The sequence below is a fragment of the Dama dama genome, chromosome 1 (assembly GCF_033118175.1).
Source record: "Dama dama isolate Ldn47 chromosome 1, ASM3311817v1, whole genome shotgun sequence".
In the NCBI taxonomy this organism is placed as follows: Eukaryota; Metazoa; Chordata; class Mammalia; order Artiodactyla; family Cervidae; genus Dama; species Dama dama.
In genome coordinates, this window is record NC_083681.1 from 34,143,832 (window position 1) to 34,288,010 (window position 144,179).

General features: G+C 41.4%; 2 protein-coding genes, 1 non-coding gene and 1 pseudogene across 5 annotated transcripts; 2 read left to right on the plus strand and 2 right to left on the minus strand.

Annotated features, from left to right (window-relative positions):
- Positions 1–5,487: 5,487 nt before the first annotated feature.
- Positions 5,488–78,792, plus strand: JHY (junctional cadherin complex regulator). 3 transcript variants are annotated; one of them, XM_061130500.1, is made up of 8 exons: positions 5,488–5,810; positions 26,338–26,854; positions 46,222–46,335; positions 55,358–56,013; positions 61,442–61,736; positions 75,469–75,549; positions 76,323–76,451; positions 78,595–78,792. In XM_061130500.1, the coding sequence occupies exons 1-8, from the start codon at positions 5,488–5,490 to the stop codon at positions 78,790–78,792; spliced, it is 2,313 nt and encodes a 770-aa protein (XP_060986483.1). The 3 variants fall into 3 exon arrangements, with proteins under 3 accessions (XP_060986483.1, XP_060986604.1, XP_060986571.1); XM_061130621.1 differs by lacking the exon at positions 75,469–75,549; XM_061130588.1 differs by lacking the exon at positions 46,222–46,335.
- LOC133064516 (AN1-type zinc finger protein 6-like) lies at positions 45,147–46,133 on the minus strand (annotated as a pseudogene).
- A 14,313-nt stretch (positions 78,793–93,105) lies between the features above and the next one.
- Positions 93,106–96,972, minus strand: BSX (brain specific homeobox). Its single transcript, XM_061146300.1, has 3 exons — positions 96,512–96,972; positions 94,373–94,569; positions 93,106–93,345 (listed from the first exon to the last, which is right to left on the minus strand). Exons 1-3 carry the CDS (start codon positions 96,771–96,773, stop codon positions 93,106–93,108), a joined length of 699 nt encoding a protein of 232 aa, XP_061002283.1. The 5' UTR covers positions 96,774–96,972.
- Positions 96,973–125,299: 28,327 nt separating this feature from the next.
- TRNAE-UUC (transfer RNA glutamic acid (anticodon UUC)) lies at positions 125,300–125,372 on the plus strand. The gene has a single exon. It is a non-coding gene; the product is annotated as a tRNA-Glu (tRNA).
- The last annotated feature ends 18,807 nt before the right edge of the window (positions 125,373–144,179 follow it).

The window sequence follows — 144,179 nt, forward strand, 5'->3', positions numbered from 1 at the left end:
GCCCCCACTTATAACAACTAGAGAATGCCCATGTGCAGCAACAAAGACCCACCACAGCCAAAAAAATAAATAAGCAAATCTTCTTTAAATGCCACTGTTAAAAAAAATTCTTTCCAAATCAGTCAGAGGCCTCTTTGTCAGCTCCAACTATATTTATTTCAATAAAATACAAGAATGTGGGAGGAAGGAAATTACTTTAAGTTTCTGTAATGCAATTTGACCAGCAAATAATAAATCACTGTTGAACTAAAAGACAAAGGTGACAGAAAACAGATATTTTTAAAAATAATAATAGCATCAACCACAAGCATATGAAACAAAACTAGGATGTAGCTTTTATCTAGTCAACCACACATTCCTAAGTCATAATCAAATCAAACAAATCAAGCAGTGTTGTAGGGTTCAATTATTTTACCATAGTAAAGGTTATATTTCCCTTGTCAAAAAAAGTCTAACTCTAATAAAAAGCAGAATAAAAATAGCAAAATTGAGTACTAATGATGTTTTCCAATTCTCTGTGTTTCCTATCATTAATGAGGCAACTGGTATTGAAGAATTGAAGATTTCTTGTATCTTTGAAGACAGTTATCCAAATCTATTTGTGGTTTTAATTCTGTGTTAATATGAATATAATTCCCAACCCTTCCTTTCTTTACTCTTCTTTGAAGATTTTTTAAATAGTGAAATATTCTACACATACATGTGTATAGCTTAATGAATTGTTCTAAAATGATATAACCAGCATTAAAAGTCAGAAAATACAATCTGAAAGGCACTCTATCCCGAAGTCTCCACCCTGCCCTGCCCACTAGAACTGACCACAATCCTAAGTTTATGAGATTTACTTTTTTTTTTTATAGTTTTCTTCACTAAGTATCCCTGGAGAAGGAAATGGCAATCCACTCCAGTAGTCTTGCCTGGAAAATTCCATGGACGGAGAAGCCTGCTGGGCTATAGCCCATGGGGTCGCAAAGAGTCAGACACTTTGTTTTTCTTCACTTTCTTTTTCTTTTCCACTAAGTATATACCCATAAACATAATGCAGTTCAATTTTGTCTTTTAAAACTATTTATGTACAAAATCATACAATGTATTGGGGTGTTTTTTAACTCAATATTGTATTCTAATATGCCTCTGTTTTATTGCATGCAGTTGTATTTCATTAATTTTTGCTATTGTATAGTATGTCAGTATATGAAATCAGTACAGTTCAGTCGCTCAGTCGTGTCCAACTCTTTGCAACCCTATGAACTGCAGCATGCTGGGCCTCCCTGTCCATCACCAACTCCCAAAGTTTACTCAAACTCATTTCCATTGAGTTGGTGATGCCATTCAACCGTCTCATCCTCTGTCGCCCCCTTCCCCTCCCACTTTCAATCTTTCCCAGCATCAGGGTCTTTTTCAATGAGTCAGTTCTTCACATCAGGTGGCCAAAGTATTGGAGTTTCAGCTTCAGCATCAGTCCTTCCAATGAATATTCAGGACTGATCTCCTTTAGGACTGCTTGGATCTCCTTGCTGTCCAAGGGACTCTCAAGAGTCTTCCCCAACACCACAGTTCAAAAGCATCAATTCTTCAGTGCTCAGCTTTCTTCATAGTCCAACTCTCACATTCATACATGACTACTGGAAAAACCACAGCTTTGATTAGACAGACCTTTGTTGGCAAAGTAATGTCTCTGCTGTCTAGGTTGGTCATAACTTTTCTTCTAAGGAGCAAGCCTCTTTTAATTTCATGGCTGCAATCACCATCTGCAATGATTTGGGAAATACTACAATTAACTATTCAACTGTTGATGGACATTTCAGTTACTTCCAGTTTGGGTGCACATAAGCATACACAGCTGGGGGGTAAACACCTAAAAAATGAAATTGCTGAATCACAGGGTGTACACATCCGAGCTAATGTGAAGCCATTTTCCAAAGTATCTGCATGAACTCACACTCCCGTCTGCAGTATACGAGGGATCTTTGCCCCACCATCCTCCCCAACCCTGGGCGCTGTCAAGGGTTTTAATGTTTGCCCACGTGGTGAGTGTGGATGGTATCCACAGTGGCTTTACTTTATCCTCTTCTGATTATTAACCTTTTCCATCCACAACACATAGTTATTGGCCACTGGATTTCTTCTGTGAAATTTCTGTTAAGTCATCTGCCCATTTTTAAATTGGATTCTTTGCTTTCTTAATTTGTAGGAGTTCTTTACAAATCCCCTTCTCACTCAGTGGCCTGTCTTTCCTTGCTTTTCAACTTTGGAAAAGCCAGTATGGGCTGTGAGCGGCTTCATTGGGAGCTCCCGGGATCCTGGGAGCTGTGCGCTAGACGCGGTCATCACTACGCTTCCCACCCTTTCCACCTGGACTGACTAGACACGGCGCTGTGTAACGCGGATGCCGGGATGGACAGCACAGGCCCCGCCCTCTCGCTGAGGCCCCGCCCACAGCCGGGCGGGCCCGAGTCGCGCGGGGCTGGCTCTGTTGGCCCCGGTCTCCAGGGCAGCGCTGGGAGACGCAGGGCTGTACCGGGAGGCGCCAGCACTGAGGATGCGGGGCCTCCAGGGTCGCGGCAGCCAGGAACGCCCGGCAGGTGACAGGCGTTTGCCTCCCAAACAGGGTGTGCGGTGCGCACGAGCAGGGATTGGGGGTGGACGGTGGGACCGTGGATGGGGACAGGAGAAAACCTCTCGAGGAAAGTGATCCAGGTGGGGAGAAAAAGGAGCCCACAAGCGGGAGCACTTGGGACCCAGACGGGAAGGACAGACGGTGGCCGAGGCAGGGACGGAGCCCAGGGGCTGGTGGTCGGGATCTTGAAAGACTTTGGCGCCCAGACTCCCAGAACAGCCCTATCCTGGGTTGATCAGGCCGGTCCGGGGCATCAGACCCACCAGATCACCCATCACTTCCTGAGCCTTAAAATGCCCCTGGCTGCCGAGTCTTGTCCATCAGAGAATAGGCGGAGGGAGGAAATAAACGCCACGCCTCTTTGGGCAGCTTAGGACTTGTTCCAAAACAGGGTAACTTTTCCTCTGCACTCGTCTTGGTGGATGAACCCTTAAAGCAGGGCTACATTTCACCTACAGAAGAAAATGTGTTCCTCCCAGTACTAATGTAACGGGCTGGGCCCAAGGATCTTGACGGGCCCCTTGGGAATGAGCGGTTTCTTGTTGCCACTGGTTTATCCCTGTCTGTCTTATTTACTTAGGAGATGTGTAAGCCTGTCTTTGTCTGAAATTTCAGTGAAAAACTTTGTGCCAGTAGGGAGCCACATTCACTGCATTTAGAAGTCCCACTTTCTAATTTTTTTCAGTCATCAGCTTTTCCTTTTTTAATCCCATGCTTTTATAAAAATCACACCTCCACAGATGACCCAACTTGGATGGTATCTGGCTTTGCTCTCTTCATTATCTCCCAAACATCAACAACAAAAATTCTTTTTCTATGAACATTTTTAATTGATTAACTCCAAGAACCCCTAGTCTATGTCATTTAAAAAACAAAGAGAAATAGAAGGGACTGAATTATTTCATGAAGGAGCAGTTCCAAATTGAAATATAATGATTATTTCAAGCTTTTTTAAGATCCCAAGTACAGTGACTTGAACTCTTAAAGATGTATTATTACAAACTGTTTTGGTTAAAACATGTTAGTATTTGAGGGATCTGCTGCTTTCTAAAAATATCCTAAAAGCGAAGGTTGATCCATTTATCAAAATTAAAATAATATGGTAGAATGAAATATATATTTTTAAAATAAGGCAATTAATGCAAACAGTTTGACAAATAATATGTTAGTCTACCAAGAGGGGGGAACTTTAAATTAAAAATAAAATCATAGATATTTAAATATCATATGTATTTCAATATGAATGTTACCTTTGGTCTGTCTTGTTTGTTAAGGTGCTTTCCTCCAAGGAGTTGAGGATGTTCCATAGAAACGTTAGCAACAAGGTCAACTGAGACTAAAAAGAAGGTCATGTTATTTAATTAAAGAAAGGATTTGCCAAAAGAATAGGAGTAGACCATTAAAACAAATTTTACAGTAATCTCTGATCAGAAAGGTTGTTTCTGTTATCTGACCTACAGGGGAAAAAATGGCATAAAGGCATGAGATAGAAGACAGAGCAAACAGAAATGCCAGCTAGAGATGAAAGGAAGCACAATCCAAAAACATAATTTTCTTTCAATTGTATCTGAACTCAAAGCACCCTTTCCGTAAACCATCTCATGGGTCTTTATGACAGCCCTTTGAGACAGGGAGGGCTCACTGGGAATCATACTCTTAAGCGAGTTAGAAGGGACCCCAGCTGTTATTCAGGCCAATCTTCCACCCAGCCAACATTCCCCAGGACAGCATCCCTTTCAGGTCCACGTGGATACCCAGCCTCTGCTATGAATCACTGAATGGCAGAATTCACAAGGCCATCAAATCTTTTGTTGAACAGTTTTGATCATTATTATGGGGTTTTTATTAATACTGAGCTGAAGTTGATCTCCATGTTGCTGCTGCTGCTGCTAAGTCACTTCAGTCGTGTCCGACTCTGTGCGACCCCATAGACAGCAGCCCACCAGGCTCCCCCGCCCCTGGGATTCTCCAGGCAAGAACACTGGAGTGGGTTGCCATTTCCTTCTCCAATGCATGAAAGTGAAAAGTGAAAGTGAAGTTGCTCAGGCGTGTCCGACTCTTCAGGACCCCATGGACCGCAGCCTACCAGGCTCCTCTGTCCATGGGATTGTCCAGGCAAGAGTACTGGAGTGGGCTGCCATTGCCTTCTCCAGGTTACATCCACCTAAATTATATATTCCTACCTGGTAGCAACCTGGATATCAAAGTCTTCCAAATGAAAAGTCAGCCAGTATAGGTCTAGGAACAAACTAGCTTCCATCATCTTTTCAGTTCCAACTGTGGAAACCATACTGTCTCCCCCTCCTTTATTTTCCAAAAGGCAGACCCTGAACCTGTTTAACTCTGTCCATAAATACTACTGAACATGGCATATATATATATATATATATATATATATATATATATATATATATATATATCAGTACCCTGGATATTGGAAATAAGACATTGAAGTACTATCTGTAATTACCCATTTGGCTTTGTCCAATCTTATCTATAACAGGCCCTTGGAAGCTAGAAAAAGGATTCCAGTCATTTGATTTCCTCAATAAAGCTGCATTTGATTACTTAGACTGTTTATGAGCTCTGCAGCAGAAGTGTTCCTGTAAATGGAAAAACACAATAGTTTTTCCAGTAGACCTTTCTCATACTTAGAAAAGGGTGCATACAAAAGCCTGCAGATAATATAATGAGGTTCTCTTATTTAATTTTTTATTAATATTGGAATTAGAGATTTTAATTGTCACATAATAACATAAATATAATTTTTTTAGGCAAATGCTTTTGTGAACCACAACTTTAAATATCCAGCCAGCTGCTGTCATCCACAAGAGAGAATCCCTGTTCATTTTTATATTTTTCTCAAGATGAGTCATAGTAAATTCATTCCCAAGCTGTCTATTCAATCTCCTGTCCACACCAACTTAAAGGTCCAGTCCACAGAGCCATCATTTAAGAAAGAAGACTTACATTTGATTTCAAAAGACTCTTTGGAATCTGACTCAGAAAGCCCCACTCAAAAGATCAAGTCCCGGTCTCAGCTTGAAGATCAAATTCAGGACAATGACATGGAGCCTGACAGCCTAGAGGAGGAGAACTTGAGTGAGACGGAAGAGGAAGCAAGCAGAAAAGCAGCTCAGAGGACCTGTGAGGAAAACCTCCACACCCAAGATGCTGGTGCAATTAATAGGTAAGGAATTGGTTTGTGTAAGAAAACAGTGGGTTCTGAGATGCACTGTTACATAATTACTGGTACTGTCTCAAGTGAAAGTAAGGACAGACTCTTGTTTGGGGATTTTTTTATTTTATAGTGGATATAATTGATTTACAATGTTGTATTACTTTCAGGTATGCAAAGTGATTTAGTTATAGGTATACATATAATTCTTTTTTCATTCTTTTCCCATTCTTATCTTTTTTCAATATTACCGAATATTGAGTAGAACTGCCTGTACTATACAGTAGGTTCCTTGTTGATTATCTGTTTTATTTATAGTAGTGTGTACATGTTAATTGCAAACTCTTCCTTTATCCCTCCCCCTCAACAACCTTTCCCCTTTGGCAACCAGAAGTTCATTTTCTAAGTCTGTGAGTCTGTTTCTGAACAGGCTCTTGTAACAAGCTCCTTTGTAATGTGTGTGAGACAGATCTCCAAGCAGTTAAGGGCAGCTTGGAGCCAAGATTGTTGATGAGAATAGTTATTAACGATAAGGACATTTGTATTTCTTATGCTCCTTACATCCTGTCCATATTCCAAGTGTCTCTACTGCTATGACCTCACCTTGGAGAAATCCCAGAAAGCCTGATCTAGAAAAGTGCCATGATCATGGACTCGGGTGTTCTTGAGTTGGTCGAGGCAATGGTGTTTAGTGTATAATTTGAAATAAGTCCCGTTCAGTCTCTTGCAGTTTATTTTTTCTCTCCTGTGAAATGAGCCAGCCTGCTTCTCTCACAAGACTGCCATCACTGTCAGTGAAGTACATTGTTGGCAGGGACTTGAGACCTCTACCTGAGCCAGGAGAGGTCTACCTTCCTGGGCTTATATAATCACAGAGATTTAATTTCTATAATCATCAGTATTTACGGTATATTCACTTTATGCCAGAAGCTACCAAAACGTCTAAGAAGATATAAATGAGTGCAATATTATTCAGTTTTAATGAAAATATAAATGGCACACTAGAGTACTGAAGTTCACAGCTATTGATTAGAAAGGGGTCTTGGGATGGTGGTAAGTTACAAAGATCTGAAGCAAACCAAGTGGTTTCAGATTTTGCCACTGACTAGTTGTGTGACCTTGGCCAAGCCCATTTAAACTCTGTGCCTCAGCCCCTCATCAGTAAAAATGGGATAATAATAGTAGTTATCTCACAGTTTATTGTGAGGCTAAATCAGTTTGTGTGTGTGTGTGTGTATATATATATATATATATAAAGTGCTTCAAACAGTGACTCTTAGTAAGTTATGTATGTGTTAGATTTAAAAAAAAAAAAAAAAGAAAACACTCTCCTACCATGTTTTTCTTTTTTTCAATAAACCAAAGCTGAAGGGTTGAGGAGGAGCAATGATATAAAGTCAGAAGTAGGGCTTAATTTTGTTAGCCAAGTAATAAGGGTGCATGGGATTGTAGAAAATAATGCCTTGCCTTATTCTATTAAGTTTAAGGAAACAATTATTACTAATGTGCAGTATAAACTGCTTTTATTTATTTTTTGAATTGGAATATAGCTGCTTTACAATGTTCTGTTTATTTCTGCTATACCACAAAGTGAATCAGCTATGTATACAGACATCCCCTCCCTCCCAGACCTTCTTTGTGTTAGATGTTTTTTAAATTAGGGTTAAAATAAATTGAGGAAAGTTTACTGGAAGGCTTAGAACTTGGGCAGGCAGGGTTTTGGAAACTAGGCAAGATTTGGGGAAAAACAAGAACAGAATTAACATGAGTGTGTGTGGCCCATTGAGCCCCATTTGATGACAGAGGATGGTTTTTGAATGTAGGGAAATTAGAGGAGGGGCTTACAAGGGCCTCTGTGGATACCGCCAGCCCATGCCACGGACATGACACTGAACACAGAACTCAAATGATGTTTCCCAAGGATACACTCCGGCTTTCATGGCAGCCAGAATGACAGCCCAGCCCTAAGTCTTTTCCCCCTTTCTTCTTTCTCTTTCACTGAAGATACTTAGTTGAATCGAGCTTGTCTGCTTCTTAGGGGCTGTTGGAGTAGCGTAAGTCCCCTACATACGAACCTTCAAGTCATGCACTTCCAAAGATATGAACATATTATAAACCCTAACAGTACAGTACTATAAAGGCCATTTTGTTAGCTGGGTACCGAGGGTAACTTTGTTAGACTCACAAATAAATTGGACTTAACTAACTGACTCTTCGAATGGAACTCATTCATATGTAGGAGACTTACTGACAAGTGATAAATGCTATAACTGAGGTGCAGCCACAGAGTTAGGGGGTGAAAGAGGGGCTTAGGAAGGCTTTAACTAGCTCGCCACCCCCGACTGAATGGGGTTGGGTATACCCAGAGGAGAAAACGCCGGTTCTTGGGGAGGACAGTGAGATGAAGGAAGATTATTCTGCAAGCTGATGCATTATGAATTAGACAGTAAAAACACAGCAAAGAGACCACCAGATGGCAATAATTATAATGACAACAGTAATAATAATGTCATCTCTTTTGAAAAGCCATTGTAACTTCACTCAATTCTTCATTGCAATCCCACAAGAAAGTGCTGCTAGTCCCATTTAACAGGCCAGGAAAATGAAGCTGACAGAGATGAAGTCACCTAACATCAGAGTGCTTTGTTACTGATGTTGAGAGTTTCTTTTAAAAAAAAAAAAAAAATTTATTTATTTACTTTGGCCATGCAGTGCAGCCTGCAGGACCTTAGTTCCCCAACCAGGGATTGAACCCAGGCCACAGCAGTGAAAGCACCAAGTCCTAACCACTGGACCACCAGGGAATTCCCTGAGGTTTTTAATTAAGAAAAAATTCTAACCCACAGAAAAGTACAGAGAAAAATACCATCTCACCCTTATTGCATATTTGTTTCAGATATATTTTTTAAAACATAAAATGTTGCAGGTAATTTCCTTGTTCCCCTTCTCACACCCATCTTCCTCCTCAGAGATAACCAACACATACTTTTTTTCCGGCCTTGCCGCGCAGCCTGTGGGATGTCAGTTTCCTGACCAGGGACAAGACCCTCATGGTGGAAGCACAGAGTCTTAACCACTGGACCACTAGGGAAGTTCCAACCAATACATACTCTTATATGAGTGTATTTCCTTCACAGCAATTTTTTATTCATTTCCTTCACAGCTAATGAGCAGAGACATATGTAAATAAAGAATTGCTAGGACTTGGTGACAATTTAGAACTGGGGTTGGAAAGAACAAGAGAAGGCAAAGATTACTTACTTTAAGGTTCCGACAACAAAAGCATTGACAGAATACCAAGCCGTCCCTGTGCCAGACACTTGACATGTATCATCTTATTCAATCCTTATGGCAGCCCCAACAGGTGGACACTATCATGATCCCATCTTAGAGACCGCAAATAAGGCTTACAGAAGCTGGTTATTTATTTCACCAGGGATGTGGCGGAGCAGCAAACTCCTGCAGCCTGACTCTATGCTTTAAACCATGTTTTTATTGTAGCACTAATCTAAGAGAGTCATAGTCTCCTAGGTAATAAATGGTAGTTTTATTTATAGAAACAGGGCATCGGGAAGGATAGGTATTCTTGTCTGTACTTTTATGAGGAAGAAACCAAGGTAAGGATCCATTATGTGACCTCATTTCCCCAATGTTGAGTTTTTCCTCTTTGAACGGTGCTCAGAGACCTGACTTTAACCTTGCTTTTTACCCAAGGACAATGTAAATACTATTCAATGTAGTTTTATAATTTATTTCTTTATTGAAGGATAATTGCTTTACAGAATTTTGTTGTTTTCTGTCAAACCGCAACATGAATCAGCCATAGGTATACATATATCCCCTCCCTTCGGAACCTCCCTCCCATCTCCTGCCCCATCCCACCCCTCTAGGTTGATACAGAGCCCCTGTTTGAGTTTCCTAGGCCATACAGCAAATCCCCGTTGGCTATCTATTTTACATATGGTAATGTTACTCTCTCCATACATCTCACCCTCTCCTCCCCTCTCCCCATGTCCGTAAGTCCATTCTCTATGTCTGTTTCTCCATTGCTGCCCTATAAATCAATTCTTCAGTACCATTTTTCTAGATTCTGTATATATGCATTAGAATACAATATTTATCTTTCTCTTTCTGACTCACTTCACTCTGTATCATAGGTTCTAGGTTTATCCACCTTATGAGAACTGACTCAAATGCATTCCTTTTTATGGCTGAGTAATATTCCATTGTATATATGTACCACAACTTCTTTATCCATTCATCTGTCAATGGGCATCTAGGTTACTTCCAGGTTGCTTCCATGTTCTAGCTATCGTAAATAGTGCTGCAATGAACAATTGGATACATATGTCTGTTTCAATTTTGGTTTCCTCAGGGCATATGCCTAGGAGTGGGATTGCTGGGTCACATGGTGGTTTTATTCCTAGTGTTTTAAGGAATCTCCATACCGTCTTCCACAGTGGCTGTATCAATTTACATTCCCTCCAACAGTGCAAGAGCGTTCCCTTTTCTCCACACTCTCTCCACCATTTATTGTTTGTAGACTTTTTGATGATGGCCATTACCGGTGTAAGGTAGTATCTCATTGTAGTTTTGATTTACATTTCTCTAATAAATGAGTGATGTTAAGCATCTTTTCATGTGTTTGTTAGCCACCTGTATGTCTTCTTTGGAGATATGTGTGTTTAGGTCTTTTTCCCACTTTTTGATTGGGCTGTTCGTTTTTCTGGCATTTAGTTGCATGAGCTGCTTGTATATTTTGGAAATTAATCCTTTGTCAGTTATTTTATTTGCTGTTATTTTCTCTCATTCTGAGGGTTATCTTTTTCACCTTGCTTATAGTTCTCTTTGCTGTGCAAAAGCTTTTAAGTTTAATCAGGTCCCACTTGTTTACTTTTGTTTTTATTTCCATTACTCTAGGAGGTGGGTCATAGAGGATCTTGCTTTGATTTCTGTCATTAAATGTTCTGCCTATGTTTTCTTCTAAGAGTTTTATAGTTTCTGGTCTTAGCATTTAGGTCTTTAATTCATTTTGAGTTTATCTTTGTGTATGATGTTAGAAAGTGTTCTAATTTCATTCTTTTACACACAGCTGTCCAGTTTTCCCAGCTCCATTTACTGAAGAGGCTGTCTTTGCCTCATGGTATGTTCTTGCCTCCTTTGTCAAAAATAAGGTACCCATGAGTGCATAGGTTTATTTCTGGGCTTTCTATCTTGTGCCATTGGTCTATATTTCTGTTTTTGTGCCAGAACCATACTGTCTTGATGACTATAGCTTTGTAGTATAATCTGAAGTCAGGAAGGTTGATTGCTCCAGTGCCATGCTGCTTTCTCAAGACTGCTTTGGCCACTCAGGGTCTTTTGTGTTTCCACATGAATTGTGAAATTTTTTGTTCTAGTTCGGTGAAAAATGTCATTTGTAATTTGATAGGGATCACATTGAATCTGTAGATTGGATTTGGTAGTATACTCATTTTCACAATATTGAGTCTTTCTACCCAGGAACATGGAATATCTCTCCATCTGTTTATGTCATATTTGATTTCTTTCATTAGTGTCTTATAATTTTCTGTATACAGTCCTTTTTTCTCCTTAGGTAAGTTTATTCCTAGATATTTAATTCTTTTTGTTGTGATGGTGAATAGGATTGATTCCTTAATTTCTATATCTGATTTTTCATTGTTAGTAAATAGAAATGCAAGTGATTTCTGTGTATTGATTTTGTATCCTGCAACTTTGCTAAATTCACTGATTAGCTCTAGTAATTTTCTGATAACTATCTTTAGGGTTTTTTATGTACAGTATCATGTCATCTGCAAACAGTGAGAGCTTTACTTCTTCTTTTCTGATCTGGATTCCTTTTATTTCTTTTTCTTCTCTGATTGCTGTAGCTAGGACTTCCAAAACTATGTTGAATAATAGTGGTGAAAGTGGACACCCTTGTCTTATTCCTGATCTTAGGGGGAATGCTTTCAGCTTTTCACCATTGAGAATAATGTTTGCTGTAGGCTTATCATATATGGCCTTAACTATGTTGAGGTGGGTTCCTTCTATGCCAATTTTATGAAGAGTTTTCATCATAAATGGGTGCTGAATTTTGTCAAAGGCTTTTCCTGCATCTGTTGAGATGATCGTATGGTTTTTCTTTCAAATTTCTTAATATGGTGTATCACATTGATTGATTTGCATATATTGAAGAATCCTTGCATCCCTGGAATAAACCCAACTTGATCATGGTGTGTGAGCTTTTTGATGTGTTGTTGAATTCTGTTTGCTAAAATTTTGTTGAGGATTTTTGCATCTATATTCATCAGTGATATTGGCCTGCAGTTTTCTTTTTTTATGTTGTCTTTGTCTGGTTTTGGTATCAGGGTGATGGTGGCCTCGTAGAAAGAGTTTGGAAGTGTTCTTTCCTCTGCAATTTTTTGAAAGAGTTTTAGAAGGATAGGCATTAGCTGTTCTCTAAATGTTTGACAGAATTCTCCTGTGAAGCCATCTGGTCCTGGGCTTTTGTTTTTGGGGAGATTTTTTAATCACAGCTTCAATTTCAGTACTTGTAACTGAGTTGTTCATAATTTCTATTTCTTCCTGGTTCAGTCTTAGAAGACTGAACTTTTCTAAGAATCTGTCCATTTCTTCCAAGTTATCCATTTTATTGCCATAGAGTTGTTCATAATAGTCTCTTATAATCCTTTGTATTTCTGCATTGTCTATTGTAACCTCTCCTTTTTCATTTCTAATCTTGTTGATTTGATTTCTCTCTCTGTTTTTCATGATAAGTCTGGCTAAAGGCTTGTCAATTGTTTTATCATCTCAAAGAACCAACTTTTAGTTTTATTAATCTTTACTATTGTTTCTTTCATTTCTTTTTCATCTATTTCTGCTCAGATCTTTATGATTTCTTTCCTTCTACTAATTTTGGGGTTTTTGTTGTTGTTGTTGTTCTTTTTCCAGTTGTTTTAGGTGTAAAGTTAGGTTGTCTATTCAGTGTTTTTCTTGTTTATTGAGGTAGGATTGTATTGCTATAAACTACCCTCTTAGAACTGCTTTTGCTGCATCCCATTGGTTTTGAGTTGTCATGTTTTCATTGTCATTTGTTTCTAGAAATTTTTTGATTTCCCTTTGATTTCTTCAGTAACCTGTTGGCTATTTAGAAACATGTTGTTTGATCTCCATGTCTTTGTGTTTCTTACAGTTTTTTTTTTCTTGTAATTGATATCTAGTCTCATACCATTGTGGTTGGAGAAGATGCTTGATGTGATTTCAATTTTCTTAAATTTACTGAGGTTTGACTTGTGACCCAAGATGTGGTCTATCCTGGGGAACGTTCCCTGTACACCTGAGAAGAAGGTGTAGTCTTCTGCATTTGGATGGAATGTCCTGAAGATATTAATGAGATCCTTCTCATCTAATATATCATTTAAGACTGTGTTTCCTTATTAATTTTCTGTTTTGATGATCTGTCCATTGGTGTGAGTGGGGTGTTAAAGTCTCCTACTATTATTGTGTTACTGTCAATTTCTCCTTTTATGCCTGTTAGTGTTTGTCTTATGTATTGAGGCATTCCTATGTTGGGTGCATAGATATTTACAATTGTTATGTGTTCCTCTTGGATTGATCCCTTGATCATTATGTAGTGTCCTTCCTTATCTCTTGTAATATTCTTTAAGGTCTATTTTGTCTGATATGAGGATTGCTACTACAGCTTTCTTCTGCTCACCATTTGCATGGAATATATTTTTCCATCCTCTCACTTTCAGTCTATATGTGCCTTTAGGTCTGAAATGGGTTTCTTGTAGATAGCATATATATGGGTCTTGTTTTTGTATCCATTCAGCCAGCTGTGTCTTTTGGTTGGAGCATTTAATCCATTTACATTTAAAGTAATTATTGATATATATGTTCCTATTGCCATTTTCTTAACTGTTTGGGGTTGATTTTGTAAATCTTTTTTCTTCTCTTGTATTTCTTAACTATATAAGTCCTTTTAACATTTGTTGTAAAGCTGGTTTGGTGGTACTGAATTCTCTTAACTTTTTCTTGTCTGAGAAGCTTTTTATTTCTCCATTGATTCTGAATGAGATCCTTGCTGGGTACAGTAATCTTTGTTGTAGATTCTTCCCTTTCAGTATTTTAAATATATCCTGCCATTCCCTTCTGGCCTGCAGAGTTTCTGCTGAAAGATCAGCTGTTAAGCATATGGGGTTTCCCTTGTATGTTACTTGTTGCTTATCCCTCGCTGCCTTTAATATTCTTTCTTTGTGTTTAGTCTTTGTTAGTTTGATTAGTATGTGTCTTGGTATGTTTCTCCTTGGGTCTATCCTGTATGGAATTCTTTGTACCTCTTAGACTTGATTGGCTATTTCCTTTTCCATGTTGGGGAAATTTTCAACTATAATCTCTTCAAAAATTTTCTCATACTCTTTTTCTCTTCTTCTTCTGGGACCCCTATAATTCGAATGTTGGTGCATTTGATATTGTCCCAGAGGTTTCTGAGACTGTCCTCAGTTCTTTTCATTCTTTTTACTTTATTCAGAAGTTATTTCCACCATTTTATCTTCCAGCTCACTGATTCATTCTTCTGCTTCAGATATTCTGCTATTGATTCCTTCTAGAGTATTTTTTAATTTCAGTAATTGTGTTGTCTCTGCATGTTTATTCTTTAATTCTTCTAGGTCTTTGTTAATTGATTCTTGCATTTTCTCCATTTTGTTTCAAGGTTTTTGACCATCTTTACTATCATTATTCTGAATTCTTTTTCAGGTGGTTTGCCTATTCCCTCTTCATTTATTTGGACTTCTGTGTTTCTAGTTTGTTTCTTCATTTGTGTAGTATTTCTCTGCCTTTTCATTATTATTTTTTTTTAATTTATTGTGTTTGAGGTCTCCTTTTTCCAGGCTTCATGGTTGAATTCTTTCTTCCTTTTGGTTTCTGCCCTCCTAAGGTTGCTCCAGTGGTTTGTGTAAGCTTTGTATAGGGTGAGATTTATGCTGAGTTTTTGTTTGTTTGTTTTTCCTCTTATGGGCAAGGCTGAGTGAGGTGGTAATCCTGTCTGCTGATGCCTGGGTTTGTATTTTTGTTTTGTTTGTTGTTTAGATGAGGCGTCCTGCACAGGTACTACTGGTGGTTGGGTGATGCCAGGTCTTGTATTCAAGTGGTTTCCTTTGTGTCAGTTCTCACTATTTGATACTCCCTAGGGTTAGTTCTTGGAGAAGGCAATGGCACTGCACTCCAGTACTCTTGCCTGGAAAATCCCATGGATGGAGGAGCCTGGTGGGCTGCAGTCCATGGGGTCGCTAAGAGTTGGACATCAACTGAGCGACTTCCCTTTCACTTTTCACTTTCATGCATTGGAGAAGGAAATGACAGCCTACTCCAGTGTTCTTGCCTGGAGAATCCCAGGGAGCCTGGTGGGCTTCCGTCTGTGGGGTCGCACAGAGTCGGACACGACTGAAGCAACTTAGCAGCAGCAGCAGCAGGGGTAGTTCTCTGGTAGTCTAGGGTCTTGGAGTCAGTGTTCCCAGTCTAAAGGCTCAGGGCTTGATCTCCTGTGTCACAAAGTAATTTAGTGGAAGAGATGAAATGAGCACCCAGCTCTCAGTTTTCAATCTAGTGTTCGTTTTCACTACACAGGATCCCCTTAGAAGAGCCATCGATTCTCTATCTTTTTCAGAGCACTGGAGGAAAAGACAGTCACCACTCAAGAGTAAAAAGAAAAGTAACAATTTCACAAATCTATAGTAGCTAGAAGAATGTGACACTTTAGACTCCAAGGGAGCCCCCAAAACATCAATGTATTTTTAAATAAAGAATAATACAAAGTCAAAAGCATAGTTAGGGCCTTGGTCTTCTGATTCACAGATCCTAAAATAACGATATTTTCCTTAGACTGACTTGCCTTGGAAACATTAATGAAAGACTATAATCCTCAGGATTAGAGTGGGTTATGGCCCTAGTAATTGTTTGGCTGTGCAGTGCTTCATACATTGACTGTTTGGAGAACCAGTTCTCTACTATAGAGGAAAACACAACCAAAGCATTTAGTCAAATAGTGCCTCAAAAATATCATCCAGGGACTTCCCTGATGGTCCAGTGGCTAAGATTTTGCACTCCAATGCAGGGGGCCCAGGTTCAATCCTTGATCAGGGTATAGATCCAACATGCCACAACTGAAAAATCCTGCAACTAAGGTCCCAGCATAGCCAAATAAATTTTTTTTTTTAAGCTTTAAAAAAATGTCATCCAGTTGAGCATTTCCTTACTGGCCCCTTTCTCTGTTCATCTTGGAAACTTTTCCTAGGTGTATCGTTGCTTGGATCTGAGTAGTTTATGAGTTGAGAAATACACAAATTGATCACAGGCTCTCAATATGAAATTCAAGAGGGCTTTCATTTCTGTCAGGTAGATAGCATTCTGGGAACTGTAGTTCAAAATAATTAGTCAAAGCCTTGCCTTAAAACCAAGCAAAATCTCTTTCTTCTTGCTTTTATGGGCAACCATTTTAAAAGCTGCCTGACAAGTCACTTGAGCTCTACTCTTGTGTTTTGATGTTACTAGAACCTCCTCAAAGCAATTACTCCCTTGTACCTCAGCAAAGTCAAGCCTCAGCTCAATGTATATGGATTAGAAAAACCTTTTACTTAATAGAAATTTCAGCAACATTGACTACAGTGAATGAATCAAGAGTGGAAAGAGGATCTTCACGTGATAATCCTTAAACCCCACTCCAGAATTAGCCTTATGACACTCGGCACTCAGGGAAAAAGAGATCAATGTAATTCTTAGAGCATTAGAAATAACCTCTTCAGTCCTGTGGCCCTCTGAAACCTCATACGTTAAAAAAAAAAATCAGAAAGCAACAATACAGTAACTGGTATATGTGTTTGATAAGGTTTTATTTACAAAAATACTTCAATATAATTAGCTACTATTTGGAGGACCATTTGCTAGATATATACTATCTCATTTATCCCAGCAAGAGGCTCTTAAACAATATTATCCCCATTTTGCAGATGGGGAACCAAGGCTCTGAAAGTTTTGTTAGGTGTACGTAGCTACTAAGTGGCCGAGCCAGAAATTGGACTGAATGAACTGTCTTCTAACTCCAAAGTCTATGTCTCCAATTTTATGTATATGGATAGGTGATCAAGGACTGATCTGGTCAAGAACTCAGTTTTGCTATCAGAAATTAAAGCTGTAACAGCTTCAGTATGGACTAAGGTCAGATTAAATATGCATATAAAATGATAAATTTTAGTTAAGTAATACAAATCTGTAACGGATCCTGTGTCCTCAGAGCACATAAACATTAATGGTATTTTACTTTTGGGCAGGAGGATCATTTGTTGTTGTTGAGTCACTCAATCATGTCCAACTCTTTGCAACCCCATGGACTACAACACACCAGGCTTCCCTGTCCTTCACCACCTCCCAGAGCTTGCTCAGATTCACATCCTTTGAGAGTCCATAAGAACAGGGTCACAGTAGCCTATATTCCCCAGCATATATTTCCCTCCTGGAAAACAGAATGTTTTCCTTGAGTGAAGCCTCTCTCATCACCTGGGAAGCAGAGCCCTCACCAAATATCCCCCATTCTGTCTAGCAGACCACCTTGTGCCAGAAATTACTGGGAGGAAGGAGGCGTGGGAAGGTATTCTGAGTTAACTTGAATGTTCAGAACAGACTGAAAGTAAGGAAAGGGCTCAGGAATAATCATCTGCACTTTTGTGATAGTATATAATTTTCCTCTCAAAAGCTTTCACATATATATACATGAAATATGTAGTATTTATATATAAATATGTAGTGTGTGTCTGTGTGTGTGTGTGTGTGTGTGTGTATAGTTGACCCTTGAACAAAATGAATTTGAACTGAATGGGTTCACTCACATGAGGATTTTTTGTTAATAAATAGTACTACAGTAGTACAAAACCCACAGTTAGTTGAATTAGTGGATGTAGTACCATGGATACAGAGGGTGGGTCCTGCCACTTGAGCACCCACAGAATCTGGTATTCTCTGCATGTCCTGGAACCAATCCTTCACACATACCAGGGACGACTATATGTTGTTTCCAATTAATAATACAAGAATCAAGTGAAGTACTGAATGGTGATTTCTAGGACTTAAATATTAGTATGGGATAAGCAAAACCAAAAGTAGGTAGAGAGACTTAGTAAAAACCCAAACTCAGAATTTTAACTTCCCCCTCCAATTTCGCACATAAGATATATTTGAGCTGATGAGAGATTACTTCCTCTCATAAATGTCATAGAGATTTTTTTACCCCTCTGGTTGGGAGAGTAAAGACACTTGAGGCTAGGTGTAACATTCTAGTTTTATCAAGAACGTTCTGAGAGCTTCCAGGCATCAATTTTCATTCCTGTTGGTTTCTAGCAACATTCATCCATGTTAATTTATGTTGTTTTGATGAGAGAGATTTTCCATTTAAGGTCATTGGCTGGCCAACCTCTTCAAATGCATTCTACTCTATACCCAGGGGCTTCCCAGGTGACTCAGTGGTAAAGAATTTGCCTTCCAGTGCAGGAGATGCAAGAGATACAGGTTTGATCCCTGAGTCGGGAAGATCCCCCTGGAGGAGGAATTGGCAACCCACTCCAGTATTCTTGCCTGGGAAATCCCATGCACAAAGGAGCCTGGCGGGCTACAGTCCATAGTGTCACAAAGAGTCAGACACGACTGAGCATGCATGCACATGTACCCAGTCCTATGGGGTTCACACAGTATTTGGCAATAGCTACTAGCATGCTGGTTATTTATTTCTGATCACATGGGTATCATCATATCAAAGTGACCTGCTGTCATAGGTATTGGTCACTGCTGTCTTATGTTCACTTGCTCACAATCTATGCAGCAGTCAAACCCTGACGCATTCCTCAGAGCAGGCATTGTGCCATCATGACAGACGAGCAGTCAGAGGAGGAAGTGAAGTGTGTGCGTGGGCATGAATTGTGTCTATTAGAGGCACAGTCCCTGCCAGAAATGCTAATACTACCGTGACTCCTGGGGTTTTATTGCCCTCGGAGACGACCATGAGTTCTTTTCCAGCTTATTTCCAAATGGGGATGCGTTATTGTGTTAAAATAAGTAAATAAATAGTGAGTTTGAAACCTCACAATGTGTTATTGAAATTTACATCACCTACAGTCCTGCCAGTTTATCAAGAGGAAGATTATAACCAAGTAACTGACGAGATAAGTTTAATTCACAACCTTCACTGTATTCATCTGTTTCTACTCCCTGACAAATTTGGAAATGTGGAAGTCTTTGGTTACTATAATTTTTTAATGGATTGAATTTAAAATTTTCCCCCCAACCCCTATATGTATCAGTGAGTTTCCCATGATAGGCCCAATTCAATTTTTTAAATGGTGGGTTCTTAGAGCTGTTTGGTCTTTTAAAGTTCAGCCTATCCCTTACTGTATTAATAAAAGGTGGAACCTGAGGCCTAGAGTGGATACAAAACTTACCCAAGTTCACATAACTGCTCAGTGGCAAAATCTGGACTAGGGCTCAGGTGTCAAGACCTCTCCAGTGCTCTTCCAACGACATCACAGCTACCTTGCAATTCCAATGCCATTAGTATCTGGCAGTTAAAATACAAGAGAGGACTTCCCTAGTGGTCCAGTGGTTAATATCTTGCCTTCCAATGCAAGGGATGTGAGTTCCATCTTTGGTCAGGGAGCTAAGATCCTACACGCCTCTTGGCAAAAAAAAAAAAAAAAAAAAAACAAAATATAAAACAGAAACAATATTGTAACAAATTCAATCTAGACTTTAAAAATGGTGTGTGTGTGTGCGCGCGCGCGCTCAGTTGTGTGACTCTCTGCAATCCCATGGACTGTAGCCCACCAGGCTCCTCTGTCCATGCAATTTTCCAGGCAAGAATACTGGAGTGGGTTTTTTTAAAAATGGTCCACATTAAAAAAAAAAATCTTAAAAGAAAAAAGTACAAGAAACTATTTAAAGAAAGTGTAAGCACCTGGAAGTACTGTCAGTCTGGGTCTCTGCCTTTTAGCTACTGTTTCTGGAGAATGAAAAGAACTGCTGAGCCTTCCACAGAAGACGTCTGGCAGGAGCATTGTAAACTCACTGGAGGGGAATTCTGTTTCTAAATAGGTTCTCTGTCATACAGCATTTCCCTTGTGAGGATGCAGCCTCTGTTTCACGTAAGATAATCTTAATGGAAACAAGGTACTGGAATTTCACATTGCAATTACTAGCATGCCCTCTTAAGATAATTTAACTCACAGATTGTCCATGAATCAAGACTGGTACTAATAAGAACCTGGTGCAAATATTTGGTTATTTTGCAGCCAAAAGCTGTTGTCAAAAAAGGGAGACTTTGGTTGGAATCATCCAAACCGTATGACTGTAGTCAACAAAATTCACCAGAGAACAATCCAACCCCTTCACTTGTGGATAGTCTTTGGCCTTTGGTTCATTAAACTACTTTTCTTCTATTAAAATGTTTAATTTTTTTTTAGCAGAATAAATGCCTGTATTAGATGAAATTTTCTGGGTTGTAAATAGCCTTCCCAAAGGATTTCAATATACTTGTGAAACCTTTTTGTTTCCTACCTGCAAAAGTGATTTTTTTGATCCTTTGGATTTATTTCATTTTATTTACTTAAAAGCTGTTGATAAAAAGATTACGATGAGCACAGAATTCAGAAATCCTTGGAAACAATTGTCAGTTTTATTGCTCCTTAAAGAAGCATTAAAAACTGTACACTTAAACAGAAATTGAATTTGCTGTTCATATCCATAAAAGATTTAATGGCATATAAATTGGGAATAATTGTTCTGTTTAAAAGGATTAAATTAAACCTAAATCAATAATAACATGTGCAGTTTCAATTTAACTGCCTACTTAAAATAAAGTGGCAAAGAAATAACTGCTAAATGATTAATAGCAATGCTTTTATTCACCTCCTTGACAGGCAAAATGGCCAGTTATTGAATATTTTATTATGAGTGCAAAGGATGTTAATTGTACTAGAAACATGCTCTAATTTTAGTAATTTTTTGATTGAATACTCAACTGAACACGAAGCTCTTCGTCAAATGGAGATTTGATTTTATTTGGACTGAAGTTGTCACAGTCAGTGCTCAAATGTGGTCCATTAGAGACAGCAAATAGGATGGCATATGCCTAGGAGACCACCCTCCCCTTCCTCTCTGCATCCATCTCTAACCTGGGCATCTGAAGGGCAGACCTGGCATCTGTTGTCTGAATGGCAACAAAAGCATTGTGTACTCATTGTCTAACCTCCCTATCCAATGGGGAGAAAACAAGGTGTGTGTTGTGTGTGCACATGATTACTGATGAAGGAGCACTTCACACACATTTTGTTCCAGTGTGTTGACCTGGACCACACAACACAATGGAGCTTCTCAGCACACAAGCTCAGAACAATGGGGTTCTTTAGTATCATGTTCTATTTCAACCATTAGATTTGTTTCCGTGAAGTATTAAAGCTTTTCACGCCCCTGAGTTTGCAAAACATAACCTCCCATTTGTCCCTACATATGGTTTCCATCAAAAGGAAGAGAAAGGGGGATGTTTTAAGATAGTCATTGTAGGTGTACGCAGTACAGTATAATTAAAGCTCTTAGAAGAGCCACATTTTCTGATTCTAATCTTGTAAATACACATTATTAGAGTGTCTCTTCAAACGATTGGTTCAAAAATATCTTTCACAGCCAGAGCAACTCAGTATTTCTGATTTGTTTCAAAACCTTCTGAATTTTCCAGATTTCACTCAAAACACCCGTCTTTTCCAGGGTGTGTGATACTGCTTCTGTGGGCAGTGTCCGATGGCAATTTGTTGAGGCTAGAAATTACATCTCCTTCTGAAAGTCTAAAATAATTGAATTCTCCCAGTTTTATCTCCCTCATCATCTCTCAGCAGTGCCTAAAATTTCTCATTGTGTGGAAACACAGACATTTCTTAATCCCATTTTCCTAAATCACAGTTCAAACAGATTCTCCATGATGCCTAGTTCTTGAAAAAAAATTTTTTTTTAATTTTTTAAGATGGAATATTCATTCTTTCAGGCCACTAAGGTGCCACTTAGTGCATCAGGAGACAACAGTGTGTCCTGGAAATAACTTAGGCCTGAGGGAGAAAAGAATCCCTTGGGCTCCATCAGCAGGAAGCAGTGTGGTGTCATGATACAGAACAGGAAGCACAGCAACAGACTGCATGACGGAGCTCGCTGGCACGTGCTTCCACAGCAGACCCTTCCTGGGACCTTCCTTACTCTGTGCCAAGAACACAGTTCTAGGGACTCCCCCGGTGGCCCAGTGACTAAGAATCCGCCTTGCGATGCAGGGATGTAGGCCCGATCCCTGGTCAGGGAACTAAGATCCCCCATGCTGCGGGGCAACTAAGCCCTCAAGCCCCCACTAGAGAGAAGCCCGTATGCCACAACGAAGACCCCGTGTGCCGCAACTATGACCTAACACAACCAAAAATATTTTTTAAAAAGCAAACACAAAAAATAAGAAAATTAGATTTTAAAAAAGAACACAGTTCTCAGCATATATATGTATACAAATGTGCTTAATACTCTCAACAACTATGAAGTGGGTACTATCATCTTTTCTTAGGTAGGTACTATTAGCATCCTCATTTTATTGATAAGGAAACTGAGGCACAGAGAAGTACAATAACTTGCCCACACTCCCACGGTAACTGGCAGCACGGGTAACTCAGTGCAGGCAGTCTGCTCCTTACTCTCCAAGCCTCAGTTTCTTCATCTATTAAATGGGCATAATAGTGACACCTCCCCATAGGGTTGCTCTGAGGTTAAAAATGGAGATTCATTATAAGCATTCCCTAGATCAGCACGCCCTAATATGTGCTATCTTCCCAGAGCCAGCACTCTACAACCCACCCTAGGAAAGCAGTGGGCCCCAATAAGATGTGTCACTTTAAAAGAATTTGTCTGTTATTTTTGAGTCTTCATTGCTGCACGGGCTTTTCTCTAGTTGTGGATAGCAGGGACTACGCTCTAGTTGCGATGCTAATGCTTCTATCTGCGGTGGCTTCTCTTGTGGAGCACAGGCTCTAGGCTCACGTGCCTCAGTGGTTGCAGCCCACGGGCTCAGTAGTTGCTGCTCCAGGCTCTAGAGCACAGGTTCGATAGCTGTGGTGCAGAGGCTTAGCTGCTCCACAGCATGTGGGATCTTCCTGGACTAGAGACTGAACCCGTATCTGCTGCATTGGCAGGCTGATTCTTTACCACTGAGCCACCAGAGAGGCCCAGATGTATCACCTTTAAGGTTGCCAACCCCTGCTTTAAATAGTGCAAAGGAGGAGGCTACCTGTTCTAAAACTTTCCCCCGAAACCGTATATAAGCCATAGATAACCGTAGATAAGCCCTTTGAACACTGCAGTACTTTGCCTATCCAAATGTATCTATGTCTTACTTTGTTCTCTAATTGAGTGATTTTGCTAAAGTAAATCCAAACTTTCAAGTTAATGGAGTTAAGCCATACCCTTCATGGAATTTACAAAGCCCTGCAAAATCTCACCTCGGCTTAACCCTGAGCTTCACTCCTCAACCGTCCCCACTCCTACCCTCCACTTTATCCAGGCAAAATTTGTCCTTTGAAAGCCCCATGTTCTCTTGCCCCCTGTTGCTTTTTACAAGTTGTTTCCTCAGCCTGGCTTAGACTGTCTGCACTTCTTAGCCTTCGGTATCAGCTAAGCCATCAATGCCTTCAGAAAGCTTCCCTTTCTCCCAAGATGGGACTGGATGTCCCTCCTGAGTCCTGATGGCCCTGTTCTCCTGCTCAGCGCACTCATGACTCCAGTTGTAAATTGCTCACTTCCTGGTCTGTATCCCCAGCTGAGCTCACCACCATCTCCCCCTAACTTGTGTGGGGATGTGCAGTCATGTCCGACTCTTTGTAAACCCATGGACTGTAGACCACCAGGCTCCTCTGTCCATGGAATTTTCCAGGCAAGAATACTAGAGTGACTTGCCATTTCCTGTTCCAGGGGATCTTCCCGACCCAGGGATCGAACATCTCCTGTATTGACAGGCGGGTTCTTGACCACTAGCACCACCTCCCCCTAACTTATTACGTGCTCAATAAACATCTATAGAATCGCTGAACAAGCAAATGCATGAGGAAAGTTAAATTCTGTTGAATCAAGTGGATGAATGAGGAGAGTTAAACTCACAGTTTCCTTTGAATATATCATAGATATGGGAAAATGGCACATTTCTTCATTTAAAAAAATATTTTCTATCTTTATTTACTTGAAGATGTACTTTCATCTTTTCTTCCCCATCTAAACAACCACTGCTGAACCTTATACTTGATGCAGCACAAAATAAGCCCTAAAGTCATCCACTGGTTTGGTCCAAAGAAAACAGCTTTTCTGCATGTTTAAATCCTAATTTACTACTGTTGGATTTTTTTAAAAAATATAAATATCGAGGGAGGTGGGAGGGGGGGATCGGGATTGGGAATACATGTAAATCCATGGCTGATTCATATCAATGTATGACAAAACCCACTGGAAAAAAATAATAATAATAAAAAAAAATAAAAAAAAAAATATAAATATCTAATGCTCAGTTATTGATTTAAGCATCACTTTTTACCTCTTCTGTCCATAGCACAGGGCAGAGGTTAGGGAAAGGAAGGCCAGCCCTCAGTCCCTGATGCTCAGGACCTGACCTAGGTGAGGAGATACAGTTGCCATGGTGAACAGTGAACTAAACACAAATACAGCACATGAATTAAGCTCCGTTGTCTCATCTGGATTTTATGCAAGAATAAATATAACTGAGTCCTAACTTACGGATGAGAGAAACTGGCTCAGAGATGACATGGTCCACCAACTGAGGCACAGAAAGGTAGTGATGGACCCAGGACTTGAGTCCAGGTCTGTCTAGTCCCAAGTCCAGATTATGCCCTGCTGGACCAACCCCTGCCCCAAGGTCAGTAGAGGACATCGCATGGAGACCTCCTCAAAGCCCCAGAGGCAGGCAGCCCTGTGGAGTTTTGGGAGTGATGAGTCACACGGTTTGATGTCAGTTTCCTGACAATCATGGACCATCCATCCAGGCACTTGGATGGAGAAGAATGTCATTTTTCTTCCCTCAGTGGAAAAGGAAGAGCAGTCCATCCCAATAAGTTTTCCATTTTAACATGTGAACTACAAATTCAGAGTGACAAGGGGAACTCCCCCGCAGTCCAGGGGGTTAGGACTCGGGACTGTCACCACTGTGGCCCAGGTTCCGTCCTGGATCGGGGAACTGACATCCCATCCAGCAAGCCTTGCATCATGGTTTAAAAAAAAAAAAAAAAAAAAGGACACTAAAAACTCAAAGTGACAATTTAGCAAGATATGGAAGTTGGGGCTTTCTGCTCTAGTTTTTGCTTTACATCAAATCAAAGAAATCTAGGTTCACATTAAGAAGACTAAATTAGCATTAGGGGCACCATTAGTTTGTTTACCCAGCATAAAATTATGTCCTCTGTAAACGGGAATATCAAATAGCATAAAAAGCAGAAATGATTTACATTTTCTTTTTGATTAGAGGATTGCATCTACTGCACTCGAGGAAGGAAAATCTCTCCCATTTAGCTTTTGAAGATCAAAGAGGCCATTAAATATGCCCGTATTACCAGCATTCTTTTTTTCCTTTTTTGATTAAGACTAGGAGGTGCTTTACAAATTGAGATCGTCATGGGGAAAAAGGGAGGACTTGATTTGGGGTCATATGTACTGATTATGGACCCATTCATATGGACCAGACAGGACCCTATGCTTAACCTTTTATTCATATAGGGCTTTTCTACAGCTTAAAACACACGCTGACCTGTCTACTGAGTTTTGTGTACACAGACGTGACCCAGAGAATATGAGCTGAGAGCCTTCAGAGGCAACGTCTGATCCCAAATGTGAGAGATCTTCCCATAGCATATTTGAAAAATCTACAAAGACAAAATGAAGTGACAAATAAAAATCACTGATACAGGAGGATGAACCTGTATAGGTGTTCAGTTGGCATAAATCCTGCTTTTCTCCCACAAAAGATGCAGACTGAGTCGTTGTCCAGGCAACGGTCGAATTTCCCTTCTTTGATAAACAGCTAAATGTGTATATCACCAGCTAAGTGTGAAATCCATTTTATCCTCAGCAGCTTATTACTTATGCAACTTATGGTGTGTCTAAGTAATAGCATTCCTCGCACCAAGATGATTTCACTGGTTTAATGTTACAGATGTTGGGTTTCCCAGCATTTAGAAATGAACCATCCCCCTTTTTTATTCCATATTTCAATGAACTTAGATAATGATGACTTTTTGCCCTTATGTGTAGTGTGTAGGCCTAGTCTGAGCCTGAGACGTGTCTTTCACATGTTAGATAATAAAAAGGAAAATTGTAAGAGAAAGATGGAGATTGATGTCGAGTAAGATGGTCAGCTGAAGAGAATGAGTAGTCTGTTTGGATGAAGGACTTGACACTTCTTTTCTGCTCTGGGCAGCCAACAACCCACAGAAGACAAATACTCACACCTCCGATACGATCCAAACTGGAAGAGTAAGAAAGAGGAGGGGAAGCTGTTGCCTGTAGAAGCACTGCCGGAGTCTGTGGACAGCTCTACAGAAAATCTGACTCTGAACCCACTCTACCCTTCGAAGGAGCCCTCAATGGACCTCTCAGCGGGGAAAGGCGAACAGAAGAGGCCACGGAGCACAGCCTCCTTACTTGGGAGTGAATTCGTAAGCCCAAACTACGAGCTGAGCACCTACCACCCCGAGCCGTTTTCCGTGCTGAGTGACAGCGACCCTGAGGAGAAGTCCAGCACCCTCTCTCAGTACTTGAAGAGTTCAAGTTCACGCAGCCAGGCATTCCTGCCAGGATCACGCGGCCCTCGGCGAAGGAAGTCCAAACAATATTTTGTGGAAAAGAACAAGCTGACTTTGGGATTACCCACTCCAAGAATGGACTCTTACCTTCAACTTCACAATAAAAAAAGGGGGGAAGGTCACCTGGAACAGGTATGTAGCGACTTCTTAAAAAATCTCTTCTGGGTACTAGACGGGAATTTGCCTCTGCTTGAAGTAGCTGGGTATCACCTCCTTTGGGGTGGTGATGTCACTGTAAGCGCCTGCCTAAGTAAAACAAACACCCTGTACCTTGCCCCTCTTTGAAGAATTGGGGGGATTATTCCACAAATTCTTAAGAGCAAAACAGAAGTCATTAATGGCTTACAGTGCTGTAATTCAATTATTAGATCCAAAATGTTTCCATCCAAGGAAACATAGGTTTTTTGGTTTGTTTGTTTTTTTTAACTATAAACTCCATTAGATAAAATACAGAGCTGAGGGTTTGATTCTCTGTGTTGGCTGCCTTTGTTCCCACGAAAGAACTGGTCTTCGATCCTATTAAATCCCTCTAGTACATTGGAGGTAACATCACACACTCATATCAGTAACAGCAACTGACAGAAGTGATTCTCAGCTCAGATTCTGTGTGTGTGTGTGTATGTGTGTGTGTGTGTATCTATATATATGTGTGTGGAGAAGGAAATGGCATCCCACTCCAGTATTCTTACCTGGAGAATCCCAGGGACGGAGGAACCTGGTGGGCTGCCGTCTATGGGGTCACACAGAGTCAGCCACGACTGAAGCGACTTAGCAGCAGCGTGTGTGTGTGTGTGTGTGTGTGTGTGTGTGTGTGTGTGTATGTGTGTGTGTGTGTGTGTGTGTGTGTGTGTGTGTGGTAGTGCAAGGACAGCAGGGTACAACATGGGTATTTTTTATTATTATTATTATCCAGGTGATTCTATTATCGTTCCAACTCCCATTGATAATCACTGTACTGTCTTTTAACCTGTGCAAATGATGCAAAATGATTATAAAGTTTAGTCTGTCTATAAAATTGGAATAATAGTATGTCCCCTCCCTTTCTCATCTGATCATTTTGAGGGTTTATTCTACCCCAGATGATGGATTCGAGACCTACTGGAGCCAGTAAACTTAGCTCTATTTGATGGACGCACATAAAGCTCACATCAACCCACCTCCTAGGGGACATGTTTGTGGACATGGAGAATAGAAGGGCTGGATCAGTGCATCCACCACCCTTAGTGGGGAAACAGCTTGAAACTCATTACTCAACAATATGGGATCATTTTCAAACATGAATGAGAGGTTGTTATATTAAATAGTGATGCCCTTGGGGCTTTCTAGGTGGTGCTAGTGGTAAAGAATCTGCCTGCCAATGCAGGAGATATAGGTTCGATCCCTGGGTGAGGAAAATCCCCTGGAGTAGTAAATGGCAACCCACTCCAGTATTCTTGCCTGGAAAATTCCATAGACAGAAGAGCCTGGAGGGTTATGGTCCATGGGGCTGAGGGGAGTCCGACATGACTCAGCCACTAAGCGTGTGCACACACACATACACACACACACACACAGGGACGCTTTTAGACCTATTCAAATTCAAACTGGTATTATTTAGGGTACTCTGACCTGTTCTAACCTGTGAGTATTTTCTGACGGAACAAGAGAAAGTGAACATTTGTGATTTTTTCTTAACTGAGGAAACTCTGTCTATGGTCTTAAAAGATTATGTCTTATCCTTGCCTTCGTAACTGAAAATAAAACAAAGGAGTGGACATGTATTTTTAGTGGATTATCAAAACAAACACTTAGCTAACTTCAAACAGAATTTTCAACATTTTTTACTCAGTTCTAGTTGTGAATGTACTTTTCCATGAAACTTATGTAACATTTTAAATTTTGCTTAGTCACTCATTTTTAAATACAAATAAATTCTGTGAAAGCTGTTTATAGTCAATAATTTCTCCTAGACTAAGGCAATATTTTTCCTTTATTTTTAAATGTGTTCTCAAAAGAGAAGAGGCAAATAGTGAGGCAAAAAAGAATTAGTTATATCTCCAATAACAAAACTGAAAAAAGGTTTATTATAAGCTCCTTAATTGATTTCTTAATTGCTAATTTTTCTTAATAGTTATAGCTTAATTTACAAACAATATCAGGGTGTGTTGATTGTCACCAATTCCATAGCATAATTTTCTTTCGTTATGCCCAGGAGGAAACTTTAAAGCAGTTCAGGTTTGCCCAATCTTTAAGCTCTCGAATTATTCTGTGAAGTGGCCATGGATCTTTTCCTCCACTTTCTCCAGATTCAAATGTCTAAAGGCTGATTGCTAATTATATTCAAAATTGTTTCTTCACCATTTTCCAACATACATTTCCTTCATTTTACTCCAATTTCTTAAAAAAAAAAAAGATACAAACTCGTTTGACCTAATAGTGAAATACAATAATAGGTGTAACTTGTTTTTTGAATTAGAGTCAGTAGCATAGAATAATGTGTTCCTTTCAAGTCATTATTTATGTATGAAGTATATGCAGGTATTTCTGCCAGTACAGATTATATATTCCCTGATGGGCAGGAACTATTCTTTGTACTTTTTTTTTTTTAAGATTTTTTCTTTTTCTTTTTTTGGATGTAGATCATTTTTAAAGTCTTCACTGAATTTGTTACAGTATAGTTTTTATTTTATGCTTTTGTTTTTTGGCCACAAGGCATGTGGGATCTTAGCTCACCAACCAGGGATTGAACCTGCACCCGCAGCATTGGAAGGTAAAGTCTTAACCCCTGGGCCAACAGCGAAGTCCCTGTACTTATCTTTAAATCTTCTAGCCTAACATACTATCAGGGCTCAGTACATATATGGGAAATAAAAGATGTCCATCTTCTGTCACCTCCAAACTTTATTCTCTTTACTGTGATTTGAAGTTTATGTGGGAGAAATGGTATTTCTAGAACAGTGGTTTGAAATCCTGGCTGGATTCAATCTATAATCTGGAGTGGGGGGGAATGTGATTCTCACTACCCAGACCAGTTTACATCTCTGGATGAGACCCTGAGCATCAATATTTTTAAAAAAGACCCTCAGTGGTTCTAACGTGAAGCCAAGTTTGAGAAGCATTGTTCCACACTAGAGCAGTGGTTCTCATCCTTGGCTTCACATTGGAATCACCTGGAAAACGACGAGTCTTGGTTCCTGAGCCTGCAGCAACTGAAATTCTAATTTTGCTTTTCTAATTTCACAATTCTAATTCTAAATTCTAATGCTTCACTTTGGAAGCGCAATTGTGTCCAGCTCTTTGTGACCCATGGTCTGCAGCACGCCAGGCTTCCCTGTCCTTCACTATTTCCCAAAGTTTGCTCAAACTCATGTCTAATTGGGTTGGTGATGCCATCCAAACATCTTATTCTCTGTCATCCCCTTGTCCTCTTCTTGTCCTTCCTTTCCTCCTCTAGAATCATCTAGAGAGCTTGTTAAAGCAGACTGCTGGACCTAACCCAAGGATTTCTGATTCATTAGGGGTAGGGTGGGGCCCAAGGATTTGAATTTTTCTACATAGTTGCAGAGGACACCATTTCTGCTACCAAGCCCACCCTTTAAGAACCACTGATCATTTTTCCTTCAAACTTCGAGGTATTTATGAACCCCCTTAGGACATGTCTAAATACAGATTTTGATCCAGTAGGTCTGGAGTGAGACTCAAGAGTCTGCATTCCTATCAAACTCCCAGGTGATGCCAAGGGTGCTGGTCCCTGGATGACACAGAAAGAACATAGAGGGTTTTTCAGAAACCTATAGTAACAATTGTGTAAGTCCCTACGCATTGGCCCTTGATGTTTGCAATGGCTGAGGATGTGAGGTAAGAAGTTGGGGTGGCAGGTTTGGAGGCTGTTTTAGATTAAGCAGCATCGGTTTGGAAGGTTTTCATATTTGGAAATCTGTTTTTCCCTACTCATTTCTTTGAAAGAGATGACAAACATCTTACAACTAGAAATATTGAAAGGATAAATGATCTCTGATGTTTAGTGAATGAATAAATGTCAATTACTACTACACAGCCAAGAAAACCCATCATTTTGTTGCAAGTCTCTATGCCCAGTGAATCAGACAGGGTCTTAAGCAGGGTCTTAAGTGTATTGTTATTTGGGAAGATTTGAAAGTAAGTCTAAGAAGTTCACAACACAACATCCCAGTAAAAATGTCAACCCATTAAAAAAAAAAGGTTGAAGAGGTAATTATTAAGTTCACATAAAAAACAGGCAAGAATAATAACACAAGCTCTGGAAATTAAGAGTCATGAAAGATACAGCAAAAGCCATCACAATATTGTAAAGTAATTATACAATTAAACAATTTTTTTTTAAAAAGAGAGTCATGAAGGAATGTAGCCCCACTAGATAACAGAGTATATTTAAACCCTCAATAATTAAATAATAAAGTTGTGTTTAATGCATTTACAGACACATAGAACAGAAAGTCTAGAATTAGGACCAAATTAGTGTGAGAATATATGATCAGACATAATTATTTGATAAAGGCAAGACCTCAAATCTGTGACGAAATGATGAGTTCTCCAAGAAGACAACTGGATAGACTTTTGGGAAAAAATTAAGTTGGATACATACCCCATATCATATAACAAGATAAATCCCAAGTGGGTCAAATATTTAATTTTTAAAAATTAAACCATTATATACATATGGCTGATTCATACTGTAGTACAGCAGAAACTAGCACAATATTGTAAAGAAATTATACTCTTAAAAAAATTAAACCGTAAAATACTAGGGGGAAAACAAGAAAATTCTCATATAACTTTGAAATTATTCAAAATCCAGAATCTACAAAACACAGATAAATTTGACTACACTTCACCCTTGAGCAACATGGGTTTGATCGCACAGGTCCACTTACTTGTGGATTTTTAAAAATAAATAAATACTACAGTACTACACAGTGTTTAGTTGGTTGACTTCAGAGCTACAGAACTGAAGATATGGAGGGCTGTCTGTAAAGTTATACATGAATTTTCAACTGTATGGAGGGGCAGTGCCCCAACCCTCACTTTGTACAAGGTTAAACTGTATATAAATATCAAAAGCTTCTGCAAGAAAAAAAAGCATAAGAAAATCAAGATATAAAGAACTAGAAAAATATGTCTAATACATATCACAAAGTAATAGCTCTAATATGCAAAGAGCTCCTAGAAGTCAGTAAGAGACCAGTAGACAATATCTTTTGTGAATATAAAAATTCACAAAATATAGAAATACATAGTCCACAGAAAAATTAATACATGTGGCTATTAAACATATGAAAACATATCCAACTTTGGTCACTTAGGAGAAATGCAAATTAATACTATATTGGGATTCCATTTTTCATCTATAATTAAACCAATAAAATTCCCAATTTTTTATTAACCTCTGGGCAAAAAAAAGTACAGTCAAGCTGGTTAGAGAACAAATTGGACTAACTAGTATGGAGGACAAGTTGCTAATATCCACTTAAAATACAAATACTACACACACTCCTGAGAAAGCAACGCATAATGACCAAGAATATAGGCTTTCAAGCCAGGTTGGTTAACACTGCCCCCTGCGAGCTGTCTGACCTTGGGCAGGCTGTGCAACCCCTCTATAGTTTTCCTCATCTTTAAAATGGAGATGATAATAGTACCTTCCTTCCTCAAAGGACTATTAAAAAGATTAAGTGAATTAATATATGGAGAGTGCTTACCTTGATGCCTGGCTTATAGTGAATGCTATATAAGTGTTAGTAATTATTATTTTTTAAATTTGACCCAACATCTTCCTCTCCCAGGACTGTATCCTTGTTATATGTGTGCAGTTTTGAATTAACCCTGTACAAAATCATTCATTTCATCCTTATTTCTAATAGCGAAAGATTAGAAGGTACCCAGATGTCTATTATTTGGGAAATCTGTAATAAATTATGGTACGTCCATATACCAGAGAACTCTATAGCTTTTAAAAAAAAAATATAAGATATTCCCCATGAACCATTATGGACAACCTATCAGGATTTATTGTTACTAAGACAGAAGTTAAAGTGGTAGAAAAGTGTATATAGTGCAAAAAAAGTGGGGAGGAATAAAAATATACATATTTTCTTGGTATGCTTTTAAAATAGTGAGAAAGAATACATAGGTGGTTAATTGTAGAGGATGGGGCAGAAGAAGAGTGGGAGCACAATTCTTCACTTCATGTCTTTTCATATGTCTTATGAAATCATGTCTTTTGAACCATGCTTATGTGTTTGTAATATCTAGTATTTTGTAGGAACCCTGGTAACTTTATACTCCCTGATTGTTCAGGATCACCTAAATTGCACTTCTGCTTGAAAATAATGGCTCAGAGTAGAACCACTGATTTTTAAATTTGATTTCTCCATGATCTTTTCGCCATTTTTCATAGATCTGTTTATCTTACATTAAAATCCACTGGAAAAATCACCTTTATTTTTTTTCCATTTATTTTTATTAGTTGGAGGCTAATTACTTTACAATATTGTAGTGGAGTAAGCCAGAAAGATAAAGATCAATACAGTATACTAATGCATATATATGGAATTTAAAAATCACCTTTAGAATGCATTATAAGATCTCAGTCACATGATGTGCAAGGCAAGGAATTGATATAAAAACCAACACACGCTAGAGGGCACCTAAGTATCACAGTCAGCTAATACTTAGCTAGTGAATATTCAGTGCTTGCTTTTATTCATGACTTGTTTAGTAGTCAGAGGTATTTGTCTGAAACTCACTAGAATTAAGTCAATTTATGATCTACCATTAAAGGAAATTGTCTCTTGAAAAGTGAGCTACCTTTCTATCTTGATTCTAAAATGTGACTTTGAAGACTGATGAAGGTGAAATTTATTATGGGCCCAGAAAACAGCGGGAAGTGCTTTATACATGTTATTCTGTCTTTCCCTTGTAATTTCTCCAAGAAATTACAGATACTTTGCGGCGTGCATATAGAAAGGTTATTCCATTACCTATGGCCTTCAAAACAATATAAGGTCCTTACATAGAATCCACGACCCGTTCTGAACATCAGCACATCTTTGAGGCTGTTGCTGAGGCAGCAGGTCACTCAACCAAACGTATCTTTATTGAACACCAGCTGTATGCTCTCCTCAGTGCTAGTGATATCACAGGAAATAAGAGATGTAGAGCCCAGTCTTCAGGAAACTTACATCCAATCACCTGATGAGAAACATCTGACAAAATAATTTTGGGTAGGGATCAACACCTCAAAGGATATTGAATCAACTTTCTTTAATAAAGGTATAACTGGGATGTTTAACGAGATGCTTAGGGAAGCTTTCACTTTCTGAGACAATATGATTTGAGACATGAATGGGTAAGAAAGAGAAGACTATGTAAGCCCTGGGCAAAGAGCTTTGGTTGGCCCCAGCCTTGGAAGGGGCTACACAATATAGTGGGCGAAGAGATGAAACCAAAGCAGAATGGTTTGGGAGTCAGACTATCACAGGTTGGATGCTGGCTCTTCAATGTACTAGCTAGTACTATTAACTAGATATCTGAGCAAGTGACTCTTTAAACCTTAGCTTCTTCATCTGTTATGGGGGTTCATTTCTGCCTTGGAGGGCTATTGGAAGAATTTATACAAAGCTCCTGACACGTGGCAGACACTCAGTGAAAGGAAGCTGTTATTAAACGGGTCATTCCTTAAGTCACGAGAAAGGAAAGGAATCCACCCTGAAAACAGGTCCCCCTAAATGGTTTTTTGTTTGTTTTTTTTTTTTCAGGCTACAGTGTCTGAAAATGAAAAGCATATGACTTCAGGTAGAGTAAGAACAAAATGTTGCCAAAAGGATGACATCTGTAGACCCTAGCTTCCCAGGTGGAGCTAGTGGTAAAAGAACCCACCTGCCAATGCATGAGATGCAGTAAGCGTTCAATCCCTGGGTCAGGAAGATCTCCTGGAGAAGGAAATGGCAACCCACTCCAGTATTCTTGCCTGGAGAATCCCGTGGTCAGAGGAGCCTGGCAAGCAACAGTCCATAGAATCACACAGTTGGACACGACTGAATGGACTTAGCATGCACACAGACTCTAGCAGCCCATTCTATGATGTGACTCCCAAAAGACTGTCCACTAACCAGGCTGTCTCCTGAAGGTCCCCCCATCAATCAAACACTGCCCCAGGGATTACAGGACCCTATAGTCTTGTACTCATTGGCAATATTTCTTTAAAAAGTTGCATTTGGCCTCTTAATGTTAAGTTAATGTTTCAAACATTTATACTTGGTGACAAGGAACTTAATGAATACTTGACGCTTTGGTCTCGAAGTGCAATTTCATATCACAGCTCTTGCAAATCTAACTTCTCCACTGCGGTCACAAGTGTTCTTCTTGGATACAAATCAGATCGTATCAACCAGCTGCTTAATGAGGGTCCCTGTTAATTTCAAGATAAGGCTCAAACCAGGGTGGTACTCGAGGCCCTCTGTGACCTGGCCCCTTCCTGCCGGTTTAGCCTCGTCCTTTGTCACCCCCCGCCTCCCTGCATCCTATGCTCCAGCCACACTCTGGGAACTCACGGCTCCCTGAACCCAACGTTTCCCCTGGCCCTCTGTCCAGGCTGATGAATTACCCTCCCCTGTCCTGTTTCCTTGGGAAACTCTCACCCTCCATTTTGAGATTCAGCTCAAAGCCCTCTGCCTTTAAGACACTCTTGAGTTCTTCACTCATCCCTGAACACCCACCATAAAACCCATGACACCACGCTGCACTATTTAATGTTTGTGTCTGTATGTCTTTACATGACTCTGGGCTCCTGAAGACAAGGGCTGGCTCATCTCTGAATTCCTAAAGTATGGCACACAGTAAGCACTTTCTACATCTTTTATGAAGGAACGTAATTTTTAAATACTTGAGGGGAGGTGATTCAGGATTTTATCACTCTCAAGTGAAAAAAAATTTTTCAAAACTGAGGAGTTCGTGCTCCTGACTTAAATAATGGAATCTGGCATCGAAAGATCAGATTTGAGCCCCATTATTATTAGAGCCAGTTACTACCTTTAGTAAATCAAGTCTTGAATGTTTACCTTCTTCTACAGATCCAGAGTTATTTAGATGGCCAAATAAGATGTTATATGTGAATGCTGTGCATAATCATATAGCCTTGTATAAACGTTACATTTATTACTGAATGTTTGATCTGAATTTAGTCTCCTATTGGATGAGATTAATATCTAAGTATAATGTTGTATTTTTCTGTGGTTTTGAATATCATGGTTTGAGAAACCTTTGGTTGTCTATAAAATTAAACTTTACCTTTATTTAAATTATGATCATCTTTTTCTAATTATATTTGGTCAGAAACACAGAATGCTTTTTTACAGAATTCTTCCAGTTTGGTGGTATCTTTGAGTCCCACGTCTCATACTGACAAAAAAATATTCTTCTATAGAGTAGGTACTCTGTGTATGTTCATTGATAGATTTTTTTTAAATTTTGCCCTATGCAACCACAACAAGAGCACTTACTTATAACAGCATAATTTAAATTGAACTTTATGGTTTTTCAATACAAGACGTTTCTTAAAGCATCTTTCTTGTATGCGCTAGTCAGCACTTATTTGTCTGATCTGTAGAGTGACACTTCATTAATTCAGCATTACTGAGGAGGGACCCGTGAAGAGACAACTTTCCTCATAACTGAAACACGCCCTTTCAAAAACCAGAACTTTAACAGAATTAATCATGTCTAAGGATAACTTTCAAAAAACGTGTCTGGACTATTTGCAGGAATAGAGATGCAGACATAGAAAACAGACATGTGGACACAGAAGGGGCAAGAGGAGGGTGGGGTGAACTGAGAAAGTAGCACTGACATATATACACTACCATATGTAAAACAGAGAGCCAGTGGAAGCTGGTATATCGCACAGGGGGCTCATCAAAGTACTCTGTGATGACCTAGAGGAGTGGAATGGGGTGGGAGGTTCAAGAGGGAGGAGACGTATGTACACGTGTAGCTGATTCACTTTGCTGTACAACAGAAATGGAAACAATAGTGTGAAGCAATTATCCTCCAATTAAAAAATAATAATGATAATGTGCCTGGAGAATGCAATAATTCTGTGCTCTCTTACCCGGGCCACAATGCCCCGTTCTGCAGTAGAGTCGAGAGCCATGGTGACGGGCACCATCCTCTGCCTCTTTACCAGATGCCACGTTTCTGTGGTCATATTTGCCTCTGTCAGAGAACAGGCTCCTTAGGAGCTTCTGGCCAAGCAGGAAGCAGACATGTAAACCGGACCAAGTGATAACTGCTGTCCTAGAGACACATGTGGCCCCAAAAGAACCCAGAAACAAAATGCCCAAGTCTGTCTGGGGAAGTCAGAGGGGGCTTCATGGAAGAGGTGGTCATTGAACTGAGTCTTTAGGGAGAAGTAGAAGGTAACAGGTGGAGGCGGGCAGCAAAGAGACCTCAGGCAAAGGGAGCACGTGGGGTGCTAAGAGGTCACGAGAGGACACTGCTAAGTGGAGACCTGTGAGTCTAGGAGGAACCACTCTGGTGCTGGTCAGGTGGCAGTCAGTCAGTCAATCAAGTCAGGTGGTTAAAGCAGATATGACAAGTGACGTAAAATAACTTACTTTCACTCTAAGTGTATAAATACACATTAACTCACAAATTTGTTTTTCCCACTAAGGGGCCTGGTCTTCCTGTCAGTGGATATTCTATGGACTGGAGTTTTGCAACATCTTTCTCACATCAGTTTGAAAGATCTATGGTTTCCACTTCTGATTTCTTGAAAGCAAAGTATTAATAAAAACTTAGCAAGTGCTGAGAAACAATCTAAGAACATAACCTTTCTAGATTTTTGTGACTGTGTCCCCTAGTCTTTTACACACACAGACACATACTTCACCCAGTTGTGATATTGCCATTTGCTTGACTGGGTCATTCTATATTATTCAACTCGGTTTTCATGAAAACAACTCTCTGTTCACACTCAAGATTTCTCCAGATTATTTGACCTTTAAATCAAATTTATAATTTTAACAGCATATACAATAGGAATAAACAAGTAAAAGACTCTTGGTAAACACATAACTCAACTAGTGGAAACAGACATATCAAGGCATAATATGAGTGTTTGCCTATAGGCTTAAGTTAGGCTATCTTAAGAAAGGACTGGAGAGTGTTACTGAATCACGTGAGTTAGTGAAGGAGGAGGACTAGATTGTATTGTGGATGACTGGATTGTGAGGATGGAGGTCCATGTTTAGGCTACAGAAATGGGCTTGGCCTTTCACATGGGCCTTTACGTGTCATTTTAAAGGAAGAACTCTCAGAATATGGTCCCTGACCAGCAGCATCAGGACCATTAGAACTGCACACTGGGAACTCATTAGAAATGCAAACTCTCAGGCCCCAGCCCAGATCTCTGGAAACACCAGGGTGAGGTCTTTACATTTGTGTTTTTGTTTTGGTTTAGGGGCTGTTTTGGCTGTGCTGTGAGGTATGTGGGATCTTAGTTCCCTGATTAGGGAACTGAACCCGTACCCTGGCAGTGAAGGCACTGGGTTGTAACCACTGGACCACCAGGGAATTCCCTACATCCGTGTTTTGTTTAAAAAAAAAAAAAGGTTTATTTATTTGGCTGCATCAGGTCTTAGTTGTGGCAGGCAGGCATAGATGCTGTGCATCACGTGGGGTCTTAGTTCCCTGACAAGGGATCAAACACAAGTCCTCTGCTTTGCAAGGAAGATTCTTAACCACTGCACAACTAGGGAAGTCCCCGCATCTGTGTTTTAACAAGCCCTTCAAGTGATTCTGACACGTGCTCAAGTTTTAGAACTACCGTGCTGAAGAGTTAGGCCTCTCCTTTATGCGACGTGGAATCACTGAAGGGTTTTGGTCACGGAGCAGTTTGAATCCTGTGACCGTCCAGAGGTCACACTTACATATCCTTAGCTGTGTCACAGGGAGTTCAGGTTGCTAATCAACCCTCACTTACATTTCATGCCACATTCCTAAAAATCTCTTTCGAATTCTTGAAAATGGTTGTTGGCTTCATTCATTTGCATACAATTATTAAGAGCTTCTTTTGTGCCGGGCTTTGTCCCAAGTGCTTGGAATACATCAGTGAATAAAACTGACAAAAATAAGGGCCAACTTCCTATTAGGAGGAGACAGACAATAGACGAAACAGATAACCAGCACATTAGCAGGTGATGTAAGTGGTGAGGAGAGCAAGGAGGCAGAGCGGGGACAGGGAATGCTGGGGGTGGGGTTACCATTGTAGACAGGTCACGAGGGTAGGAGAGAAGAGATTTCTTGGGAGAGGAAACAGCAAATGCAAAGGGCTGAAGAGAGGAAGGGCTAATAGGCCTGGAGCCAAGCCAGCAAGGGAAAGAACAGACAAGAGATCCTAGCTTCTGCCTTGTAGTGCTGACAGTCCCCACCTGGCTTTAATCGAAACCACAAATCCAGGCAGAGAAACAACAGATTAGATATGTTCTGATGTAAATGGAGCAACCAGTGAGCAATGTAGATGAATCTTCTCACTTGGTAACCTTTACTGAGCACGTATGTGCCAGGCATATCCAGAGTCACCACACAGCTCATGGGAGTAGTGCCCCTGCAGCTGCACAGCCCGGCAGAGTCCCTCCTTTTCCTGCCCTTGTGGGACTTAAAATCCAGAGGCGAGACAAACCTAACAGCCAGGGTGAAACTCATCACACGCAGAAAAGGACAGAGCGCTAAGGCGGTGAGCTCAGGAACATCTGTTATAACCCCCTGGGGGTATCAGGGAAGGTTTCCCGGAGGAAGTTATATTTTGGCCAAGAGTAGACCAGTGAATGGGACTGGTCAGAATAAGTAAGGTGAAGAGGAGTTTCCAGGCAAAGAATGGCCTGGCCCCAGAGCATGTGGCCCAAAGACAGACCTGAAAACATACAGTCTAAAGAGAGCAGGAGGAACTAAAGAGGCAGAAAACAAAGAGGAGCTAAAGAGCCTCTGATGAAGGTGAAAGAGGAGAATGAAAACTTAAAACTCAACATTCAAAAAATGAAGATCATGGTCCCATCACTTTATGACAAATAGAAGGGGGAAAAGTGGAAGCAGTGAGAAATTTTATTTTCTTGGGCTCCAAAATCACTGCAGATGGTGACTGCAGCCATGAAGTTAAAAGATGATTGCTCTTGGAAAGAAAGCTATGACAAACATAGACAGCATGTTAATAAGTACAGATATCACTTTGTGGACAAAAGTCTGTAGAGTTAAAGCTATGGTTTTTCCATAAGTCATGTATGGATGTGAGAGTTGGACCATAAAGAAGGCTTGAGCGCTAAAGAACTGATGCTTTTGGAGTGTGGTGCTGGAGAAGACTCCCAAGTATCCCTTGGACAGCAAGGAGATCAAACCAGTCAATCCTAAAGGAAATTAATCTTGAATATTCACTGGAAGGACTGATCCTAAAGCTGAAGCTCCAATACTCTGGCCACCTGATGCAAAGACCTGACTCATTGGAAAAGACCCTGATGCTGGGAAAGACTGGGGGCAGGAGGAGAAGGGGGCGACAGAGGATGAGATGGTTGGATGGCATCACCGACTCAATGGACATGAGTTTGAGCAAACTCTGGGAGATAGTGAAGGACAGGGAGGCCTGGTGTGCTGCAGTCCATGGGATCACAGAGTCGGACAAAACTTAGTGAAACAATGAGAGCAGGGAGGAGAGGCTGAGTGTAGAGGATGTGGGCCCTGATTAACCTTTTACAGGTTAAGGGCAAAGGAAGTGCACTGAAGGGTCTTTAAGTAGATGACTGGCATAATTCATGTGGGGCTGTAAAAAGCTCGAGTCCTATACAGAAATTGAATGTAAAATTAATATATTCAGAGATCTCAGTGTCATCCGTATCTCACTGAGTGGATGCATGCTAAATACATAATGAAGTGATCTATGGCAGCAGTTCCCAACCTTTTTGGCACCAGGAATTGGTTTCGTGGAAGACATTTTTTTCCAGATGGTGGATGATTTCAGGATGATTTAAGCATTACATTTATTGTGCACTTTAGGTCTATTATTATCACATCAGCTCCACCACAGATCCCAGAGGTTAGGGACTCCCTGTTCTAGAGGATAGAGAAAGTGGCCAGCAGCAGAGCCAAAACATTTCAGGTGTTTTGTCTCTAAATAGCTGAATAGTTATCACAAATGCCCAGATAATTCAAACTTCAAACAACTGTGCTAAACACCCTCGTCGGAGCCCAACAGCCTGACGTCCCTGGCGGTCACAGAAGAGGATACGTAATATAGGCAGCAGCAGTGCTGACCTTAGCAGGTACAAACTGACACAGAGCAATATGGCTTAGAGACACGACAGAGTCAACATTGCACATCACTCATCAGCCAGGTTCACCAAGAGATGCACTGAGTCCACTGATTATGCTCCTAAGAGAGGGATTCAATAACAGACGTGCTGGGATGGTGCTAAGCAAACAGCAGCTTCGGAAAAATAGGACCCTCTTGCTGATTTTAATCTGGATATATGCTCGTCATATATCATAAATACCATCAAGGAATGAGAATAACAAGGAACCTAATACATTCACACGAGACTCCCCCACAACAACTAAACACAAGGTTATTAATAGAAAACAATAGAAAGTGGGGAAAGGACCCAAACCCCCGGCGACTGCACAACCTCACAGTGATATTGTATTTAAACATGTTTCAGTGTGTGTCTCTGTGGGTACATGGGGATTCACATAGGGCTCTCGGTAAAGCATCAACTTGTTTTGTGGTGCCGATTCCCTAAGAACCTGATGAGTTTCTTTGAGACAGACGTAGCCAGCCCAATCTAGCTCAGCTGTACTCAATCTGAGTTGCTCTCCTACATACAAACCCTCACTTCAAAGCCAGGAACATAATGTACAATTTTTTAATGGCTCTAGACCCAGGCACTCAGGCGCTCTGCTCTGCGCCTTACCTCAGTGTAAACACCTAATCAAGATTGCCCGAGCTTCAACAATAGCAGCCAAATGCAATTCGAGAACCACAGGGCTTTGAAGTCCTCCCAGCAAAGGCCGGTTTTCTAGTCCGGGATAATGACATGGCATGATTGCTGTCTTTGTTGTATCTTTTCAGTAGAGAAGCAATTATAGGTCCCAATTTAACAGAATAGACATTACACAGCTTATGATGCTCAAAATGCAATTTCATTTGATCATTTTCTCGATTTGATTGGTATTAATAGAATGGCTCACCAAGGGGGAAAAAAAAGAAATAGCTAGCAGAGGTTGTGTCCCACTCCACTTTCAAAGAGATAATGTAGAAGTATGCTTTATCCACCCGGAGACTCACTGGGGGGACTCACACACCGAGTTCTACCAAAACAGCCTGTGGATGGAAATGCTGTACTTACATTCTCTGGGGAAGGCAGGGTAGGACAATGCCTTTATATTTTTTCATCTATAAACTTTTTATCAGAGCTCCATTAAGGGACCCCAAGGTTGTTTACCAAATAATATCACCAGTGAAAAACCAAATTAATGAAGTCCCCTTTATAAAAGCTAGGGCATCAAATCTCCTCGTGGCAGATCTAGGAATAAACCCAGCTTCTCCCAGGCTCCAGCTTGTCTAAGACATTGCGTGTTTGAGATTTAAAACAGGCTTATTTCCTTGCCTGCTTAGGCAGCCCATTTAGATTTTTTTTTTCCCTCTGTCCTGACCGTCATTTCTCCTCCAGGACAGGGTTGATCTCTCTTTCAAATGAGCTGTGTTTCTATTTCACATCAGGGCAGTAAGGGACTGAAGCCTTTGAGAAAACAACGGCAAAAGTTGCAAAATCTTAATACTTTTATTCCCATCCTGGGTTTCTGGAAATAGTGAGGGGCTGAGAAATGGAAACACGAGAAAGCGGCTCCTGACCTTGAGCTCTTATAGCATAACTCCAAACTTCCCATCTCACCCCAAGTTCAACTGTTGCATGGTATCATGAAGTTTTCCACTTGCAGAGTAGGCAATCACTCAAAACCTATTGATTACTTCTATTTGTAATAAAAAAAAAAAAAAAACCCAAAAACTCCATGATCCAACAGTACAGTGTGTTCCTGTATTAGCAGTGAAAATTCAAACATGAAAAAAGTTTTACTTTCATTATTTTCCCTTTTTACAGATCAACCCTTTAAACATTGAAACTTTCACACTATTTGACTCAGGCAGTTGTGATCAGGAGGCATTCAGATAGAGGGCTGCACCCAAAACAAATGAACAAACAAAAAAATTGTCTTTCTTGTGCCAGAGAAGCTACCTTGAATAAGGAATGAGGTTATCTTCACTGTCAAATACTTTTTTGTTGTTCAGTCGCTCATGTCTGACTCTTTGAGACCCCATGGGCTGCAGCACACCAGGATCCCCTGTCTTTCACCATCTCCCGGAGTTTGCTCAAACTCATGTCCATTGAGTCAATGATGCCTGCTTACTAGTTAATATTTAACAAGTATTTTTGCCTTTCTGCACTGAATACTAGTCTGCATGCGTAAGCATGAAGTAAAAGTCAGCCACATGGGGAGAATTTAAATGCAACTAGGCAGATCCTAAACCCCAATGCACTTTCTGAAAGAGGGATTGACTTATTCTGTGTTATTTCAAAGGGCAGAGGGATAGAAATTACAAACATATCTCTGCTCTTATAAGGAACAGCCTAGTAGAATTTGGGCTTCCCTGGTGGTTCAGACAATAAAGAATCTGCCTGCAATTTGGAGACCCGGGTTCAACCCCTGGATTGAGAAGATCCCCTGGAGAAGGAAATGACTTCCCACTCCAGTATTCTTGCCTGGGGAATTCCATGGACAGGCGAGCCTGGCGGGCTACAGTTCATCGGGTGGCAAAGGGCCAGACACGACTGAGCGACTCACAGTTTCATTCATAGCAGTTATGTCTCTCGAAGATGGAAAAGAATGTCCATCATTAATGAAACAGGGATTCAGAGATATAACATTTTATTACTCCAGCAGGTGGTTGGAAGGACTGGATCTCCCACAGCAAGGGACTATTCACAAGCCACCTTACTCTGCCTTCCTCTATCCATCTGTACGAATACTGACAAGCAGATTCTCCCACCTGGAGAAGGGGCATGTGATTAGGCAGTGAGGGAAGGAAGGTCGACCAGGGATACACGGAAACACCAGAGGGTGTGCTGGATTATCTTCAGAATCTCTGCCACCTTTAAGATTGCAGAACTTTAAGTCTGTTCTCTGAAATGCTACCCAGTGGCTAGAATTCCATATAGTGCAAAGACAACCTAATGTCTCAACTTAAAACAGGTAGCTAGGGGCTTTCCCTGGTGGCTCAATGGTAAAGAATCTGCCTGCAATGCAGGAGCCACAGGAGACCTGGGTTTGATCCCTGGGTTGGGAAGATCCCCTGGAAGAGGGAATGGCAACCCACTTCAGTGTTTTGTGTTTTTTTTTTTTTCTTTTTATGGTTTTCCTTTTTATTTAATCGAAGACAGTGGATAAATATAAATACAGCACAATTATTTCAGATCATTCTTCATATTGTATACACACAGACCGATGAACATAATCTTAAAAGAAACCTGCAGTCAGCAATGAAATGCGTACATCTTTTCCTACCCTCGCTCAAAAAAATTTAAAAACACACAAACTTAGAATTGCATCCCTGGTGGCTCAGACGGTAAAGCGTCTGCCTGCAATGCAGGAGACCTGGGTTCAATCCTTGGTTCGGGAAGATCCCCTGGAGAAGGAAATGGCAACCCACTCCAGTATTCCTGCCTTGAAAATTCCATGGATGGAGGAGCCTGGTAGGCTACAGTCCATGGGATCTCAAAGAGTCAAACACAACTGAGCAACTTCACTAAAATTGTATCAACACACACTCTCCTGTGACAAATGATTCAGACATAAATAGTAGGTGCAAAGAAACTATATGCTAACATATGTATAACCTTTGTCAGTGAAAATCAGAAGCAGCCATAATGGTTAATATATATTCAGTTACTGATAACTAGCTGTGCCCTAAAGGGCATTATCAAGACAGAAATTATGCTGCAGAGAAAAGCTATACACAATGAGAAAATAAACTGCAAGACTAAAGCATGCATGTTTAACACTGGGAAAAATCACAGCCCTCCAAAATTTCTCCACGTTTCTTATAAAAGCCCTCTGCACTCAACGAAAATTAAAATGATCTTAAAAGGATAATACTCGCAGAGTTTACTTAAGTCTTTTCAGCCACAGAAACTGCATTGGAAATAAATGTTCAGAGTACTTTTCAAAACAAAAATCTATTCTTCTGATGACATGCATGATTAAAGGTCTATGCAAGATACATTGCTCTACGTTCCCAAGGACTAGGGAAAAAAACCTTGTCAGTTTTTAGTTTGCAGATAATCAAAGGATTTTGTATTCCAGCAGTTCAAATCTTCTGGATCTTTTCATCAACAACTACTGGATTTTCTTTTCTGATTTTCTCAGCAGCCATCAGTTTTGAAATTGTAAGAGCAGTTGTGCACATCTGAGTAATGGTGTATACCGCAGTAAACATTTCCACGCTGGCATTCAAACCCAGTAAGTCCCACTTTCTTCCTGCACATGAAACAAAGATCCTATTTCTGTTTTAGTTTTTCAAGAGACTTGGCTTTGCTCTTCAGAGGGCTGCTATGCCGTTTCTGATACTGAAGTTTGCAGGTCTTCTGTTTTCAGTATTGCTTTGTCCAAAGATGTACTGTCCACTTGGGAAGACACCACAGATTCTGATAAAAGTGACTGCTGTGATACAGGGCTTAGCTACATAGACGAAGATGTAGAGTCTAGCGCTGCCTGAGCTTCTGGGACACTGCCATCTGTGCTCTGGGCTGGTAAAGACTCAGACAGACAAGTGACAGAAGGAACAGGAGGGCTTATTCTACCGTCACTATTCTGAACTGCCATTTGAAGATGTTCTTTATTGCACTGAATACATGCCATTCGTACCAGGGTTTCCATAAAATCTGCGGCCAGCAGAACAAAGCAGAGGCACTTGGCTGTGGTTAGTTTCTTAAGCCACGTTCCCCTGTCGCGCACCTGCTGATGGCTCTCTCTGCCTGACACGCTGCCCGCTGCCACCGATAGCCACCGGTGAATGGGGACGGGGAGGCCGCCGCACCCTGCTCGCTCCGGGCCCACTGCCGCTGGCCCCTCCGCACTCCAGTGTTCTTGCCTGGAGAATTCCATGGACAGAGGAGCCTGGAGGGCTCCAGTCCATAGGGTGGCTGAAGAGTAGGACACGACTTAGCGACTAAACAACAACAACAAAATGTGACTTCAAAACACCAATTCTCACATCATCCCTGCAAGAGAAAATATTGTTTATTCCTATTCCGGGTACCTAAGGTACCTGAGATGAATGGTTGAAATGAAACATAGGTTAAACGTAACACTGCAGGACCTCTCTCGAGAGTACAGACTAAAATGAATCCAGTTAACATGCTGTCTATGTTTTACCCCTGCAGATCTCCTACCCCGTCAGAGTAACTGACAAGACGTCTATTCAGAATGCCAGAGAAACTGGAAATGTCGCTATTGACCCTGAAGACAAATGGCATCAAAGAGCCCAACAGCTAAAGGTCACTTGCTAGATTGAATTTTAAGTGCGTTTCAATTGTTACTGCTGGATCTAAGTGATGGTCTGTGGCTGACATCTTATCACTTAAGGGTTTACTCTTTTTTTTTTTTTTTTTTCTTTTTTTTAGGAGGGACAGTGAGGGCGGTTCCCGCCTTGATGGAAGGCAAAACCTGGTCTAACTAACACTGGTGTTTTTTTTTTTTTTTCTTTCTTTTTCTTTTTTCAAGGGTTTACTCTTATGCCTGAGAATAGTTACCCACCTTCTGATGGGTAAGACAACTTCTGCCCAGATGGGCCATTACTTGCTCAGCCAGGCAACCCTACCCACTTTCCCAAAGTTCTCTTTCCTAGAGGAAAATCATTATCTCACTCTGAAGACATTCAGAGGAATGGCCTGGAGACAATACAGGCAAGTCCAAAACACTGTCTGATCCTGTGCTGTTCCCAAGTATGTTTCCCAGGGACTGCCCTGGCAATCTAGTGATTAAGACTCCGTGCTTCCATTGCAGGGGGCCTGGGTTTGATCCCTGGTCAGGAAATAAGGTCCCATATGTCACACAGCATGGCAAGATAAAAAAAAAAAAAAAAACAGGTCTATTTCCTTTTGGAGTTATCAGTCACATAGTATCCCTATGTGATGGGGGGGCACAGTCCTTAAAAATGGATGGGAAACCCCAGAGCCTCAATGAACCCTCATTAGCATAACATGAAAGCCTATTACTTAGCAATTTAGCGTGATGACATCCCTTTGGAGGCCATGGGTTTACTACTTTGAAATCACAATGTTGTTTCAGGGAAGATTTTCATGAAACTGTCCTCACTGACTGTTTTTCTAGAAGGATCAAGAAAAGGTCTAACAGCTGATTTCTTCTTGAACCGGTATATAGCATTATGTGTAGTAGTGACTCTTGGATTTCCCTGGTAGCTGAGACAGTAAAGAAGCCACCTACAATGCAGGAGACCCCAGTTCGATCCCTGGGTTGGGAAGATCCCCTGGAGAAGGGAATGGCAACCCACTTCAGTACTCTTGCCTGGGAAACCTGATGGACAGAGGAGCCTGGCAGGCTACAGTCCATAGGGTTGCAAAAGAGTCAGACACGACTGAGCATCAAAAACTTTCAGAAGGAGAAGCCCTTTGAAATCACCCAGCCAACAGAGCCTGTTGACATCATTAGTTAGAACTATGTTCAATGGAAAAGCAATAATAGGAATAAAGCTCATTCCAGGGACTTCCCTGGTAATACAGTGGTTAAGACTCTGTGCTTTCAATGCAGGGGACATGGGTTCAATCCCTGGTCAGGGAACTACGAGCCCACATGTTAGGTGATTCAGGGTTGAGGGTGAGGGGGAGAAGAAAGCTCATTCCAGTTTCAGAAACATTAGAGAAGAAGGACAGCTCAAATCATCTTCCCCACCCCACCCCCCACCACAGTGGCCTCCAGACTACTTTCAGAGTTGCAGAAAAAGAAATGAACTACAAGGGCCATCCCAGCTGCAAAATGCTATGAATCTAAGATCCTTTATCTCTAGTTAACTTAAATTACTATGGAAAACACACTTGAAGCATGTAAGATTCTCACAACCTCTAATTTTCACACTTGTCACTATGAAAAATTGTAGGCATCTCAGCCAATGATAAAAGAATCAAGGTAAAATTGGGATGCTTGATGCATGGCATGACCCTAGGCAGAGACAACAAATAGCTTTGTAAAGAAAAAAATCAGAAGAAAGCTGTTTCATCTCTGAGTGTCCTAGACTCACTTGGTTCTAACTCACTCCGGAGTGAAGATGGTAAGAAGCAAAACATCTAAAGATCGCTGGACCTAGAAAGATGGCCACACAGAGCGGCCCAAGGATTGTTTCCCTTAATTCAGAAAGGATTTCCTAGCTGCCCGCTGCACCCAACATGCTGACTGGACACTCAATGTACAAACCTCCAGGCTGCCTTCCTTATTTTTTTCCCTTTGGCCCCACAGCATATGGGATCTTAGTACCCCGACCAGGGACTGAACCCATGCCCCAGGAATTGAAACTTAACCAGTCTTAACCACTGGACTGCCAGGAAGGTCCCCAGGATGCCTTTCTTTCTTTTCTTCAATTACTCAGCGCCATTGCCTTTGCTCTGGTTCCTCTCCTCCTCCTCTCCCACCGCATCCCGTCATGCCTATGGTCAGGACCACTCCTCCAGGGTTTACCCTGTTTGACCTTTGTCCCATTAGCTGCTGTCTGTGTTTCTTTTGTACCAGCTATGCTCTAAGTTCCTTGATAATTCCCATAATTTTGTATGAATTTTTCTCTCCACTTCCTAGGACACTGATTTGCCCAAAGCTGATGCTCAATATTTAATGGTGTACTCAGTCACTCAGTCGTGTATCACTCTTTGCCATCCTGTGGACTGTAGCCCACCAGGCTCCCCTGTCCATGGGATATTCCAGGCAAGAATACTGGACTGGGTTGCCATTTCCTTCTCCAGGGGATCTTCCTGACCCAGCAATCAAACCCACGTTGCTTGCGTCTCCTGCGTTGGCAGGTGGATTTCTTACCACTGCGCCACCCAGGAAGCCCAGTAGTGGATTAGAAAACCATTTATAGGTCATTTAGTGAATCTTAAGTGAAAATGGGCCTCATTTGAAATCTTTTTCTTAAAAGGTGACTATCAAAGAATCTACACATCCTTTAGTAAACATACTTTAACCATGAGTAACTATTACTAACATAGAGATACCTCTATGTGAAATCAAAATAATTCAGACAATAAATTGAATACCTACTATGTTCTAACCACCAGCTTTTAGGTGCCTGGCCCCAAAGACATGGATTTTTAAAAACTCTTCAGAAAAAAAATAGAAATAAAACTTAACAAAAGACCCTTTTAAAAATGATTCCTACCCTTAAGGAGCTCAAAACAGTTACAAAGTCATCAGAATGCAGTGATATGAAAGTTGGCGTAAAATCCAGTATAATTAAAAGAGCACCTAATTCTGCCCTAAAAAGATGGGAAAAGCCTCTTGAAAAGACATGGCATCTAAGCTGACCCTGGAAGGATGAGTCAAAACATGCCAAGCAGACAAATGAGAGCAGAGGAATGAAAGTGGGGTGGGGGGGAATCTAATCTGCCCTGAGAGTTTTACCTGGAGTTCAGTGACTAAAGGGGAAAGTATGAGGAGGGGACAGAGGTTGCATGGGTTAGCTGGGGGCCAGGAAAGGCTTTCTATATCAACTAAAAGATTTTTGGCAACTAAACACTTGTGCCACAACTGCTGAGCCTGTGCTCCTGAGCCTGGGAGCTGCAGCTACTGAAGCCTGAACTTCTGGAGCCTGTGCTTCTCAGCAAGAGAAGCCAGCACAATGAGAAGCCTGTGTACCTGTGCCACGAAAAGGGGGGAATGTATCCAACTAACAGATGCAAGTCTCAAATGATTCAGACCAACTAAGTGATGATGGGACCAGCAATAATAGTTTAAATGACAGAATGTATATTTGTGTGTCTGTCTACACACAGAGAGTGAGTGATCTACAGAGAGAGAGAGAGTGATGAAATGTGGCAAAATGTTAAAAAGTGAATCAGTGAGGCTATCTGGGAGTTCTCTGTGCTATTCTTACCACTTTTTCTGTAAGTTTGAAATAATGGTGTAAGTGTGAAAAAATTAAAAGTTAAAGAAAGTGGTACCATAGGATTTAGCAACTAAGAGGTGATTGGTGGCCTGAGCAGAGCAGTCTTACTGGGGCAGTGAGAGGAAGGGTTCACCTGCAGTGTACAGGATGAGAGCAGGGAAGATGAAGGCCAACCTGCATTTTAAGATGCTTGGCTATGCATTACGAGATGAGATGTTTGGGGATTTTTTTGTTTGCTTTTTAGTTTTGACTGGAGTAGTTGCTTTTTTTTTAAATAGTATAGATATGACTTTGCCAACAAAGGTCCGTATAGTCCAAGCTATGGTTTTTCCAGTAGTCATGTATGGATGTGAGAGTTGGACCATAAAGAAGGTTGAGTGCTGAAGAACTGATTCTTTTGAATTGTGGTGCTGGAGAAAACTCTTGAGAGTCCCTTGGACTACAAGATCAAACCAGTCAATCCCAAAAGAATCAACGCTGAATATTCATTGGTAGGACTGATGCTGAAGCTCCAGTACTTTGGCCCTGTTGCAAAGAGCTGACTCATTGGAAAAGACACTGATGCTGGGAAAGATGGAAGGCAAAAGGAGAAGAGGACAGCAGAGGATGAAATGTTTAGGTAACATCACCAACTCAATGGACATGAGTCTGAGCAAACTCCAGGAGATAGTGAAGGACAGGGAAGCCTGGCGTGCTACAGTCCATGGGGTCACAGAGTCAGACTTGACCTAGTGACTGACCAACAATAGTCACCATACAATGTTGTGTTAGTTTCCACTGTACAGCAAAGTGAGTCAGCTATATGTATTCCTATATCCCCTTTTTGGGGGGATTTCCTTCCCATTTAGGTCATCCCAGAGCATTGAGTAGAGTTCCCTGTGCTATACAGTAGGTTCTCAAAAAGAGTCATCTGTTTTATAGAGAGTAGTATATATGTCAATCCCAATTTATCCCACCATCCCCACGAAAGAGATGAAGTTTAACCAGAGGATGAGATCAAGTAAGGAACTGTTTCTTTCTTTTTTTTTTTTTTAATAGAAGAGCTTTAAACATTTACTTGCTTGCTTCCCTGGTAGCTCAGATGGTAAAGAATCTGCCCACAATTCAGGAGACCTGGGTTTGATTCCTGGGTTGGGAAGATCCCCTGAAGAAGGGAATGGCAACCCACTCCAGTATTCTTGCCTGGAGAATTCCATGGACAGAGGAGCCTGGCAGGCTATTTAGTCTTCGAGGTCGCAAAGAGTTGAACATGACTGAGCAACTAACACTTTCACTTTCACATGCTAGAAAGGATAAGAAACTAGAGACATAGGACCAGAAAAAGAAAGGTGATGTGCTGGAAACAAGGTCCCTAAGACTATTTAAGCCTGTGTATTTGCACCTTAAAAAGACCAAGAACTGATAGTCATTCGCATTATTTTCTGTGTAAGTGCCTTATCCATGCTGGAGATCTTTATTTCGAGTAATCCATCATCCTTTACCTGTCCATGAGGTCCTATTGTCCTGAATCATTTTGTGCTCTCCTGTGAATCCTCTCCAGATCCCATTTCTATTGTGTACTCAGAAGTGTACAGAGTACTTAGCTAAGAGTCAGAGCCCAGGGGGCCAGTGTAAGAGGGCACACTTCCACCTGCAGAAGATCCTTTCCAGAAGAGAAGCATGTGATCAAAAGGAAAAGACAAACGGTCCCCAGTTAAGGAAGGCTTCAAAAGGATGAAATAGGATGTTTTCCTTCTTGTCTCTAAAATAAAATAACGCTTGCCTCTCTAAAAAAGAAATGATAGTGTGAAAGATATGTAGCATCTTTGACTTATCAACGTCCCATCCTAAGTTATCTTTCCACCTTTCCCAAAGAGCTATTCACTGGATTTTGCCTCCAGTGCTTTCAACAGAACTATGATGCATTTATCCATCCAAACACAGAAAATTAGAGCCAGTTAATGTCTTCTCTAAATTTTATTAATATTATTGGATGGAACGTATAACCCAGCCTCAAAGAATGTGTGTTTTGTTGTTAAGAAACACAGCACAATGGAGAACAGATGTAGAGAATGGACCTGTGGACACAGTGGGGGAAGGAGAGGGTAGAACAAATTGAGAAAGTAGCATTGACATTTATAGACTACTCTGTGTAAAAGATAGCTAGTGGGAAGCTACTGTAGAACACAGGGAGCCCAGCCTGGTGCTCTGCGATGACCTAGAGGGGCAGGATGAGGGGTGGGGTGGGAGGGAGGAGACATACATACACATAGTTACGACTGATCTGCGATGTGGTACAGCAGAAACCAGCACAACACTGTAAAGCAATTATCCTCCAATTAAAAATTTAAAAATAAAAAAACACAACACACACTTCGGAGCTAATCTTGGGAGTCCAGGCACAACCCTCAGGCCTCTAGGGTTGATCAGGGTGGTTGAGCACAAGCATGGCTTTTGTTTTAAAGCAGATGAACATTTCGCTTTTTGCTGAGATCAAAGTATGCATTCTCCCCTCTGCTTATGTCATGTAAACAGGAAAGTCATGAAAGAGACAGTCAGCTGCTGCCTTTCTCAGGGTTGGGGGCAAACTTCCCTTGGATGGCACAATACGGAGGAGCATTAATAACTGAGTACAGATCTTACCAAAAAACTATCGTCCTAGCATTAGGCATCAGGAGACTCTGGTGCTGACGCCCCGGCCACAGGACTCTGCTCTGACTGCACTGGAAACACCTACTGCCATTATGCAGTTATTCTGAGTGCATGTAGTCTGGACTGATTGTGAGTGTTGGTAACAAAAGAATTCCAGAGAGAGGGGGATGCAATAGAGGATTTCAGTGCTCATGGAGATTAAATAGCCTGAGAATGGCTTTGTATATTAACTTCAGAGAACTCAGGTCTTGCCCTAAAGAGTGACACCTGATGCCTCAATTGTAGGTAATACATCTTTAGTAAGCCACAGATCTCAAGTAGGCTGCTCAGAAGGTGAGACAAATCACATCCAGCCCATAAATGTCTTTCTTTCCGGAGACTGAAATGCCATCCCTGGGCACTCACATTTACGTGAATAGCAGATTTAACACTTGAGACAATTGAATTTTCTCACGAAATGATGAGTCCTTGGCCTTGTTGACAAAGCACCCTGTGGAGAGCATTATTGTTGTCTGAATTGTCAGCAGAAAAGGTATAACATGATTAAGACCCAGTGGTAAGCCAAGACTTCAGGGCTGGTACTCATTGGTGGAATGACTTCGGGTCATTTCTCATTGGTGGAAATGAGAGAGAGAACTGGACCAAGTACAGTCAGATGGTAGCAGAAAAAGAACTCCTGGTCACTCATTTTTCCAGCAGTTAAAAAAGCTGAACAAACATGGATGGACCTAGAGATTAGCATACTAAATAAAGTAAGTCAGGAAGACAGATACCATTTAATACCACTCACATGTGGAATTTAAAATTTGTCACAAATGAACTTATCTATGAAACAGAAACAGACTCACAAACATAGAGAACATGTTGTGGTTGCCAAGAGGGAGGAGGAGTGGAGGAGGAATGGATTGGGAATTTGGGATTCGCAGATGCAAACTATTACATATAGAATGGATAAACAGCAAGGTCTTACACTATATAGTACAGGTAACTATATTCTTGTGATAAACCAAAATGGAAAAGGATATTTAAAAGAACGTATATATGTATATGAGTCATTTTGCTGTACAGCAGAAATTGACACATTAAAAGTCAACAAAAAAGGCTGAACAAATATTGAAAAGAATAACACCAGCATCAGTAAATATCTATAGATCGTAGCAAAAGTGGATTTTTTTTGACCTTCAAAAACAGTGATGACAGCCATAAAAAGAGCCACTGTGTTTCATGAACACACCTGTAAGAGTGTAAACTAATTTTCTTCTGGATGCATTACAAGCAAGGATGTTCTTAGGCTGTGTATTGGCAGAGCCTTCTTGCCCACATTTTGTCCACGCAGCTCAGTATACTACACGGAAGGAAGGACCCTTTCAATTGAAATACAGAGAAGGAAGTTTCTCTTTTTTGGACACCGCAGGTAAAAACTTCAAGGAGCTAATCAGAACCTGGCCAATCTTCCAGAAAGTTCAAAGTCTAAGGAGAACTTACTCTAAATTTCAAATTATAAGTCATTCTTACATGAAAATCTGATATAAGAAGTAACTCTGTATATTACTATTTTAAATTAAATAATCTCAACCTTATTATAATGAGATACCATGAGAAACAGAATGGCAGTAAATAATATTATACAAGAGTAGTATTATACAGTAGTAGTATATTATACAGGAGTCTTGGCAATTATATCAGAAAAGTGAAATATCCCTAAAACAGACAATTTGAGCAAAAACATGATTTATTCGTTTCAAGGTTTTTTTTTTTTTTTCCCTCGAACGATCTGTGTAACTTGCGCTTTTTCGATTAACCTTGCATAGATACAGGCCACAGAGGCTTTTTATATGTGGGTTCAGATAGGAAGAAATACGTTGCAGTTACACAGCACACAGAGGCATATGGTCCTCTGACTGTTTTCAGTAAGCATATAATCATTCTTTCCAAAGGCCTCTTAACTCAGCTAGTTTTTCACAAAGTAATGAGTGCTTTATTCCTTGGGAAATATGTCTAAATGGCTTAGTGCAATATAGTTACATAGTGTATCTATTATACCAGGAGTACATTGTGTTGTTACAAGACTTTGGAAAGCATAAAGACTGCTCGAAATTGAAATATTTCCCCCAGATGTTTGATTGCCTAAGTACAGGCTATATTAAGGAACAGAAGCAAAACAACCCTTGTGGTTTCACAGATGTCCCATCACCATGCAGACTCTTTTATAATCCTCTGAATAAAATCTAATTTGTTTCATCTGGTGAAGAGGTCATTTCTGGCTTCTGACCTATATGACTAAGATCTGATAATGTGAATTGTATTTCATACTAAGCTTATATTTGGTGGGTAAAGCAAATTGTTGATTTCTTTCTGGTTAAGATTTTTAATATTTATCTTAGTTAAGACAAATGTGCGTATTTCATGCTGATTTGCACTTCCTCTGTATGCAGCTCTTTAGGGAAAAAGCTGCTTTCTCCCCCTATGTGGTACTATTTCATTTTACAAAATTTTAAGTCAAAGACTTGCCCTTAATATAATGCCCCTTCTAAGCTATTTTTTTTCTAGAAAATTCATAATCTGAAATTGCCAAGAGGAAGCACTCAGCTACTCACCCTCTCATTGCCTGAAATGAGGAAAGCCCCTGTGTTCTCTTTCTTTATCTCCTTTTAATCCCATGATCACCTTCCTAGAAGTCTCAAAACTCCAGTTTGAGAAACACTAAAATTTTTGTCTTTTAACTTTACGTTAAATTCAGTCTTTTAACTTTACATTAACAAAAAATATCTTTTTAGGATTACCAGGAACAGTGGTCTCAATACGAAAATGCAAAGTCAAGCAATGGACCCAGAGATCAATCTTCGGAAACAACCAATGGCCAGCAACCTTCCAGAAGACCAGCCAAGCACAAGATTCGAAAACAGCGCAAACACCGGCAGGGCGCGAAGTCTTCAGTGACTGAAGAGCTGGCTGTCAGTCAAGGAAACCAGAATAACACTCCCAGACATCAGCAAAACCCAAATAAGCCTACTGATACTGAAGTAACACAGGAAACAGGTGTGATTATGAATGCCACAAACGATGATTTACAATACTCAAGTGTACTGAGAAGCCAGGATCCCAAAGTAACCTCCAATCAATCTGCCCCACCACACCCGGTTTCAGACAAAGTATTATATAAAAATGCTGCCGGATATTACCCGGTGATGAACACTAATAGAGAAAGAGGACACAACGACCAAGAAGAGAAAAGGTTTTCCTACCAGCAGCTACACATCGACAATCTATCCAATATGCACTTGAAGTACCTTCATGAACTTACCAAGAAACACGCATCCCGTAGCCAGAAAGGCTCTCAGTCTAAAATAAACATTCAAGCATCAACCGAGAAGAAGAAGCAACCCAAACTGGCTTACACAGAAACAAAGTATAAGAACTTAGAAATATTATGGTAAGAATTCCCTGTTCTTTGGTGGTTTTCTGGAGAAATGAGAGGCTAGAAGAGGGAGGATGGAATGGAGGACAGAGGGGTGGGTTCATGACAGTGGTCAGGCAAGACGAGAAATTCACCTTAACAGCATCCTTGGCTCTGGCCTTCAACCTAAAATAGTCCACGTTTCATGTATTTCTTTTCTTCTTCCCTGTCTCTAGCTTTTCCACTGTAGTTAAACCAGAGACTAGATAGGGAGAAGGACAGAGGGACCCTATCAAAAAAGATACAGTAAAAAAAAAAAGAGAGAGACAGTATATCTTGATGATTGCAAGTAATATTTGAAGGAAACAAATTATCTCCAGCCCTGTAATGGTCAATCCTAAGAAAATAAAATACAGAAAAAATTATGTATGTGCAAAAATATCACCATTTACAGCAATGACAATAATTGAATAAAGAAATGTTTAAGTAAATTATAATATTAAATACCATGGAATCATTTAAATGGGCTTCCTTAGTAGCTCAGACTGTAAAGATTTCACCTTCATTATCCTCTGGAGACGGGAATGGCTACCCGCTCCAGTATTCTTGCCTGGGGAATCCCATGAACAGAAGAGCCTGGCGGGCTACAGTCCATGGGGTCACCAAGAGTCAGATATGACTTAGAGACTGAACAACAACACACCCTTTAAAACTATGCTTCTGTAGGGAGAAAATGTTGTTATTGTTGTTTAGCTGCTAAGTCGTGTCTACTCTTGGCGACCCCATGGACTGTAAGCCCCCCAGGCGCCTCTGTTGATGGGATTCCCCAGGCAAGAATATTGGAGTGGGTAGCCATTTCCTCCTCCAGAGTATCTTCCCCACTCAGGGATCAAACCCTCATCTCCTGCATTGGCAGGTGGATTCTTTACCACTGAGTCACCTGGGAAGTCCTTATAGAGAGAAAATAGTGAGGTATAAAATTTTACCTAAAAGAGTATGAGCTTCACACCTACTATGTGTTAAAATGTACACAGAAGATGGAAAATGCACCAAAACATCAATAGTGTTTACCTCTGGCAAAAGAGTTTGGGATTATTTTTAATTTCTTCTTTATATATTCTGAGCTGTCCAAATTCCCTACAATGTATATGCATTACTTTTATAATTAGAAAAATGAAAAGTTATTTTTAAAATTAAGGGGGATTTCTTGATGTCATTCAATCAAATGTGTTTATTACATGCCTGATACAACTCAATATAAGACTAAAATGTTATAGAAGATACAAAAGTAGTATGATGCAAGGGAACCCTCAAGGAGCTTATTTTTAAAGTAGAGAGACAATTTTAATATATATGAATTAATCAGAAGACATTTCAGTGCTCCACTTGGAGGTGTGGAATGTACATTTAACAAGATTTAGAATTCACTTCCTAGAAGAGATAGTGATAGATAGCAGGCATTTTTGTCTTTTTCCCCCTGACTTTAGAGGGAGTGCTTCTAACATTTTGCCATTAAAAATATTTAATTTTTAGTACTTAGGGAGATATAGAGGAAACATCATCCTATTTCTATTTTTTGCAAAGATCTATCATAAATAGATGCTTAATGTTAACTAATACTTTTTCTTCATCAATTGAAAATATTTCTCCTTTAATTCTTTAATGTGGCTAAATGTATTAACAGATTTTCTAACATTCCACCAACCTTTTACTCCTAGGACAATCCCAACTTGTCATACTATTTTAATAAACTTCTTGATTTGATTTGTTAATGCTATTTAGGATTTAACATTCACATGCAGGAAGTGAGACTGGCTTAAAATTCTCTAATCTATCACTGGCCTTGTCTGGATGTGTTATCAATTATACCAAGATTATACCAGCCTTAGAATAATTCCCTCATTTCACATCCTCTGGGATATACAATTGGAAATGTTACTTGAAAGTTTCATAGAACTTTTCAGTAAATCCGTTTAGTTCACATGTATTTTTTTGTTTGGCCTTTCTTTTGTTGCTGTTTGTGGGCAGATTTTAAACTTTAAACTACTTACATTTTTTGGGATACTCATATCAAGTTAATTTCTACTTTCTTAATTTGTCCTAATCACCCTTTTTTCTAATATCATCTTTTTTAAAAAATATTATCTTTTGAACTGATAGAACTTTGTTACCTTTCCCCTCTACTGATTTGGAAATGCATATTTTCTATTCTCTTTTTTTAAACTTACATACTTAACTAGTCTAGTGTTAAATTAATATTCCTATTGTCCTGCAGACATTCTCAAATTCATTGGATTGTTCTGATCCAGTCACCCTTTGTGTCATACATATTCTTTTCATTCAGCATCTTATAGCTCCTAATTGCTATTTTATTATTGCTGGATAGAGTCCATGCTGTTTTAGATTTAACCGATTGTTTATTAATGTCTTTGCTTCCCATCTTTCTTCCATTTCACTCTTCCTTGCTCAAGTAGATCCTTTAGAAGTTCTTTCAGCAAGTACATTTCACTGGTAAACTTACCTGAAATTCCTTTGCTTTATTCTCTTAAATTACTGTTTAACTTGGTAAAGAATTAAACCTTGAAAACACTGTCTTCCTATTTCCTGGCTTCTGTATTTCTTTGAAAAGACTTTTACCAATGTAATTATCATTCTTTTTGTCTTTTATTCTCTTGTTGGTTTTGAGGTCTCTCCTTTGTTTTTTGTGTTTTCAAGCTTCACTATGACGTATTTAGTTTGAAATTTATAATCTTGCTTGTGACTTTTCTGGGCTTCCTAAATCTGAAGGTTCATCTTTTTCATAAATTCTGGAAAATCATCACCCATTTTCCCTTTGAATACTATGTCTCCCAAATTTGCTCTATTTTCCCTTCAGGAACACACAACAGATACATTTTTGATCCTCTTATTCTAGACTCCATGTCTTTTTAACAGTTTCTTATTTCCCATCTCACATCTCTCTGTGCTTCTTTCTGAGAAATTTCCTGTTTATAAATCTCTGGCTATGTCCAATACGGTCTTTAATGTGTCCATTGAGTTGTAAATTTCAGTGATGGTGCTTTTTGTGTCTAGAATTTCTGCATGGTTCTGATTAAAACCTTCCTGTTCCTTTTTCAGAATATATTTCTCAGAGTTTTTATTTCTTATTTCATGTCTTTAATCATACATATGCTTGCTTATAAATGCTTTCTAATATTCAGTTATCCTAAATTCTTAGAAATCTACTACTGCTTTGTGTGTGAGTGTGCATGTGTATCTGGACTCTCTTATTTGGTAGGTTATTTCCTTACATGTTCTAAAATTTTGGATTGTGAACTTATGTGTAGCCATCTTATCTGTAGACACCAAAGCAGGTTTGGGTGGGGCTGTATCCTTCCAGAGAACTTTTATTTCATACTCTTTTCCACTGTAATTTATTACAGGATACTGAATATAGTTACCTATGATATATAATGTTGTTCATCCATTTTGGATACAATAGTTTGGGCCTTCCCTGGTGGCTTAGATGGTAAAGAACCTGCCTGGAATATGCGAGACCCGGGTTCAATCCCTAGGTTGGGAAGATCCCCTGGAGAAGGAAATGGCAACCCTCTAATTCTTGCTGGAGAATGCTATGGACAGAGGAGCCTGGCAGGTTCCTGGGGTTGCAAAGAGTCAGACATGACTAAGTGCAACTAATACATATAATAGTTGCATCTGCTAGTCCCAAACTCCCAATCCAACCCTCCCCCCACTCCTTGGCAACCTCAAGTCTGTTCTCTATGTCTGTGAGCCTGCTCCTGTTTCATAGATAAGTTCATTTGTGTCATATTTTAGATTCCACATGTTAACTGATATGGTATTTGTCTATCTCTTTCTGACTTATTTCATTTAGTATGATAATCTCCAGGTCCATTCATGTAGCTGCAAATGGCATTATTTCGTTCTCCTTTATGGCTGAGTAATATTCCATTGTGTATATATGCCACATCTTCTTTATCTGTTCATCTGTTGATGAACATTTAGGTTGTTTCCATGTCTTGGCTACTGTAAATACTGCTTCTATTAACACAGGGATGCACAGTATTTTTTCAGATTATACTTTTGTCTGGAGATATGCCCATGAGTGGGATTGCTGTGTCACATGGCAACTTTATATTCAGTTTTTGAGTAATCTCTGTACTGTTCTCCATAGTGGCTGTACCAATTTACATTCCCACCAACAATGTAGGCGGCTTCCCTTTTCTCCACACCCCCTCCAGCATTTCTTATCTGGAGACTTTTTAATGATGGCCTTTCTGACTGACGTAAGGTAGTAGCTCATTGTCGTTTTGATTTGCATTCTTCCAGAGAACTTTTGTATCTGCTTCTGCCACCTACAGAGGTATCCTTCCTCCACTATCATTTTCATGTTAATTTCTTGGTGTTGGAGTTCCATGATTATGTAGGTAAGGTAAATTTGAACCCCAAATATTGCCCCAAATTCCCAGGGAATTTTTTTTTTCCTAGTTCAGAACCTAGACAAAGATAGACTTGCTCTGTTGTTTCTCAAGGCTGGTGAATGAGTTTTTTACTAATCTGCCTTTTTATTGAGGCTGTATCTCTTCAGAGCTTCCCTGGTGGCTCAGATAGTAAAGAATCTGCCTGCAATGCAGGAGACCTGGGTTCGATCCTTTGGTCGGGAGGATACCCTGGAGAAGGGGATCTTCAAGGGTGAGAGCCTTAGTGTAGGTATCTCACTTCTGATTCCCTGCCCCACACAAGGTCAGGGTCTGCCATATCTAATAACAGTGATAAATGGTACATGCAAGCACTTAGGTTCAAAATTCCCTCAAAGAAAGCTATAGCAAGCACTTAGGTTCAAAATTCCCTCAAAGAAAGCTATAGCTTCAGCTCATCCAAAATCTGCTTTAGTTTTAGTTCCTCTTTAGTTTGTGGTCTTTGAAGATTCCTCATCTCTCTTACAAATTCAGTTATATAATTAAAAGGATATTTGTTTAATTTAATCCACCATATCCAGGTATTTTGTGGTGGAAAGGCCTTTGATTTTTCAGAATGGTGTTTTTTCTATTCTGAAAGCAGTAAATGAAAGTTCTAAGAGCTAGACTATTCTAAAGAAAAAAATAGGGGGATATTATGAATAATAATATAATTATGAAAAGATTAAAGACATTAATTTGTTTGTCATGCATGATAAGTCACTTCAGTCAAGTCTGACTCTTTGCAACACCATGGACTATAGCCCACCAGGCTCCTCTGTCCATGGGATTCTCCAGGCAAGAATACTGGAATGGGTTGCCATTTCCTCCTCCAGGGAATCTTCCCAATCCAAGGATGGAAACTGCATCTCTTATGTCTCCTGCATTGGTGGTGGGTTCTTTGGGAGTGGTAAATACAGTAAATCAATGGTTCATAAAGACTTTTATGCTAAGTCTTATGTATCTACATTTTAACAGATTTGTGCTTTTTTTGTTTTTCCTTCAAGGAAATTCCATTCTTCCTCTGAGGAACAACCTGCTAAGGCTTCCCCAGATTCCCGGCTCTCCCAGATAATGGAGCAGCATCAGCAAGCCCTGCTGCAGCTGACAGAGGTGCAGCCCCACGAAGGGGCCTCACCCGGCCTCACCCTTCCACCCATACTGTCAAGGGTGGAGAGTGAATCCCACCTCAGTTCAGAGAGAAGCCAAAGAAACCAAGTGAAAATCAGCCGCAGCAATTCTGAAAGCTATCTGTTTCAACTGGAAAAGGGGAAAAAGCATAGGAAAAGAAGCAGCATTAAGGTAATAACAGCATCTTACTTAACCTTCCATTTTGATAATACACATGGTCCTTGATTTTCATTCCCCTTATCATAGGCCTGGAATAGGGATGCTCCTCTTCCTCCTCTTTCTCTTCTACCTGCCCCCATCCCCTAAGAACTCTTCCTTGACTCTCATCTCAACCTCAGCTCCTGCAGTAAAACACCCAGGACAGCCAATGACTGCACTTTTCTTCTTAAATGTTTGCTTTACTGAGTTCTGTGTTTACTATAACTCGATACTATACTATAAGATTCACCATGGGGTGGGGGTGGGGGGGGGGGTGAGAGGGAGGTTCAAGAGGGAGGGGACATATGTATACCTTTGGCTGATTCATGTTGATGTATGGCAGAAACCAATATAACACTGTAAAGCAATTATCCTCCAAGGAAAATATTTTTAAAACAACAACAAAAAGATTCACCATCATTAGCACCTTTGTGCACTGAAGTCTTTCCCATCAGGTCTGCTTTGCTAAATAAAGGAAATGGGGGTGGGTGGCAAAAAAGGAAGGTTTCCAGGAAGAAATGAAGGAGTCTTTTTATGTCCTTTGTGTTTCTCCACTCTTTCAAACAATAAAAACTCCTCAGGAGACACCACTTGTTTCTAGTGTCAAATAGTAAGGGAAAAGCTGGAAATGCTTTAAGGGGCAACAGGGAAAGACTTGGTTGGAAGCAATAAGCCTGTAGTGGATGGGCCGTCCCAGGAACAGACTCTGAAATGGAGATTTGTGAGCTGGAGCCCTCCTCCAGAACCACCCCTGGAAGGGAGGGAGCAGGCAGGGCGGGGCCAGGGAGAGGCAGGTTTGAGGCTCTAAGCGGAGGCTTCAGCCACGCCCACGAGGGTTCTGAAGTTGGGATGGCCCTTCAGAGGCAAGGCACCAGCTGTTCCCTGACACGGATCAGCCACTGGTTGTTGCCTGTCTTTGAGGAAGGGTAGTAACTTCGGTCACGGCTACTTTGGGCTACTACTTTGTTACTTTGGTAGTAACTTGGGGCTACTCCACCTGGGTGAGGGCAGTTCTCAGGAAGGGACTCGACTGTGAGCGACGGAAAACGACACTCAGCAGCTGGGGGCACAAGAGTCTGGGTCCAGGGGAGCGCCCACTCTCAGGCAGATTTAGGGAGCCGTCCTCAGTTCAACTCAACACACATGTGTTGAATTCCTTCCGGGCACCGGTGTCAGGTGCTGGGGGATGTATAGTGAACGAGCAGCAGGAGTGGACAATTGCCTGGAACCGGGGAAGGCATGCGGGCATGTGGCTTCAGTATCATATTGAAATAAAAAAGAGAGATGCGGGGTGAACACAGAGGAGCACGGAGGGGGCACACATCCCCACCTGGGGGTCAAGCAGAGTTTCAGGGGTGATCGTGAGGTGTCTGAGAGGACGTTCGCGAATTAACAGGAGAAAGACTGAAGGCACTTGAGGCAGAGGGACCAGCGGGAGCAAATGTTCTGAAGCGCGTGAGGACACAAAGCATGCTGGGAACTGAAGCATCTCAAGGCTGCTGTCACTCAAACTGGGGCTTCCCTGGTGGCTCAGACGGTAAAGAAGAGGGCATGGCAACTCGCTCCAGAATTGTTGCCTGGAGAATCCCATGGACAGAGGAGCCTGGCAGGCTATAGTCCATGGAGTTGCAAAGAGTCGGACACAACTGAGCGACTAAGCACAGCACAGTCATTCAAACTGGGAGGGCTGAGTGTTGAGAGAGGACAGTGGAGAAATAGGTCAGGGAGTTGGGGGTGGGGGGGGTGGGGGATTGGGTAGGTCTGCCAGTATCTTGCTTGTCATTGGTGGAAGGAGGGCTCTAATCTCTAGGCTAGAGGGTAGAGGTGCAGGTTGGCGGGAGGCACTGAAGAATTTTAACCACAATTAGCTTATTTTATTTTATTTTTGTGGGATTAACATTGACCTTTATTTTCTGTTCGTAATTCTTCATATTTTCTGAAATTTTTTTTTTTTTTGGAACTGAGCATGCATTACTTTTATAACCAGAAGTTTAATAAAACAACTGAAAAGAAGAGATGATACACAAAGGGCTAGGGTGAAAAATTGGGATATAGTCACAAGACATCAAAAGATACGAATGAAAAGTTTTATGTCAAAGACATTCAAATAAGGTGACAGTTTTTAATTAAAATGGTTTGCACCCTTAGCATTTCTTGAGTTCAGAGGGAAGAAATACTTTTCAATGAAAATAAAGGTCTCTGTAAAAACCAGGCTTTCATTTATTCTTTCTCTATGCTTATATTTTTCTATCCTCCATTTATTATTAACCAGTTACATTTCCCGAGTAACTATTCTATTACTAGTCCTGCTTCAGATACTTTATCAGATTCAATATCAGGAACAGGGATAATATGCTTTACAGTTAAATATGAGGAATTTCAGTCATGGGTGGTTAATTGAGGGCTTTATTTCTCTTCCGTTTTACTGTGCTTTTGATCATTTTATTGCTCATTAGTCTATTTTCTGGTGTGTGGATAAGTGAAAAGATACAGACACAAAATTAAGTGTCAGTTCAGTCACATACTGATCAAATGAGGGTCTTGCAAAGAAATTACAGTGAGTCCCCTGCTCATTTTTGGCCAGAATGTATATGTGTTCATCAGGTGATTTATGGATTAACAGATAGTTAATGGTTTAAATGTTTCTTTCCCCTTAGTCAGCAGTTTACATGGAAACACTAAAGCATGTGATGACAGAACTGAAGGTGGTTTTCTGGTTAGCAGTCATCAAATTTAGAACCTTATTCTTAGCCTCTGTAGTAGAGAGCTAGATCCTACTAACATTCCTTTTTATTTTTTTTTTTTTAGTTTATTTTCATTGGAGGCTAATTACTTTACAGTATTGTGGTCGTTTTTGCCATACATTCACATGAATCAGCCATGGCTGTACATGTGTCCCCCATCCTGAACCCACTCCCATCTCCCTCCCCACCCCATCCCTCAGGGTCATCCCAGTGCACCAGCTCTGAGCACCCTGTCTCATGCATCAAACCTGGACTGGCAATCTACTTCACATATGATAATATACATTTTTCAATGCTATTCTCTCAAATCATCCCACCCTTGCCTTCTCCCACAGAGTCCAAAAGTCTGTTCTTTACATCTGTGTCTCTTTTGCTGTCTCACAGATAGGGTCATCGTTACCATCTTTCTAAATTCCATATATATGCGTTAATATACTGTATTGGTGTTTTTCTTTCTGACCGACTTCACTCTGTATAATAGGCTCCAGTTTCATCCACCACATTAAAACTGATTCAAATGCATTCTTTTTAATAGCTGAGTAATATTCCATTGTGTATATGTACCACAGCTTTCTTATCCATTTGTCTGCCAATGGGCATCTAGGTTGCTTCCATGTCCTGGCTATTGTAAACAGTGCTGCGATGAACATTGGGGTACATGTATCTCTTTCAGTTCTGGTTTCCTTGGTGTGTATGCCCAGGAGTGGGATTGCTGGGTCGTATGGCAGTTCTATTTCCAGTTTTTTAAGGAATCTCCACACTGTTCTCCCTAGTGGCTGTACTACTTTGCATTCCCACCAACAGTGTAAGAGGGTTCCTTTTTCTCTGCACCCTCTCTAGCATTTATTGTTTGTAGACTTTTTGATAGCAGCCATTCTGACCGGCGTGAGATGGTACCTTATTGTGGTTTTAATTTGCATTTCTCTGATAAAGAGTGATGTTGAGCATCTTTTCATGTTTGTTAGCCATCTCTATGTCTTCTTTGGAGAAATGTCTGTTTAGTTTTTTGGCCCATTTTCTGATTGGGTCGCTTATTTTTCTGGAATTGAGCTGTAGGAGTTGCTCCTATATTTCTGAGATTAATTCTTTGTCAGTTGCTTCATATGCTATTATTTTCTCCCATTCTGAGGGCTGTCTTTTCACCTTGCTTAGAGTTTCCTTCGTTGTGCAAAAGCTTTTAAGTTTAATTAGGTCCCATTTGTTTATTTTTGCTTTTATTTACATTACTCTGGGAGGAGGGTCATAGAGGATCCTGGTATGATTTACATCAGAGAGTGTTTTGCCTATGTTTTCCTCCAGGAGTTTTACAGTTTCTGGTCTTAGATTTAGATCTTTAATCCATTTTGAGTTTGTTTTTTGTATGGTGTTAGAAGGTGTTCTAGTTTCATTTTTTTTACAAGTGGTTGACCAGTTTTCCCAGCACCACTTGTTAAAGAGATTGTCTTTTCTCCATTATATATTCTTGCCTCCTCTGTCCAAGATAAGGGGTCTATAGGTGCATGGATTTATCTCTGGGTTTTCTATTCTGTTCCATTGATTTATATTTCTGTCTTTGTGCCAGTACCATACTGTCTTGATTACTGTAGCTTTGTAGTATAGCCTGAAATCATGCAGGTTGATTCCTCCAGTTCCATTCTTCTTTCTCAAGATTGTTTTGGCCATTCAGGGTTTTTGTATTTCCATGGAAATTGTGAAATTATTTGTTCTAGTTCTCTAAAAAATACCATTGGTAGCTTGATAGGGATTGCATTAAATCTATAGATTGCTTTGGATAGTATACTCATTTCCACTACATTGATTCTTCCAATCCATGAACATGATATATTTCTCTATCTATTTGTGTCATCTTTGATTTCTTTCATCAGTGTTTCATAGTTTTCTATATATAGATCTTTTGTTTCTTTAGGTAGCTTTATTCCTAAGTATTTTATTCTTTTCGTTGCAATGGTAAATGGAACTATTTCCTTAATTTCTCTTTCTGTTTTCTCATTGTTAGTGTATAGGAATGCAAGGGATTTTGGCATGTTAATTTTATATCCTGCAACTTTACTATATTCAGCTTAGTCTTTTTAGGAAGACTGTTCTGGCTATGTAGTGCAGAGCAGGTAGATGCAGAGCACACCAGGAATAGGGGGTCATGAGCTAAAAGCTCATGTGGGAGCCTCGGAAAGAAAGGAAAGGGTGGCCTTAAAGAGAACAAGTATAAGTGGACTAGAACGACAGTTCTATATTACAGAGAAGGAAACGAGTACCAGCTTGCTGTGTCCTCCTGAGAGAGGACCTCAGAGGTTGATGAACATGGAACACCTCAGCCCACTGCCACAGCCCCCACCCAAGAGCCCACACAACCCAAGGTCTTCAACTCACTCACAACCTGGGGTCCTTACCACCACCCCTTCCCACACCCCCACCCAAGGGCTCCTTGAGCTCCTTGTCTGACCCTCCCTCACATCCTCTGTCCTAATTCTTGCCCAGGCCATGGAGACCACTACTAGTTGTTTGGAGCTGGGATAGTCCCCAGTTTTACTGTATTATGAAGAAATGTGTTCCTGGGATCATAAGTAACTTATTTTTCCACCAAAACATCATTATATGCTTAGGTTACATTACAGTTAGGTTCTGAGGTACAATTAGTCGTTTTCAAGTACTTCATAAACAGAATAGGGTTTGTACACTGGACTAGGAAGCCAGACACTATGCGTATTATTACTTCTATGGGGAAATATATTCAGAGCTTAGGAACCAACACATTCTCAAGATGAGGATGTCCTGTCCCTCTAGAACTTATGAGTTATCAGGGCCTAAGAAAGAGCTCAAACACACCACTTCAGATGAGAATCTTCTGGGTTAGGGTTCCTACCAACTGTGTATTATCGTGGAAAATGCAAGCTTTCAGCTCAATTTCTAGTGAGCAGGGATCAGTGGAAGTCACACACTTGGCCATTTCTAAATTTCCATCACCTAATCTCTGCATAACTTGGCAAGTTATTAATTCACCTGAGCCCTTAGTTCCCCATTTGCACAATTAGAGTTGTTCTTTTGGTAGATTTCATTTGACAGTTAAATGAAATACTGTATTAAAACCTTAGATTGTTGTTGTTTTTTTAGTCACTAAGTCATGTTCGACTCTTTGCAACCCCATGGACTGTAGCCTGCCAGGCTCCTCTGTCCATGGGATTCTCCAGGCAAGAATACTGGAGTGGGTTGCCATTTCCTCCTCCAGGGGATCTTCCTGACCCAGGGATCAAACCCCTGTCTCCTGCATCTCCTGCACTTTCAGATGGATTCTTTACCATTGAGCCACCAGGGAAACCCCAAAATCTTAGCTTAGTACCTAGTGATGAATAGATGCCAACTAGATGTTCATTTCCCTTCCCTTCCTTCTCCTCCTGTAGTCTGAATTTGCATTTTACCTGGGAGGGTAGAGGATAGACCCAGGTGATGGTGGGTATCACCAGACATCTAAGATCTGGAAGAAAGGGAAGAGGAAGAAAGAGAACTTCCACTTACTGCTTCCCAAGCCCTCTTTAAACTTGGGAAATCCTTCCCCTCCTCCTCTTTCTCGGGGATGTTACAATCCACTTGTACCCATTTTCTCCATCCAAGACCTTCAGCCTATATCCGACAAAGACAAAGAAGCACTCTTTGTCTGGGGAGCCATTCCAGAAGCTACAATGATTGAGAACCAAACTATTTGTATAGGACAGCAGGTAGCCGGGGCCTCAGACACAGGGACTCATTACCCAGATCAGGCCCATTTCCCAGTCAAAGTAAATCTCTTGGTCTCCAAGGGAATTGACTTGAATCACAGTAAAAATCTGAGGATTTGTCAAGATAATAGGCCTGAGCACCATCCCTCTTCTCCTGGCAGTTGTATTGTGACTGATTTATGAATACTCAGCATTGTCCATGCCACTGAATCCAGACATCAGGCAGTGAGAGATTAACCCAGCACAAGGGATGACAAACAGTATAAAAATATCCACTGTGACCCACAGAGAATAACTGCTTAAGGAATTCTCTGACAGCTGTGCAGAGCTGAGCCACAGTAATTAACTCGTGTGTTTGTTGTCACAGACAATCTGGGTATTGCTGCTCGACTGCTTCTAAGAAGAGGTTTATTTGGATTAAGTTTAGTAACCACAGAGCAAATTTCCTTCCCTTGCTGTTCCCCAGTATTGGAGACATTGTTTTCTATCCCATCATTAAGTAACTCTCTCACCCTTACACATCTGAGGAATGTTCTGGGGGAAAGTCCTGCAGTGTCCCCCCCACATCGGGGCATGACCTCTCAAAAGTTGACACAAGTCCTCCCGGGGACAGTTGATGTCATTTTCAGTTCAGGCACCTTGTGCCCCAAGTTTACAGTAAAAGTCCCTCATCTAGCTTGAGAAGCGTGATGGACGGCTGGCAGAAACCTTCCATCAGGAAATCCTGTGCCAAACTCTGCTAAAGTCATGACCCATGGACACCAGTTCCGAGGGGCAGGTCTGGCCGGGTCAGTCATCAGCTAGAGCCAGAGTTGGCTAATGTCAGCCCATGGGCATCTCATGCAAAGACTAGCAGTGAACCCCACTGGAGATCTGTTGAAAACGTGCCTTTATTTTCCTCATGTTTGGAGACCTAATGAGACTATTATTGTTGATGTAATTTTAAAAAAATTTGAGGGCATCACACTGTCATGACCTTTTGGTCTTGTAACAGCCAAAGAGAGGTAAATCAAAGTAAATTCTAGGGATTATTTGCCTATGACAGCCTTTTGAAGAGACAGAAAGTAGATTAGTGGTTGCCTAGGGCTAGAGGGAGAAAGGAGAGGGGAGTGACTGCTAATGGGTATGGGGTCTCTTTTTAGGATAATGAAAATGTTTTAAAATTGGATTGTGGTGACTCTTGCACAGCTTGATAGCTATACTAAAAACCACTGACTTGTACAACTTCAAATGGGTGAATGTGGTGGTGTGTGAATTTTATCTCAATAAAGCTGTTAAAAAGATTTTTGATGGAAAGGGATCAAACAAAATTGCAGCACTGAGAACCAATCAAGATTACTTGAGGCTAACAAGTGAATCCAGGATTTTTCATTGCCGGTCACCCAGAACAAACTCTGTCAGGAGCCCTGGCGCTCCCTTGAGAAACATTCCTTCTTATTTTCGCTGGCAGCAGCTCAGCCTGTCAAGGGGTCAATGGTGTTTGGAGATGCCCCTTTCGGTCAACACTGTCTTTCGTGTCAGTCTGCAGTACTGGACCCTTGGTTCTGTCTTCCTGTGACCGCCATGACGTCTAGTCCAGGTGATAGTAAGAACTTAGACGGGGCAGCAATAAGCAATTACTCATGCTTCACAATCTGTCTTTTGTGAGTCGGTGGGATGATTAAGCCTAAGCTGCTTCAGACTAAGGATGTGATTTCTGGGCACTAATCATTTCTTTCTCTCAGTTTTGGACAAATCGGATTTGTGACTTGGACATGAGTGGGTTCCCTCCTTTTTCATCTTTGGTTTACTTTGGCAAATAGATAGTAACTTAGTGATTATGCTGAAAACAATGGCACAGGTGGCATAGGCCAGGTAAAGAACAAATTCGCAGTTGCCAAGAATAGGATATCTGAGCTCATTCACCTATTAAAAATCAGCAGAGGTTTTAAAATGTGATAATATTCAGTGTCATCAAGGTCTGCACAAAAGAAGCATTCTTCTGCCTCCTTAATGGAAGTGTTCATGAATGGCCCTGAATACGTTCATGATTCTGTTTCAATGATCTCAGTTCCCTTTAGAGACGTGAAGAAATAATTGAGAAGTGAGATGAGGAGAAATAATGAGTGGCTCACAAACAGTGCTCATCCCTGCGTGTGTGCATGCATGCATGTTTGTGTCAGTCGCTTGGTCATGTCCGACTGTGACCCCATGGACTGTAGCCCACCAGGCTCCTCTGTCCAAGGGATTCTCCAGGCAAGAGCACTGAAGTGGGTTGCCATTTCCTTCTCCAGGGGATCTTCCCAACCCAGGGATCGAACCCACGTTTCCTGCATTGCAGGTGGACTCTTACTGTCTGAGCCATCAGGGAAGTCCCCTCAGTTTTCAGATATTATAAAAATTCCGTTGTCGTTGGGGAGAAAACTGAGACACACTGACCCCCCTCCCCAGGCCTCTATTTGCCAGTCCAAAGTCTAGCATACACCCTCCTAGTCTCCACCCCCAGTGGAATGAGCTGCACACAGGCAGCCTTTTGCCAGGGGGAGGGTCTCAGGAGCCCATTTGGTGGCGGCTGGCCAGGGTCAAGGGCTGTGGGTGGGGGATCAGGAGGAGAGGTGTGGTTGGAGGAGCAGCTGCTGTGTGTGTGCATGGGGGGTGGTCAGCACTGAATAGGGGACCCCATATGGGGTTCCATAATGATCTATACAGTCCATGGAATTCTCCAGGCCAGAATACTGCAGTGGGTAGCCTTTCTCTCCTCTAGGGGATCTTCCCAACCCAGGGATCAAACCCAGGTCTCCCACATCGCAGGCAGATTTTTACCAGCTGAGTCACAAGGGAAGCCCATGCTCATCCCTAGGACATCTTAAATGTTCAATATTTAGAGGAAGCACTAAATAATCCAACTACAACAAGACAATAGCATGTTATACACAGAAAATATCTAGTGGCAGGGAAATACAGTGTCATGCTAACCTCAGTGAAAAATAACAAAATAATTTGTAGCATAGGGAAAATTTTAGAAAAGTAGGAGCAGACACATCTAAAAGGCAGGAAGCAGCTGTAGTGGTTTTTCTGGGTGATGACTCCATTCTCTTAAAGAAGATTTATGATTTTTAAATGGCTTCAATGAACACTGTTTCTTCTATATACTTAATGTTCTAGTCATTTTAGTCCAAAGCCTTCTTTGACCCTGATGCTGGGAAAGACTGAGGGCAGAAGGAGAAGGGGGCAACAGAGGATGAGATGGTTGGACGGCATCACAGATTCAGTAGACATGAGCCTTTGACTGTGTGGATCACAATAAACTGTGGAAAATTCTGAAAGAGATGGGAATACCAGACCACCTGACCTGCCTCTTGAGAAACCTATATGCAGGTCAGGAAGCAACAGTTAGAATTGGACATGGAACAACAGACTGGTTCCAAATCGAGAAAGGAGTACGTCAAGGCTGTATATTGTCACCCTGCTTATTTAACTTATATGCAGAGTACAGCATGAGAAACGCTGGGCTGGAAGAAGCACAAGCTGGAATCAAGATTGCCAGGAGAAATATCAATAACCTCAGATATGCAGATGACATCATGCTTATGGCAGAAAGTGAAGAGGAACTAAAAAGCCTCTTGATGAAAGTGGAAGAGGAGAGTGAAAAAGTTGGCTTAAAGCTCAACATTCAGAAAACTAAGATCATGGCATCTGGTCCCATCACTTCATGGCAAATAGATGGGGAAACAGTGGAAACAGTGGCAGACTTTATTTTGGGGGGCTCCAAAATCACTGCAGATGGTGACTGCAGTCATGAAATTAAAAGATGCTTACTCCTTGGAAGGAAAGTTATGACCAACCTAGATAGCATATTAAAAAGCAGAGACATTACTTTGCCAACAAAGGTCCATGTAATCAAGGCTATGGTTTTTCCAGTAGTCATGTATGGATGTGAGAGTTGGACTGTGAAGAAAGCTAAGCGCTGAAAAATTGATGCTTTTGAACTGTGGTGGTGTTGGAGAAGACTCTTGAGAGTCCCTTGGACTGCAAGGAGATCCAACCAGTCCATCCTAAAGGAGATCAGTCCTAGGTGTTCATTGGAAGGACTGATGCTGAAGCTGAAACTCCAGTACTTTGGCCACCTCATGTGAAGAGCTGACTCACTGGAAAAGACCCTGATGCTGGGAGGGATTGGGGGCAGGAAGATAAGGGGACGACAGAGGATGAGATGGCTGGATGGCATCACCGACTCGATGGACATGAGTTTGAGTAAACTCTGGGAATTGGTGATGGACAGGGAGGGCTGGCGTGCTGCGATTCATGGGGTCACAACGAGTCGGACACAACTGAGCAACTGAACAACAATAAAGCCTTCTTTAAGAAAGGCTCTTCTTTGATCTTTTAGGATTAGATGCACTGAGTGTTGACTATAAATGTCATTATATAGTATAATGTTATATTAACATTCTAATAAGGCAAATACTATTTACAGAACTTTCATCCTTGCACCGTAGAACTGTTGCCTAAATGGCACGTGACTTTGGCCCTTTGAAGCCCCAAGGTATACTATAAAAATTCTGTAGGACCATAGAAATATTGTCTTCAGCTACAAGTCACAGAATTGCTGTTTACAACAACTTGAAAAATTCTTTGAGTTCATTCTTCTTATATATACTTAATTCACAAGTAGGTAGTTGCACTGGTGGTTCCAGAGCTCAAAACATCAGAACCAGTATTTATGATTCTCTTGTTCTTTTTTCTTTCCTGGCCTCAAGACTGCTGCTAGCTCCAGAAATTACATCCACATTCAAGACAAGAAAAAGGGAAAGGGGGAGGGGCTGTGGCAGTCTGAATAAAAGTTTTCCAAGATGCACCCTCTAGCTCATATCTCAAAAGCCAGAGCTCAGTGCTGGGATTTGGGAAAAAGAGAATTTGGCTCTAAGCCTGAAAAACACCAATGGATAAGCTAAGTGATCTGACCTCCAAGTAGTCAGTCAATAGTCCCTGTGAGTAGTAACAGTTGATCCATGTGTATATGTAAATTCACTGTTAAGATTTGAGAATTATATGCAGTAACTATATGATGAAATGTTCCATTTTTAAAGTCTCTTGACTATCTCTGCCAAATTCTCTCTTAGGAAAGAACACATTAGATATAGTGTATATACCCACTCCAGTATTCTTGGGCTTCCCTTGTGGTAAATGTGGGAGACCTGGGTTCAATCCCTGGGTTGGAAAGATCCCCTGAAGAAGGGAAAGGCTACCCACTCCAGTATTCTGGCCTGGAAAATTCCATGGACCGTATAATCCATGGGGTCACAAAGAGTCGAACTTGACTAAACTACTTTCACTTTTCAATAATTAACAGGAACTTTCAACATTTAGAAAAATGCCCTGTCATTAGCATTTAAACAGGTGGTACCATGTACAGTTCAGAACTGCCATCTCCACGGTATGGCTGTTTATTCTAAGCACCAATTTCGATGTGCCCTAAGATCATTACTGTCACCCAAACCATCTCTTTGGTATTGTCCTTCCTACCCTTCCCAGGTAGCACTAGTGGTAAAGAACCTGACAGCCAGTGCAGGAGATGTTGAGACACGTGGGCTCAATCCCTGGCTCAGGATGATCCCCTGGAGGAGGGCAAGGCGACCCACTCCAGTATTCTTGCCTGGAGAGTCCCAAGGACAGAGGAGCCTGAGGGGCTACAGTCCATATAGTTTCAAAGAGTTGGACAGGACTGAAGTGACTTAGCATGCATGCACCCTTCCCAAGGAAGACAAACAAAGGAATTCAAATTAAAGGACCTGGTTTTCCAAAAGGGCATCTACTGCAAATAACAAGTTAGATTTCCTGTCAAAAGCAGGAATTTGGGGAAAATCTCAATCTATCCTACAGTCAGGAGTGCCTTAGCATTTTTCCTGCCTATTACTGTGCTCAAGTGTCATAATTTAATAATTAAATGACCTTATTTTGTATTGTCCCTTTAAATATGCAAATGTTAATAGTTATCATATAAAATTACCTGTACCCTTCAACATATCCAGAATCACAGTGAATACAATGAATTTCTCAGTGGGTCTTCCTTAGACTCTTAAGCTTTACATGTTTCCTTTCTTTTGAATCTTAATATCAGACAGGGCACTCTCCCTTTGAAGCAGTGTGCTTACCCAAGTCATTTATTGATAGATCACCTGTTCCAGGGAGATCATTCGGTGCAGTGAATGGAACAAAACTAGACATACTTGTCATAGTAGCAGCAAAGTAGGAATGTGTCCGTCATGTTAAAAATATTAATAACAAATCTACCATATGACCCCGCAACCCCACTACTGATCAGGTACCCTGAGGAAACCATAATCAAAAAAGACACATGTACCTCAATGTTCAAAGCAGCACTGTTTACAATAGCCAGGAAATAGAAGCAATGAATGTCCATTGACAGATGAGTAGATAAAGAAGATGTGATACACATACACAGTGGAATATTACTCAGCCATAAAAAAGAATGAATTTGAGCCAGTTCTAGTGAGGTGGATGAACCTAGAGCCTGTTATACAGAGTGAAGTCAGAAGGAGAAAAACAAATACAGTATATTGACACATATATATGGAATCTAGAAAAATTATGTTGATGAACCTATTTTCAGGGAAGGAATGGAGACACAGATGTAGAGAATGGACTTGTGGACACAGTGGGGGAGGGAGAGAGTGGCATCAACATATATATACTATCAGGTATAAGATGGAGAGCTGGTGAGAAGTTGCTGTGTGGCACAGGAAGCCCAGTCTGGTGCTCTGTGATGACCTGGAGGGATGGGATGGGGGGAGAGGAGGAAGGCTAGGGAGGGAAGGAATGCATGTATAATTAGAGTTGATTTGCATTGTTGTATGGCAGAAACCAACACAACATTGTAAAAAAGTTTTTAAATACTTAAACTAAAAATATAGGAAAAAAAAGTTTAAAAAGTTAATAACAAAGCAGCACTTTACTCACTTGAAATTTTTTATTTATAATTTTGAGAATTTCAGTGTTTTTTTATTGCAGAAGTGGAAAAGTCCACACATGTCAGCCCACCAGCTACAAATTACCAAGGACACTGTTATCAATGACGACCATTAAAATGGAAGAACTGTCAGGACACACCCACTCCCCCAAGGTCCACTCAGGCCACCATTCTTCATTTCGCTTCTCCCCTTTCTCATGTGGCTATGACAACTTGGAAGGGGCGGGGAGGGGGTGGAACATACAAGTCTCTAAAGGAAACTCTCTCTTTGTATTTTCAAGAGCTCCAAGCTGAAAGGTTATCAGAACAGAGACGTGAAACTTGGAGGCCTCGGACCTGACCTTGAGTCCATCAGAGACAAAGTGAGTGGGAGGTACCTACAGCATTTCCAGGCTCAGATCTGCCCTTTGTCTTCCAGCAGAACTGTATAGAGACCCCCAGGAACCAAGTTCTAATTCAAACATCTCCCTCTGAATAGAGACCCCTCTGAAATAGCACTGGTATTAATAAAAAGCCCCGGGCACTCCTTCTACCATGAAATAAAATTACTCAGCCAGTGTTGTTTTATGTATCCACCTTTTAAGTTAGTTTTGAAGGCCCAAACAGAGAAGTGGGGCACATGCCCATGAAAAGAGATGTCTGTGTTATGTGGTTGTTGGTCTTTTCCAATAGAGTTATCTTTAGAATACTGAAGAGTGGCTACAGAGAAGACACTCAGGGTAAGAGTTTCCCAGCCCATGAAAAGTGCATCCACTTTATTCTCTTTCCTCTAGTGAAAGGAGATCTTCATTTAATGTGTTTTAACTGCAGTTGCACTCAAGGCATAAAAAGAGAGTAGAGTTCAAAGTTGGAAGCAAAAATGAAAATAAATTGGGTAAACGCAACAAAGCAGAGGCTGAATGTGATTTAGCCCCTGTTAAAGGAACACTGGGTGTATTAGTGCCCCCTTGAGAGAGAATGATTTCTAGGAGAAACATTAATTTAACCATTTCACTGCTGTCACACATGATAATCCCATTTCCCCTGTGCTAATGATACTGTATGCCCAGCTCACTAAAATTAGTGTCACTTGAAAGAGAGAACAGAGTGATCTAGCAGGACCTGTGAGTCACCCTCCCTGTGCTTCTCTGAACAGATGCAGAAATTAATACAGCAAAAGGAATATGCTAAACAAGTGAAGGAATACAACATGAAGGCACTATCCATCCCCTCAAAGCCACAAACAGCAATAACTGAAAATAAACCTGCTGTCCCTCGGCAGAAGGTAAGAAACTCTCACCAAGGCAGTTAGTTCTCTTTTCAATTAGAATTAAAAGGAAATCTTTGTGACCTCATGACTTAAATTCCCCACATCTTTTGAACACAGAGGATGTTTTAGCTACTACCATTCCTGCAGCACCCTGTCATTCACAGATATTGATGTAAAAGTGATATACCCACATATGCTGCTGGAAGGTTAGAGTCTTTTTTTCCCCTGAGGGTCACTATTATTTTTGTCCTCCATGTGTTTTCCTCCTAGTATTTCAAGTTTGTCACACAAAAATTGAATGCTTAGGTGGTTTTCTTTCTAAAAGAAACTAGTAATCCTGATTAACCATCAATTTCCTTCTCTACCACTAAACAAGTTTTAAGAAATTAGCATGTTCTTACCATCTCTGGGTGCCGGTGTCAGAGGAAAGTCCTTCATTGTTTCAAGTTCATTCCCTACATTTTTCCTAAGCAATGGTACAATAGGTATAGGTTCCTCTACCTAAGAAAATACTTTGGTCACTTGATGTAAAGAGTTGACTCATTGGAAAAGACCTTGATGCTGGCAAAGATTGAGGGCAGGAGAAGGAGGCGACAGAGGATGAGATGGTTGGATGGCATCACTGACTCAATGAACATGAGTTTGCGCAAACTCTGGGAGATGGTGAAGGACAGGGAAGCCTGATGTGCTGCAGTCCATGGGGTCGCAAAGAGTCAGACACAACTGAGCGACTGAACAACAACAACCCAAGAAAAATGATTTCATAAAATACAGAATGTTCTCCCTCTCAGAAGTCATCCAACTCTAAGTTGTGATGTGAATGAAATATGTTCTATGGGGACACCAAGCCTTGCAGTACAAGTCTCTGCCTCAGTCCCAGCAAGGACGTGGGACCCTTTGCATGAGGGACAAGTGACCCTTTGGTGCTTTTAGGTATTTGTACTTCATGTTCTCTTTCACAGACTCTCATATTTTCTATCTATTGACTTTCTTCCTCAGACCTTGAAGACCTCAGTCCTCTTGATTGAGTTTCCATGGTGCCACTTTTTCTTTTTTCTCCAAACCATTATTTTTTCATGAAAAAATTCAAGGCAGCAAGTCTATAATTAGAAATTCCAACAGAAGTCACCTACACACAGGGAGAAGTCTGGAGTTTTTCTGTTTTGGAAATTTTTCCCCTTCCAGAACTTATATATATTGCATCTATCCCCATTTCAGCTCTCAGGAAACTTACTAAAATGTAAAACTAGAGAGGTGAGATAAATTAGGAGTTTGGGATTAACATATACACACTTCTACATATAAAATAAACAACAAGGAGCTACTGTATAGCACAGGGAACTATATTCAGTATCTTGTAATAACCCATAATGGAGAAGAATCTGAAAAAGTGTGTGTGTGTATATATATATATAACAATCACTTAGCTGTATACCTGAAACTAAAATAACATTGTAAATTAACTATACTTCAATTTTTTTATTTTAAAAAAGTGTTAAAACATATAAAGGCAGATTTAGAAATCATATTTAGTGAGCTCATTTTTATTGTAATGCCTTTCAGAACTGACAGCCCTGAATAAAAGACTGCCTTTTTTCAGTATCCAGGTTTCTATAGGTATACAAAAGAAAAAAAAGAAAAAATAATTTTCAACCTCTAAAGAATACTTGCTAGAGGTCTGAGAGCCAGAAAGAAGAATAGTTGGTGTAATAATGGAGGCTCAATTTTATCTCAACTACAGTGATGTCTTTGGTCTCAAGCTGTAACAAGTCCTCTTTGGATGGAAAGGTCTGTTAATATCTCCTTAATAGAGGTTTGGTTTTAATAAGACTGCCAGAAGCTAAATAGATCAAACACATAAGAAATCTATTTTCAAGCACTTTAATAAAGCTCAGTTTTATAAAGAAAACATCCAAAGGCACAACTGTATGTATCAGTCTTCAATTCTTTTTTTTCCACATTATTTTGTTACATGGCTAATTTTATTTAAACTGTGTGTTACATTGCATTATTTGTATTTTCCATTTGGTCTCCATGTCTTAGTACATTACCTGTAGCAATAGTCTCCATTTATATTATCAATAAACCTTTTCTAAGACTAGATTTAAGGAATCCAGGGCTCCCTTCCCATCTCAAATAAACTTTTATATGCTTTTAGGCTTTGGAATATGCTAAGACCATCCCCAAACCCAAATCTTCAAATCTGAGTGATCAAGCCTCAAAAGAAAAGAAAAATCCAACCCATGCTGGAAAAGAAGGCACCTTACCTGAAATCTCACTGCTGGAAGTGCTGCAGAACAGACACGAAAGAGAAAAACAGGCCGTGGCTGCTTTTAAAGTCCTTCACATTGTATAGACAACATATGTGCTGGAGACCAGAGACACTCGGGGAATGGACATGGAGGAGAGAAATTCCAACTTTAACTGCTCTGCATTAAGTGAGGACCTCGTGTCATCATCTAACTAACTACATTCCATGTTTGCTTTGTACAGGATTTAAAATATGGACCCCTAATTACAAGATGGTGCCATATTTTACTTTCCAGGAAGAAAAACTATTTTAATTATTTATTTTCAAAATCAGTTAAAACTGGGGCTGAATAAGAACTAGGGAATAAAACCTTCTAGTTTTCTATCAGCTCTTCTAATTTCTAAAATGATGGCTACCCTTTCTCAGCATAATGAAACTCTTGAAGTTACCCAGAAATAAATCTATCTAGTTGGGTTTATTTCTCATTTTTCTGATAAGGAAAAAAAAAAGTATGAACACTTCGGTTTCTACTGAAAAGAACTCAAATGGTACTATACACAGTTAATTTTGAGATGTCATTTCCAAAACATTTCTAACATCTCTCAATATTTTAAAGGATAAAATCTTTTAAATGAAAGTGCTTCAGATGTGCTCACTCAAGTAAAATCAATCTCAATGCTGTTCTAACACAGCATCAAGACATTAACCAGAAATCTACCAAGTCCAGGAACGCTCAAGTTAGGCAACTCTGAGGCCTACTTTCCCAAAGCTACTTTCTCAAGTCTATAAATGTGCTGACCATCTTGCCATCACAAATATCTTAAAATATCCTCAGGTGTGTGCTTTCACACAAAAACACTGGCTAAGACAAAAACATCCCACTGTGTACTAGTGAATGTCAATATTAATAAATATTTTTTTACTTTTCAAAAAATCTTTTGAAACTCAGTTCAGTTCAGTCACTCAGTTGTGTCCGACTCTTTGAGACCCCATGAATTGCAACACGCCAGCCCTCCCTGTCCATCACCAACTCCCAGAGTTTACTCAAACTCATGTCCATCGAGTCGGTGATGCCATCCAACCATCTCATCCTCTGTCGTCCTCTTCTCCTCCTGCCCCTAATCCCTCCCAGCATCAGGGTCTCTTCCAATGAGTCAACTCTTTGCATCAGGTGGCCAAAGTATTGGAGTTTCAGCTTCAGCATCAGTCCTTCCAATGAACACTCAGGACTGATCTCCTTTAGGATGGACTGGTTGGATCTCCTTGCAGTCCAAGGGACTCTGAAGAGTTTTCTCCAACACCACAGTTCAAAAGCATCAATTCTTCAGCATACACACTGTAAAATTCACAGGTCTTAATTTACTGGAGGATTTAATTTTTCTGAGTTGCTTGTACTAGATGGGCATTGCATTCTTAGATGGCTATATCCAGAAATGGACACATTTAACAACAGTATAGTATAGTGTTAATCACTCAGTCGTGTCTGTCTCTGCAACCCCATGGGCTATAGCCCACCAAACTCCTCTGTCCATGGAATTCTCCAGGCAAATCTGTTTCTCTCTACAGGTGGCATAAGGACTAGCTTTGGAGATTTATTCCTATGTTGTATACATCTACATATACCACAACATGGTAGAAAGGCTGCCTGTACAAAATTTAATTTCCTACTGGAAACAGAATTGAAGGTCTGGAAAGATAACAAGTATCTGAAGATGAACAGTAAGTTGGAGCATCCTGGTTCAGTAGTATTGAGGAAATCAGAGCATATATGAGGAGTTAGTTCAGGAAAATCATAGCCCAAGCTGCTCCTAAAATGTATTTATAAAAGAAGTGGACCCTTTAGGTTACATGTTCAAAGATTTTTCTAAAAACATGAGCTAGAATGATTTTTTTCCCCTAAATGGCCTTAAATTTAAATTTGCTCTGGAAGATAAAGGGAATAATGCATATAAAGACATTTCCATATTTCCATATGTAAAGGGACAGGGTAAGTTATTTAAATGTTCCGTCTCTATTAAATTATCTTAAAGGAATTTAGAGCTTGGAAGGGGTTTATCTTGTTCAAGTGTCAATTTTTCAGAAGAGGCAATGATGATCAAGAAAGGGTGTGACTCTGAATCCCTTCAGTCCTACAGTGGGAGAGCAGGAAGGTCTAAACTCCAGTCTTTGAACAGTGCTGTTAGATTGACTGATTGTGGTAAGAGAGATTTCTTGCTTCTCTGTGTGAGCAAAGAGGAATTGGCTATATATTTCAATTTGGGACGTGAACTTCCACCATTAAGTTCCATTTTTAGAAATATGCATTATTACCTATCTTGCATTTTTAGCATGCACAATCTGGCAACTTCATTACTTCACTGATAAAGTTGTAAGAGACATCTACAACACAACTCAAATGTTGACCAATAAATGAGATGCTATTACAGTGTTTTTTTCCAGAACATTTAAAAACCCTCCCTAACCATTTCTGTCAGCCTAAACATTAAATCCTTCAGGCACGTTCACACATATCAATGCCATTTAGAACCCACACTCCACTGAAGCAGGTTTGGTGAATCAGTAGATATCAAACATTTCCCAGAGACTACATCCAAGGCAAGGCTTCACCATCCAATAAGTATGATTCTAGCACAATTAAAATTCTTTGTACACAGGGGCTTCCCTGGTGGCACAGTGATAAAGAATCCACCTGCCAATGCAGGAGAAACAATTTCAGGAAGATCTCACATACCCCGGAGTAATTAAGCCTGTGCAAATAAGCAACAACTATTGAGCCTGTGCTCTAGAGCCTGTGTGCCCCAACTACTGAAGCCCGCGTGTCTAAAGCCCATGCTCCCCAAGAAGAGAAGCCACTGCAATGAGAAGCTCACACACCACAACTAGAGAGTAGCCCCCACTCTCTGCAACTAGACAAAAGCCTGCACAGCAACAAAAGCCCCAGCACAGCCAAAAATAACTTTTTTAAAATGGGATGCTTTTTTAAAAAGTTCTTTGTACCCAAATACTGAAAGTGACAGGTAGCATCTAAAATGACTTTAGCTTAAAAAAAAAAAAAAAAAGAACATATTTGCTGAAAGTTTGGGGGTTGAAATCAAAGAATAGTTCAAAGTAGGCTTCATCTGACCCCAAGTCAATCCACAACCATAAGATCCAGCAGAATGTCTCTAATGTCTAAGCAAAATGTCATGACACTAGGACAGGACAGAGATTCTGCAAGAACAGTGAAAGACAAACACTTATTGACGCCTCCTTTCAAGAAAACTGTACAATAACATTGATCTTCTATAGACCCAAGTGGATCAGTAATCAATTTTTATAGTATTTCTGTTTCAGATATTTAGGAAATAAAAAGAACCTGCCTATCAGAGGGCACGAAACTATAAACCTGAGTGATAAAATGATGGAGGCTCTGGATTTGACCAGATGTTAGATAAGCCATTGAAAGACATAGTGCCTAATCTGCCTAATCTCTATGAGCTGGTATAAATAAAGGACCTTTAAATAATGTATGCTCTCTTATTATAGCTCCTTTTGTGATGTTTTTTCATCTTGAGGTTCCAACAAGAGCATCCTCCTAGAGGGAGCTTTTGGACAAGTAGCTGAATTTAATGACAGCTGTCTTCATGATATTGTTCTGTATGGTAAGGAGTCTCCTGGGGGTTATCTAGAAACCAACTCAAGAAAAGACAATATTGAGGAATAAAATAAAAGGTAAGCATAGCAAAAGCACCAAAGTCTAATGGTTCCAATCGGGGCCTTATTATTGGTTAATGAATCATTGTCAAAACATCACAGCAAACATGAGCATGCACAGCCTACTCTATAGTGAGAAAATGACTCTTCATCCCAACAGTTATTAGCTGGGAGTTGTTTGAAAACACATCCAGTAATTAGAACAACACTGGAGCTAATTGAGAACTTTGTGTTGATAGCAAATGGTCTATAATATCAGACAGGATAAATTCAGGGGGGATTCTTTTTTAATTACTGATTGAAAAATTGCATAAAAAATGAATTGAATTTGGGTGACAGTCTGCACATATCAGGACAAGTTTAACTAATTCTCTCCAAGATGTGCTTCTAAACATATATTACCATTAGATTAGAAGTTGCACTTGAAAATATAAAGTTCTTAAGGAAAAATGAAGGTTGCTTTCCTAAGCATGCCTTTTTAAAGATTATCTTTTCCTATCAAGAATAAACCCTGAATGCGAGAGATAGTGAAGGACAGGGAGCCTGGTGTGCTGCAGTCCATGGGGTCACAAAGAGTTGGGCACCAACTTAATGACTGAACAACAATAATACACATTTATTCTAACTCTCAAGTGTTCTACAGGACAACTATAGGACTTCTCCCTAATGCTAACTACATTTTCATAACTTCTATTCCTAACGGGTAAAAACAGAAAGACAAAAAGATGCATGAGTGCTCCATTTGCTTAGCTATTTTCCTAGTGAAAAAGGATTTAAAACTAATAGCACGATGTGATGTTTTTTCATTATTGCAGATTTTGTTTATCCAATGTCTCACTACCATTCTATATCCTTGATTATAAGAAATTTTCTACATTGTCAGAAAAAATTTCTGTACTATAAAGGCAAAAAAAGGAGAGATATGTATTCTAATAAAATTTTTACTTAGATAGTCACTCCACTTTTTAAAGCATACGGAAGTAGGATCTCAGAGTAGCTAAAAATCTGATATTCAGAACTGTCTCCTCAACCCACAGCCTCCAGACTAAGTATAGTATTTGCTTCTACTCCCCCTCTCACTTCATTAAGCAAAACCACACATCTTTCTCACAAAGGTACTGAGAAAACACAAACGTCTCCATTTCCTAGGCAAACATCCATTCAATGGAAAGCAGAAGGGTATGGATAGCAGATTTTTCTTTCATTCATCAATGTATTCATTCTTTCATTTGTTCATTTTATTTACCCATCTGTCTTAAAGATTCCCATTCTTCATGTTTTGTTACTTGATTTTGATTTAGTGGAATAGCTGGAAAGTTGAGGCTTTCCCAAAAGGTTATGAAAATATCAGTGTGAGAAGCAATAAGATGCAAAGTGCACTGATTTTTTTTCGGCTCTCTCTACCACTCAATATATGGCCTCTTTGGGTAAAATGAAGAGAAGAAAAAAGAATTTGGCGGCAAGGTTTATCTCCCCTGCTGCCTCTCCACTGCCTTTTCATTGTACCCTTGCAAACTTGAGCCATGTAAGTAATTAATTTTCAATAAGCTGAATAAATGGTCTTCCGCTATTAAACAACTCTAACGGGTCGAGAGGATTACAATGATGTGACTATCTCAGGCAAATATATTTAGTGATGCTCTGGAAATATCTGATAAGATGTCAGAAATTTTCTTTAATGAGCTGACAGCTCAGAGAGACCCGACCGGATATGGAGGCTGCCAGACTGGCTTTTCAGAGCACCTCTTGTCGCTGGAGTCCCAAGCGTTTCCAAGAGATGCTTAAACAGTAGGTATCCTAAGGGCACAAATTTGACAGTGGGAGAAATAACCTTCAGAAATTTAAAATCCACCAAGTATACCAGTTATCCTTTGGGAAGCTGTTTGTACAGGAGAAGGAAGAAGAAAAGAAAATGAATGTCCAGCGAGTAAAATCCCTGTAGATTTCTACACTAATTAAATAATTTGGGCCCCAAATGGACACTTTCCTCTGTGGCAAATTTGCCTCCTAAATTAATCCTTACACTTTCTTTTTTGCCATCCAGACAATGATCGAAATCACTCTCATGAAACCTGATTGGCCTTACCCCAGATCTCCAGCCCATCACCTGGCAGCAATGTCTTTTCCCATTTCCCCTGCTTCCACACAATGGTGACACTTTGAAGCAGTACCACGGATGCTGTCTTGCCTTAAAATTGATAATCTAGCATACAAACCTCAAGCACCCATTTTTAATGAAACCTTTAGATGAATATCAAAGAACTATTTGCCATGTCTAATGTTTTAATTAGATTATATTCTCAATTTAACCCATTAAACCTCCTTTGATGATCCCCATATTTAGTGTTTAGCCTCAGATGCACGAGGTAATGAATACTGGACCTTTTGATTTAATGAGAATTCGGCTCTTCCAGCCTGCGCCTCTTTGTATACCTTTTATTTTGCCAGCTATAGAATTCAGTTAATTGAAGGGGTCTCTTACCATCACACATTAAGGAGTATAAATTAGCATGCCCATTCTGATTGGAAAATGCACGCAGACAGTTTTGCTTTGATCTGAGGACTGAGCTGAAGAAGGCAGTAGCCCTCTGAAAATGAGCTGATGGCCTTGTTATCAGGGCAAAATGTAGATGCGTCCGTGTGTCACAAAACACTTAATGTCTTAATTGATCACCTTCCAATTCTCCCTGTCCTGTTTGCATCATTCTCTTTATGAGCCTGCGCGCGTGTGTGTGCGCGCATGTATTTGTGTGTCTGTGGCTCTATTTTGCTGTTTCTATTTATCTTTTCTGTTTCTCTATTCAGAGATTAGGGATCCAGGTTTCAAATTAATCTGAGATCAAGAAAAATGAAATAACAAATCCCTTCACCTTGAAATTTCTAAGAATATCCTGTAAAACTATTCAGGACCTTTCACAGACAAAGATTCTTAAGGACTAACTAACTTCCAGTACTTTCAAATGGGTAGACCCCAAGCCATTGGTACTATATTACTGAATATGAGGTAAGAGGGGATATTCTGTGCTTTGGCAACAAAGTCAGCCTTTTAGTCTGTTGTAATGATAATGCAACTCCTGAGTTTAACAAATTCAGTTACATAAAAGAAACATCAAGATAAAAGGTCAGTACCTTCATTGTAAAAGCCAGAATAAACAAACATTAAATCCAAATTATGAGAAATCTGGATAAATACGGTAGATTGAACACACACACATGCGCCCATGTGCATATCTGTTTCACTCCTTTGGCAAGCTCCCACTAAAATCACAGTAACAGCTTTTTGTTTTTTAAAGACATAAACATACAAGAACAGGGAGAACAGGAAGAGGGATACCAGTAGCAACTTTTTTAAAACTAGAAAGGGGATGAATAGATTGTAAAATAATAATAGTAATTAAAAGCCTCGAAAAATAAGAAATCGTAACCAAGCAATGGGGAAATCCAAGAGTCAATCTGATTTACACTACAGAATGCCCCCAAATGCTCAGGAACTGATGGTGTCAATTACCACTGGAAGTAGCGGGGAAAGGGGGTGGGGTGAAATGAAGGACAACTGACCCTCCACCACCCCAGTAAAAGGCTGCTGGACCCTCTGCAGAGGGTAGGACAGTGTCTCAGGAGTGAGAAATGACTGGCTGTTAGGAGGCACCGTCCCAAGAAGAGAGTCAACAGTGAGCACAGGTGTTCTAAATACACAGACCTCTGCTCCTCCTCTGCCACTCTGCTCCCAGAAAGTTAGGCCTTCATCCTACAAGCAGAGATTTGGAAATTCTTCTCTGGGAATCTGACCAGCCCAGAAAAAGAGAGCTAAAGATTCTGACCCCAGTGGATCTCCAAATGAAGGAGTCAACCATGTTATCCTGCAGGAGAGCTCCCAGCCAGCAGGTCTCACTGGGTATTCAGAGCTTCCTATCAGCTTTCTGTTTCTCCTACTTAAATATGAGCAGACAATCAAGGTTTTCCAAATATCTGAGGATATTACATGGCATACCACTAAAAAAAGAGAGGGAAATTAAAGAGATCTTGAGAATTAGAAAAATAATAGCTGAAGTTAAAAATTCAAGGTTATAAAGTAAAACTGAAGAATTTTTTTCAGAAAGCAGAGTGAAAAAGGCAAAAATATAGAAAAGCAGGAGAGGAAGAAATAAGTTTAGAGGATAAATCTGGAAGGTTGGAAAAAAATCAAAATAATAGGAGTTCCATTAAGAATAAATATAGAAAAAAAAAGGAAGAGAAATCATCAAAAAATTAATTCAAGAAATTTTCCCACAATTGAAAAAAAATGAGTTTTCATATTCAAAGGGCCTATTGAGCATCTGAAAAAGTGTGTGAAAACAAACCTCCAACATAGGCATATCACTGTAAAATTTCAGCAAACTGGCTCCAAAGAGAGGACCCTACAAGTTTCCCAAGAGGAGAACAAATGAATAAATAAAACAGGATATATCAAGAATCAAAATGGCATTAGACTTCACAGCAGCAACTGGAAGCTAAAACATGATTGAAGCCTTCAAAACTATTCAAATGTATTCAAAATGATTTCCAATTGAGAATTCTATACTTACCCAAAATACTAAGAAACTAGAATAAAGATGTTTTTACACAAGAATGATCTCAAAACATTAACCTTTCACATACTAACCAGGAAGCTAGAGGAGCCTGTGCTCCACCAAAATAAGAGCGTAAACCAAGAATGAGGAAGAAAGAGGAAACAAGAGTAAAATGAAAGGCAACCACGGGATGAAGGGGAAGAAAGATGCATTGACACAGAATCCAAAGTGGACAGGCTAGAGGCTGTGGGAGAGATTGGTTCAGGAAAATGAAATGTTAAGAATACATGCCCAGGGACCTCCCTGCTGGTCCTGTGGTTAGGAGTCTATGCTTCCACTGCAGGGGTGCAGGTTTGACCCCTGTACTGGACTCACAGGCAATTCTTTCTCTCTTAAGAGGGTTCCCATGGATTTGAATTCTAACTTCCCTCCTTACATAGCATCATGTCTGTCATTAAGGGAGATAACGGAAACCTGGGACAGAAGGGGGCTGGGCTAGGTAACTGGGAGGAAAAGGAGCATTCTGGATAAAGCATCCCCAGTGACACTTTGTATTTCATCCAGCCTGTCTGATCCTCTCAGTCCACACATGAGGTCAATGACAGAAATTAAGATGAAGTTATTAAAAAACAACTCCTTGGAAAGAGACATAATATCCCCTTTTTAATGATGGTGATGGCACACAAAACTAATACTGACCTTTTGGTAACCATACTGCTACAGCCGATGTCCTCTGAAGTTTAATATCAAAGACCAAACTGATACCTTCAGTGTTATGTTGTAGTTCAGTCACCAAGTGGTGTGCAACTCTTTGAGAGCCCATAGACTACAGCATGCCAGGCCTCCCTGTCCTCAGATGTATGTTGTAATTCATCATCTTTCTCTAGCATGTTTCTTCCAAGATACCACAGTAGGTTTTTATAACTGTTATCTCACATCCCCTCCCATTCTCAACTGATTTACAGGGTACTCTCCCCATTTTTCAGATACCAACTAAGAAAACTTTTTAGCAAAGTAATAATTTACAGGTGCCAAGTAATCATTAGCAAAAGAATGATTAGAATTGAAGTCTCTAAGCCATCTAGCTAGTGGCCAAATCAGATATGGTTCTACAATAATACGAAGAGTAATAAGAGAAGACAGGAACTGCTGAGAAAGATTGAAGGCAAAGGTAGAAGGGGGTGGCAGAGGATGAGATGGTTAGACAGCATCACTGACTCAATGGGCATAAATCTGAGCAAACCCTGGGAGACTGGAGGACAGAGGAGCCTGAAGTGCTGCAGTCCATGGAGTCGCAGAGAGTCGGACACAACTTGGCAACTAAGCAACAACAAAAATGAAGTCATGGAGAGAAGGTTATCCAGTGTACACGCCGGGAATTCTGAGGGAAGGAGAAATCTGTCTTTGGGAGGCAGGATTAAAACTAGAAAATACAGCAGAGAGAACCTGAAGAGAAAACATGAAAGTCATTTCAAATTTTTATCTCCTAAATATGTACTGGAATGCTCTCTGACCTCTGCATGTATTAATTCTGTAATTGACCAAATTAATCGCCTGTATGACATGAGGCAAGTCAGCCTCTCTCAGTTGCTTTGTCTGTAATTAAAGGAGATTTAGGCCAAAATTTTTAGAAAGTATGGGGATTTGAAGCAGCTTAGACATATCTAGCTCATCCTACTGGATACACAAACGTCTTCTAAAACATCCCAGCAAATCGTCATTCAACTGTGGCTTGGATAAAAAACAGGGCTAAGGGACTCAGTACCTCCTAGGAATGTCAATTTAAGTTTCAGATTGCTCTTAATTAGGTTTACCATAAATTGATCTAAGAATCCGCTAGATAATTTCCAGCTTTTTTTTTTAAGTTTCACATCTAAAATTACTATGCAAAATCCTTTCCTCCACATAATACAATGATAATAGCCCCACTGCCACTTTTATCACAATATGAATTAGTGGTAAGGTATAATTAAAACTGACTTCTAGTCTTAATTCCACCACTGTCTATTTGACATTGGCCCATAATTCATTATATCTGGATTTTAACATCTTCCTTTATAAAATGAAGGATTTAGATTTTGTCAAATGTCTCTTGTAATACTGACAATTCCTTCCTGATTATATTTTTGTCTTTAACTCAGAGGAACATCACTTAGTCTTCACTTACTTTTTAGAGTGAGGTTCTGGGACTTCTTTAATGAATAAACAAATATCCTTTTCTTCTTCTTCTTTTTGTTAACTCTTCTATTTATTTAGAGTGTATGAACTAAAATCTTATTCCTAGTAAGATGACAAATAATTTTAGATGTTTTGCCTGCCACCTTCTGATCACACTTTTCTAGTGAAAAGTATTTAGTGTTCTGTGGACTTAGCCTGTTCTACTGATGGACAACACAATACCCGTCTTTTATAGAAGTTACTTAAATATTGTTCCAAGATCTACTTCCCTGGAACCACCCACTGGCTCTGGTTCTGCCCTCTCCAGCAGAGCAGACTAGACATGTCCTTGTGATACATAATCCCTCTATAGCCACTGAAACACAACTAACACAGTTTCTCCCAACCCTCCCCAAAGCTTTCCTTCTCCAAGCTAAAAAGTTCACACTTATTTGTTTCCTATATCTTTTACTATCTAGGTTCCTGTATTCATTCCTGGATGAATTTTAGTTTGTCAATATCCTCTTTAAAATGTGATGCCAAGAACATAACATAAATATAATACATTTCATTATTTTTGCACAGACACTGAGCCCAATTCAAGACCAGGAAGTTATTGATTCAATTAAATATGTTTATTGCACATTTCTCTTAGCACCAGAAAGCATTCTGCTTGCTCTGTGCCTTCATACCTCTTAATCTCTAGTTATCAAATCCATCAATAAAAGCCAGTCCTCCGTCTTCTGAAGTGGTGTCATGGATTTCAATTAATCACTTCTTAGTGCCACTATCAGCTAATACTAGGCTAAGTGATGTATTGTCAATTTCTTGCGTTCTTATGTCACATGAGTAGAAATATTATTGAGAATATAAATATTCTCCTCTCCGAGAAGCTATGAAATGCAGTCCATCAGAAATAACATTGAGAACAAATACCAAAAAATTATTTACTACATTTAGGATTACAAGTAGGATGACTTGTGCACCAGGGCTATTTTAAGATGGTTTTGACCCTTCAGAACCAGATCTGTGTATGTCTCTCTTTAATACATCATAATGAGCATGGTTTTGTCAGATCTTCACCAGCAAGTGAAACTGAGTTGAAGCAAAAGCCTGGGTAATTCAGACAAAATACCTTTTCAGCCTATGGAGGCTTTGATCAGTATTGAAGGCCAAAAACAAAAAGTGCTATCATGTTACATTAAATTGAGACTAAATTGTGTCTATCCTCTACCATCATCACTATAAAAAAGGAAAAAAAAAAAAAGAAAGAAAAAGGAAAGAAAAACTAGGAGAACTTTGCTATAGAATTGTTTGCACCAATTTCAGGGAATACTGTCTCATGTGGAACTGGTGCCACAGGTTCTGCTGGTTCTGCAGGTCTGAGCTCTTCCCTTCCCAACTAACCCATCCATGGAGGGACAGCCACAGAGGGAGACCAGGATGACTCAGAGTGAGCATCTTCTTGTGTTTGATGCTCATGAATGAAAGACACAGCTACTCCCTAGCTCCAGGATTCATTCTGCCTCCAGTCAAGCAATGTTGTGCCTATGCTAACAGTGTTTCCTATTTACCTGTCTTTTCAAGACAAAAAGTCTTTAAAATGTAGCTAATCTGTTACTCTTAGACCCAAAATAAGCCCTGCCATCTCCTTGTGAAGACAAGAGAAGAAAGAAAGAAATGCTTGGTGTTTGGGGGTTTGTGTTAACCATCTAATTTTTTTTTATTTCCCCCGAAACACAGAATTTCTACTCACTTCAAAGATTCTCCCCCAAAATCCCTCTTAGTAGTTGCTCTTCCTGGGATTAGAAGAATTTGAGATTTATTTCCCCTTGTGTAATAGTATCCACTTTCTCCTCCCAGTTACCAAGAACATTCTTATTCAAAAATTGCTTTCTTTCTACAACCAAGTCTTCCGTAAAGCATTTGTCAAGAACTTGCTTAAAATGGTACTGTTGTTATCTGAACAGGGAGAGAGAGAGGAGGAATCTGAACCTAGACTTGCATTTGTAGCACATCTACAAGATCTAAATAAATGAGAGAGGTGCCCTTACAAAGTGTTAGAAGCAACATGCCAACCAATGCATTGTTATCAGAAGAAAAGGTGTTTGGGGCAAAGAAGTGATCAAGGGTCAGAAGAGATTTTCTGTCCTGCTTTGGCTCCTAGCTAGTCCTGATTTCATGGGTAAATCCTTCAACCTTGCCAAGCCTCAATTTCCTTATTTATGAAGGGAAAAACAATCCCTTCTTGCCAAGACTCACTGATTAACTGATAAAGAGCATTTGGAAAATCCAGATAGTATATACAATGCTTGTATTTTTAAAGCAATAGATTTGCTCCTAAATAATACAGACTGGATAAAGGTCTCACTCTGACACTTATCTCTGCTTAAGTTAATATTTCCCCAAACAAGCTTACTTGGGAGGAAAAAAAAAAGTCTGCTGCTACATTCATAGAATCATAGAACTTAGACCCAGAAGGATCCTTAGGGTTCATGCTCTTATTAGAGAAATAAGGAGCCAAAAATTGTAATTAAATGGAACCCAAGGTCACACAGCTGTAATGCATGCAATTAACGTTGGTCAATAGGAGCCAAGAGTCAGGACTCGACATAGCCTCTTTTCCAGGTTTCCTGGGCTTTTTTACCTAAATACACAACCAGGACGAAAGGAAGGTCGGAAACTGAGGTCGCCTCTGGCGCGGGTGCTCTGTCTGATAAGTGTACTGAGTACGTAGTGTCGTCACACAATTCGTTCAGCACAATTTCAAACTCCTATAATCAAGAGACCGCTGTCCTTTCAGCATTTGAAAGTCAAAAATACCATCTGCAGAGACCTTTTACACGTAGGTGGAACCCGAGACTATTACACGATTCAAAACAGAAAAATCGGCGTCGGGGAGATGGGAATCTGTTGAGTAAAAGTTATTAGCCCTGCTCATTCCTGCCGAGGACAGGAAATTGCCCGGGGCTGAGCGGAGGGGGCGTGCGCGCAGGAGGTCGCGGTAACAAACGATTCCCGGAAACTCGTGTTCGTTCCCAGTTTTGCCCGGCGAGCCCTTTATTATCTACAGAGAGTGCAAACCCGGGAAAAGAATAGACCTCCCAGGGGAAAGGAAAGGGGGGCGACGGGCAGGGCCAACCCGATTCCTGCCCCCACCTTAAAAGTCCCCAAACAAGAGGCACGCCTGGTAGGGGATGCGCATTCTCCTTTAGGCTTCACCCTGCTGAGATTCCCTAAAATGCAATCAGAACGAGCATTTCCACACAGAACCCGAGAGACGCTCAGTTTTAAAATATCAATAGCCGGTGGGATGTGGAAGAGTTGCGGGGCAGGCGCGCAACAAGGTCGGGAGCGGGAATTGCTCGATGGTTTTCTCCGCCCAAGTTTCTCGCCTCCCAATACGGGGGCCGGGGGTCACGAGTGATGACCGCGGGGGTCTGGGGGACCACAAGCTCACAAAGGGTTCTGGGTGCAGAACCAAGAGCTCTTGAGGAGAACCTTGGAGAGAGAGGATGGAAGCGCCGCCCTGAGCAGAGGAGGGGGTCGGGGAGAGTGGGAGCGTGGCGGCGAGCAGCGCGCGAGTCTGTCCCGGAGTGGATGTGAGCGGAGCGCCCGCTCCTTACCTGCAGCCCATCGGTCTGCCCAAGGAAGGGCAAGGGGTCCGGTGGAGAGGCCGCAGCGCCCGGACAACGAGCGGGGACAGGTGGCTGAGGGCGAGGGCCGAGGGGTCTGCAGTCGCGGCAGGGAAGAGGTCCCCGCACCGAATTAGGGCGCCGAGAGCCCAGGCCCCCGTGGGCGCTGCCGAAGGCGCGGAACGCGCGGACGGGCGAAGCAGGCGCACTCTCGCCCCGGCGGCGCGGGCTCGGCGGGCGGGTGGGCGGGGGAAGGGGGTGGGAGGCCGGGCGCGCGGGCCCGCACGGGTTGGAGGGTTAACAGGTGTGGAGCGTTTGTCTTCCCGGAGCCGATCTCCCAGGCCCGCCCCAGGGCGTCCTCCCCGCCTCCCCAGCCCGGCGGCTCAGAGCACGTGCGGCCCTGAGCCCAGTTCCCCCTCGTCCCCAATGTCCACCTCGTCCTCCGGCTCCGTCAGCACGAAGGAGCCGGCGGGCAGGCCCAGCCGAGCCTCGGCGGGTGCGGCCTCGGGGCCGCGGGGGCTGCCCTCGGGGCTCTCCGGCCCATCAGTCGCTTTGGGCTCGTCTTGACTTTTCCTCAGCTGCTTTTTATGCTTCATCCTCCGGTTCTGGAACCACGTTTTCACCTGATTCCAGGGGGAAAAGAAAGAAAAGCACGTCATTCTTTCAGACTCAGCGAAGATAAAAGCGATTGCTGGGGTTTAAGAAAATAGACCTCAACCCACTGACGAATTATCCAGAAGCTGTTGACTGTCTCACCCTTGGGTTAGGTCACACCTGAACGGCTCACAAGTTGTCGTCTTAGCTTGAATGGGAACCAGATATCCTAGGGATCTCAGAATTAATTGCCCCAAAATAACAGCGAGGCTCAATACGGTGTGTTTGGTACATACTAATACTGCTATTAATTAGAACCTCTAACAGTAAGTGCTGCCATGGGTGAGCTTCCTTTTCCATTCAACTCCCGTTTCTCTGACTGTGACATCTAAATACCTGGTCCAGCAAGACTCCTGGACAGGAAGAGGAGAGAAGCGGACTTGCTGCTTCTCATCAGAGAGAAAATCACTGGGGCCTGGCAGGCCTGCGCTTTCACAGCAAGTTGGGTTTCAGAGTATAGAAGAGAGGGAGTGGAGCCAGGCGTTTTGAGGTTGCAGGTGAAAAGCATTTGGAAGAAAGTGAAAACAATTCTCCCACTCAGGACACGGAAATAGGAAGAAGGCTCATATTTGTGCGTGTGTGTGAGTGTGTTAGGGAGAGGGTGGGTATGAAGACTTGCGGCTGTGAGAAACATTAAGAGGGGGGAAACCTTATGTGGACTTCTCTCGGGTCAAGAACCCTCTTATTTCTTACTGATTTGCCTCTGACCCGGGCTACTGCAGTGATGGGAAAGGAGTGGGGGAAGGCGCAGAAATGGTAGTTCTCAAACAGGACGTGATCATCAGAATCATTCGAGGGGGTTTTCCTCCGTGTCCGGAACCCGCTCGAGAGATTTTGCTTCAGTGACTCAGACAAGAGATTGGAAGTGTCGGTAGTCTTCCTACGGGTCTTCGAAGAAGTCTAAAGGGGAGCGGGGTCGCTCCGCTCAAGAGCTCTACGGCCCGCCCAGAGGCGTTAGGCGTCGCTGAGAACGGGCCTCCCCCTCCTCAGGCCCACCTGCGTCTCCGACAGGCTGAGGGCCGTGGCCAGCTCCACCCGCTCCGGCGTGGACAGGTAGCGCTGAATCTCGAATCTCTTCTCCAGGCCCGAGAGCTGCGAGTCCGAGAAAACCGTGCGAGCTTTGCGGCGGCGGCAGTGCTTCCCCGGCAGCTCCGGGTGCTGGGGGTGCGGGAACAGCGCGGGGACCGGCACCCCTGGGGAGAGAAGAGTGGTCAAGTGGGCAGAGAGCGCCCCTCGCCCCACTCCCACCCTAGTTCCCCGGCAGCCCTCCGTCTCGCGCGCCCACCGGTCCCGCCCCTCGACCCCAAAGCTTCTCTTAGGAATCGCAGGGCAGGGGGTAACAAATTGCAAGAATAGCGCTTGGAGATCTTTATCAGAAAGGCCATTTGTAAATACAAACAGTAAACAGTAAGTAAAATGGAAAAGAAAATTATCAAATAGATCCGGAGGCCTTTGAAAATGTCCTCTTGGAGAAAAACTTCTGGCTGCGCCTACCGAAATATTCGTGCAAACGTCGAGTGGTTCAGCAGCTAGCTATTCCTCCCCACACGCCCCCACCCGATCCTTGCAGTCTTCTCTGGACACTCAGTGACAGTCAGTGATGTCCTGGGGCTGATAGAAGCAGTGAATGTGATCCTGCCTCACAACCTTACTTAAAAAGCACCTTTCTCTTCACTGAGCCGCCCCGGTTCTCCCACCTGCAACCAAAGGGAATAGACCAACAGTCAGATGCAAGTGAAGCTCCTGAGCGAAAACGGAGGGGTAGTTTCCATCTCGCTCATTTCCTGTCAGTTTCGGGGAAGCGCTGGGGACCCCGCTCTCTGATCTGGTTCTCATTCTTTTTCTCGCTCTTTCCCTCCAGCCCCACGCAGAAGGATTGAAGCGCCTTGCCTCGGGAGACTTCTCGAGTCTTTCCTGACCCTCGCAGGCTTTTCCGTGTCTGAGACGCGCCAAGCGGACCAGCCGCCACAGACATCAATATTGGCTGATTCCGGAGAGAAAAAGCAGAAACAGAAAACAAGTGTTCCTGTATCTCGGGCTTTGTCCGCTATTTGCGGGGAGCATGGGTGCAGCGCTAAAGAGCTGTCTCTGGCCCGTGGTGAAGCCAAAACCAAAAGGCGAATTCAGTCGCAAGTTTTATAATTGCCTCTCCAACCCAGTGCCCCGAAGTCTGGGTTTTACCGCTTCACAAACGCTTTAGCTTTTGTCGTGGATTCCAGCGCCCACATCTCACAGACAGTCTCCTGTCTTTTCCAGACCCCACCCCGACCGGGATTGTTTTTCCCGCTGCGCTCTGCATCTGGACTCAACGAATCACTCTATTCGGGCTGTAATGAAGAGGCCGGAAAAGAAAGTGTGAATGTGGCCTTTCAGAGAGAGGCAGACCCCACATATCCCTGTCCCAGCCAGACTTTGCTGGTCTCTGCTCTTTGCCGTGCCTCGGAAATCAGATTACTTTGGCTGCGGCTCCAAAGACGCCAGCAACTGGGGCAAGGGAGGGCAGCCCAGCCCAAGACTGTGAATTAAATGATGGATGTTGGAAGTGAAGAGGGTTAATGAACAGCCTCCCCTCTCTTTTTTCTTACCTTTTCTCCCTTATTTAGGCCAGTCCAAACCTTCAGTCCTTACAATATCCCAAACCCTCCTTTACTTCTAAACCCCTGAAGTATCTGCGAATGCTCAGCACCTGGAAGGAGAGAGCTGGCCCCACTGGGGCTTTTGAGCTTCTGGGCTGAAAAGTTGAGTTCCTTTCCATCGGGTGGGATGGTCAGGGGTCCCCCTCAGTGTGAAAGAGATCGCGATGGGAACACACAGATGGACCAAAGTGACCAAGACCAAGAAAAAGGAAAGTGAACACTGCGCATCAAGAACATTGCCCAAACCTACAGCCACTTCTTGGCTAGGCATGCTTCCTTCATTATAAAAAGTACAGAGTTACCACCCTGGGTTGGCATGCCTCAAGGGAGCTCCCTGTGTTCTCAGCTATATGCCCAATATTCTTCCCCTGTCACTTAGAGAAGGAGGCCGCCAAGCCAGGCCCAGGCAGCTCTGGCCTTTCCTCCGCTCCATCACAGGCTCAGAGTCTGCTGGAAGACCTGTTCTTGCTCCCCATTCCTTGAGACCCCTGTTACTTACCCGAGGTGGTGAGGAAATAAGGGTGGTGGTGGTCTCCCTTATGTAGTGGGTGATGGGGGTGAGGAGCCAGGAGGGTGGGTGTGGGCATGAGTGGGTAGCCATAGTCTAGCAGAGGCACCCGGGAGGCCAGAGTGCTGGTGAAATGGTCAGGGGCCACCTCCCTCAGCGGCTTGGGCTTGTGTAGCAGGATATCCTCGATGAAGAAGGACGTGGGCCTCTGAGATGACGCCGGGTGTAGAGGGGAGGTGAAGTTGAGATTCATCTTGAACCGAGCGCCTGCCACAGGGCCAGGGCCGGGGACGAAGTGTAGGAAGCAAGCGGCGTCTCACCACGCCTGGTCGAGAGCCAACCACCCTCGAGCTCGGATCCCTGATGCTCTCTTGTCGGCCTTGGGCTACCCCCGGAGCTGGAGAGGCGAGAAGATAAGCTCCTGGGTAGATTGGGTCTTCGTGTAGGAGAATTGGCAGCTTGGAGAGGGGAGCTGGGAGAGCCAATGGCAAGGCTGCCAGAGGCAGAGGGGAGGGTGCGGTGGGCGCGGGGCGGGGCGGTGCGGGGCGGGGAGCTGTCCGCGGTGCTGAATGCGACCGGCCAGGCCCGGGAAGAGTGGAGCGGAGAGAACTGGATTTTTGCTCTTACCAGGTTTCTGGACCTCAATTTCTGCCTGGCCACTGCAGGAGCTGCCTAGCTCCCCGCCGTCTTTTAAAGAAAGCGAAAGAGAAAAGGTCTCTACCGTCGGACAAACTCCTCTTTAGAGAGCAGAGGGCATTTAAGGGGCCCTGAAGCAGCAGGAATAAAGCACGTACTTCAGCATTGGGGTCTGGGCTTTAAAACTTTAGAGCAGTGATAGCAGAAGGAGGAGAGAAGAAGTGAGGAGAGAGCCTGTATCTGCTGACCCAACTTAAGTTGATGGCTAAGGGATGACTGGATTGTGGAGGTAAATAAATGATCATAAATAATGTTTTACATTATTTACCTCAGTTTTAGAGGGTGGTGTGAGGAAAGTTACATCTACACTAGTCAAGTAATCTGATCTGTATAAATATGTCCAGAACTATCTCTCCAATTCCTCCTCCTCCTCTCCAATTTCTCCTCCTCTCCAATTTCCACTACTTTCTCCTCATTCCACTCACATGATCTGCTATTTCTGCTATACCATCACTTGTCAATCAACCCTAGCCTGCAAAATAATTGTACTGTGTTTTTGTCTCCCATTCCCTTTTGCAACCTTTCTTTTCATTTTCCTCCCTCCCAATCTTTTGGGTTTTTTTTTTTTTTTTTCTCCTGTTTGTCTTTTTCTAAACTGTTACATTTATTTCCCTGGAGTCAATTTGCTAAAATTAAGGTGATCATCTACAACACAGCAGGGGTAATTTCAGCTCGCATCTCCGAAAATTGCTCTAATTATTGATGTTAAACTCAGGGAAATTAAAAGAAGCCACTTCTCTTCCATCTCTCCATTTTTAAGCTCTAATTTGTTGAAATCTAGTCATCATCACAATTCCAATCACTACTGCTAATAGTAAAAGTGTTTTAATAGAGACTGAGTCCACACAACCCATGCTATTAGATAATTAGAGGAGGTGTTAGAAAGCCAAGTGCTAATCCTTGGGCGCTCGGGTAGGATTTCCATCTGATCTAGCAGGTAGAACAAATTAATTACCAGAATCAATTAGGCCCCAAACTACAGAGCTCCAAGAAGTGGGAGCGTCGTATTCCATACGGATGAACTGGTAAATGGTAAATAGATGAGGAGAGTGAGAGGAAGGAGAAAGAAGGGGAAAATAACTTTAAAATAAGACCTTGGAAAGTAAGCCTCTAAATGAAGTCAGAACTCATGTCCTGAAGCCTGAAATGTGATCTTTTAAAGTTTATAATGGTAAGAACTGAAGACCCCAAAGCAGGTGGTCTCAGAGAGGGAACACAGCAGACTTCTGGGAGTCAATGCTTGGTTTTAGCTCTGGGTCCAGGGGAAGACAAAGAAGACTTTTCGTGAAGAGGTGGTGGGGGTGACAGTCCACACTTGACCCACATCTACCAGCTCCCAGTGAGAGCTGAGGCATCTTGTCTCCTGAGACTCTGGAGGCAGAGTGGCCATTGAGGGAATGGTGCATATACAAACAGCAGAAGCCACTGTAAAGAGCCTTTGGATCAGCACACCTACACTGCATCCCTACACAGAGCAGACTCACATCCACCCTTGAGGGTGGGATTTCAGCTTCACTTGGGGGTGGGGACTAACTTCAGCCTCAAAAAGGACAAGATTTCTGAAAGTCCCTTGGGAGTAGGGGCAGTAAAACACTCTGTTGGATAGCAGTTACCTTGGAGCCAAGGTGCTGCAGACCCTTTCTCAGAATTCAACCTTACACCTCTCCTGGGATGTTCGCAGGATCCAAGGAGGGAAGGGAGAGGGCAAGGTACGAAGCCTGCTTAGTCCTTACTGCCTCCTTACTTCATATACTTTTATTTCATACTCCCTCTTCTCCCTCCAAGCTAAGGCTGTCTCCCCAGGCCCTGCCCACACTCCCCTCTCTCTACTGCTCACACCGGACCTGCCTGCCCAAGAGCCCAGCCCCACCAAGGAGAGCTTGAAGGCCTTTTCCCCAGGAGTCCAGCCCTCCCTCCTCTGCCTCCGCAGAACTTGGGAACCTGGGAAGTGAGAGACGGAGGGAGGAAACTGGACAGCTCTGAGAAGGGGCAGGACCTCCAAGACTGCTAGAGTTTTCCTTGCCTTTCCCCTTTTGATGGTGCTGGGAAGCAAAGCTCCATGACTGAGAGAGTGGCCCCACTGTCCACGCTAACACAGGCCCCTGGAGGCTCAGAGGTGGAAATTGGGGATCGGAAATGGAGGCTGAGAGAGGGACTCCTCCGACGCCACCCCTTTCCATTAAGGATACACCCTTCTTCCATGGGGCTCAGATAATCTCAGCTGGGACCCCACTAGGGGCTTTGGGGCCTGAGTCCAGCACAAGGGCAGGCTGTGCTGGTGGGGCTTGTCCCACGAAAGTTCCTTTTTCCTCTTAGATAGTTACTACAGCCCAGACTCTTGGGAAATCGGGAGGTGAAGAAAGCTGACAAGTTTCTCTGTGATGCTGGGGCTCTGGTCTGGCCCATCCGACTTCCCAGGTGGGGTGAGGGAGGCCCCCGAGGTGCCCAGCCCCTTCTTGAGATTCAGTTTTGGGGTAAGGCTCAGGGTGGGCTTCCCAGATGACTCAATGGTAAAGAATCCGCCTGCCAAAGCAAGAGACACAGATTCAACCCTGGGTGGGGGAGAGCCCCTGGAGAAGGAAATGGCAACCCACTCCAGCATTCTTACCTGGAGAATTCCATAACAGAGGAGCCTGGCAACCATGGGGTCGCAAAAGAATCAGATAGGACTGAGCGACTGAGGCTGCCTGCATGATGAAGGCTCAGGTCGGAAGGAAGAGGCATTCCAGAGTCAACAGGCCTCCCTCCCCCCTCCTCTCCCACCAGTCGTCTACCTAAGGAATAAAGTAGTCACATTGTTATATAGCTTGCAAGTTGGCCCTTATAAGCAGAGATATTTCATTGCCTACATTATCTCCACAGTCCAGACCAGCATCATCTAATTAAAGTATAATGCAAACCACATAAGTAATTTAAATTTTTCTATCAGTCACATTTGAAAAGTAGAGAGAGGTAAAATAGTAATGTATTTCATTTAACCCCAATATATCAAAAATATTATTATTCAACATGTAATCAATATAGGTATCATTGAGTTTTTTTGCATTCCTTTCTTTATACTAAATCTTCAAAATCCAGTGTGTATTTTATACTTAGTGCACACCTCTGTTCAAAGTTCAGACTAGCCACATTTCAAGTGCTCAATAAACACATATGGCTAGTGGTTACCTATTGAACAGTACACACTTAGTTAATTGCCATAATTCCTTTTGCCCTTTTCCAATGTAGGTATTCACAAACAGAAAATGGAAAGCAGTTGTTGAAGCCAGCCTCCAACATTCTCAGTGCTTGCCTTTCATCCATCTATGATATTCTATTATTGTGAGCATTCATTGAGCATCTACTGTCTTAAAGGGTACTCACTACCCATCTTCACAAGCTTTCCCAAAGTCTTAGGAGATTAAAGAAATGCACTCACGTTACATTTTCTTTTTATTCTCGTTTGACCAAAATTGATTTACCCAGAGTCAGCAGGCTGTAATTGTATGCCAGGCTGACACATAAATTCAGATCCTATTTACTACCTGAGCAAAAAAAAATAAAGATCAAATAAATCCCCCCCTCAACCCACAAGACCTGATCAAGCTCCTGTTTATGGTTTCAGCTGAAGAATTATTAATCTAAAGAGAGAAAATGCATGTTTCTCAGGGAGCTAATAATTAAAAAGTCCTTCTCTCTTTCATGTCAGCCTCATCTAAAACTGTCATCTGAACTGAGACTTGGTTTCCCGAAAAGATAACCCTACTGATGATCAAAGGAAGAGACTGGTTCCATTAGTCAAGATGCCTATACCGTGGCCTTCAAAATAGAGAGAAATGTATTTTAGAAGGATCTGAGTAACACACTTTACTCATAACATTTTGTATTACATTGCTTGTTGTCTGTTTCAACTTACCTTCTATCTGAGTACTTTATTTTAAGCACTACCAAAGTGGATGACATGCCGAGAAAAAGAACAAGAGTCACCAAATGCTTCCTGCAAATGTATCTTCAAATAATGCTTTTACACTGAAAATTAGGATGTGAACTCTCATGAGAACACACTCAAGGATAGGGTATTTAAATCATAGTATTCCTAACCTAAGGAGAAATAACTCTATCCAGTTTGCTCATTGAGGATAAGGTCTGAAGAGTTAAAAACTTCCATTTCTCTCTTGAAGTTCTCTGTGCTGACTTTGGCCTCTCAATTCAAAACATGCTTCACAAAGTGACAGGAAAAAAAAAGACCTGACGTTAAAGGTTTGAAATGTGAGAGAGTACATATCATTTCTTAATCCTCTAAGAAGTATATAGTAGAATAAGAATGAGGTTTGAATAAGTTTCTCATTCATATTCCACCATTTCCTCATCAAAACCCCAAAAGACATCAAGACCCCAAAACTAAGTACCAGAGGGGAAAATACCTAATAAGCTTACAAAATGCCTTTTAAGTATTCTTTTCTTCAGTTCTAAACCATTTAAATTCTATGTCAGATTTAAAACTTAGCACCTACTAGCACAATGTACTTTAAACAACAATACAAAATTAGTATGCATAGTTTCAAAAATAATGAGCTGCTACCATAATACTTACTATGTGATTTTCTAATATCAGAGATTATAATATCCTTTCAAACTCTATCATTGGGTACAGAAATTTATGAACATTTTCCAAAAGGACTATGTTCATAGAACTAAATATTGGGTGTGTTTTGTTTAAATGCTGGATTGTTTATATTCTGTTTGAGAATATTGTTCATGAAGAAAACTGATTTTTATTCTTTAAACTCTCATTAACAATGCAATCAAGTTAGGTGGATCAAAAACATGGGAGACATTTCTCCAAAGAAGACATACAGATGGCTAACAAACACATGAAAAGATGCTCCACATCACTCATTATCAGAGAAATGCAAATCAAAACCTCAATGAGGTACCATTACATGCCAGTCAGAATGGCTGCTATCCAAAAGTCTACAAGCAATAAATGCTGGAGAGGGTGTGGAGAAAAGGGAACCCTCTTACACTGTTGGTGGGAATGCAAACTAGTACAGCCGCTGTGGAGAACAGTGTGGAGATTCCTTAAAAAACTGGAAATAGAACTGCCATATGACCCAGCAATCCCACTCCTGGGCATACACACCGAGGAAACCAGATCTGAAAGAGACATGTGCACCCCAATGTTCATTGGAGCACTGTTTATAATAGCCAGGACATGGAAGCAACCTAGATGCCCATCAGCAGACGAATGGATAAGGAAGCTGTGGTACATATACACCATGGAATATTACTCAGCCATTAAAAAGAATTCATTTGAATCAGTTCTAATGAGGTGGATGAAACTGGAGCCCATTATACAGAGTGAAGTAAGCCAGAAAGATAAAGACCAATACAGTATACTAACACATATATATGGAATTTAAAAAGATGGTAGGGATAACCCTATATGCAAAACAGAAAAAGAGACACAGATGTACAGAACAGACTTTTAGACTCTGTGGGAGAAGGTGAGGGTGGGAGGTTCTGAGAGAACAGCATTGAGTCAAGTATACTATAAGGGTGAAACAGATCACCAGCTCAGGTTGGATGTATGAGACAAGTGCTCGGGCCTAGTGCACTGGGAAGACCCAGAGGGATGGGATGGAAAGGGAGGCGGGAGGGGGGATCGGGATGGGGAGCACATGTAAATCCATGGCTGATTCTTGTCAATGTATGGCAAAAACCACTACAATATTGTAAAGTAATTAGCCTCCAACTAATAAATGGGAAAAAAAAAACAAAAAACAAAAACATGGGAGGTACAAATGTTGTCACTGTAAGAGAATAATATTGGGTTTATCTTCCAATAACCAACATAGTACATAATCTTAAAAGAAAACAGAAGGAAAAGTATTGGGGAAGTTTTTTAAAACTTAAAATAGGAAAAATCATTCTGTGTATAACATAAAAACTTGGAAGTCATAGAATAAAACATTGATAAAAAGTGATTTTTAAAAATTCTGCATGACAAAAATTATCATAAGCAAAGGAAAAAGACAAGAAACTGGGAGAAAGTATCTGCAATTTGTATCCCAGACACAAGGATAATTTCTTATATATAAAAAGCTCCTACAAATCAATTTTAAAAAATCAACAGTACAATTTAAGGGCTTTCCCTGGTGGCACAGTGGTAAGAACTCCACCTTCCCAATGCTGGATGCCCGGGTTTTGATCCCTGGTCAGGGAACTGGATCCTCCATGCTAGGATTAGGAGTTCACATACTGCAACCAAAGATCAGGTGTGCTACAACTAAGACCCAGTGCAACCAATTTATTTATTTATAAGTAAATAAATAAAAATAAATATTGTTTTTTAAAAAGAGTACAATTTAAAAATGGGCATAGGATAGAAAGAGTTCACCTAAAAGAAAATATAAATAAATGGCTCTCAAGCATTTTAAAAGCATGATAATAATGATAACTACTAAAAATAAGACTAATGAAAGATAACAGTGAGACATTAACCTGTTGAATAAAAAAATTAAAAAATCTAATTACTCATTCTGTTAGCAAAGCTGTGCAGGAAAGAATCACTCTCATATATTGATGCAAAGAATGCAAATTTGTACAATCTCTATGGAGAACAACTTGGTAATATATGTCAAAATTACAAATGCACATTGAAATTTATCCAACAGATATGATTTGCACAGCATGGCTAAATTATACAAACCCAGAACAAAAGGAACTCCAGGAAGTATTAGCATTAGTTGCCTTTAGGGACTGCGATGCCAGGGACTTGATGGGAAGTAGGTTTCTCCCTAAATGCCCTTTTGTATTTTTTCTGTAAGAATCATATGAATGTAACATTTATTCAATAATAATTTTAAGATTAAAATATAAAATAAAAAAGTTATTATACTTCAACCCCAAAATGTTCCAATCAAAATTCACTCTATTATTTTTATTATGATTTTAGCTTTTCTCTGTAAGTTACTAGACCCAAATTAGTACACTGTTGTGTTTAATTGATGTTTGCCTATAAGGGACATTAAATTTTAATTCCTTAGTAAAAGTTCTTCAAGTCTTTATTTTCATATAAAATATGTGATTTCAAAAAGTTGATCACACACTTCACTTTCATCCAGAAATTAAGAATAATGTGGATTTAGTCACTTCAAGTCTTTGAAGAATGCTTTTTAACTATTTCAGTGATAACATTATGGATAATGAGGTGAATTTCTTGCATTTATATTTATCATACATTTTGCTCTATCTTCTCATTTGAGTATCACAGCTATTCCTTTTTACATACTAAAAAGTGGAAGATCACTTAGGTAGAGTCACTCAGCTTTGTACACCAGGATATGAACTCAGGTTTATCTGATCCCAGTGTCCACACTCTGTTCATTCCAACGACATTACTATAGAAAAGCAAAACAATAATAGATGCTGCCTGTTTCTCATCTGGAATGGAACTTGAAACTACTGCCCTTGATTTAAGAGGACAATCTCCCCAATTCTTCTCATTGGAGGATTATAAATCCTCCAATTTATAACTTTATAAAATTTATAAAATTCATATCATGACCTGTAATAACCAGAACTTAAAATAACAGAAAAGTTGTTTTAAAGTTGCAATATGAATGCACACACACACATGCTTCAAGATGATGAGAGCAGTATACACTGCCAGTTGAAAATAGAACAGGGTTAGAGTCAGGCAGACTAAGATTAGAGATCTGGCTCCATCACGTTTACATACTCAGTTCAGTTCAGTTCAGTCGCTCAGTCGTGTCCAACTCTTTGAAACCCCATGAATCACAGCATGCAAGGCCTCCCTGCCCATCACCAACTCCCAGAGTTTACCCAACTCACGTCCATTGAGTCGGGGATGCCATCCAACCATCTCATCTTCTGTCGTCCCCTTCTCCTCCTGCCCTCAATATTTCCCAGCATCAGGGTCTTTTCCAATGAGTCAACTCTTCACATGAGGTGGCCAAAGTAGTGGAGTTTCAGCTTCAGCATCAGTCCTTCCAATGAACATCCGGGACTGATCTCCTTGCAGTCTAAGGGACTCTGAAGAGTCTTCTCCAACACCACAGTTCAAAAGCATCAATTCTTCGGCACTCAGCTTTCTTCACAGTCCAACTCTCACATCCATACATGACTACTGGAAAAACCATAGCCTTGACTAGATGCACCTTTGTTGGCAAAGTAATGTCTCTGCTTTTTAATATGCTATCTAGGTTGGTCATAACTTTCCTTCCAAAGACTAAGCGTCTTTTAATTTCATGGCTGCAATCACCATCTGCAGTGATTTTGGAGCCCAGAAAAATAAAGTCTGACACTGTTTTCACTGTTTCCCCATCTATTTGCCATGAAGTGATGGGACCAGATGCCATGACCTTAGTTTTCTGAATGTTGAGCTTTAAGCCAACTTTTTTACTCTCCTCTTTCACTTTCATCAAGAGTCTCTTTCCTTCTTCACTTTTTGCCATAAGGGTGGTGTCATCTGCATATCTGAGGTTATTGATATTTCTCCTGGCAATCTTGATTCCAGCTTGTGCTTCTTCCAGCCCATTCAGGTATGACCTAAATCAAATCCCAATGATTATACAGTGGAACTGAGAAATAGATTTAAGGGACTAGATCTGACAGACAGAGTGCCTGATGAACTATGGATGGAGGTTCGTGACATTGTACAGGAGACAGGGATCAAGACCATCCCCATGGAAAAGAAATGCAAAAAAGCAAAATGGCTGTCTGAGGAGGCCTTACAAAAAGCTGAGAAAAGAAGAGAAGTGAAAAGCAAAGTAGAAAAGGAAAGATATTCCCATCTGAATGCAGAGTTCCAAAGAATAGCAAGGAGAGATAAGAAAGCCTTCCTCAGTGATCAGTGCAAAGAAATAGAGGAAAACAACAGAATGGGAAAGACTAGAGATCTCTTCAAGAAAATTAGAGATACCAAGGGAATATTTCATGCAAAGATGGGCTCGATAAAGGACAGAAATGGTATGGACCTAACAGGAGCAGAAGATATTAAGAAGAGGTGGCAAGAATACACAGAAGAACTATACAAAAGAGATCTTCACCACCCAGATAATCACGATGGTGTGATCACTCACCTAGAGCCAGACATCCTGGAATGTGAAGTCAAGTGGACCTTAGAAAGCATCACTACAAACAAAGCTAGTGGAGGTGATGGAATTCCAGTTGAGCTATTTCAAATCCTGAAAGATGATGCTGTTAAAGTGCTGCACTCAATATGCCAGCAAATTTGGAAAACTCAGCCATGGTCACAGGACTGGAAAAGGTCAGTTTTCATTCCAATCCCAAAGAAAGGCAATGCCAAAGAATGCTCAGACTACTGCACAGTTGCACTCATCTCACACGCTAGTAAAGTAATGCTGAAAATTCTCCAAGCCAGGCTTCAGCAATTCGTGAACCGTGTGAACTTCCAGATGTTCAAGCTGGTTTTAGAAAAGGCAGAGGAACCAGAGATCAAATTGCCAACATCCGCTGGATCATCGAAAAAACAAGAGAGTTCCAGAAAAACATTTATTTCTGCCTTATTGACTATGCCAAAGTCTTTGACTGTGTGGATCACAATGAAACTGTGGAAAATTCTGAGACATGGGAATACCAGACCACCTGACCTGCCTCTTGAGAAACCTATATGCAGGTCAGGAAGCAATAGTTAGAACTGGACATGGAACAACAGACTGTTTCCAAACAGAAAAAGGAGTAGGTCAAGGCTGTATATTGTCACCCTTTACATACTAGCTGTTTGATAATGGAAATTTTGTTTAATTCCTCTAAACCCTATTGTTCTCAGTTATAAAATGGAGACTATTTAAGGTAATACATATATGTCAATTATATCTCAATTTTTTGGGGGGTTGGGGGTATACCACTCAGCTTGTAGGATCTTAGTTCCCTGACCAGGGATCCAACCAGGGCCCTGGCAGTAAAAGCACCAAGTCCTAACCACTGGACTGCCAGGGAATTTCTTATATCTAAATTTTTAAAAGATACTATATGTAATGCATTTTGCTCAGTGCTTGGTAAGCATTAACTGTGTTAATGTAAGTGGCCCTGCTACTGGTGCTACTGCTGGTGATAGACATGGAGGTGACGGTGGTGGTAGTGGTGTTGGTGGCCTAACTAACTGATAAAAGCAAGCCCAAATGATCAGCATCACAGACATGAGTGATTAATGAATCTGACACCATGTTGCTACACAAAAGCAGGCTTATATAATTGCAGAAAGAGTTTTTTGTCAAGAAAAAAAAAAAAAAGACTGTTTTGAGAAGGTGGAGTCATCTCTTGGATCCAAGTAGGGAATAGCTATTTAGCTCTAGAAGATACTTTGAAGATGATTTTTAGAAAGATGACAACTTCTTATTGGATGGCTGCATTATTCATGTTCCTACTTTCCCCCAGACAGAGTTCAAAAACATTAATTTAGAAAATAATATCAAGGACTTCCCTGAAGGTCCAGTGGTTAAGAATCTGCCTTGCAAAGCAGGGGACGTGGGTTTGATCTGCTTCCACTTTTTCCCCATCTGTTTGCCATTAAGTGATGGGACTGGATGCCATGATCTTAGTTTTTTGAATGTTGAGTTTTAAGCCAGCTTTTTCACTCTCCTCTTTTGCACTCTGAGGTCTTAGCCTCACAAAACTTGATTATTAAAACTTGCTTTCATCTGTCTCTTTCAGGAAGTTTCATCCATATCACCTCCCATCTACACAGAAAATTTCCATCCAAATCTAGATCCAGTTCATACCCTTGTCCCTGAGAAAACTACCCCTGTCCATAGCACTTAGTCACCATAGTATTAGCAGATGTTCCACTCACTGGGCTTTTAGAATAGGCTAATTACAACATTGATATGTTTTATCTCTTTTCATGGCCATGTTCTGTTTCTCCAACTAGACTATGTGTTATTTTTTCTATAGGAAAAATATTCAAATCATTCAAGGTGAAAAACCATAAAAGTTATGAAGTGAAAAATCTTCCCATCCCACTCTTCCAACTTTAAGAGGCTTAGTTACTCTATCTGCAAAGTGGGGATAATGTCACTTACCTCAGAGACCCATTGTAGGGCTATTTTATGAGGAAAATATGCAAAAGATCTTGCAAAGCTGTCCAGCAGCATGAAAATGCTAATTATTATTAAGGATAATAGCTTAGAGCACTTACTCTCTGATAGCATTATATTGTAAGTTCCCCCTGGACTGTAGCCCACCAGGCTCCTCTGTCCATGGGATTTCTCAGGCAAGAATACTGGAGTGGGTTGCCATTTCCTTCTCCAGGGGATCTTCCCCACCCAGGGATAGAACCCCAGTCGCCTGCATTGCAGACAATCTCCTGCATCACAGGCAGGTTCTTTACTACTGAGCCACAACAGAAGCCCAACAAATGTTTACTAGTCACTTTCTGTGGATGTCAGCCATGTTAGTAGTAGCTTGTGAAGTGAAAGTTGCTCAGTCGTGTCTGACTCTTTGCAGCCCCATGGACTATACAGTCCATGAAATTCGCCAGGCAAGAATACGGGAGTGGGTAGACTATCCCTTCTCCAGAGGATCTTCCCGACCCAGGGATAGAACTGGAGTCTCCTGCATAGCAGGCGTATTCTTTACCAACTGAGCTATCAGGGAAGCCCAGCAGTAGCTTTGAAGATGTAAATACAGGAAGCAACCTAGATGCCCATCAGCAGACGAATGGATAAGGAAGCTGTGGTACATATACACCATGGAATATTATTCAGCCATTAAAAAGAATTCATTTGAATCAGTTCTAATGAGATGGATGAAACTGGAGCCCATTATACAGAGTGAAGTAAGCCAGAAAGATAAAGACCAATACAGTATACTAATGCATATATATGGAATTTAAAAAAGATGGTAACGATAACCCTATATGCAAAACAGAAAAAGAGACACAGATGTACAGAACAGACTTTTGGACTCTGTGGGAGAAGGCGAGGGTGGGATGTTTTGAGAGAATAGCATCGAAACATGTATATTATCAAGGGTGAAAGAGATCACCAGCCCAGGTTGGATGCATGAGTCAAGTGCTTGGGGCTGGTCCACTGGGAAGACCCAGAGGGATCGGGTGGGGAGGGAGGCGGGAGGGGGGATCGGGATGGGGAACACATGTAAATCCATGGTTGATTCATGTCAATGTATGGCAAAAACCACTACAATATTGTAAAGTAATTAGCCTCCTACTAATAAAAATAAATGGAAGAAAAAAAAAGAAGATGTAAATACAACATCATCTGCTTTTAAGACTTTCAAACCTCATGATGTTGGCATGATCTTAAATGCTAATAGTCTCTGTGTCCCTCATCTGTCACTCCCTCCAATCCTTTCTTCACTAGCCAATGTGATGATTCAAAAGTACAAATCTGATTGTTAGTCCATGCTTAAAATCCTTTGGCAGTAGGTTAAGTTACCCTCTCTGCCAGGAACATTTGTTGCTCTTGCCACCTCACAGGCCGGCACTGGCTTCCAGTTTTCAGCTAAAACAAATCACTTCCTCCCGGAAGCCTTTCCCTGATGCCCCCAGGTGGATTAGGTGCCCTGCCCTTGTGCTACCATACTTCTGACATCATCATAGTTTTCTCACTACATTGCAACTGCCTCTTTAATCATTTGTCTAGCCTCTCTAGGGGCTTCCCTTGTGGCTCAGTCAGTAAAGAATCTGCCTGCAATGCAGGAGATCCCGGTTCAATTCCTGGGTCTGGAAGATCCCCTGGAGAAGGAAATGGCAACCTGCTCCAGCACTCTTGCCTGGGAAATCCCATGGACCCCAGGGAAGCCTCGTAGGCTACAGTCCCTGGGGCCGCAAAGAGTCAGACACCACTTAGCAACTAAACCACCATCACTCCCTCTCTAAACTGTAAACTCCACAGTAAGGAGGACCAATGATCTTTCAAACATCAAGTTCAATGTCTGGAACATAGTAAGGTCTCAACTATTAAGAGAATAAATAAGAGCATACGAGAAACAGACATTCAGATGATCAAGCCTGGAAGATTTTTCTTGGCTTGGGAAAGAAGCAAGTGTTTTCCACTGTTTATAAAATGGCATGAAAGCCAATCAATGCCTGGTCACCTTTCCAGTTCACTATCAAATGGGGCAGAGAGCCGACTTGGCAATCAGATAATAAGCTATGGGGAGGGTGGTGGTTGCTATGACAACCTGTAAGCTTATTAAATACTACAAACCTATGGTGCTAGAAGGGGCTGGTGGTTTGCAGATACAAGTAGGTTCAAGATCTGCAGGCTCCAACCCCCTGGTCCAAATAGTTCTTCATATTTTTCAGAATTCTAAGGCTGGTAGAAACTTAGAGATTTCTTTTTATTTCTGGTTATGTCCTGCAACATGTGAGAATCTTAGTTTCCCAACCGGGGATCAAACCAACACCCCCTGCACTGGAAGCATGGAGTCTTAACAACTAGATTGCCAAGAAGTCCCAGATTTCTTCTTTTCATATTCCTTGTTTTACAAATCAGTCCCAGAGAAGGTAAATGATTTGCCCAAAGTCACCCAGCAAATTGTTGGCCGCGCTGAGGCTAGGAAACCTGAGTCTCTCTACATCCAGTGAAGTGTTATGTTTCATGACTCCCAAAGTTGTTGAGCCCTTTAACCACTGTATCAGTCACAGGAGGGTATACAGAATTTCTCATTAAGTTTTTTATTTTATTCTCTCAAAACCAATCACTTTTTGAATTGTTACCATATTGGTTACACAACTAGGTGCTGCAGAAAACAGAAAACTTTCTAATGCAAGGTTCTTGGCCCTCATTTGCTATGAAATGGGGAAACTGATTTTTTTTTTTTTTGATGGCACCAAAGTACCACCCCACAGATTACTTGCTATCTACCGACAAGGAACTATAACTCTATATTGGTGCAATCAGGCGGTCAACTCTCCAACTCAGTGATCAATCTTAATATCCCTAATGGTGGAACAACTAGACATTACCTGTGTCCTTGCTGTGATGTTACGTGAAGCACCTGTCATCACCTATAAAGTATTCCTGCCAAATGCTTAAGCTGAATCCAATCAGGTCTAGATCTGACTTTAAGTTTCAGAAAATACAAAGGACCCAAAGGTAAGCTAAGCCATACTGCATAGAAGTAGTGAGATAAATCCAGGTGATTCAGCATTCCATGGGACAATTCCCCATTTCCTTCAACAAGACAATGCCATGAGGAAAATAAAAGTAAAATGAGGACTGGAAACTTAAGACACAAAATCAAACACGATGTGCGGTCCTTGATTAAATTCTGCTTTGAACATACCAAGCATAAAAAATTCTTTTAGAATAATGGAAAAAGGTAACTAAGTCTTGGAGACCAGGGCAGGGAAGAGGAAAAAATATGACAAAAGGCTAATAACCAGTAAAATTTAGTGAGCAATACATGGAAATTCCTTTTCTTTGTTCTATTTGTTGAAAATTTCCATAATAAAAAGAAAGAAGACCAAAAATACCATTCAACCATAAAAAGAAAGTTAGACAACAGTAAAAGTTGTGTATGTTCAGTATTCAGGGTCCAGAGAGCATCACAGAAATACAGACCAAAAGCTTTCTAGGAGTCCCCTAGACTCCTGGGGTGAGGTGGGGGGAATAAATCTCTCGTCCTGAGGTAGTCAAGGAATACTTCCTGGAGGAGGTGGGACTTTGGATGACTGAAACTGAAACATACAAGAAGGTCAGTAATCCTAGCATAACCAAGACAATGGCGAGTTTAAAGACAATTCACTGCCATTCTCCTCCCACTGTGGGCTACAGGCGGGGTGCTGGGAAGTCTAATCCTCAGAGATGCCAAGCCCTATTGTCTAATTTGATATTAAAAGTCCATACACTGTTGGTCCACAGAGTGAGCCAGAGCCAGACCTCCTGCTGTGCACCACCTTGGGCCCCTAGCCGAATAATCAAAGCTAATTACAAACACAAAGGGATGCTCATTTGCAAAGAAATGACCTCCAGCTACTTGTTGCACCAGCCAGAGGTCAATTCGGCCCAACCCCATTAGTGCTTTCCCGAGAGATTCCCTGGATGTCCTCACCCATCCCACCAGCAGGTTCCCGCAGAAGCCCCAGGGAAACCACCCAGAAGCCTTTGAAAGCCAGAGGGGCATATTTTCTCTGAAGCTCAATGCCAACTGGTTTTACCAACCCTTATCCCTTAAGAACAAACTCAGTGAGGTCGCATCTAACAAAACAACAGGCGACTGGATGATGCTGCCATTTAAATGCTCTGACTAATGCAGTTTCTGATTTCCCTTCCAAATTAAATGCATTTCACTCAGTACATTTTCAACAGACGTTACTCATCTGCCCGATTAATGAGTTGCTGTGAAAGCTACTTCGCGAGCAATTTAAAACAAAACCACCTCAACGTGACTGAGGCTCCGCTTCCCCTTCTCTCTCCATCTTAGCCTCCTTTTCTCCCTCTCCCTCCCCAGGGCAAATGCATCACCGCCTGAAGACGGGGAAGCTGGAGTCGGTGAGGGTTCTCTTCTGTGTCACTACGCTACATTAGGAATAAAACCTTCCACTTAAACACTTAAATGAAAACATCGAGAAACTAATTTACTATTTGCAATCACATGATTTAAGCCAAAGCTGCCTTAATTTCCTTCCCATTTTGCTTCATATTCAATGTGAGCGCACACTAGATTGGTCTATGAAAAGGCTGTCTTCAAATCACAACACTTAAGACCTCTTTCATTTTCTTTTTGATTAAATAATTGAAATTCCTGTCAGGGCCTGCACTTTACCGATGCACAGATTTGGTGTGTGAGGATAAAGACCACTTTTTCTTTGCTGCCTGGCTCTTAAAAGCCAGCGGGCTTTACTTCATTAAGGGGCTGATAAAATGGACCCACGCTATTCACCCATTTCGCAGAAATTTCCTGTGCCCATTATGTGATTGTTTGAGACAAACTGTGAAAAGCATCTCCTCTCATTTAACCATCCTCATTCATCAGGAGGCTTCCCTCTGCTGCAGAAAGCTCAGCTTCTGCCATGCCAACTTCATCCATTAGGAAAATAAAAACAACAGCCCATGTGTATAGGTACATATGGACACAAACACAGAAAAACCAAAGTGAAATAAGGCACAGAAATTTTCATTTGCTGCAACTAAAGAAATACGAGGTTATTTCCATTCTGTGATGGGGCCGTGGCAAGGAAATCCCAGACCAACAGCATGGCCCAGCCTGGCCAGCCTGGCCATGAGCTCCTTGAGGTTGAAGTAAAAGGATCCTGAAGGAGGAAGGGAGCCCGTCACTCAGAAGAGAAGCTACCCCACCGCCTCTGCAGTCCCATCATGCAGTGAGACAGTGACTGACCTGGACAGCAGCAGCTAGTTATGTGGTCTCCATGATAAATGTCCAGTCTTGGAATGTGTGTCTGTCTTTAAACACAAATCACACATCCTCTTTCATGAGGCTGATCATCAGACACACCTGGGTGTTCAGCCCAGCTCACCCTTCCTGTGTGCCCTTGGGTATGTTATCTGGGACCTCTCAGAACCTCTGTCTCATCTGTAAAATGGGGACATAAATAAATGGTCCCATCTCCTCACAGGATGGTTGGGAGATTTAAATGAGACAGTGCATGGAAAGTGGTTGGTAGGTCCAGCACGTGGTAAGTGCCTAATAAAAATTAGACAATACCATTATGTGCTTCTGTATCTTTATGTGCATATCAATGTAAGGTCATGTTCACATTCACTCAAATAATGTACTTTCAGAGGACAGATGATCTTAGTCACATTTACCCATAATAAAAGACAAGCAAAAACCTATGTCTGGGTACAGCAGGAGAACCATATGCCACACACACACACACACACACAAAGTATATATACGTGTGTGTGCCAAGTCGCTTCAGTTGTGTCTAACTCTGTGCGACCCTATGGACTGTAGCCCACCAGACTCCTCTGTCCAAGGGATTCTCCAGGCAAGAACACTGGAGTGAGCTGCCATGCCCTCCTCCAGGAGATCTTCCCGACTCAGGGATCCACCCCAAGTCTCCTGCATCTCCTGCATTAGCAGGCAGGTTCTTTACCACAATGCCACCTGGTAAGCCCATGTATATACACATATGTAGTATAATTTTATAGCAGGAAAGGGCCTCAGCAGACATTTGTCCAAACTCTACTCAGAGTAGGCCTCCCACCTAAAAGATGTGAGACAGTGTAATGACTCCCTCTTATGAAGTCTCAATTTATTTCTGTGTAACCTGTACAACTGATTCCTGTTCTGAGCATAGAATCACATAGAGGAAAACTGCTACAGAAAAGCTTTTCCAATATTAAACAAACAAAAATTAAAAGCTCTACTGTTTTCTCTGAGCATTCTCCTTCCCAGAATAAATATCTCAGAACCAGTGCTGCTCCTTGTAACATCATTTTTTAGCCCTCTCACCGCTGTGGAGCTCTGAACTTTAAAACAGAACCTGCCTTGAATTGAACATAATATTCCAAATGTGGTATGAATAATGCTGCATAGAAATACACATTGTATTCATTTATTGATAAACTAATTAATCCAACACTTATGGACAAAAAGTCAATCCAAATCTTATTGACTAGCAGAAACTAAACTAGTCACACATTTGGACATACTGGGTTGGCCAAAAACTTCATTTGGGTTTTTCCACCTCTTAGAAAACCCCAACAAACTTTTTGGCCAACCCAATAAATATTAAATAGCATAATAAATGCTATATATAAAAGATCACCTCTTAGCATTGTTGTCTATAGTTAATAATGTTGTTTTGTGTATTTGAAAATTGCTAAGAGAGTAGATCTTAAAAGTTCTCATCACAAGAAAAAAACTGTCACCATGTGTGGCAATGGGTCTTAACTGGACCAATTGTGGTGACCACTTTGCAATATATACAAAAATGGAATCATTTCATTGTACACCTGAAGCTAATGTTATATGTCTATTCTATTTCAATGAAAATATAATAAAATAATCTACAAAAAAAAAAAGGTTGCCTCTTGGTCGTGCATGTTGAGATCTTCCATGGCCAAGCACTCGTTGCGAGAATGTTGCTCTCAACCCAACCATGCTTTCTGGGATTCCTCACTTTGTTTGCAGTTGCTCTGGGCTCAGGAACCACAGACTCATTTCCAGTCTCTGCCCAAAGAATAAAGCAAAAAGAGATGCATCTCTCTCAAGAATTTCCTCACACTTCTCAGCGTCATACAGAAAGATCTTGGTACCAGGCACTGTTCTGTACCGTTGCCCAGTCACCCTTCTCCGTGGCAATAGCACCAGCGACTGAGAGGGAATCCCAGAGTTAAAGAAGAGAGTGGAGTGAGCACGAACAAGGTGAGACCTGTGCAGGCCCACACTCTCACCAGCCAAGGAAGCTTCTGTGGAAAGTGAGGGGGAAGGGCAAGCGTTCGAATGTAGGGCAGAGGGCTTGCACAGCCTGGCAGGAGGGAGGGGCATCCAGCCCAGTGGCAGCCACCAGGGGTGGTACCAATGTAGGCCTGCCTGGAGGCCAGAGGAGAGATCAGATGCTACTTAAAGATCCAGCAGGAATTTCCTTTCTCTAAAGCAAAACTAGGGGCTTCCCTGGCAGCTCAGTTGGCAAAGAATCTGCCTGCAGTGTAGGAGATGCAGGTTCAGTCCCGGGGTCAGGGAGATCCCCTGAAGAAGGAAATGGCAACCCACCCCAGTATTCTTGCCTGGAAAATCCTACGGGCAGAGGACCCTGAAGGGTGACAGTCCATGGGGTCTCAAATGAGTCAGACAGGACTTGACTAAACAAGGACAACAAAAGCAAAACTAAACCAAGCTCACGCAGAGTAAGGGAAGCTCACTGTTTATTTTCCAGCCGTCAAGATCGGGCAAGGACCCCGGCCTTCTTACTTCCACCATGAAGTCTGGGAAGCCTGGGGACCACCCTGAACAGCCTTCCAGCCTCAGACTTTCAGGCCTGCTTCTCCCGCTATGCTCTTCCTCTTTACCGTGCCCTCTCTCAAGGACACTTTCTCAGCGTGTGACTCATTTTATTGCCATTTCTGAGCCTGCTGGACAGCTCAGCAAGTAAGAGATAGTAGCCCTGATGACCCTTTGCCCTGAATTCTGAGGTTCCTGATTCAGGCAACAGAGAGGACTCTAGTTTGTCCCATGAATAGATCCGTGGATGAAAAGCAGAAGAGCCAGGATTGGTCCTAAAGACACCTCTGCCTTGCCAGGTGACCTCTTCCTAAGGCTCATTTCCCTGAGGGGGAAATGAACCTAACCTCCCAGGGCTGTAAATGAGCTGCAAAGTACTGGGAGATGGAAAGGTGCTTGGAATGCTTTGAAGGGTCCCCAGGCATACCAGTGAGGGCATAGAAAAAGCAGGCAAAGTAAAGTGACGTGGACTTCACCATTTAACCAGTGGAACCAAAGCACTAGAAGTTGCACTCAGAGTAACCTGGCTCTTGCCACCCCAGTGTACAAGGCCACGCCCCATTTCCCTGTGAGCCCTGTGAGAATCCAGACAGTAACTAAAATTTGATCTGATTTCTTTCCATCTGAGATAACTTCAGGGCTCTGTCCCTGAAAACAGACAAATGCATTAGATACAGAGTTCCCAAATGCTGGTCTGTGGGCTTGCACACAAGGATTTTACTAATTAAGATGAAAAGATAACAATAGGTACCCTGGAATGAATCTTTCATAGAGTTTAATTTCTTTTACTTAAAGAGTTGAGTTATATTATTGGAACATCAGCTCCAAGAGGACAAGGACTTTGATGCTCTCATTTTCTGTTTTTTCACCAACACCTAGAATACAAGTATGAAATGGGCACTTGATAAATACTCACTGAATGAAGGAAGGAAGGAATTATTTCCTTTCTATTCTCCTAGCATTAAAATATCCTTTCTTGGGCTTCCCTGGTGGCTCAGTGGTAAAGAATCCATCTGCCAATGCAAAAGACATGGGTTCAATCCCTGATCTGGGAAGATCCCACATGCCAAGAAGCAACTAAACCCATATGCCACAACTATTGAGCCTATGCTCTAGAGCCCAGGAGCTGCATTTACTGAGCCCACCAGCCAGTATGCATAGAGTCCATGCTCTGGAACAAGAGAAGCCACCACGATGAGAAGCCTGCGCATTGCGATGAAGAGTAGCCCCTACTCGCTGCACCTAGAGAAAAGCTTGCACAGCAACAAAGACCCAGCACAGCCAAAAATAAATAATAAAGATAAATAAATAAAATTATTTTTTAAAATATACTTTCTTCAGTGAAATGGCATGAGTAGTATCAGAGTATTTTTAAAATATTTTTCTTTGGAAAAAAATCACTGTATATAATTATCTTTAAAAGGTTCATGGGACTTCCCTAGTGGTCCAGTGGTTAAGAATCTGCCTGCCAATGCAGAACACATGGGTTCAGTCCCTGGTCCAGGAAGATCCCACATGCCATAGAGCGACTAAGCCTGTGCCATAAGCACTGAGGCCCGAGTGCCCTAGAGCCCAAGAGCCACAAGAGAAGCCACCACAATGAGAGGCCTGGGCACGCAATGAAGAGTAGCCGTCACTTGCTACAACTCAAGAAAGGCCACACACGGCAATGATGACCCAGAGCAGCCAAAAATAAATAAAACTTTAAAAAAAATTTTCTTTAAAGGTTCATGGATCTATAATAAAATTGGGAATCTCTGGACCGGATGATCCACCAAAGAATATTCAATCCTATGCTCCGTCAGATGCTGAGTGGAAACATACCCACCATCCTTAGGTCACGTCCCAGCAGAGATGTTTCCTTTCTGAGATCTTAGAGGTGGGGAGATCTGGGTTCAGATATGGAAAACTCACCCTAGCCTTGTGACAATGGACAAGCTGCTGAAGCCTGTTTTCTCCTCTGCAGAATGGCAGTCATGCTACTTAGCTTTTGTTTCATTGAGACAGTTCGTGGGTTTTCAGCCCTGTGAAGGAAGGGCTTTTCTTCCTGTGTTGGCCTCTCTTGTTGCAGAGCACAAGCTCCGGGCACTCAGGCTTCAGGAATTGCAGTTCCTGGGCTCTAGAGCACAGACTCAATAGTTGTGGTGCACACACTTAGTTGTTCCTAGGCATGTGAGATCTTCCCGGATCAAGGACCGAATCTGTGTCTCCTGAATTGGTAGGCAGATTCTTTATCACTGAGCCACTAGGGAAGCCCTCAGATCATTTCTTTATCAAATCCAGGCAGACAAATCCTGTACAAGTTTCTTAAAATTTGACGAGGCAAAATTCTGGGCCTGTTCTGAACCGTGTAGGTCACTGGGCTACGAGTTGTTCATTCATGAAAATGCCTCATCAGTATTTCTAACCCATCCACAATATCTTGAACATCACTCATTTCTCCAGTAAAAAAGTCATTTCTGACACCAACTGAGCATATTAACAAAACTCTGATGTTAATAGGAGTTAAAGATCACTAAAATGCTTGTAGTGACCACTTCAGGGGTATGGACTTGTGATTAGAGATTTTCAAACGCTAACTAACCAAATGCTAACTAACTAAAGAGTGCAAGATACACCATATTCTTCATCCTGAAGTAATTTTCAATAAAGACAATGTAATAGCTCAACACAACAGCTACTTAGAAGTCCCAAACCTTTCATTATTATTATTATTGAAGATGTTATTGATCCATGAAATCCAAAAGGCTGAAAACCACTCCCTCACAATGCTCTCTGTGCAAGGTTATGTAGGTGGACACAAGTCTCTCCAAAGGGAAACAGGTCTCTGGCACTCATACTGTTCCTGCATGTGATTTGTAGCCAAATTTTAATGAAAACTAAAGTCTCCAACCACTTTTCCCAACTGACAGAGGATGGGTTAGAACAGAAGTCAGCCTAGAGTCCAGCCTGGGGGTGAGCTGCTTGATTGCCAACCAGAGTTTGTTCTTCGGCGAGTTTGTGTGTATAAGAATGCACAAGTTGCAATTAATTCCCAGCAAAGTCACTCCTCAAGTTAATTAGAAATGCAAAGTGTGAGTCTAAATGTTATGAGATTATAAAATGGCTTAATAATGGGAACAATGAGATTGAAGCATATGCATTCTGGCCATGTAAATATTTCATAACAGTGCCAATCTGATTTCATTTGCCTAATCATGCCATTGATATGCAGCCACCAGCCTGCAAATAGAAAGGCTGAATTGCAGCAGATCACCCCTCTAATGTCATAATTATTAATATTGGACGGAAATGGAGCTGCTACCCTCCGATGGAAACCGCTGGGCCTTTGGAGTTGCGATGGGGACGGCCCTGCTGTGGAAGAGGAGTAAGGTGATGGATACACCAGCCCCAGCATCCCCTTCCTGCTTCTTGGCCAGAAGTATTTAGGTAATTAGGCAGCTCAACAAATTAAAGTGATGAGAATGCTGGGGGAAAGGGTTGCAGGGCATAAATCTTCCAGCCCTCAATCAAAATCATAATGAAACATGCAGGCAACTCAAGGAAAGGAAAACGAAGAGACATTTTGTGGCCACAAAAGATTCTGTGTGCTGCAGTTCAGCTGGGTGCCAGATGCTGGGGTTGAGTCTTGAGCAGGGCAGCAACCTCTCTTTCCTCCTCCCTTTTGGTCTCCTCTGTTGGGTCAGCACGTTCCGTATACTTTGTGCACAAATCTCTCTTATATGCACAGGACCTGACTTCCTCCTGATGCAAGTTTGACTCCTGTGTTTGCACTGAACTTAGGCATGTCACCCAACCCCTCCTAGTTTCATCTGCCCCACTTACAGAATGAGGATCTCACAACTGTTGCAGAGGTTTGTTTAAGAAAAGAATGTGGGACTTCCCTGGCAGTCCAGTGGCTAAGATTCTGTGCTCCCAAGCCTGGTCGGTTCCATCCCTGGTCAGGGAACTATATCACATATGCCACAGCTAAGACCTGGCACAACCAGATAAATAAATACTAAAAAGAGACAGAGGATTTCCCTGGTGGTCCAGTGGTTAAGAATCCACCTGCCAGAATTCACAGGTTGGCTCCCCAGTCTGGGAAGATCCCACATGCCTTGGGGCAACTAACCCGGTGCACCACATCTGCTGAGCCAGCTCTCTGGAGCCTGTGCTCTACAACAAGAGAAGCCACCAGAGTGAGAAGCCCGTGCAGCACAACGAGAAAGTAGCTTCCACTCATAGCAACTAGAGAAAGCCCATGCACAGCTACGAAGACTCAGCACAGTCAAAAAGAAAGAAAACCAAACAAACAAAAAATAATGTGACATCCCTATTTAGTTACATAATACCTTGTTTCAAAAACAATCCAGAGCAACCAGAAGGCACTCAATAAAATGCCAAATGCTGTGCACATTTTCCCAAATTCACTTTTGCACAGTTTAAATTGCACATCTTCAGCCTTGAGTTTCTCTGCTTCCTTTTACTCCAAGCTATCTCCTCCTAGCCTAACAGGTCATTACCTGGAAACAGCACAAGAATTTCCTTTTAAAGAATAATTCTGGGAATTCCCTGGTGATCCAGTGGTTAGGGCCAAGTTCAATCCTTGGTCAGGGAACTTTCTTTTGATGCAGCATGGCCAAAAAAAGAAAAAGCTCTTATCTTTAGCATTTCTTGTCCATAAGTTTTACAGACACTGACATAGTTCAGTTCAGTCCAGTCATTCAGTCATGTCCGACTATTTGTGACCCCATGGACTGCAGCACACCAGGCTTCCCTGTCCATTACCAACTCCCAGAGCTTACTCAAACTCATGTCCATTGGGTCGGTGATGCCATCCAACCATCTCACCCTCTGTCGTCCCCTTCTCCTCCTGCCTTCAATATTTCCCAGCATCAGGGTCTTTTCCAAAGAACTTTTTCCAAGGTTCTTCGCATCAGGTGGCCAAAGTATTGGAGCTTCAGCTTCAGCATCAGTCCTAGAAATGAGTATTCAGGACTGATTTCCTTTAGGATGGACTGGTTAGATCTCCTTGCTGTCCAAGAGACTCTCAAGAATCTTCTCCAACACCACCGTTCAAAAGCATCAATTCTTCGGCCCTCAGCCTTCTTTATGGTCTATCTCTCACATCCATACATGACCAGTGGAAAAACCATAGCTTTTACTAGATGGACCTTTGTCAGAAAAATAATGTCTCTGCTTTTTAATGCGCTGTCTAGGTTTGTCTCAGCTTTTCTTCCAAGGAGCAAGCGTCTTTTAATTTCATGGCTGCAATCACTATCTGCAGTGATTGGAGCCCCCCAAAATAAAGTCAGCCACTGTTTCCACTGTCTCCCGTCTATTTGCATGAAGTGATGGGACTCGATGTCATGATCTTAGTTTTCTGAATGTTGAGTTTTAAGCCAGCTTTTTCACTCTCATCTTTCACTTTTATCAAGAGGCTCTTCCATTCTTCACTTTCTGCCATAAGGGTGGTATCATCTGCATATGTGAGGTTATTGCTATTTCTCCCGGCAATCTTGATGCCCACTTGTGCTTCATCCAGTCCAGCATTTCCCATGATGTACTCTGCATAGAAGTTAAATACTCAGGGTGAGAATATATAGCCTTGACGTACTCCTTTCCCAATTTGGAAGCAGTATGTTGTTCCATGTCCGGTACTGTTATCTCTTGACCTGCATACAGATTTCTCAGGAGGCAGGCCAGGTGGTCTGGTATTGCCATCTCTTGAAGAATTTTCCACAGTTTATTGTGATCCACATAGTCAAAGACTTTAACATAGTCAATGAAGCAGAAATAGACGTTTTTCTGGAACTCTCTTGTTTTTTCTATGATCCAGCAGATGTTGACAATTTGATTTCTGGTTCCTCTGCCTTTTCTAAATCCAGCTTGAATATCTGGAAGCTCTTGGTTCAGGAACTGTTGAAGCCTGGCTTGGAGAATTTTGAGTATTACTTTGCATGAGGTGAGTGCAATTGTTGGGTAGTTTGAACACTCTTTGGCATTGCCTTTCTTTGGGATTGGAATGAAAACTGACCTTTTCCAGTCCTATGGAAAAAGATATTGACATAGGATTATATTAAATCGAGGCAGCTTTATAAAAATTGGCTGAGTAATTTAGTTAACTTTTGTAAACCTCAGGAAACTCATCTGTAAAATGAAGATAATAATAGTCCTTGTCATGTACAATTTATGTGAAAACTGAAATGATACATAGAAAATAGTTAGTGCGGCATCCAACTAATAGGACATTCTCTATATGTAGGCTTCCCAGGTGGTGCTAGTGATAAAGAATCCACCTGCCAATGCAGGAGATGCAAGAGATGGGGGTTCCATCCCTGGGTTGGGAAGATCTCCTGGAGAAGGAAATGGAAATCACCCCAGTATTCTTGCCTGGAGAATCCCATGGACAGAGGAACCCCATTACTTTTAGTTAATTTTATTGTTATTAAAACATTGTATTATATAATAAATAATACTATTACTAATTATTTATTATTAATAATTACAAAATAATGAGTGATACAATGGTTAACTCCAGGGAACCTGGTAAATTAGAGATATTGTGACATATATGGGGTTTCCCAGGTATGGTGAAGGACAGGGAAGCCTGGTGTGCTGCAGTCCATGGGGTTGCAAAGAGTTGGACACAACTAAGTGACTGGACAACAACAATAGGAGGCACTAGTGGTAAAGAACCTGCTCACCAGTGCAGGAGACATATGAGACACAGGTTCAATCCCTGGGTCAGGTAGACCCCTGGAGGAAGGCATGGCAACCCACTCCAGTATTCTTGCCTGGAAGAATCCTATGGACAGAGGAGCCTGACAGGCTATAGTCCATGGGATCACAAAGAGTCAGACACAACTGAAGTGACTTAACATGCATGCACACATGACATATATACCTTCTTGCTGTCAGGCTGCACACAGAACTGTAGGTTGTCATTGTATATCCACAGCATCCAGAACTTGTGAGATGTGCACTATAGAAATAATAATTGCTAACACTTACATGGAACCAAATAGGGGCCAGACACTCTTCTAAGCAGTTTACATGTAACTCATTTAATTCTTACAACAGCTGTCATGAAGCGGGTCCTACCATTTCCCCCATTTTACAGATGAAGACATGGAGGCCAAGGGAGGCATATGAGTTTGTCTCAGGTCACACAGGTAATGAATAGTAGAGCTGGAGTCAAAATCACATAATCTGGCTTCGGAATCCATGCATGCCTTTACAGTATGGATGAATCACACCACGCTGCTTCCTTATTATTAGGAATTCACAGGATAGGAGAAATTCTAGGTTCACTCCCATACCTCCTCCTCCTGAGGAGCCAAGAGCCCTGAACTGCTCAGCAGTGTTTTTTATGTTTTTATCCTGAAAGCTTTTAGGCAAAATGCGTGCTTTTAAGGTTAAGGCAGGAGGCACCACTCACTCACTATTGAGTTATACCTCCTTTATTTCCCAAGGATATTTGAACATGTAACTCTGTGCTCTGAGAAACAGAAGGATTGGAGCCTGGCATGCGGATTTGAACCCAAGCAATTCTTCTGCAGTCAGGGGGATGCTGGGCTTGGCCAGTAGGGTGGCAATGAGAAGAAGCTGCAACAGGAGAGAGGAATTTCCTCTTCTCAGTCTTCATCCAAAACAAGTATCTGAGGCTGGGAGCTTGGCAGAAGCCACAAGGTGAGGGGCCTGTGGTGCTTTACTAGAGAATTTGGGCTTTGTGTTTCAGGCCATGGCCCAAGTGGCAGGTGTTAATTTGCCTCTGCTTGTCTCAACCTGTTGCATACCCTGTTTCCTTGATAGCCCTAATGGATGTTCCCGCTCATTCATGTCCAACTCTTTGCGACACCATGGACTGTAGCCTGCCAGATTCCTCTGTCCATAGGATTTCCCAGGTAAGACTACTGGAAGAGAAAGAAATGGCAACCCACTCCAGTATTCTTGCCTGGAGAATCCCATGGACAGAGGAGCCTGGCAGACTATAGTCCATGAGGTTGCAAAAAAGTTGGACGCAATTTAGTGACTAAACAACAACAATAATAGTTATTCAACTTAGCGAATATATTAAAAGCCACTGAATTGTATATTTTAAATGAGTGAATTTTATGGTATGTTAATCATAATAAAGCTTTAAAAATTCCAATTATATGAATAAAAAACTCATTAGTCCAAAAAAAAAAAAAAAAAATACTGGAGTGGGTTACCATTTTCTCTTCCAGTGAATCTTCCCAACTCAGGGATCAAACCCATGTCTCCTGTGTCTCCTGAATTGGCACGTGGATTCTTTACTACTGAACCACTTGGGAAGTCCACCTAGTGTCCCCAAGCACTGCCTCTTTCCTCTGCAGCCAGGTCAGAGCTCTACATGCAGAAGGCACCTCCATCTGCTGCTCATCCAGGCTCTCTTGGCAGATTACTGGGAAATCACAGAGATGATTCTCAGCAGCAGCACCTGTAGTTGAGTCTCAGCTCTCTGAGAGCAGCCAAGGGGTGACCTCGGGGAGAAACCAAGCGGCACAGTGGTTAGAGCACAGAGGCAGCAGCAGGAACACTGAAGCCCAATCTTGGCTTCTCTTCAATTTAGTTGTGGCCTTGGGCACAAACTTAATTTTTTAGTGCCCCCATTTTCCCCATTTTTTAAATGAGAACTAACAACTACACCTAACTTGGAGAGTGCATATGTGCATGCTAAGTTGCTTCAGTCATGTCTGATTCTGGGACCCCATGGACTGTAGCCCACCAGGCTCCTCTGTCCACGGGATTCTCCCGACAAGAATACTGGAGTGGGTTGCCATGATCTCCTCCAGTCGATCTTCCCCACCCAGGGATCCAAACTGCATCTCTTATGTCTCCTGCAATGCAGGCAGCTTCTTTACCACTTGGGGCTTTCCTGATGGCTCAGATGGTAAAGAATCTGCCTGCAATGCAAGAGACCCAGGTTCAATCCCTGGGTCAGGAAGATCCAGTGCAGAAGGAAATGGCAACCCACTCCAGTATTCTTGCCTAGAGAATACCATGGATAGAGGAGCCTGGTGGGCCACAGGCCATGGGTTGTAGAGTTGGACACGACTGAGCAGCTAACACTTTTTCTTTACCACTACCACCACCTGGAAAGCAACTTGGAGAGTTGTTGTGATTAAATCTGTTAATCCATAAATAGCATTTAGAATGGTGCTTGGTCAGAGTTCCCTGGCAGTCCAGTGGTTAGGACTCAGCACTTTCACTGCTGAGGACTTAGGTTCAATCCCTGGTTGGGGAGCTAAGATCCTGCAAGTCCCATGGCATATCTTAAAAAAAAAAAAAAAAAGTTCCTGGTACATAATTAATGAGTGCTCAAAAAAGGGTTTGTTTTTATCCTGTTTTATCGCATGTAAATCAGTCACTAATGTGTCTAGGTAGTTCCTCCATCTTTGACCTCTGACCCCTCTGTCCAACCACCCTCTGTCTTGATTGCCTTTTTCTAGGCTGGAGACAAAGGAAGAACCGAGCCCCTTCTCTCCCTCCCTCCCTCCCCCTTCTCTCTTGGGGATACAATTAGCACATGATAAAGACACAGGTTGGACTCAATTAGGACCAGATCCCAAAGCAGATGCTCTTTCTGTGCAGAGAAAGGAGTAAAAAAATTGGCTCCAGAATGCTTGGGACCTGCTCGTAGAAGATACTAATTGTTTTTTTGCTGGTAATTTTTCACCCCTGACTGAAGAAGAAAAAGGGCATCTCGGAGGCTCATCTGCTTTACAGGTGATCAGGCAAAAGAATATCTGTGTCCAGGGAGAGGTGAAGATTGTCTTTTTTTTTTTCTCTCCAGAGGGAACATAATCTCATTTGTCCCAGGACTTAATTCGTGCAGATCTGCTGAGCTTGATAGGGATAAATGTCACCTCCAGAATTATATGGGGGTCTCTGACTCCCACACACTCGTGGGAAGTCTAGCATTCTGGATGCTGGGGAAGAGTGGATATCACTTTATCACTGAGGAGTTTGAGAGATATAAAGAGAGCTTGACTGTCAGGGGCAAGGATCCAGTTGAACAATAGAGAAGTAATCACAAGCATCACTCACCTTTAATCAATGAAATATTATTATAATAGTGCTATTTGAAGCACTATTTACTTCACTATTTGAAGCACTGAAGCACTATTTACAATAGCCAAGACATGCAAGAAACCTAAATGTTCATCAACAACAGAGGAAAGATAAAGAAGAGGTGGTATATGTGTGTGTATACATATACACACACACATATATAATGGAATACTACTCCGCCATAAAAAAGAATGGAATAATGCCATTTGCAACAACACAGATGGTCCTAGAGTTTATCATACTAAGTGAAGTAGCAGAGAAAAACAAATACCATATGATATCACTTTTTTGTGGAATCTAAAAGATACAAATGAACTTATATGCAAAACAGAAATAGACCCACAGACATAAAAAACAAGGTTACCAAAGGCAAAGGAAGGGAGAGATAAATTGGGAGTTTGAAATTAACATATATATACTACCACATATAAAATAGGTAACCAACAAGGACCCACTGTATACCACAGGTCACTATACTCAATATTTTGTAAAAACCTATAAGGAGAAAAAACTTGTAGGTTTTTCCTACAAGTTAAAAAATAGATATAGATCTAAAAAATAGATATATATGTATAACTGAATCACCTTGTTGTTTACATGAAACTAAGGACTGATTTTGAAGCTGAAACTCCAATACTTTGGCGACCTGATGCGAAGAGCTGACTCATTTGAAAAGACCCTGATGATGGGAAAGATTGAGGGCAGAAGGAGAAGGGGACGACAGAGGGTGAGATGGTTGGATGGCATCACCGACTCGATGAACATGGGTTTGGGTGAACTCCGGGAGTTGGTGATGGACAGGGGGGCCTGGCGTGCTGCGGTTCATGAGGTTGCAAAGAGTCGGACACAGCTGAGCGAATGAACTGAACTGGACATAAGAGTGTAAATCAACTATACTCCAATAAAAATTTTTTTTAAAAAACCACTCCCAGGACTTCGGGACTCTGCACTTTGAATTGAGGGGTGCAGGTTCAGCCCCTGGTGGGGGAACTAAGATCCCACATACTGCATGGCAGCCAAAAAAGTAAATAGTAAATAAATACTTTTTAAAAAAATCACTCCCCTTTGGAACTCTTTATGACCCTTGTGTTTATACCTGTTACTGCAGTGTCTTGCCAGACTGGATGAACACAGTTATATGATGCTGTCCTTGAGGGGAGGGGCTTTGCCTTACACATCACATTAGCAAACACCAATCACTTACTACTACTACTACAATCACTTGCATTTCTCCTATAATTAGGCACTGTTCTATTTGCTTAACCTATATTAGCTCATTGAATCCTCACAGCACAGTAAGATAGATGGGATTATTTTTCTCATTTTATGGCTGAAGAAACTGAAAGGAGGAGATACACATAGATTGAATGGGGAAGCCTAATTGAGTCCCACATGTCTGCTCTCATTGTATCTCCAAACCCTAGGACAGTGCAGCCTTAATGCATGTTATTGACCTAACCCCAAAGTGCAAAAGCAGTACTAATGCTGAGGCTGCGAACAGATCATTCTAAGTGCTCCATAAATATTTGCGAGGGAAATGGCTGGCCATAGGCTCTGCCCAGATGACTGGTGAAAGCTGTGGTCCTACAGAGGCTGCTGCCCACCTGGATGTAGAAGGGGGGAAGAGACCATTCATACCAGCCACCTCACCCACCTGTCAATGCAAATCCATATCTGAGCTTTATCTTGGTCCCTCATTGGGACATCTGAGTCTACTCTGACACCATCCTTCTTTTCCATTCTTACTGTCACCACCTCCATTCAATTACTGATTACCTCTCGCTCAACTGATGAATTAATGGCCCTGATCATTTTCCATCTCTCTAAAATCCTAACCTCCCTGTTCACTATTGCTAATCTTTCTAAAACATAATTCCAACCGAGCCAAAAATTTGTGTTACCCAATGCCTTCCCAGGGCTTCCCCAGTGGCTCAAGTGTAAAGGGTCCGTCTGCAATGCAGGAGCTACAGGAGACTCAGGTTTAATTCCAGGGCCAGGAAGGTCCTCTGGAGGAGGGTATGGCAACCCACTCCAGTATTCTTGCCTGGAGAGTCCCATGGACAGAGGAGCCTAGTGGGCTATGGTCCATGGGGTTGCAGAGTCAGACACCACTGAAGAGACTTAGCACCACACGCACAAGTGCTTTCCCAATCCAGTCAAGGTTTTCTGCCCAGTGTACCGGCCTTCCACGTTAGCACACGATGCAGCCCCATTCCCCACTCCTTTTCTGGCCCTGAACCCTGGCTTTCCCCCCTGCTTCAACCCTCTTTTACACATGTCTCATTTCAGGGCTTTCCCACATAGTACGCCTGTCTTCAGGCCTCTCTGGCAGAAGAACAGAATGACAGGAGCACTTGTATTGTTACTTTAAAATTTTTTTTTTTAAATGTATTTATTGGAGAGCTTCCTTTGTGATCCAGTGGTTAAGAATCTGCCTTGCAATGCAGGGGAAATGGGTTGATCCCTGATTGGGGAACTAAGATTCCACATTCTGCAGGGCAGCTAAGACTGTGTGCCTTAACTAGAGAAGCCCATGTGCTGCAACTAAGACTCGACAAAGCCAAATAAATAAATAAATATTTTTAAATGGTTATTTATTATTTATTTGGCTGCACTGTGTCTTAGTTGCAGCCTGCAGGATCTTTTTAGTTGTGGCATGTGGACTCTTAGTTGCAGCATGTGGGATCTAGTTCCCTGACTAGGGATCAAACCCAGGCCCCCTTAATTGGGAATGCCAAGTCGTAGCCACTGGAGAAGGCAATAGCACCCCACTCCAGTACTCTTGCCTAGAAAATCCCATGGACAGAGGAGCCTCATAGGCTGCAGTCCATGGGGTCTCGAAGAGTTGAACACAACTGAGCGACTTCACTTTCACTTTTCACTTTCATGCATTGGAGAAGGAAATGGCAACCCACTCCAGCGTTCTTGCCTGGAGAATCCCAGGGACGGGGGAGCCTGGTGGGCTGCCGTCTATGGGGTCCCACAGAATTGGACACGACTGAAGCGACTTAGCAGCAGCAGCAGCCTGTCACCAAGAGTTGCATGGACTTGAGCAGCTTATTCAATCTCTGAGTAGATTGCTCAGCAGTGAAAGAAAATGAATCACAACTACCTTGCAGGTTGTTAGAGAATTGAATTAATTCATGAGCTCAATCCAACTAGTATTTGTTGAACACCTACTCTGTATCACTGTGGGTACTGGAGGCACAGCAATGATCAAAACATGAAGCTTATATTTGAGTGTGGGTGGAAGGGAGACATGAATGAATAAAACCACACCTACAGAAAGTGCCCAATGTGTGCCTGGCACAGAGCTGTCTCTCAGTAAATGGTAGTTGTTTTTCTTTTCAAATATTTCAAAAGGCCTAATGACAGATGTACCCAAGATAGTATGGGACAGAACTGTCCAGTTAGAAAACTCAGAAAAGTTCTTTGAAGAAGCGCAGTGACCTATGTATCAATCTATTTCAAGTACCAGACACAGCACTATATACATAGAAGGTGCTAAATACCTGTTTGTTGAGTAAACACTGTCTAGTAAGTGACGATCAGGAGCTTTAATCAACAGTTTTATTGCTTTCATTATAAGTAGAAAAATATATTACTTAATAAATCTCTTGATAGCACAGTCTTACAGATGTAGGGCCACTGCAAAAAGGAAAGTTTAGGTATCACAACTGTCAGTTGAGTTCAGTTCAGTCACTCAGTCACGTCCGACTCTTCTTGACCCCATGGACTGCAGCAAGCCAGACTTCCCTGTCCATCACCAACTCCCAGAGTTTACTCAAACTCATGTCCATTGGGTCGGTGATGCCATCCAATCATCTCATCCTCTGTTTTCCCCTTCTCCTCCTGCCTTCAATCTTTCCCAGCATCAGGGTCTTTTCCAAAGACCTTTTGCATCAGGTGGCCAAAGTATTGGAGCTTCAGCATCAGTCCTTCCAGTGAATATTCAGGACTGATTTCCTTTAGGATGGACTGGTTAGATCTCCTTGCTGTCCAAGGGACTCTCAAGAATCTTCTCCAACACCACCGTTCAAAAGCATCAGTTCTTCGGCGCTCAGCTTTCTTTATAGTCCAACTCTCACATCCATACATGACTACTTGGAAAAACCATAGCCTTGACTAGATGGACATTTGTTGGCAAAGTAATATCTCTGCTTTTTAATATGCTGGCTAGGCTGGTCATAGCTTTTCTTCCAAGGAGCAAGCGTCTTTTAATTTCATAGCTGCAGTCACCATCTGCAGTGATTTTGGAGCCCCCCAAAATAAAGTCTATCACTGTTTCCACTGTTTCCCCATCTATTTGCCACGAAGTGATGGGACCAGATGCCATGATCTTAGTTTGCTGAATGTTGAGTTTTAAACCAGCTTTTTCACTCTCCGCTTTCACTTTCATCAAGAGACTCTTTCGTTCTTCACTTTCTGCCATAAGGGTGGTGTCATCTGCATATCTGAGGTTATTGATATTTCTCCCAGAAATCTTGATGCCAGCTTGGGCTTCATCCAGCCCTGCATTTCCAATGATGTACTCTGCATATAAGTTAAATAGTCAGGGTGACAATATACAGCCTTGATGTACTCCTTTCCCGATTTGGAACCAGTCTGTTGTTACATGTCTAGTTCTAACTGTTGCTTCTTGACCTGCATACAGATTTCTCAAGAGGCAGGTCAGGTGGTCTGGTATTCCTATCTCTTGAAGAATTTTCCACAGTTTTTTGTGATCCACACAGTCAAAGGCTTTGGCATAGTCAATGAAGCAGGAGTAGATGTTTTTCTGGAACTTTCTTGCTTTTTCTATGATCCAATAGATGTTGGCAATTTGATCTCTGGTTCCTCTGCCTTTTCTAAATCCGGCTTGAACATCTGGAAATTCATGGTTCACGTATTGTTGAAGCCTGACTTGGGGGATTTTGAGCATCACTTGCTAGCATGTGAGATGAGTGCAATTGTGCGGTGATTTGAACATTCTTTGGCATTGCCTTTCTTTGGGATTGGAATGAAAACTGACATTTTCCAGTCCTGGGACCACTGCTGAGTTTTCCAAACTTGCTGACTTATTGAGTGCAGCACTTTAACAGCATCATCTTTTAGGATTTGAAATAGCTCAGCTGGAATTCTATCACCTCCACTAGCTTTGTTCATAGCGATGCTTCCTAAGGCCCACTTGACTTCGCATTCCAGGATGTCTGGCTCTAGGTGAGTGATCACATCATCGTGGTTGTCTGAGCCATGAAGATCTTTTCTTTATAGTTCTTCACAACTGTAGGACCTGGAAATCCCCTCCCCAGCTTTCTTCATTCACTGGTATCCTCTACTCCCTTGAAGACCCAGGTTAAGGGGGACTTCCTTGGCAGTCCAGTGGTTAAGATTCCACACTTCTACTGCAGGGGGCATGGATTCAATCTGTGGCTGGAGAAATAAGATCCTGAAGGCTGTGCAGCCAAGAAAAAAAAAGATCCAGGTCAAATTCCTCCTTATCCTTTCTGATTTCATCTATCAAATGCACATCTCTCTATGATGAACCTCCAACGCACTTCTCTTCAACATGTAAGCCTTATAGCCCAATCATTTGAGTATTAGTTCTGTGCCACCTCTAGGCCACAAACACTTTGGAGGCCTATATCATCTTTTCATCCCAAAGAGACTAAGATATCTTCCTTTTAGAAGACATAGTGTCACCACCTTTCTCCTTCCATGCTCCTCCTTCTGCCTGCACACCATGACCTGCTCAGTCCCTCCTCTACATCCATGGTGTGCACCCATCAGACTCTTCTCTTCTTAGAACAAGACTAGCTTATCCATGAAGAATCATTCTTACAGCTTCAACAACAGAGGTGGCTGCTTTTGCAAAGTACTTGCAAAATATCATGAGGTTCAGGATATAGGCTCTGAGTCAGACTAAAAAATTCCAACTTTAACTTTACAGGCACACCTCAGAAATAGTGCAAGTTTGATTCCAGACCTGTAATAAAGAGACTATCTCAATAAAGTCACATGAATATTTTGCTTCCCAACACATATAAAAATTGTTTTTTAACTGAGGAGGTGAAAGTCCTATATGCTGAAAACTGTAAAACATTGATAAAGGAAACTGAAGATGATTCAAAGACATGGAAAGATATCCCATGCTCTTTGATTGGAAGAATTAATCTTGTTAAAATGGTTACATGACCCAAAACAATCTATAGATTTAATGCAATCTCTATCAAAACACCCGGGACCCTTTTCACAGAACTAGAACAAATAATTCTAAAATTCATATGGAACCACAAAAGACTCAGAATTGTCAAAGCAACCCTGAAGACAAATAACAAAGCTGGAGGTATAACCCTTCCAGATATCACACTGTATTACAAAGCCACAGTAATCAAAACAGCATGGTATTGGCACAAAAACAGATATATTGATCAAAGGAACAGAATAGGAAATCCAGAAATAAACCCATGCACCTACTGTTAATCAATCTATGACAAAGGAGGCAAGAATACACAATGGAGATAAGACAGTCTTTTCAACTGGTGTTGGGGAAATGTGACAACTATATGTAAATCAATGAACTAGAACATTCCCTCACACCATATACAAAAATAAACTCAAAATGGTTTAAAGACCTAAAAATAAGATGTGATACCATAAAACTCCTTGACGAGAACATAGGCAAAACATTCTCAGAAATAAATCATAGCAATATTTTCTTAATCAGTCACTCAAGGCAAAAGAAATAAAGGCAAAAATAAACAAATGTGACCTAATCAAGAGCTTTTGCACAACAAAGGAAACCATCAACAAAACAAAAAGACAACCTACAGAATGGGAGACCATATTTGAAAATGAAGTGACCAACAAGAAGTTAATATCCAAAATATACAAATAGCTCATAAAACAATGTCCAAAAAAAATACAACTCAATTAGAAAATTGGCAGAGGGAACTTCCCTGGTGCTTCAGTGGTTAAGAATCTACCTTCCGATGCAGGAATCACGGGTTTGATCCTTGGTAGGGGAACTAAGATTCCACATGCTGCCAGGCAACTACTGAGCCCATGTACCACAGCTAGAGAGAAGCCCAGGTGCTAGAACTAAGACCCAGTGCAGCCAAAAAAAAATAATTAAAAAAAAAAAAAGATAGCCCATGTTTAAAAAAAAAAAAAAATTGGCAGAGGACATAAACAGACATTTCTCCAAAGAAAACATAGATGGCCAACAGACACATGAAAAGATGTTCAAAATCACTAATAATTCGAGAAATGCAAAGCAAAACTACAATGCAGGCTTCCCTGGTGGTTCAGTGGTAAAAAATCTGCCTGCCAATGCAGGAGACACAGGATTGATCCTTAATCTGGGAAGATCCCACATGCCACAGGACAACTAAGCCCATGTGCCACAGCTACTGAGTTTACGCTCTAGAGCCTGGAAACTGCAACTACTGAAGCCCCCATGTCCAAGAGCCCATGCTCCACGAAGACAAGCCATTGCAATGAGGAACCCATGCACCCCAAGTAGAGAGTAGCCCCTGCTCTCCATGACTGGAAAAAACACCTGTGTAGCAACAAAGACCCAGAACAGCCAAAAATTATATAAACTTTAGAAATTTACATAAAATTAAAGAAAATTATAATGAGGTATCACCTCACACTAGTCAGAATGGCCATCATCAAAAATTCTACAAATAATTTCCCCAGTGGTCCAGTGGTTAAGACTCTGCACTACCCATGTATGAAACACATCCCACATGCTATGTGGCCAAAAATTTAAAAAGAACAAATGAAAGAAATGAAAGTGTTTTTTTTTTTTTTAAATTCTACAAATAATAAATGCCAGAGAGGGTGTGGAGAAAAGGGAATCCTACACTGTTGGTGGGAATGTAGATTAGTGCAGCCACTATGGAGAACAGTATGAAGAGTCCAGAAAAAGCTACCAGAAATAGAGCTTCCCGAAATAGAGCTACCATATGATCCTGCAATCCCACTCCTGGATATATAGCCAGGAAAAATAAAAACTTTTTTAATTTGAAAAGATACATGTACACCAGTGTTCACAGCAGCACTGATTACAATAGCCAAAATATAGAAACAACCCAAGTGTCCATCAATAGACAACTGGATTAAGAAGATGTGGTACAGATATACAGTGGAATATTATTTAGCCATAAAAAGGAACGAAATATTGCCATTTGCAGCAACATGGCTAACCTAGAGTATATTGTATTTAGTGAAGTCAAAGACAAATACTATATTATATCACTTATATGTGGAATCTAAAAATAATATAAATGAATCTATATAGAAAACAGAAACAGACATAGAAAATAAAGCTATGATTACAAAGGGGATGAAGGGAGGGACAAATTGGGAGTATGGGATTAACAGATACAAACTACTATACATAAAATAGATAAGCAACAAGGATTTACTGTATAACACAAGGAATAATATTCAATATCTTATAATACTGTATAATATAAACAATCAAAAAAAGTAACTGAATCACTACACTGTACTCTTAAAACTAACAGATACTGTAAGTCAAAAATACTATAATTTTTTTAAAGTTATTTTATACCATACTGTACTCTATTAATTGGACAACAACATTATGCCTAAAAAAACACTCCATATACCTTAATTTTGAAATACTTTATTGCTGTTAAATGCTAACCATCATCTGTCTTCAGCAAGTGATAATCTTTTCGCAATAATAACATCAAAGATCACCTATCACAGATCTCCAAAATAAATAATATGAAATAATAATGAAAAAGCTTGAAATAATGCACTAAAGTGTGATAGGAAACCCAACTGAGCAAATATTGTTGGAAAAATGGCACTAATAGGCTTGCTCAATGCAGGGTTGCCACAAACCTTCAATTGGTAAACAAACAAAACCCAACACCTGTACCTTCATCTCTTACTGTGATCCTGGGTAATTCATTTCACCTCTCTGGGCCTCAGTTTCTTCATCTATAAAATCAAGAAAATAAAGATAGCACTTGTAGGTTTTTTGGAGGATTAAAGGAGATAACATATAAAAGTCCTAACATAGGACCCAGTGTATTACAAGCACTCAAGGGATGTTGCCTATAACAATAACTCAAGGGCTTCAAAAAGGCTACAAACCTCAAATGTGATTCACCATCTGTGAGGTGGTACCTAAACTCTACATGGTTAAAGAGTGTGGGCTGAGGAGCCAGACTGCCTTGGTTCAAGACCTGTTCCCCTAATTACCATTAGTGTAACTTTGGGTAAGTTCCTAAATCTGATGCTTTACCTCTTTTACAATGGAGATGATGCTGACAATGTGATCCCTCCTAAGGGACATTGTGAAGATCAAATAAATGAATGCTTGTTAAATTAAGATGATGCCTGCTACACAGTAAGTGCTCAGTAAGGACTTAAGTACGGCCACCACAGCTCCTTCCCACTGTAAAATGTTCTCTCCTTTTGTTCACACCAGGGTAAAGAGGACTTATTTGTTTTGATCTGTCATTGAATCCACAGTGATAATGATTCTTCGATTCCATTCTATCAGACACCCATAGCTGGAGTCTGAACTCAAAGATGACTCAGACATGACTCTTGTCCTTCAGGGATGTCCAATCTGGTCCAGTGGATCTGGTCCATAATGGCCAATAATTATGTAGTAACTTGCAGTTTATGGAGTACTTTCTCATTTACCATTCTGTGTTTGTTCACAATTCTGGAAAATACACATTATTGGCCCATTTTGTAATGGAGGAAACAGGTTCATTTAGTGTAAGTGGCTCACAGAGGTCACACAGATATGGAGGGACTGAGTTAGGATTAGAACATGAACCCTCTCCATGAGGCATTCTTGCAGCCCAGAAAATGGATTTAGAAGACTGGAAGGGGACCAAGGCCCCAGGATTCTTGAGGGAGCCCTGAGGCAGCTCAGAGAGCAGGAAGGAGAGAATGTGTGTGAGTCACAAGTTCCTCTTCCTGGGACTTCCTTGGTGGTCCAGTGGTTAAGAATCCATCTGCCAATGCAGGGGATGTGGGTTTGATCCCAGGTATAGTCAAAGCTATGGGTTTTCCACTAGTCATGTAGGGATGTGAGAGCTGGACCATAAAGAAGGCTGAGTGCCAAAGAATTGATGCTTCCAAACTGTGGTGCTGGAGAAGACTCCTGAGAGTCTCTTGGACAGCAAGGAGGTCAAACCAGTCAATCCTAAGGGACATCAACCCTGAATATTAATTGGAAGGACTGTTGCTGAAGCTCCAATACTTCAGCCACCTGATGCTAAGAGCCAACTCATTGGGAAAGACCCTGATGCTGGGAAAGATTGAGGGCAGGAGGAGAAGGGAGCAACAGAGGATGAGATGGTTAGATGGCATCACTGACTCAATGGACATGAGTCTGAGCAAACTCTGGGAGATACCGAAGGACAGGGAAGACTGGGATGCTGCAGTCCATGAGGCCGCAAAGAGTCAGACATAACTTAGCAACTGAACAACAAGAAGGAACTAAGACCCCACGTGCCATGGGGCAACTAAGCCTGTGTGCTGCAACTACTGAGCCCATGCACTCTGGAGCCTGACGTCACAACTAAGACCTGATACAGCCAAAAATAAATAATCCAGCTCCTCTCTTCATCTACCAGCAATGGAAGCCAAGTGGAAGGGCCTCCAGGTTGATGCTGGAGAACAAGTAGAGAAGGCCTTTTCTGCAGGATTCCCCTTCTCTGATTATGGGCCTCCCTCTCCTTCCTGTCTACCCCATCCCAGTTTTCTCAAAGGGCAATTAAGCCCCTCTCTCCTGTCACAGAGGCTGCAATTGTCATTCAGGTCTTTGAATTTCAGGTCTGCTCTTTCCTCCCTTGTTTGGCAGCTAATGAGACCTTGTCTAATTGGAGTTTTACAGTCACCTATAATTAGGCCCCTTCAGTGCTTTTGAATAGGACCTATTTTGCCTTGTAATTGGAGGCCTCCATCCAGGTGTACCACATGGAAGCGGACATAGGTGAGGGTAGAGAGTAAGGGGGCTGGTCAAAGGCACACAGGCATATATACATATGCATATACACATATCTGCACATGCATAAATGTACATAAAAGTACACATATTCATACATGGGACTCTTGCTGGGTCCATGCATGGGGTGACTGGGGGTATGACAGATGCATGGCTGCCTTGTGTGCATAGGCATAGTTGGGTTCTGTGGTACAAGGGAGAAGACTTGCTCTCTTTTAACTGTTCAGATGCACCTGCAGAAGGAAGGGGTGTGTGTGCAGAGAGTTCTAGCTGTGAGTATGTTAAGCAAGGGGAGTAGGAAATAGTATATTGTTGGTGAGCTCCTACTATCTCTTTCCAATAAAGGAATTTATTTTTAATAGATAATACATGTACATGGACTTTAAAAGTGCAAAAGATACACAGTAAAAAGAGAGCTCCCTCCCACCGCTGCCCCCAGCCATCCAGTTATCTTCCCCAAAGGTAATCTTTGTTACTGAAGATACTCTATGCCAGCACAGTATATATTTACAACAGTGATAGCTAAGAGGACACACTGTTCTGAACCTTGCTCTTTTCCTTTAAAAATAGACCTGCTGCCTATTACTATTAACAATCTTGGTCAGTGTTCCACATCTAGAGAGCTTTTTTCCTATCTTTTTAGGGACTACAGTGTTGTTTTCATACTATCATCACTAAATTAACAATACATTTGTGTAAGGATACAAATGAACTTATTTACAAAACAGAAATAGGCTCACAGACATAGAAAACAAACTTATGACCATCAAAAGGGAAGTGGAGAGAAGAATAAATTAGGAGTTGGGGGTTAATAGACACACTCTTCTGTATGTAAAATAGGTAACCAACAAGAACCTACTACACAGCACAGGGAACTCTACTCTTCTGTAATAACCTACAATGGAAGAGAAAGTAAAAAAGAATACATATATTTATATATATTAATATATGTATAACTACTGTACACTTGAGAAAGTAACATTATAAATCAACTATATTTCAATAAAAATAAAATAACTTAAATTGGGCAAAAAGCATGGCCCATATTTTAAAGAAACAAACAACCAATATGCTTGTGAAGTAAATATGTTTCTTCCCACTCAAAAAAAAAAAAAAAACAATTTTTTTTCACCTTCCTCCTAAGACAGCTTAGTTTGCTTTCTTTTCCTTAAATTGTATGTATTTACTTTGTATGTATGTACTTATTTTGGGCTGCACTGGCTCTTTGTTGCTGCCTGTGGGCTTCCTCTAGCTGGGATAAGCAGAGGCTGCTCTCTAAATGTGGTGCATGAACTTCTCATGGCGGGGGCTTCTCTTGTTGAGATGCACAGGCTCCGGAGCAGGGACCGAACCTGTGTCCTCCGCATTGGCAGACAGATTCCAAACCGCTGGACCCCCACGGAAGTCTACCTAGTCTGCTCTTAAGCTCACTCACCAGAGTGACTCAGGCAACTCTAGATTCTAAGAACCCAAGGCAGGAATTCCAAGGCGGGGATGAGGGAGGGCAGCTCCACACTCAGTGACTTTCAAGCATGATAATAATTTCTTGTGATTTCTGTGAGTCAGGAATCAGGGAGCCACCGCTTGGGCGGTTCTGCTCAGGATCTCTTTCGAGGCTGCTATCAAGATGCTGGGGTTGCACCGGAAGGCTCACCCCCATGCAGCAGGTTGGTGCTGACTTACACCTGGAAGCTTAGCTTCACTCCATGTAGGTCTCTCCTCAGTGCTGGCTGAGTGTCTACACTAGGTTTTTATTGCTTCATAGCAAATTACCTTACACTCAGTGCATTAAAACAGCACCCACTTATTCTCTCAAGGTTCTATAGTCAAAAATCCAGGCAAGTTGGACTGGATCCCCTGCTTAAAGCCTCACAAAGCCAAAATCAAGGTTTCTGCATATCTGGGCGCCTATCTGGAGGCTCAGGGGAACAATGGGAATGAAGGGAAAGCCCCTGAAGCTGGGGAAGATTGAGGGCAGGAGGAGACAGGGGTAACAGAGAATGAGATGGTTGGATGGCATCACCTATTCAATGGACATGAACTCGGGCAAACTCCGGGACACAATGAGGGACAGGGAGGCCTGTCATGCTGCAGTCCATGGGGTCACAGAGAGCTGGACACGACTTAGCCACTGAACAACAACAACAAAGTAGGTTTATGTTGTCCCCACCGACACCCCCGGCTCCTGAGGGATTTGTGTTTGAGGCCACAGAATTCGGTAATCCTTTAATCTTACACATAGTTAAACTGAAGTCCAGGACAGCTCAGTGACTCCTCAAGGAGGTGCAGATAGTGGGGGAGGTCCTACATGAATTCCAGCCTCTTGAAGTCCTGGTTAAGCTTTTTCTGCAGAGGCTAACAGACCAAATCCCACAGTCACACTTACCACGAAGTCCCACCACCCACCGCAGGTAAACCATTACAGCTGCTAACAAACAAGAAAAGTTTGTTTTTCCTTTTGGAGGAGGTTTTAACAAAAGGAAAGGGTAAGGAGCCCATGGTTTCTAGGCAAAGACTGGACAGAGACTTTTTTTTGCTTTGCCGAGAGCGTAACTGAAGACCTAAATGGCAAGAAATTTTGTAACTAAATTAAAAATACAACGAGAATGTCTCTCCCTCTTCTCAGGAAGGCCATTCCTAAAGCCAAACTCACCACTCCAGAAGCACTCTTAAAATGGGACTGCTGTGGACTCTGAGGCGCCATCTGGTGGCTCCTCAACTCAAGAGAAAGGAAACGAGTTGAAGCAAGATGTTTGATCCAGGTAGGACTGATTCTGGGAATGGAAAGCTCCCCACAGGTGAAGGTGGTCTTACAGGTATCAAAAGGTTTTACCTGGGCTGAGGCCAAAGACTCGGAGAGCTCAGGGGTAGGCTGGATTGAAATTCAGGACTTGAAAGCACCTCCCAGAGCATTAAAGAAACAGGCAACACAGGAACAGAGCCGGGTATGGGCGACAGGAGGAGGACAGGAAGTAATCAGGGTTTGAATTTCCCGACAGAAGAACCTGCAGGCCTCTTCCAAGGAGTTCCCAGCCTCAGCATATTTCTCCAGGCCTTCAGGGTTATGAGAGAGAAACAACCCATACACATCTTGCTTTTTCAAAATATTTTTACAGATATTGTTCACTTTTAAAAAACATGTGTTGACTTTATTACAAGTTAATAACATAACCACAATAAAGGGTGTGAAGGAAAGATAGTCACCCTAAGTAACTTTAGACAATAATTGAAACCATATACTCTAAGGCTAAAGAGTACATAGTATGGTACTTGAAGTTTGTTTTTCAAATAGGTTGTAGGTTAGGAATTCCAAAATTGCTTTTTGTATAATTTAGGGTTGATAAATAAGTAAATATATTGTTATTAATAAGCACCAGGTTTTTGTACTGTCAGAGAAAGTAATCACAAATAGAAAGGGAAAAGGTATGAAATGAATGTTAAGTGTTGGAATGAAATGGGAGGTATCAGTAAAAAGTCATGTTTTTAACAGACAGAAAGATGTGAAAATGCGTAGAGGTGTGTGTATATCACATGCATATATATTTCCTAACTCTGCCCACGGAGTGAAGAAACACCACTCTAGTAGCAATGAACCCCTAGTGTCCAGAACTTTGTTTCTTAGTATTATTCTTCAATAAAAAGGGACCAGGCCTCCTTAAAGCGATGGCTGATGGTATGACTGGAGCGGGGGAAATACAGCGTGAACCTGGGACATCAGCAAGCAAGGAGGGACTCAAAAAGTCATGGGGACATATTGAAATGACACAAGCTAACTTGATGGAGTTTCAAAATCTTGGATAATGTGGGCAACAGAGTAAGAAATGATAATAAGCAATTATAATCAACAGAATAAAACACTATTCAAGAGTCCATGTTAATATGAATAGATGACTGGATAAATAAATAGATAAATGGAGGAAATGCGACAGTTCTTTCTTACTATGCCCTCTAGTTAATAAACGTGGAAGAAAAGATGGAAATGGAGCATCGCCAACTGCAAGCACCACAGTAGTAACTGTTTCAAGGAAGCATCATCGATGGATGCTAAAATCATTAATTTTATAAAATTATTCATTTTAGCAGGTCAAAATATGACTGGGAGCAAGACATTTACATAGTCTCAAAGTATCTCTCCACAAGATGCTTATTATTATAATTACAGTCAGTCAGCTGGCTTTTGCAGTAATCTAAATAGGAGAGGTTGGCAGACTGGACAGAGAGAAATGGACAGATTTGAAAGATACTTAGTAGCCTGAACCAATTTACTTTTCCCTAAGATATGAACACTATACATCTTTACTGAGATATAATTCACATATACACGGTGTACACGTTTAAAGTGTATAATTCGGGACTTCCCTGGTGGTCTAGTGGTTGAGAGTCCACCTTGCAATGCAGGGGACGTGGGTTTGATCCTTGGCCAGGGAACAAGATCCCACATGCCGTAGGGCAACTAAGACCACGCCCCGCAACTACTGAGCCCTAGTGCCAGGACTGTTTCCACGTGCCACAGTGAGAGAGCCCACATGATGATGCAATGAAAATGCCACATGTTGCAGCTAAGACATGATGTGGCCAAGTAAAAACTAAATAAAATAAAAACAAAGTGTACAATTCAATGACTTCTAGTGATGTGCATCTAACACCACCATCAATTTTAGAACGTTTTTGTCATCCCATACCCTTTAGGAATCACTCCACATTTCTCCCCAGACCTCTTCCCTCAAACCCCTCCCTCAATCCTAAGCAACCACCAGTCTTCTTTCTGTCTCTACAGATTTGCATAGTCTGGATATCTCATATAAATAGAATTATATGTGGTCTTTTATGACTGGCCTATTTCACCTAGCACAATGCGCTCAAGGTTCATCTATGTTCTAGCACATCATTCCTTTTAATGGCTGGATAATATTCCATTGTGTGGACAGACCACATTGTATTTACCCTTCATCATTTGATGGGTGTTTGAGTTGTTGACACTTTCTGGCTATTATCAATAATACTGCTACGAACATTTGTGTACAGATTTTTGTGTAGACCAATGTTTTCATTTCTCTTGGATGTATAAGTAGGAGTGAAATTCCAGAGTCATATGGTAACTCTACGTTTACCTTTTTGAAGTACTGTTAGACTGCTTCCCAATGCAGCTGCACCATTTTATGGGAATTTCCTGGTGGTCCAGTGGTTAGGATTCAGTTCTTTCACCACTCAGGCCCAGGTTCAATCCCTGGTCAGGGAACTAAGATCTTGCAAGCCTCCAGGCATGGCCAAAAAAGAAATAAACAAAGTAAAGCAAAGTGCTTTAGTACACTATTTCACATCCACACCAGTGCATAAGGGTTCCAATTTTTCAATATCCTAGTCAATATGAAATGGTATCTTGTGGATTAGAGTGCATTTTTCTGATGGGTAATGGTGTCAAGCATCTTTCCATGTGCTTCTTGGGCATCTGTATATATTCTCTGAAGACATGTCTATTTATATCTTTTCCACATATTTAAATTGGGCTATTTTTCTTTTTATCACTGAGTTGTTAAGAGTTCTTTACAAATTCTTGATACAAATCCCTCATCATATGTATAATTTGTAAAATCTCTTTCCATTCTTTTGGTTGTTGGTTGTCTTTCATTTTCTTGATAATATCTTTTAACATGCAATAGCTTTTAATTTTTATGGTGTCCTGTTTGTCTATATTTCTCTTGCTGCTTTTGTTTTTGGTGTTACAGCTGAGAAACCACTGACCTAATCCAAATTCACAAAGATTTACACTATGTTTTCTTCTGAGAGTTTTACAGTTTTAGCAACTATATTTAGGACTCTGATCAGTTTTGAGTTAATTTTTGTACATGGCATGAAATAGGGGTCTAAATTCATTATTTTGTGTGGGTATCCAGTTATCCAGGCTTCCCAGGCGGCACTAGTAGTAAAGAATCCGCCTGCCAATGCAGGAGACATAAGACATGTAGGTTCGATTCCTGGGTTGGGAAGATCCTCTGGAGAAGGTCATGGTAACCCACTCCAATATTCTTGCCTGGAGAACCCCGTGGACAGAGGAACCTGGCAGGCTGTAGTCCATAGGGTTGCAAAGAGTTGGACACGACTAAAGTGCTTTAGCATGTACACATTCAGTTGTCCACTTGATGAAAGCTGAATAGGAATTGTTTTGGAGTCACTGTGAAGAAGAGTGGGAAATGGAATCTAACAAAGTACTTTGGGTAACACTGTTGGTTAAGGATCAGTGTAGAAATGGTGGCATGCCAAAGAGTTTGAAAAGTGGGAAGATAGAATAGAAGAGACCCAGAAAAGTGTGATGTCAGAGAATCCAAGGGAAGAAAAAGTTTTGGAGAGAAGAGAGACACTAACAATGTCAAAATTCTCAAAGAGTTCAAGCAAAATAAGAACAGAGACTATTCATAGCATTTAGTGACTAGGTGGTCACTGGAAATAACCAGGGAGCAGTGTTAGTAGACAGCAGGGTTCACACCAGAGTCAGGAATGAAGGCGAGGAGGAAGCAGAGATGGCAAAAGTAGACAAGTTTTCGAAATACTTTGACAGTGATGGATTGAGAGTCTAAAGTAGAGCAACTAGTATTTATCATGCATCTACCACGTGCCAAGGAATTTCGTAAATATTCTGTTATTTATTCTCGTCAACCACTCTATTACATCAAGACTTCCTGTGTCTAGAGTATGTCCCTGTTAGAAAACAGAGTAGAAATTATACCTCATTCTTGTTCAGTCCCTAAGTTGTGTCTAACTCGGAGGCTTTGTTGGTGAGAAGGTTGTTTTTGTTTAATCGCTGACTTTTTGTGACCCCATGGACTGTAGCCCACCAGGCTCCTCTGTCTGTGTGGATTTCCAGGCAAGAATACTAGTGAGTTGCCATATCCTTCTCCAGGAGATCTTCCTAGATCAGGGATTGAATTATGTCTCCTGCATTGACAGGCAGATTCTTTACCACTGAGCCACCAGGGAAGCCCCTAACTCGTT

Coding starts and splice junctions, on each gene's coding strand:
- JHY (XM_061130500.1), top strand. CDS start 5,488: ATGAGTCATAGTAAATTCATTCCCAAGCTGTCTATTCAATCTCCTGTC. Junction 26,855..46,221: donor GGGAAGGTCACCTGGAACAG/GTATGTAGCGAC, acceptor TTACCCCTGCAG/ATCTCCTACCCCGTCAGAGT. Junction 61,737..75,468: donor GGAAAAGAAGCAGCATTAAG/GTAATAACAGCA, acceptor TGTATTTTCAAG/AGCTCCAAGCTGAAAGGTTA.
- BSX (XM_061146300.1), bottom strand. CDS start 96,773: ATGAATCTCAACTTCACCTCCCCTCTACACCCGGCGTCATCTCAGAGG. Junction 94,570..96,511: donor TTATTTCCTCACCACCTCGG/GTAAGTAACAGG, acceptor TTCTCTCCCCAG/GGGTGCCGGTCCCCGCGCTG. Junction 93,346..94,372: donor TCAGCCTGTCGGAGACGCAG/GTGGGCCTGAGG, acceptor CCCTGGAATCAG/GTGAAAACGTGGTTCCAGAA.